Here is a 144,179-nt window from a genome sequence, read left to right as displayed (position 1 = left end):
AGGGTGCTGGCAGATTACGGGCCTCCCATTGCTGCTGCCAGGCCCGTAATCTGCCATGGTCCCCCGTACCGACTCCTCATGCTGCAGCCAGGCCCGTAATCTGTCATGGGCCCCTGTACCGCCTCCTCATGCTGCTGCCAGGTCCAGAGTGTCTCATGGGTCCCTGTACGGCCTCCCATTGCTGCTGTCTCCATCGCCACACTCTGCCATGTGCCACTTTCAGGTCTCCTCACACTGCTGGTGGGTTCCATTTTGTCATAGGGTGCTGGCAGATTACGGGCCTCCCATTGCTGCTGCCAGGCCCGTAATCTGCCATGGGCCCCCGTACCGACTCCTCATGCTGCTGCCAGGCCCATAATCTGTCATGGGCCCCTGTACCGCCTCCTCATGCTGCTGCCAGGTCCAGAGTGTCTCATGGGTCCCTGTACGGCCTCCAATTGCTGCTGTCTCCATCGCCACACTCTGCCATGTGCCACTTTCAGGTCTCCTCACACTGCTGGTGGGTTCCATTTTGTCATAGGGTGCTGGCAGATTACGGGCCTCCCATTGCTGCTGCCAGGCCCGTAATCTGCCATGGGCCCCCCTACCGACTCCTCATGCTGTTGCCAGGTCCAGAGTGTGTCATGGGTCCCTGTACGGCCTCCCATTGCTGCTGTCTCCATCGCCACACTCTGCCATGTGCCACTTTCAGGTCTCCTCACACTGCTGGTGGGTTCCATTTTGTCATAGGGTGCTGGCAGATTATGGGCCTCCCATTGCTGCTGCCAGGCCCGTAATCTGCCATGGGCCCCCGTACCGCCTCCTCATGCTGCTGCCAGGTCCAGAGTGTCTCATGGGTCCCTATACGGCCTCCCATTGCTGCTGTCTCCATCGCCACACTCTGCCATGTGCCACTTTCAGGTCTCCTCACACTGCTGGTGGGTTCCATTTTGTCATAGGGTGCTGGCAGATTACGGGCCTCCCATTGCTGCTGCCAGGCCCGTAATCTGCCATGGGCCCCCGTACCGCCTCCTCATGCTGCTGCCAGGTCCAGAGTGTCTCATGGGTCCCTGTACGGCCTCCCATTGCTGCTGTCTCCATCGCCACACTCTGCCATGTGCCACTTTCAGGTCTCCTCACACTGCTGGTGGGTTCCATTTTGTCATAGGGTGCTGGCAGATTACGGGCCTCCCATTGCTGCTGCCAGGCCCGTAATTGCCATTGGCCCCCGTACCGACTCCTCATGCTGCTGCCAGGCCCGTAATCTGTCATGGGCCCCTGTACCGCATCCTCATGCTGCTGCCAGGTCCAGAGTGTCTCATGGGTCCCTGTACGGCCTCCCATTGCTGCTGTCTCCATCGCCACACTCTGCCATGTGCCACTTTCAGGTCTCCTCACACTGCTGGTGGGTTCCATTTTGTCATAGGGTGCTGGCAGATTACAGGCCTCCCATTGCTGCTGCCCGGCCCGTAATCTGCCATGGGCCCCCGTACCGCCTCCTCATGCTGCTGCCAGGTCCAGAGTGTCTCATGGGTCCCTGTACAGCCTCCCATTGCTGCTGTCTCCATCGCCACACTCTGCCATGTGCCACTTTCAGGTCTCCTCACACTGCTGGTGGGTTCCATTTTGTCATAGGGTGCTGGCAGATTACGGGCCTCCCATTGCTGCTGCCAGGCCCGTAATCTGCCATGGGCCCCCGTACCGACTCCTCATGCTGCTGCCAGGCCCGTAATCTGTCATGGGCCCCTGTACCGCCTCCTCATGCTGCTGCCAGGTCCAGAGTGTCTCATGGGTCCCTGTACGGCCTCCCATTGCTGCTGTCTCCATCGCCACACTCTGCCATGTGCCACTTTCAGGTCTCCTCACACTGCTGGTGGGTTCCATTTTGTCATAGGGTGCTGGCAGATTACGGGCCTCCCATTGCTGCTGCCAGGCCCGTAATCTGCCATGGGCCCCCGTACCGACTCCTCATGCTGCTGCCAGGCCCGTAATCTGTCATGGGCCCCTGTACCGCCTCCTCATGCTGCTGCCAGGTCCAGAGTGTCTCATGGGTCCCTTTACGGCCTCCCATTGCTGCTGTCTCCATTGCCACACTGTGCCATGTGCCACTTTCAGGTCTCCTCACACTGCTGGTGGGTTCCATTTTGTCATAGGGTGCTGTATGGCCTCCCATTGCTGCTGCCTCCACCGCCACACTGTGGCTCCACACTCTGGTTTTGGCCCCGCGACTGCCCAAATGAGTGAAGTGTGCGGTGATTCTAAGATCGACGGCACTCATCTGCATGTCATACTGTCTGACAGTATTATTTCTCTTCCCCAGCAGACTCCAAGGGCATTTAAATTAAAGGTACAGTGTTCTGCACTAATATAAAGGCTCTCTGAAGCCTAGAAACACCCTTTTTCATAAGTTAAATTCACAGCGAATATATTCGCCTCGAATCGAATTTATTCCTCGAATTCGCCGAATCAGCCGAATCGAATTTTTGAATACTTCGCTCATCTCTAGCCAGAACCATTAATAAACAATAATTGGCCGGAACTATTAATAAACAACAATTGTCCAGAACCATTAATGAACAACAATTGTTCAGAACTATTAATAAACAAAAATTGGCCGGAACTATTAATAAACAACAATTGTCCAGAACCATTAATAAACAACATTTGTCCAGAACCATTAATAAACAGTAGTTGGGCGGAACCATTAATTAACAACAATTGGCCAAAGTAAAAAATAATAAATGACCACAAAAATTTGGGGGAAGCATTAATAAACAACAATTGGACAAAGTAAAAAATAATAAATAGAAACAGCAATTGGCCGGAACCATTAATAAAGAAAAATTGTCCGGAACCATTAATAAACAACAATCGGCCAAAGTAAAAAATAATAAATGGCCAGAGAAATTGGCCAGAACCATTAATAAACAACATTTGGCAAAAGTAAAAAATAATAAATGGAAGCAACAATTGGCCGGAACCATTAATAAACAACAATTGGCAGGAACCATTAATAAACAACAATTGGCCGGAACTATTAATAAACAACAATTGTCCAGAACCATTAATAAACAGCAATTAGCCGGAACCATTAATAAACAACAATTGTTCAGAACCAATAATAAACAACAGTTGGGCGGAACCATTAATAAACTACAATTGGCCAGAGTAAAAAATAATAAATGGGCAAAAAACTTGGGCGGAACCATTAATAAACAACAATTGGCCAAAGTAAAAAATAATAAATAGAAACAGCAATTTGCCGGAACCATTAATAAAGAACATTTGGCCGGAACCATTAATAAACAACCATCGGCCAAAGTAAAAAATAATAAATGGCCAGTGAAATTGGCCAGAACAATTAATAAACAACAATTGACCAAAGTAAAAAATAATAAATGGAATCAACAATTGGCCGAAACCATTAATAAACAACAATTGGCTGGAACCATTAATAAACAAGAATTTGCCGGAACTATTAATAAACAACAGTAAATCTCAAAATAAGTGAGCGCTTAAAACAGCTAATATAAAATCAATTAATAAATAAAATGAGATAAGAAAATAGCAGCTGAACACCAAAAAGGTACCATATGAACCTTCTCAATAATCAAAAATGCATACAAGGGAGAGGTGCAGCGCTAGCTGAATAAATATACACTTATATACTTGATAAATATACACTAATATAAATCAATAAAAGTGCTAATAGAGTGCAAAACGGTGACTAAATGATGAGTATAGTCCATAGCGTGCTCAAGATCCAAGAGAGTCCTTAAAGAGCTCCAATCCCTGGATTCGTGGATGAGGTGATAAAGGTATAGAAGAAAAGGCCGCTCTGCAGATGTAAAGGACTCCCACCAGAGCCCAAAGAACAAAGGAGGCCAGATAGTGTGATACCTTATAGGCAAGGGGTATTTATTCCCAAAAACACACAATATACAGGCAGAGGCAGGAAAGATACTGACCATACAATGGATAGGTAAAGGGAGCGGCTACAAGCGGTGTGACGTCACGCCGACCGGCGCCACGAGGGCCCCGGCGGCCATTTATTACCTATCCATTGTATGGATTTTTTATTGATTTATATTAGTGTATATTTATCAAGTATATAAGTGTATATTTATTCAGCTAGCGCTGCACCTCTCCCTTGTATGCATTTTTTTTATTATTAATAAACAACAATTGTCCAGAACCATTAATAAACAACAATTGTCAGGAACCATTAACCACTTGCCGCCCAGCCACCGCATATAAACGGCGGCAGGGTGGCGTTCGTAGGCAAAAGCACGTTTTAAAACGACTGCCTTCAAAACAGGCGCCCGCCCTACCTGTCCCGCGGGTGTCAGCAGCAGTTCTCCGCCGCTGGGTCACGGCCGGTTTTTACCGGCCGTTTTCCCGCGATGAGCGGTGATCACTGACAGAGCAGGGCTGCATTGTTTACACAAAGCCCTGCTCTGTGACAGTTCGCCGACAAGCTGCAGAGGGAGAGAAGAGTTTCTCTCCCTCGATCAGCTCCCCCCTCCCTCCCCCCATCCAGTACACACCCCCGCCCCCTAGTAAAACACTCCCCTTACACAGCAAATTCTAAAAATGTTAACCCCTTCCTCCCCAGTGACATTAGTACAGTTTCAGTGTTTTTTTTTTCACTGATCACTGTATTGGTGTCACTGAGGATGTCAGTGACCCCATGTCAGTTCCCCCCCAGTGTCAAAATGTCCGCAGTCCCGCCATAAGTCGTTGGTCGCTGTCATATGTCGCTGATTGCCGCCATATGTCGCTGATCAGCGCCATTATTAGTATAAATAAAAATTAAAAATCCCAGTATCTTTCCCGCCATTTGTAAACGCTATAACTTTCACGTAAACCAATTAATTTACACGTATTGGGATTTTTTTTAGCAAAGACATGTCGCAGAATGCATTTTGGCAGAAATTTATGACTAAATTTGATTTTTGCATTTTTTTTTACTGGACATGTTTTATAGCAAAAAGTCCAAAATATTGTTTTTTTTTCCTCAAAATCGTCAGCCTTTTTTTTATAGCGCAAAAAATAAAAACCGCACAGGCGATCAAATACCACCGAAAGAAAGCTCAATTTGTGGGGAAAAAGGATGTAAATGTCATTTATGTACTGCATTGCATGACCGCGAAATTGTTCGTTAAACTAGCGCAGCGCTGTATAGCAGAAAAATGGCGTAAATTGCAGTATTTATACCATAGATTGTAGACGCTATAACTTCCACACAAAGCAATCAATATACACTTATTGGGTTTTTTTTTTCCAACAACATGTAGCAGAATACATTTTGCCCTAAATTTATAACCAACTTTGAGTTTACTATATATTTTTATAGCTGAAAGTAAAAAATATTGTTTTTCTTCAAAATTTTTGGCCTTTTTTTGTTTATAGCGTTAAAAATAAGCGCACAGGTGATCAAATTACACAGAAAGAAAGCTCTATTTGTGTGAAAAAAAGGACGTAAATTTCATTTGGGTGCAGCATTGCATGACCGCGCAATTATCAGTTGAATTAGTGCAGCGCCGAGTAGCAAAAAGAGGCCTGGTCATTAAGGGGGGTAAATCCTCAGGAGCTCAAGTGGTTAATAAACAACAATTGTTCAGAACCATTGATAAACAACAATTGTCCAGAACCATTAATAAACAACAATTGTCCAGAGTAAAAAATAATAAATAGGGAAAAAAAATTGGTCGGAACCATTAATAAACAACAATTGGCCAAAGTAAAAAATAATAAATAGAAACAGCAATTGGCCGGAACTATTAATAAACAACAATTGGCCAGAACCATTAATAAACAACAATTGGCCGGAACTATTAATAAACAACAATTGTCCAGAACCAATATTAAACAACAATTGGCCGGAACCATTAATAAACAACAATTGGGCAGAACTATTAATAAACAACAATTGGCCAAAGTAAAAATAATAAATGGCCACTAAAATTGGCCAGAACCATTAATAAACAACAACTGGTAAAAGTAAAAATCAACAATTGGCCACAGCAACAGTCCTATGGACCCCATACCACAAAAAAAGTGTGGGATCCCCTTCAAAACATGGAGACATTTCGCTCTAAAAACATCAACACCAGGATCCTGCTGGATCTCCAAATACTCTCCCCCTCAATTGTCCCCAATGTCGTCCGCAGAGTTAAGAATAGAAGAAAGAGACTCTCATGGAGTAATAAAACCAATTTCCAATTTAATAGAAAAAAAAAGTAAAAAAAACACTTGAACTCTCACAATTTAACATGTCTAAATAGCAGATCAGGAGATATTTGGAATGCTTCTTGGGTGCTGATGTTTGTCCCACCTGGAGGCTACGAGGTAAATATTTTCAGAAATTCATGTGTTATCAGTTATGCTTTCCTGAGAACGATGTGACTTCTAAATTAATTTTTAATTAAACCTTCTGTGTACTCAACTTGTTTCTTCTATTATATAAGCCAACCCTGTTCTTCGTAGAGTAGACCTTCCACTGAAGTCTTCCATCTGTCTACATTCTCAGCACCAGCTGACCTCCCTGGTAAGTATACGCTGGAATATCTTTATTATATTATTAATTGTATTATATTTTATTTTAAGAAAATAATCCTCGGTCTTCAGCTTTCCGGTAAAGTATAAATTACTCCTCTAATTTATTTTTATTACAAATGCTGGAAAAGTTCCTCCTATCATCTTTCTCATAACCTAGAATTAAACCATATATTATGAGACATTGTGATGAGGATCACGTAACGTTTTAGTTTTTGTATTCTGTATGGGAATCTTTTTTACAATTTTGATGGAAATTCTCACATGGAAGAAAAATATATTTTAAATATATTTTAAAAACTACATTCTTAATATATTCTTCCCAAACATATTGACATATATTTCAAGTACTACAATTTTGGCCATATTTCCAATATATTTGTGAATATATTATTAAAAATATATTTCATAGTGAAATTTGGAATGCATTTACAAATATATTTAAAAATCTATGTTTAAATGCATTTTTTTAGATGTTCAATATTCACAAATATATTGAAATATATTGAATATGGCCAAAATTGTAGTATCTGAAATATATGTCAATATGTTTGGGAAGAATATATTAAGAATGTATTTTTAAAATATATTTAAAATATATTTTTCTTCCATGTGGGTGGTTATAATGGGAAGAAGAAGGCCTCATTGTTGGCATCAATGGAAATAATAGAACCATCACTGTTGTCAATTGATGTAATAGCGCCCCAAGGGCCAGGCAAAGGCAAGCAAAGGGCCACATCTGGCCCCCAGGCCACAGTTTGGAGACCACTGGTTTAGAGCTCGGACCTTTTATTGTGTTGGAACAACCATTTTATGTATGGCTAACATTACGGGATCTCGTATTATTTTTGAGTCATATTTTCCATTTTGTCTTCTTTTTCTTTCCATGGATCCAAATGGACCACAGAGCCCAAAGATGTTCACCTTGAAGAAATCCCTGTTGCTCTTTTTCTTTCTTGGGACCATCACCTTATCTCTCTGTGAGGAAGAGTAAGTATGTAGAAGACTTTTTTAAATACAAGTATAGACTTAATTCTGGTAAACCAGCTAAACATATCGGTGAAATGCATATTCCCATATGGAAGAGAAATATATTTTCAATAGATTTAGAAAAAAAGTATACATGCAACATATATTTACAATATATTAGCCTACATGAATATATTTTAACATGTATTCCAAAAATGTCAATTAAAATATATTTTCCAAAGGCATATATTTAAAAATATATTTTTCAAAATATATTTTCCAGATATTTTTGAACATCTAAAAAAATGCATTTAAAATAGATTTTTAAATATACTTTTAAATGCATTCCAAATTACACTTTGATATATATTGTAGCATGTGTTCTGAAAATATTTTTAATAATATATTCACAAATATATTGAAATATATTTTTTAACTATATTAACTATATTGACTATGGCCAAAATTGTAGTATTTGAAACGTCAATATATTTGGGAAGAATATAGTAAGAATTGTATTTTTAAAAATATATTTAAAATATATTTTTCTTCCATGTGGGAAGTATAGACTTAATTCTGGTCAAACAGCTAAACATATCGGTGAACTGCATATACCCACATGGAAAAAAAATATATTTTAAGTATATTTAAAAATCTATGTTTAAATGCATTTTATGTAGATGTTCAAAAATATCTAGAAAATATATTTTTAAATATATGCCTTTGGAAAATATATTTTAATTTACATTTTTGGAATACTTGTTAAAATATATTCGTGTAGGACAATATATTGTAAATATATGTCGTTTGTATAATTTTTTGTTTCTGAATATATTGAAGATATATTTTTCATGTGGGTATGAGCGTTGTTTTAGCTACCAAATAATTTTACGTCTGTTTATTGAGTCCTGGAATTTGCACAGCTCTGTCACACAGTACAGGGGAACAGTGTTGGATAAAAAATGACCCGTGACACCTTCCCAGCATGTGGTTGGACTACTGACCTGCCGGTCTTGGCTTAGCCAGCTCAGTACCTGTCTTTGTGCTGGGATCGCGCCACACGCACAAAGACCGCGGTGTCACTGAGAGCCCCGGGTCCCGTTCTAACAATCGGGACCCGGAACTCCCGATTCCGGGTCACATGATCGCTGTGATAGCCTCTGATTGGCTATCACAGCAATCAGTCACTGTGAAACCCACCCATTGTTTTTTTTTTATTTTTTTTTTTCTCTCTGAATGGAGAAGAGAGATACATTATATCTCTCTCTCTCCTTGCAGAGAGAAAAAAAACAAAAAACAAAAAGCTGTGTGTAAATAAATAAATAAAAATATAAAAAAAAGAACGAAAAATACCTAGATTGAGGTTTGATCTACTTCAGTGCCAGGGTTAGTGTTTGGGTCAGGGTCCGGGTCAAAGATTTATTTTTTTTTAAATTGGTATCAGTGTCAGTTGGTGCCAGTTTCTGTGTATTTTAGGTAGGACAAAAAAAAAAAAGAAGCACAATGCGCCCTATTGTTTCTGGGCTCTATTACAGGTACAAACAACAAGTAACATACACATATATAGTATCGCTGCGATTGTCAGGAGATGGAGAATTTATTTTGGTTTGTGCTTTGGTGGTAAGTTATGGTAGTAACAAAAAACATGCAGCTAAATTAAAAAAAAAAACTTTTTTTTTTTTTTACTATTTTGGGCCGGTTTTCCTTTGATAATAAGAAAAAAATCAGGAGATATCCATTACCATTTACCATTAAACGAAAGCCCAATTTGTCCTGAAAACAAATGCGGTAGAATCCACCTGGATGTACAAAGTAGTTGTGATGGGATGTACGGTTTAACTAACGCATGTCAAAGTTGTCAGATTTTCCTTGGGCATTAAGATTTATTTTACCCTTAGGAGTAAGGGGGCTAATTGAACAAGCTGAAGTTAGCAGCTGATTGGCTTCACCAGAGTTTTCACTCTCCGGTTTTAGTAAATCTCCTCCACTGTGTCCAAAAAATACACTTTTTTTTCCCCAGTGAAATACAGTTTTTTTTAAATATAATCAATGTTGTTTTATGTTATTATTATTATAATGTAAAAAAAATCAACATTTTTGTTCCCAATGAAATACAATGTTTTTATATTATAATCAATGTTGTTTTATGTTATTATTATTATTATAATAATACAGGATTTATATAGCGCCAACAGTTCACTCAGCGCTTTACGACATAAAGGAAGACAATGCAGCAATGATACAGTTCAATGCAAAGAGGTTAAGAGGGCCCTGGCCCTGGGAGCTTACAATCTAAGATTTTGCACTCCCCAGTTTTAGTAAATCTCCTCCACTGTGTCCAAAAAAATTCAAAATTTTTGTTCCCAGTGAAATACAGTTTTATATGTTGTAATCAATGTATTTTTATGTTATTATTATTATTATTATCATTATTATTATTATTTTTATAATGTCCAAAAAAATACTCATGTTTGTTCCCAGTGAAATAAGTTTTTTTATGTTGTAATCAATGTTGTTTTATATTATTATTATTTTTTAAAAAATACACATTTTTGTTTCCAGTGAAATAGTTTTTTTTATGTTATAATCAATGTAGTTTTATGTTGTTATTGTTATTATTATTATTTTTATAATGTCCAAAAAAAATACGCATTTTTGTTCCCAGTGAAATACAGTTTTTTTATGTCATAATCAATGTTGTTTTATGGTATTATTATTTCCAAAAAAATACACATTTTTGTTCCCAGTGAAATATGTTTTTGATGTTATAATCCACGTTGTTTTATGTTATTATTATTATTATTATTTTTATAATGTCCAAAAAAAAAACCATTTTTGTTCCCAGGGAAATACAGTTTTTTTATGTTGTAATCAATGTTGTTTTATGTAACGATAACTGTGTCTTCTTCCAGGAGAGGTGCCGATGAAGAGGAAGAGGACGTTGTAGATGAAGAAGTAAAAAGAGGTGTTTTGGACGCAATCAAGAAATTCGGCATAAGTGCTCTCAAGGGTGCGGCCACGGGCTTGCTGAGTTCAGTGTCTTGCAAAGTTTCTGGAACCTGTTAAGCCATGAACTGGAAGCCATTTGATGTGAAATATCATTTAGCTAAATGCTAAATGTCTGATTAAAAAATAATAAAATATTGCATGCACTGTGTTTTCTTCTTTATTACTTTTTTTTATGATTAGCCTATTTTATTTGGGGGGAAATAATGGTCCTTGCTGCACTTTCTAGGGCTGTGTTTCTCAATCTTTTTTCAGTCAAGCCACCCTCTAAAATTACCAACAGTCCCAAGGCACTCTTTAAAATTATGGACAGTCCCCAGGCACCCTTTAAAATGATGGACAGTCCCGAGTCACCCTCTAAAATTATGGGTGGTCCTGAGACACCCTTTAAAATGATGGACTGTCCCGAGGCGCCCTTTAAAATTCTGGACAGTCCCAAGTCACCCTCTAAAATTATGGACGGTCCCGAGTCACCCTTTAAAATGATGGACTGTCCTGAGGCACCCTTTAAAATGATGGACGGTCCCGAGAAACCCTTTAAAATGATGGACAGTCCCGAGACACCCTTTAAAATGATGGACAGTTCCGAGCAGCCTCTAAAATTATGGACTGTCGCAAGGCACCCGTTAAAATTATGGACAGTCCCGAGGCACCCTTTAAAATGATGGACAGTCCCGAGGCACCCTTTAAAATGATGGGCGGTCCCGAGGCACCCTTTAAAATGATGGACAGTTCCGAGCAGACTCTAAAATTATGGACTGTCGCAAGGCACCCGTTAAAATTATGGACAGTCCTGAGGCACCCTTTAAAATGATGGACAGTCCCGAGGCACCCTTTAAAATGATGGGCGGTCCCGAGGCACCCTTTAAAATGATGGGTGGTCCCGAGGCACGCTTTAAAATGATGGACGGTCCAGAGACACCTTTTAAAATGATGGACAGTCCCAAGGCAACCTTTTAAAATTATGGACAGTCCGAAGGCACCCTTTAAAATGATGGACGGTCCCGAAACACCCTTTAAAATGATGGACTGTCCCGAGGCACCCTTTAAAATTATGGACAGTCCCAAGGCACCCTTTAAAATTATGGACGGTCCAGAGACACCTTTTAAAATGATGGACAATCCCAAGGCACCCTTTCAAAATTATGGAGTCCCAAGGCACCCTTTAAAATGATGGACAGTCCCGAGAAACCCTTTAAAATGATGGACAGTTCAAAACCACCCTTTAAAATGATGGATGGCCCTGAGACACCCTTTAAAATGATGGACAGTTCCGAGCACCCTCTAAAATTATGGACAGTCGCAAGGCACCATTTAAAATTATGGACAGTCCCAAGGCACCCTTTAAAAATTATGGACAGTCCCAAGGCACCCTTTAAAATGATGGACGGTCCAGAGACACCTTTTAAAATGATGGACAGTCCGAAGGCACCCTTTAAAATGATGGACGGTCCCGAAACACCCTTTAAAACGAAGGACTGTCCCGAGGCACCCTTTAAAATTATGGACAGTCCCAAGGCACCCTTTAAAATTATGGACAGTCCCGAATCACCCTCTAAAATTATGGACGGTTCTGAGGCATCCTTTAAAATGATGAACAGTCCCGAGAAACCCTTTAAAATGATGGATAGTCCATAGCCACCCTTTAAAATGATGGACAGTCCATAGCCACCCTTTAAAATGATGGACGGTCCAGAGACAACTTTTAAAATGATGGACAATCCCAAGGCACCCTTTCAAAATTATGGAGTCCCAAGGCACCCTTTAAAATGATGGACTGTTCTGAGACACCCTTTAAAATGATGAACGGTCCCAAGACACCCTTTAAAATGATGGACAGTCCCGAGAAACCCTTTAAAATGATGGACAGTCCAAAGCCACCCTTTAAAATGATGGATGGCCCTGAGACACCCTTTAAAATGATGGACAGTTCCGAGCACCCTCTAAAATTATGGACAGTCGCAAGGCACCATTTAAAATTATGGACAGTCCCGAGGCACCCTTTAAAATTATGGACAGTCCCGAGGCACCCTTTAAAATGATGGGCGGTCCCGAGGCACCCTTTAAAATGATGGACGGTCCAGAGACACCTTTTAAAATGATGGACAGTCCCAAGGCACCCTTTAAAAATTATGGACAGTCCCAAGGCACCCTTTAAAATGATGGACGGTCCAGAGACACCTTTTAAAATGATGGACAGTCCCAAGGCACCCTTTAAAAATTATGGACAGTCCCGGGGGCGTGTCCAAGATGGCGTCGGGAGCGGACGTCTTTCCCGGAGCTCCGGCATCCTGAACCCCTATCCGCCGCCATCCTGAGTATAGTGGCCATAAGCTCAGGATCCCCTGCTGCCTAGACCTTTGGTAAAGCTCGAGGAGGGGTGCCGGGCTACTCTGCTCTTCCCCGAGCACGCGGGGCGCGGGGTGATTTGCGGCCTACCGCGGCGTCTTAAGCCGCGGTGTTTCCTGAATCCGCGGCTGGGGAGGATCGCCGCCGCCGCTGAATCACCGCGCTTCCGCTCTGCCTACCTGACACAAGAGACAGCTCAGCTGCTGGGACGGGCTGAAGGGGTCCCCCTGAGTCTCTTGGCTGCCCCAGCGGGAATCCTATATCCCCACAGCAACCTGATGAATCTCTGGGGGTTAGCATGGTGGCAGGAGTAATGCCTGATGGGGGAAGATGCTCCTTATGTTGACCCCCTCCTTGTGCTGAGCAATCAGTGGTGACAGGGGTATTGGGCAGCCAATACATAATCTGCATTTCCAGCCTTGCTACTAAAATTATATACGTTCCACTGGCTACAGCACTATGAAAGATCTTCTGTGAACACCCCCCCCCGGTGGGGGACACGTACACGTGCCAGGAGGAAAATATCAATGTGACCTCTCTGAGCCGTGCCACCGAAATATTTCTCTCGGCCAATGATCTTCTACACCTGAGCGTATCACTTTAACAGTCTGGTGGTATTTTGGAATCCTGCGGACCACTTTTAACAATGCACTGTACCCCCCGCACTAAGCCTAAACATCGGGCCCAGCAGCACTCCCCTCCGCTGGGACAGGCCGCTAAGTTGATACCTAGCCCGCCCGAGCCTGATGATAATACCCAGCTTCCAGGTGACCATGAGTCTGATGGCGATAGTCAGCGGCAATTTCCATCGGGGATGGCTGATTCCCTCGAGCACAATCCTGAAGCCTTGCTACACAAATTTCGTGCTATAGTGCGGGAAGAGATTACGACTGCCTCACGTAAACTATCTTCTGATCTGGCGAGAGGCCTAAAGGAGTTAGGCCTTCGCGCCCACCAATTGGAGCAACGTATGGATCTGGCGACTACGGTCTTGGAGGGTCATGAACAGGAAGTGGAGGATCTGCATGCCGAGTTGGATACTTTAAAAGATAAGCTAGAGGATGCTGAGAATAGAGCACGCAGGGATAATCTCCGCATTCGCGGAATCCCCGAGGCGATCACCGATCTACTAGGTACTGCTACTGCTCTCTTTCAGGAGTTGGCCCCTGGGATTCCCATGGAGCGTCTGGAGTTTGACCGTATACATAGAGCTCTAGCACCCAAGCCTACAGAGGGTCCTCCCAGAGACATTATTATTAAATTCCACTTTTACCGCACCAAAGAACGTTTATTACAGGCAGCTCGGAATCGTTCGGCTCTGGAATTTCAGGGTCACTCTGTGCATCTGTTTGCGGACTTGTCCCCAGTTACGATTGTTAAACGTCGCACTCTGAGACCCTATCTTCAAATTCTTCAATCTGCAGACATCAAATACAGATGGGGCTTTCCTTTCAAGCTCACTTTCTCCTACCAAGGCCAGCAACGCCAGGCCTCTTTGCCAGCGGATCTTCGACGACACTTTCGGGAGCTTAACCTGGAACTGCCACAATCTCAGAGTGAGGAGTCTTCGATTCCTACGCGTCTTCGAGGTTCCCAGTCTTCACGTAAATCGCCTCCTAGTCAAAGTGGTCCCCAGGCTCTTCGAACCCTACAAGCCCAGCGTTTCCAGGAAGTATCTGCGACTTGAAGTTTAGTGGCAGGCCGCCAGTTTATAGCTTTGTCATATGTAGATTTTTGCTGCCACTTTCTAGATTTGAATCTAGATTTGCACAGAGATTTCCTACCTTTGGGCGTTGTGTCTCCTCCAATCCAGTGTGGATGTTAGTTTTTTTTTGTCTTTTTCTGCACTGAGTGGTTGAGATACCCTTAACCCAGTGAATTTCGTATTGCTTATTCATAGGTGTATTAGCCTAAGTTGATTGTATAATGTTTTTTATATCATATATTATTGCCGAGTTGTTTCGGTGGACGATCGTGTCCCCCTCCGAGCTGGCTAGCGGTCTGGTTTTTCTTTTGTCCCGCCCGCTACCTAGCCTCTGTGTGGGTAGTTTACCCACAGTTGACTATTATAATGTTTAATCTGATCTCAATGCTTCAAACTTATCTTGCCTGTATATCAGATGTCTTTTGGTCTTCTTTCTTTTTCGTTTCTTTCTTTTTGTCTTTTGTTATGTGTGCTTTGTATTTTTGTAATTTTATTTTCAGGGATTCCGGGGCTCACGGTGAATTTGATCTTCCTTTCTTTAGATTACCATGTCGCTGAACTGGTTATGCAGAATGAAATGAAAACGAGAAGCGCACCAACCTTGCGCATTACCTCAGTAACCAAAATTTATTAATTGTAAAAAATATACTCACAAACAGCGAATAAAATCAGGCATGTAAGTCCTCACAGGGACTTGAAGATAACATGAGTCCCATCAGGGGAGTGGGTGTTCAGTACAGCTGACGCGTAGACTTAAATTGTTAGTCAATGGATGTCCTAATGGATAGGTGTCCATAGTGACACAAACACATGTATATATATATGTAGACATATAAACCCACACACAAACCTTCAACCAGAAGCTGTGTGATGTGTGCTACCAGGCAGCTGCATGTGCTTCATGATCGGATGATGGAGAATCCATGTCTCTGATGGATAGGATTGGATCAGTAATCTTGGATCCGTAATATTGTATAGTCAGCAGCATACTAAGTGGTGTATGCAAAATGTGGTTTTATATATTTTATATTTTACGTTTGTCTATATCATTTCTCTCTGATGGCATTACAAATAGTGATTGTCTGTTGACGATATCTTGGCCCCTCCTACTAACCTGAGACTGCCCAACCCAGTGGGGAGGGCCTAGGTTCAGTCCAGGAGTATATATAGGAGAGAGCACTCACAGTTCAGACAGCTCTGAGGAAGAAGGGACCCCCTTCGAAACGCGTCAGCTGTACTGAACACCCACTCCCCTGATGGGACTCATGTTATCTTCAAGTCCCTGTGAGGACTTACATGCCTGATTTTATTCGCTGTTTGTGAGTATATTTTTTACAATTAATAAATTTTGGTTACTGAGGTAATGCGCAAGGTTGGTGCGCTTCTCGTTTTCATTTCATTCTGCAGTGTTGATTGGGCTTCCCCAGCCTTGTTTTGGAGCCGCACAGCCCTTTATGCATTGGTGGACGATCCCTCCAGGCCTGGTTCCATCTGTTCGCCACCTGTCTGAGCCCTAGAGCGCAGGAGAATTCGTCTTTGATTTGCTGAACTGGTTATCATTGAATGTTCAGGGGATGAACTCTCCGCAGAAACGGGTAAAGATATTTAAGTTTCTTCGGGCTCGTCAAGTTGACATTGCATGTTTACAAGAAACCCACTTCTCCACCACTTCTGCCCCAAAATACTTTGATGCACGGTACCCTCAGATATTTCAGGCTAATGGCCCCACTAAACAGAGAGGCGTTTTGGTCGCCTTTCATAGTAAAACTCTGTTTGTCTGTGTGAGGCGTATTGCTGATCCCAATGGCAGATACCTTCTGCTTCAGGGCACGATTCATGGCATAGATGTTACCATTCTGTCATACTATGCTCCTAACGTTAACCCTGGACCTTTCCTGTCACACTTATGTTCACTCTTGGCTACACACCAGCGGGGTACGCTCTTGATGGCAGGGGATTCAAATTTAGTACTAAACCCTTCGTTGGATAAATATCCAGTAGAGCATTCTGACCCTTCCGCGTCTGCGAAATCCTTTGCACGTGCGTTAGATACCCATGATTTGGTGGATTTATGGCGTGAATTCCATCCACGGGGGAAAGACTACACTTTCTATTCACACCCTCACCATTCTCATTCCAGAATCGATCATGCCTTTGTTTCACGTAAACACCTCCCATTAGTTCGCTCTATTTCTATATTAACGGTCCCATGGTCGGATCATGATCCAATCTTGGTGGTTTGTCGATCTCTCCTATGTAGGCCGGCCTTTTCCTCATGGATAATAAATGATTCCTTGCTTTCGCTGAAGGAGATTCAGGCGGACCTTCAACGTAAGTCTCAGGAATATTTTCACTTAAACGCGGGTTCTGTTTCTTCTTCGGTAACAGTTTGGGAAGCGTACAAGGCAGTCCTTAGGGGACATATTATCCAAATAGCTTCAAGGCGAAAGAAGGAAAGACAGTTTAAACAGCGCCAGTTGGAATCGAAGTTAGCCTCCGCGTCGACCCAATTTAAACAGTCACCTTCCCCGTCGAATCGTAGACAGCTGGATCAGGCTCGTTTGGAACTGGATCTTTGTTTAACGGATCAGGCTGAGCGCTCCTTACGTTGGACCCGCCAGAAGTGGTATAGTAAGGGAAACAAACCAGATTCTATGTTGGCTCATAGATTGCGTTCTTTTGCGCAGCATCCCAAAGCGATATCTTTACGTACTCGCCACAATATCCTTACGAGCAATCCTGTAGCGGTTTTGGAGGAGTTCAGGTATCGGCTAGCTAAACTCTATTCTGATCCTACCCGGGCTGATCCTCAGTCTATTTCTGATTTTTTTATCTCGTTTGTCCCTGCCAACCTTAACGTCGGCTCATAGGGACTTGAGGGACCGTGATATCAAAGTATCTGAGGTTCTACAATGCATAGCAGACCTGAAAACGGGTAAGCGCCCAGCTCCTGATGGATACACGGCACTATACTATAAGAAGTTGGCTGATGTTATCGCTCCTCACCTCGCCGCTATGTTTAATGCGGTGAAGGGAGGTTCAAATTTTTCCCCGGATGCTTTAACTGCTAATGTGGTTATGATCCCTAAACTGGACCGAGATCACTCTTCCTGGGCAATTATAGGCCTATCTCTCTCATCAATATTGACATGAAGATATTTACTAAGATCTTGGCTACCCGATTGAACTCCTTCCTTTCTCGCCTGATTAAAAAAGATCAGGTGGGATTTGTTCCCCACAGGCAGGCCGGTGATGCTATTAGACGTATTTTACAACTGCAACATTTGGCCCATACCCGTAAACTTGATTTGATGCTCCTATCTTTGGACATCAACAAGGCCTTCGACACTCTATCTTGGCCATACCTCCTATCGGTCCTCCATCGATTTGGCTTTGGCCCTTCGTTCCTACAATGGATCTCTTCGCTATACACATCCCCTCGAGCGAAGCTCAGATACTATGGATTTGAGTCCTCCACGTTTTCGATCGCCAGAGGTACTAGACAAGGCTGCCCGCTTTCCCCCTTACTTTTTATTTTAGCTTTGGAACCGTTGGCTGAGGCCATTCGTATGCATCTTGATGTTAAGGGGATTGACGTGGCGGGTTCCCATCATAAATTGTCTTTGTTTGCTGACGACATATTGTTGTCAATTTCGCACCCGGGGGTTACTTTGCCAAATTTGTTCGCGGTCCTTGACTCTTTTGCGATCCTCTCGGGTCTGCGTGTTAACCCTGCTAAGTCTAGAGCTATGTCAGTTATCATTCCACCACCACTTTTGACTACTTTGAAACAAGCATTCCCTTTTCAATGGCTTTCGGCCTTGCCATATTTAGGAATTAAGCTTACCCCGACGTATGACGGACTGTATCAGGCTAATTTTCCCATTAATTTTCAGGAGTTGACTATGTTATTGTCCTCCTGGTCTCATTTCCCACTTTCCTGGTTTGGCAGAATTAATGCGATCCGTATGACCTATCTTCCAAAACTATTGTACTTATTTCGTGTTTTGCCGGTTCCAGTACCTTCGCATATATTACGTATCCATCAGCGAAAACTTTTATCCTTTATTTGGGGTTCTTCTCGACCCAGAATCAGCAAACATATCTTATTTGCACGACGGAGTATGGGAGGACTGTCGGTCCCAAATCTCCAGTCTTACTACTTGGCGGCCAACATCGCCCCCCTAGCTCATGTTCATGCTTCCCACCACTTCCCCCTGTGGGCTGTGGTGGATATGATGGACTCCCACCCGATTCCACTCTCCTCTTTGCCATGGCTTCCCATCTCTCAACGCCCATCTACCCTTAGCCCGACATTGACATTCTCGCTACGGCTTTGGGATTCTATTAAATATTCCGCTGGCCTCATTTCTCCTCGCCTGCCGTTGTTACGTCTATTACATAACCCACTGTTTCCTCCGGGTAAGGACAATCCCAAACAATTTGCTTGGTGGCAGACACATGGTTTTTATGATATTCATTCGCTCCTATCTCCCACCGGAATAATTGCCTTTGAAACTTTGCGATCTTCCTATAACATTCCTCTGCGGGAACACTTTGGCTATCTCCAACTTCGCCACTTTATTAATACATTAATACGAACGCATACGGGACCTTATCGTCTGTCTCCCTTTGAAAGTCAGTGCAGACATAGACCTCGTGCCCCGGGTTTGATTTCCTTGATTTATTCTTCTATTATATCTTATAGAACCCCTCCGGTTAGTTCCTACCACCAACGTTGGCAGTCTGAATTAGGGGGGACTTTGGATCAACAGGATTGGCAGACCATGACCCAAGCGCTAACTAGGTGTTCCAGGAATGTCATTATCCTTGAGAATGCCTACAAAATTCTGTACCGATGGTACTATACGCCTGCCCGTCTAGCTAGTTTTATACCTACATATTCCCCGGTTTGTTTTCGGGGATGCCAACAATTGGGTACCATGGCCCATATCTGGTGGACTTGCCCTAAAGTGATCAGACTTTGGATTAGGGTGTATGCCCTCCTTCGCACTATGATCCACACAGACATTAAGCGTAATCCATATGAAGCGCTCTTATTTAAACCATTGGAGGGTCTCCTCCGTTCTGAACGGCAGCTGGCATCACACTTATTTGTGGCAACGAAGTTGACAATTGCGAGAGCTTGGAAAACTCCTCTCCTAAGCTTTGAAGCTGTCAAAAATCGGATGAACTTCATAATGGTTAATGAAAAACTGACGGCCATATTGTCGGATACCCATACAAAATTTCTGCAGGTATGGCGTCCCTGGCTGGATGTAGCTCAGCCCTCAAGATTTGACCAGTCTCTGCTTTCAATATGAGGATGGATATTGCCGTGATTACCCCGGAGCCCTTCTTGGGTATGTGGTTTTTTTGTTTTTGTTTTTTTTTTTTTTTTTTCTCTCTCTTTCTTTCTTCCTCTTCTCGTACGTGTCTCTCTACTGTTTGTCTCTTTCTAATCCATTGTCCAAACTATCCTTAATCACACTTTACAGATTGAATTTACTGTTTCATGTGCTACATATGCGTCACTATTTAGAAATACGAAACATTTATGTAAATCTTTTGATCTATGCCGCTACCAATACATGACTTAAATTGATTTTCATTCATTTAGTACAATTTATATTTGATGGTCATTATATCTGTGATCCATATGTTTGTTTATGTTTTGCTTCATCTATAATAAAACCCTTTGTAAAAGAAAAATTATGGACAGTCCCAAGGCACCCTTTAAAATGATGGACTGTTCCGAGACACCCTTTAAAATGATGGACGGGCCCAAGACACCCTTTAAAATGATGGACAGTTCCAAGCATCCTCTAAAACGATGGACTGTCCCGAGACACCCTTTAAAATTATGGACGGTTCTGAGGCACCTTTTAAAATGATGGACAGTCCCGAGAAACCCTTTAAAATGACGGACAGTCCCGAGGCACCCTTTAAAATGATGGACAGTCCCAAGGCACCCTTTAAAATGATGGACGGTCCTGAGACACCCTTTAACCATTTGCCGCTTGCCCTATGGCCGAATGGCGTCCTCCCGCACATGCGCAGATTGCGCTCCAGCAGAGCCGCGCAGCGGCGCGATCTGTCACCGGCCGTGTACCTCGGACACGGCCGATGACAGATCTGAGTATCGGCCCCCGTTGCCGGTACCATGTGACCTGCTATGACCAATCACAGCAGGTCACATGACAGTTGTATACAATGGATGGCTTCATTCATGCTATCCATTGTATACTAGTGTATAGCTGTGAATGGTCACAGCTAATCACATGCACATGTCATGTGATTAGCTGTGGCCAAATCACAGCTAAGCACAAAAAAAAAAACCCCCTGAATGAATCGATGTCATTCAGGTAAATGCTTGCTTATAGCAAAGTAATTCTTTGCTGTAAGCAAATTGTGTAAAAAAAAAATACTGATCACTTCCTAAAAGTAGTACAATGTTACTATGGTAATATTGTACTACTTTGGTCATAGTGAAATATGAAAAAAAAATCTTAAAAAAAAGAAAAAAAATTAATATAAAATAAAAAATATATAAAAAAAAATATATATATATTTTTTTCATACTGTCACCAGTCAGTGTCCCTGATCACCGCCATGCCAGTTATATGATGATGCTGTACTGCACTGGTGAAACTATGTAAAAAAAAAAGAGTGAAACTAATTTTTTTTATTTTTTCATTTTCCAAAAAATTATGACAAAAAAAATACAACTTCAAAAAACTCGCCATGCCTCTTATGAAGTACCTTGGACTGTCTACTTTGCAAAAAGGGGTCATTTGGGGGATATCTGTACTGTTCTGACATTCTTGGACCTCAAGAAATTAGATTGGCTGTCAGTACTTCAGGATTGATCAATATTCAGATCTATACCATAGTTTGTGAACTCTATAACTTTCCTACAAACTAAAAAATGCATCCTAATTTGGGTTATTTTCACCAAAGACATGTAGCAGAATACATCTTGGCCTAAATTTATGAAGAACAATTATTTATTTGCAACTTTTATAACAGAAACAAAGAAAAATGTGTGTTTTTTCAGAATTTTTGGTCATTTTTGGTTAATTTAGCAAAAAATAAAAACCCCAGAGGTGATTAAATGCTACCAAAAGAAAGCTCTAGTTTTGTGAAGAAAATGATAAAATTTTAGTTTGGGTACAATGTTGTATGACCGTGCAATTGTCATTCAAAGTGTGAGAGAACTGAGACCTGAAAAATGACATGGGCAGGAAGATGTAAAATTGCCGGGTATTCAAATGGTTAACAAAACAACAATAAAAAAGGCACCACAGAACAGATCACCGCGGATCAGTATGCAAGCAGTGGCCACAATTGGCCAAAGTAAAAAATAATAAATGGAAACAACAATTGGCCGGAACCATTAATAAGCAACAATTGGCCAGAACCATTAATAAACAACAATTGGCCAGAACCATTAATAAACAATAATTGGCCAGAACTATTAATAAACAACAATTGTCCAGAACCATTAATGAACAACAATTGTTCAGAACTATTAATAAACAATAAGTGGCCGGAACTATTAATAAACAACAATTGTCCAGAACCATTAATAAACAACATTTGCCCAGAACCATTAATAAACAATAGTTGGGCGGAACCATTAATTAACAACAATTGGCCAAAGTAAAAAATAATAAATGGCCACAAAAATTTGGCGGAAGCATTAATAAACAACAATTGGACAAAGTAAAAAATAATAAACACAAACAGCAATTGGCCGGAACCATTAATAAAGAAAAATTGGCCGGAACCATTAATAAACAACAATCGGCCAAAGTAAAAAATAATAAATAGGCCAGAGAAATTGGCCAGAACCATTAATAAACAACAATTGGCAAAAGTAAAAAATAATAAATGGAAGCAACAATTGGCAGGAACCATTAATAAACAACAATTGGCCAGAACCATTAATAAACAAGAATAAAAGAAATGCAGCGCTCATAAAACGTGAGTAAATAATATTAAAACACAGTCTGGTGAAAACAGTGCTCCTTGATTCCCAGTGCAAATGGTAGAATTTCACACTAACCAGAACGCGCATAGGTAATGCGCATGTGTATATATATATCCTGATGATCCCCTCTCCACTCAGGTCTGGTCAAGTGTGTAGCTGGGAAAGATGGAGATCCTACGCCCTCATGTGGTGAGAAAATGATCCGGCAGGTCAGAGCAGTATCAATCTGGAAAAAGCCTCCAAAGGAACTGGCACAGGAATCCCCAGGGCTGCAAGGATGGAAGAAGCTCCTCACAGGAGACATAGGGAAGCACTCATAGTGTAGTAGGTAAAGCTTTTATTCAAAACAACACAGGTGTCTGAAAGGGTCAGTGTGTTTGCTCATACTTGGCTATTCAACTCTCAACTATGCACCTGTGTTGTTTTGAATAAAAGCTTTACCTACTACACTATGAGTGCTTCCCTATGTCTCCTGTGAGGAGCTTCTTCCATCCTTGCAGCCCTGGGGATTCCTGTGCCAGTTCCTTTGGAGGCTTTTTCCAGATTGATACTGCTCTGACCTGCCGGATCATTTTCTCACCACATGAGGGCGTAGGATCTCCATCTTTCCCAGCTACACACTTGACCAGACCTGAGTGGAGAGGGGATCATCAGGATATATATATACACATGCGCATTACCTATGCGCGTTCTGGTTAGTGTGAAATTCTACCATTTGCACTGGGAATCAAGGAGCACTGTTTTCACCGGACTGTGTTTTAATATTATTTACTCACGTTTTTTTATGAGCGCTGCATTTCTTTTATTTATGTATTTTGGGACTTTTATGTGTTTTCCTATGATGTTCAGCTGCTCTGCATTGTAGACGAGCGCTTACTATACATTATTATTCTCTCATTAATAAACAAGAATTGGCCGGAACTATTAATAAACAACAATTGTCCAGAACCATTAATAAACAACAATTGGCCGGAACCATTAATAAACAACAGTTGGGCGGAACCATTAATAAACTACAATTGGCCAGAGTAAAAAATAATAAATGGGCAAAAAAATTGGGCAGAACCATTAATAAACAACAATTGGCCAAAGTAAAAAATAATAAATAGAAACAGCAATTGGCCGAAACCATTAATAAAGAACAATTGGCCGGAACCATTAATAAACAACAATCGGCCAAAGTAAAAAATATTAAATGGCCAGGGAAATTGGCCAGAACAATTAATAAACAACAATTGGCCAAAGTAAAAAATAATAAATGGAAACAACAATTGGCCGGAACCATTAATAAACAACAATTGGCCGGAACCATTAATAAACAAGAATTTGCCGGAACTATTAATAAACAGCAATTGTCCAGAACCATTAATAAACAACAATTGGCTGGAACCATTAACCACTTGCCGCCCAGCCACCGCATATAAACGGCGGCAGGGTGGCGCTCGTAGGCAAAAGCACGTTTTAAAACGGCTGCCTTCAAAACAGGTAGGTGGCGCGCGCAAGGCGCGCGCCCGCCCTACCTGTCCCGCGGGTTTCAGCAGCAGGTCTCCGCCGCCGCGTCATGGCCGGTTTATCCCCGGCCGTTTTCCCGCGATGAGCGGTGATCACTGACAGAGCAGGGCTGCATTGTTTACACACAGCCCTGCTCTGTGACAGTTCGCCAACAAGCTGCAGAGGGAGAGAAGAGTTTCTCTCCCTCGATCAGCTCCCCCCTCCCTCCCCCCATCCAGTACACACCCCCGCCCCCTAGTAAAACACTCCCCTTACACAGCAAATTCTAAAAATGTTAACCCCTTCCTCCCCAGTGACATTAGTACAGTTTCAGTGGTTTTTTTTTTCACTGATCACTGTATTGGTGTCACTGAGGATGTCAGTGACCCCAAGTCAGTTCCCCCCCAGTGTCAAAATGTCCGCAGTCCCACCATAAGTCGCTGGTCGCTGTCATATGTCGCTGATTGTCGCCATATGTCGCTGATCGGCGCCATTATTAGTATAAATAAAAATTAAAAATCCCAGTATCTTTCCTGCCATTTGTAAACGCTATAACTTTCACATAAACCAATTAATTTACACGTATTGGGATTTTTTTTAGCAAAGACATGTCGCAGAATGCATTTTGGCAGAAATTTATGACTAAATTTGATTTTTGCATTTTTTTTTACTGGACATGTTTTATAGCAAAAAGTCCAAAATATTGTTTTTTTTCCCTCAAAATCGTCAGCCTTTTTTTTTTATAGCGCAAAAAATAAAAACCGCACAGGCGATCAAATACCACCGAAAGAAAGCTCAATTTGTGGGGAAAAAAAGGATGTAAATGTCATTTATGTACTGCATTGCATGACCGCGCAATTGTCCGTTAAACTAGCGCAGCGCTGTATAGCAGAAAAATGGCGTAAATTGCAGTATTTATACCATAGATTGTAGACGCTATAACTTCCACACAAAGCAATCAATATACACTTATTGGGATTTTTTTTGCCAACAACATGTAGCAGAATACATTTTGGCCTAAATTTATAACCAACTTTGAGTTTACTATATATTTTTTATAGCTGAAAGTAAAAAATATTGTTTTTCTTTAAAATGTTTGGCCTTTTTTTGTTTATAGCGTGAAAAATAAGCGCACAGATAATCAAATTACACAAAAAGAAAGCTCTATTTGTGTGAAAAAAAGGACGTAAATTTCGTTTGGGTGCAGCATTGCATGACCGCGCAATTATCAGTTGAATTAGTGCAGCGCCGAGTAGCAAAAAGAGGCCTGGTCATTAAGGGGGGTAAATCCTCAGGAGCTCAAGTGGTTAATAAACAACAATTGTTCAGAACTAGAGATGAGCGAATCGAACTCGGCGAAGTGGAATTTGTTTCGAATATTAGGAAAATTTCGATTCGCGCCGAATCCGAAAATTAGCAGACTTCGGATGCGCGAATCAAAATTTTTCCAAAAATGGCGGCGACATGTGCGGCAACGGAGCAGGGATCTCTGGGAAGGCGCGCAGACAAGGCGCGCTGACCCATAATGCATTCATTCATGACATGTGATCGCATTAGCCAATCAGCAGCCAGCCAGCCAGCACTGTGTAATGGTGGAGCTATAAATTGCGGCCATCTTACAATTCTCCATTTGCCTCTGGTCATTCAAGAGAGACAGATCTCTCTGTATTAGGGACACAGAATCGTTACTTAGGGACACAGAACCGTTACTTAGGGACACAGAACCGTTACTTAGGGACACAGAACCGTTAGTTAGGGACACACAATCGTTACTTAAGGACACAGAACCGTTACTTAGGGACACACAATCGTTACTTAGGGACACAGAACCGTTACTTAGGGAAAAAGAACCGTTACTTAGGGACACAGAATTGTTACTCAGGGACAGACACAGAATTGTTACTCAGGGACAGACACAGAATTGTTACTGAGGGACAGACACAGAATTGTTACTGAGGGACACAGAATTGTTACTCAGGGACACAGAATTGTTACTCAGGGACAGACACAGAATTGTTACTCAGGGACAGACAGAATTGTTACTCAGGGACAGACACAGAATTGTTACTGAGGGACAGACACAGAATTGTTACTGAGGGACACAGAATTGTTACTGAGGGACACAGAATTGTTACTGAGGGACACAGAATTGTTACTCAGGGACAGACACAGAATTGTTACTGAGGGACACAGAATTGTTACTGAGGGACACAGAATCGTTACTCAGGGACACAGAATTGTTACTGAGGGACACAGAATTGTTACTGAGGGACACAGAATTGTTACTGAGGGACACAGAATTGTTACTCGGGACAGACACAGAATTGTTACTCAGGGACAGACACAGAATTGTTACTCAGGGACAGACACAGAATTGTTACTGAGGGAAAGACACAGAATTGTTACTGAGGGACACAGAATTGTTACTCAGGGACACAGAATTGTTACTGAGGGACACAGAATTGTTACTCAGGGACAGACACAGAATTGTTACTCAGGGACAGACACAGAATTGTTACTCAGGGACAGACACAGAATTGTTACTGAGGGACACAGAATTGTTACTGAGGGACACAGAATTGTTACTCAGGGACACAGAATTGTTACTCAGGGACACAGAATTGTTACTCAGGGACACAGAACTGTTACTCAGGGACACAGAATTGTTACTCAGGGACAGACACAGAATTGTTACTGAGGGACACAGAATTGTTACTGAGGGACACAGAATTGTTACTCAGGGACACAGAATTGTTACTCAGGGACAGACACAGAATTGTTACTGAGGGACACAGAATTGTTACTGAGGGACACAGAATCGTTACTCAGGGACACAGAATTGTTACTCAGGGACACAGAATTGTTACTCAGGGACACAGAATTGTTACTGAGGGACACAGAATTGTTACTCAGGGACACAGAATTGTTACTCAGGGACACAGAATTGTGCCAGTAGTGGTGCCGGTGTGCACGGAGGAAGTAGCAGTCAGCCAGTGAGGAGTAGCGGGGGCAAAGTTTCCTACTCGGCGGTGTGGCAATTTTTCGTCAAGCCGCCCGAGGAAGTAAACGTAGCCGTATGTCGACTATGTGGCCAGAAAGTGAAGCGTGGCCAGGGGGCCCATGTTGGGACTACAGCGTTGCGGCAGCATATGCAGCGTCGCCATTTGGTGGCCTGGGAAAACCGTGATAAAGATACGGCGGTTCTGCCTGCCCCAGCCCCCGCTCCATCACCCGCTCCGTTACTTGCTCCGTCACCCGACGTCAATCGCCCTCTATCAGCCAGTCAAGGCTCCAACACCTCTGCTGAGGGGAGTTGTCGCTCGTTGGCATCTTCCGCTCGTTCAGATGCTCCTTCTCCTGCTACTCCTCTTCACGGATTCCATCAGCAGTCTTTCTTGGAATCCGTTTCCAAGAGACAACAGTTTGCGAGCACGCACCCGACGGTGCAGAAGCTGAACGTCCTCCTGTCCAAGTTGCTGGTGCTGCAGTCCCTCCCTTTCCAAGTGGTGGACTCAGCACCTTTCCGAGAAATGATGGCTTGTGCCGCGCCGCGGTGGAGAGTGCCAAGCCGGCATTTCTTCGCCAAAAAGGCAGTGCCAGCCCTGCATTCACATGTAGAAGAGATGGTGAGCCAGTCTTTGAGCATGTCGGTCTCTGCCAAAGTGCACGGCAGCGCCGACGTGTGGAGCTGTAACTACGGTCAGGGACAGTACATGTCATTTACGGCCCACTGGGTGAACGTGGTGCCGGCACAGCCGCACCAGCAACTTGGACAGGTCACGCCGCTTTTGCCTCCACGTTTGCACGTCCTTGGTCCACAAAAGATGTCCGCCTCTACCACCTCTTCTTCCGCCGTGTCCTCAGCCGCCACCCCCGTGCCAAGTCCCATTACCCGACCGGCATATCACATGTGCAGGGCGCAACGGTGTCACGCTGTGCTGCACCTGATATGCCTTGGCGAACGTAGTCACACAGGGGAGGAACTTCTGAGTGTAATGAACAGAGAAATCGACAGATGGCTGTCTCCGCGCAAACTGAAAATCGGAACCATGTTGACCGACAACAGAAAGAACATGGTGTCTGCTCTGCGTCAAGGAAGGTTGTGCCATGCGCCATGCATGGCTCACGTGTTCAATCTGGTTGTCAAGCGGTTCCTAAAATCCACCATCCCACTGCAAGACATCCTTAAAATGTCACGTAAACTTTACATGCATTTCAGCCATTCCTACACCGCAAAGCACACCCTCCTTGAGCTGCAGCGGCAGAACGGAATTCCACAGCATCGCCTGATCTGCGACGTTGCAACAAGGTGGAATTCAACCCTACACATGTTAGACCGCCTTTACGAACAGCGAAAGGCCATCACCGATTTGCTGATGTTACAAGCGGATAAAGGTACTCCCCTGTGTAACTTCGATGTCAGCCATTGGCAGCTCATGCGTGACACCTGCCGCTTGCTCAGGCCCTTTGAGGAGGCCACGCTATTCGTGAGTCGGCAGGACTATGGGATGAACGACGTCATTCCTCTGTTGCACGTCCTGGAACAAATGCTGTTAACAATGGCTGGTCAGGGTGCGGTAGACGTGGCGCACAGATCTCAACGCCACATGACCCCTGTGGGGGCAGGACAGGAAGAAGAGGAGGAGGTAGAGGAGGACATTGGTGTTCAGGAATTATTGAGTGAAATGGGTGGTTTTTCCACTCAGCGGACAGGAGTGGAGGAGCAGGAGCATCTGGTAGAGGAGGAGGAGGAGACAGAGGACCCAGACGCACCGTGGCAGTATGCTGTGGAGATGGAGGCAGGGAGTCCCTCGCATTCCTTGGCACAAATGGCCCATAGCATGCTCGGTTGCTTGCGTAGCGACAGTCGAATAATAACCATCAGATAGAGGGATGACTTTTGGCTGTCCACCTTGTTGGACCCTCGCTACCGTTCAAAAATGGTGGCCTTTTTCACACCTGCTGAGAGGGAGGCCAAAATAACGTACTATAAAAACCACCTATGTAGTCAGTTGGTCTCTGCCTTTCTGCGCCAACGTCCATCCTCAGACACTGTGGGCCCTGTGCGCTCGCGTTCCGCTGCCATGGCAGCAGGGGAGGGGTGGGGTGGTAGGAGCAGTGGCAGCTCCACCAGCAGCGGCTGCCTCAGTCTGCAGTCGATGATGAGTAGCTTTCTTCACCAGCGCAGTGAGGAAACTACTAACCAGCCGCAGCAGCAGCAGCATCAGGTGGACCTGGAGCAGGACCTCAAACAACAGGCTTGGGCCTACTTGGACAGCACCCTGCCAACCGAGGTAGACAATCCCCTTGACTACTGGGCAACGAAACTTGACCTTTGACCCCAACTAGCTGAATTTGCCCTTGAAAGGCTGTCATGCCCGGCCAGTAGCGTGGCATCGGAGCGCGTGTTTAGTGCGGCAGGAGGTATTGTAACTCCGCGGAGGACACGACTGTCCACCCAAAGTGTGGAGAGACTCACGTTTGTGAAAATGAATCAGGCATGGATTAGTCTGGATTTCAAACCACCAGTTCCTGACACAACTGACTAAATCCGCCATGAATCATGCCCCAAACATGTGCCACTTTCAGGTCTCCTCACACTGCTGGTGTGTTCCATTTTGTCATAGGGTGCTGGCAGATTACGGGCCTCCCATTGCTGCTGCCAGGCCTGTAATCTGCCATGGGCCCCTGTACCGCCTCCTCATGCTGCTGCCAGGTCCACAGTGTCTCATGGGTCCCTGTACGGCCTCCCATTGCTGCTGTCTCCATCGCCACACTCTGCCATGTGCCACTTTCAGGTCTCCTCACACTGCTGGTGTGTTCCATTTTGTCATAGGGTGCTGGCAGATTACGGGCCTCCCATTGCTGCTGCCAGGCCTGTAATCTGCCATGGGCCCCTGTACCGCCTCCTCATGCTGCTGCCAGGTCCACAGTGTCTCATGGGTCCCTGTACGGCCTCCCATTGCTGCTGTCTCCATCGCCACACTCTGCCATGTGCCACTTTCAGGTCTCCTCACACTGCTGGTGTGTTCCATTTTGTCATAGGGTGCTGGCAGATTATGGGCCTCCCATTGCTGCTGCCAGGCCTGTAATCTGCCATGGGCCCCCGTACCGCCTCCTCATGCTGCTGCCAGGTCCAGAGTCTCTCATGGGTCCCTGTACGGCCTCCCATTGCTGCTGTCTCCATCGCCACACTCTGCCATGTGCCACTTTCAGGTCTCCTCACACTGCTGGTGTGTTCCATTTTGTCATAGGGTGCTGGCAGATTACGGGCCTCCCATTGCTGCTGCCAGGCCCGTAATCTGCCATGGGCCCCCGTACCGCCTCCTCATGCTGCTGCCAGGTCCAGAGTGTCTCATGGGTCCCTGTACGGCCTCCCATTGCTGCTGTCTCCATCGCCACACTCTGCCATGTGCCACTTTCAGGTCTCCTCACACTGCTGGTGTGTTCCATTTTGTCATAGGGTGCTGGCAGATTACGGGCCTCCCATTGCTGCTGCCAGGCCTGTAATCTGCCATGGGCCCCTGTACCGCCTCCTCATGCTGCTGCCAGGTCCACAGTGTCTCATGGGTCCCTGTACGGCCTCCCATTGCTGCTGTCTTCATCGCCACACTCTGCCATGTGCCACTTTCAGGTCTCCTCACACTGCTGGTGTGTTCCATTTTGTCATAGGGTGCTGGCAGATTATGGGCCTCCCATTGCTGCTGCCAGGCCCGTAATCTGCCATGGGCCCCCGTACCGCCTCCTCATGCTGCTGCCAGGTCCACAGTGTCTCATGGGTCCCTGTACGGCCTCCCATTGCTGCTGTCTCCATCGCCACACTCTGCCATGTGCCACTTTCAGGTCTCCTCACACTGCTGGTGTGTTCCATTTTGTCATAGGGTGCTGGCAGATTACGGGCCTCCCATTGCTGCTGCCAGGCCCGTAATCTGCCATGGGCCCCCGTACCGCCTCCTCATGCTGCTGCCAGGTCCACAGTGTCTCATGGGTCCCTGTACGGCCTCCCATTGCTGCTGTCTCCATCGCCACACTCTGCCATGTGCCACTTTCAGGTCTCCTCACACTGCTGGTGTGTTCCATTTTGTCATAGGGTGCTGGCAGATTACGGGCCTCTCATTGCTGCTGCCAGGCCCGTAATCTGCCATGGGCCCCCGTACCGCCTCCTCATGCTGCTGCCAGGTCCACAGTGTCTCATGGGTCCCTGTACGGCCTCCCATTGCTGCTGTCTCCATCGCCACACTCTGCCATGTGCCACTTTCAGGTCTCCTCACACTGCTGGTGTGTTCCATTTTGTCATAGGGTGCTGGCAGATTACGGGCCTCCCATTGCTGCTGCCAGGCCCGTAATCTGCCATGGGCCCCCGTACCGCCTCCTCATGCTGCTGCCAGGTCCAGAGTGTCTCATGGGTCCCTGTACGGCCTCCCATTGCTGCTGTCTCCATCGCCACACTCTGCCATGTGCCACTTTCAGGTCTCCTCACACTGCTGGTGTGTTCCATTTTGTCATAGGGTGCTGGCAGATTACGGGCCTCCCATTGCTGCTGCCAGGCCTGTAATCTGCCATGGCCCCCGTACCGCCTCCTCATGCTGCTGCCAGGTCCACAGTGTCTCATGGGTCCCTGTACGGCCTCCCATTGCTGCTGTCTCCATCGCCACACTCTGCCATGTGCCACTTTCAGGTCTCCTCACACTGCTGGTGTGTTCCATTTTGTCATAGGGTGCTGGCAGATTACGGGCCTCCCATTGCTGCTGCCAGGCCCGTAATCTGCCATGGGCCCCCGTACCGCCTCCTCATGCTGCTGCCAGGTCCAGAGTCTCTCATGGGTCCCTGTACGGCCTCCCATTGCTGCTGTCTCCATCGCCACACTCTGCCATGTGCCACTTTCAGGTCTCCTCACACTGCTGGTGTGTTCCATTTTGTCATAGGGTGCTGGCAAATTACGGGCCTCCCATTGCTGCTGCCAGGCCTGTAATCTGCCATGGGCCCCTGTACCGCCTCCTCATGCTGCTGCCAGGTCCACAGTGTCTCATGGGTCCCTGTACGGCCTCCCATTGCTGCTGTCTCCATCGCCACACTCTGCCATGTGCCACTTTCAGGTCTCCTCACACTGCTGGTGTGTTCCATTTTGTCATAGGGTGCTGGCAGATTACGGGCCTCCCATTGCTGCTGCCAGGCCCGTAATCTGCCATGGGCCCCCGTACCGCCTCCTCATGCTGCTGCCAGGTCAAGAGTCTCTCATGGGTCCCTGTACGGCCTCCCATTTCTGCTGTCTCCATCGCCACACTCTGCCATGTGCCACTTTCAGGTCTCCTCACACTGCTGGTGTGTTCCATTTTTTCATAGGGTGCTGGCAGATTACGGGCCTCCCATTGCTGCTGCCAGGCCCGTAATCTGCCATGGGCCCCCGTACCGACTCCTCATGCTGTGACGTTGCAACAAGGTGGAATTCAACCCTACATATGTTAGACCACCTTTACGAACAGCGAAAGGCCATCACCGATTTCCTGATGTTACAAGCGGATAAAGGTACTCCCCTGTGTAACTTAGATGTCAGCCATTGGCAGCTGATGCGTGACACCTGCCGCTTGCTCAGGCCCTTTGAGGAGGCCACGCTATTCGTGAGTCGGCAGGACTATGGGATGAACGACGTCATTCCTCTGTTGCACGTCCTGGAATAAATGCTGTTAACAATGGCTGGTCAGGGTGCGGTAGACGTGGCGCACAGATCTCAGTGCCACATGACCCTTGTGGAGGTAGGACAGGAAGAAGAGGAGGAGGTAGAGGAGGACATTGGTGCTCAGGAATTATTGAGTGAAATGGGTGGTTTTTCCACTCAGCGGACAGGAGTGGAGGAGCAGGAGCATCTGGTAGAGGAGGAGGAGACAGAGGACCCAGATGCACCGTGGCAGTATGCTGTGGAGATGGAGGCAGGGAGTTCCTCTCATTCCTTGGCACAAATGGCCCATAGCATGATCGGTTGCTTGCGTAGCGACAGCCGAATAATAACCATAAGACAGAGGGATGACTTTTGGCTGTCCACCTTGTTGGACCCTCGCTACCGTTCAAAAATGGTGGCCTTTTTCACACCTGCCAAGAGGGAGGCCAAAATAAAGTACTATAAAAACCACCTATGTAGTCAGTTGGTCTCTGCCTTTCTGTGCCAACGTCCATCCTCAGACACTGTGGGCCCTGTGCGCTCGCGTTCCGCTGCCATGGCAGCAGGGGAGGGGTGGGGTGGTAGGAGCAGTGGCAGCTCCACCAGCAGCGGCTGCCTCAGTCTGCAGTCGATGATGAGTAGCTTTCTTCACCAGCGCAGTGAGGAAACTACTAACCAGCCGCAGCAGCAGCAGCATCAGGTGGACCTGGAGCAGGACCTCAAACAACAGGCTTGGGCCTACTTGGACAGCACCCTGCCAACCGAGGTAGACAATCCCCTTGACTACTGGGCAACGAAACTTGACCTTTGGCCCCAACTAGCTGAATTTGCCCTTGAAAGGCTGTCATGCCCGGCCAGTAACGTGGCATCGGAGCGCGTGTTTAGTGCGGCAGGAGGTATTGTAACTCCGCGGAGGACACGACTGTCCACCCAAAGTGTGGAGAGACTCACGTTTGTGAAAATGAATCAGGCGTGGATTAGTCTGGATTTCAAACCACCAGTTCCTGATACAACTGACTAAATCCGCCATGAATCATGCCCCAAACATGTGCCACTTTCAGGTCTCCTCACACTGCTGGTGGGTCCACAGTGTCTCATGGGTCCCTGTACGGCCTCCCATTGCTGCTGTCTCCATCGCCACACTCTGCCATGTGCCACTTTCAGGTCTCCTCACACTGCTGGTGGGTTCCATTTTTTCATAGGGTGCTGGCAGATTACGGGCCTCCCATTGCTGCTGCCAGGCCCGTAATCTGCCATGGGCCCCTGTACCGCCTCCTCATGCTGCTGCCAGGCCCGTAATCTGTCATGGGTCCCTGTACGGCCTCCCATTGCTGCTGTCTCCATCGCCACACTCTGCCATGTGCCACTTTCAGGTCTCCTCACACTGCTGGTGTGTTCCATTTTGTCATAGGGTGCTGGCAGATTACGGGCCTCCCATTGCTGCTGCCAGGCCTGTAATCTGCCATGGGCCCCTGTACCGCCTCCTCATGCTGCTGCCAGGTCCAGAGTGTGTCATGGGTCCCTGTACGGCTTCCCATTGCTTCTGTCTCCATCGCCACACTCTGCCATGTGCCACTTTCAGGTCTCCTCACACTGCTGGTGGGTTCCATTTTTGTCATAGGGTGCTGTATGGCCTCCCATTGCTGCTGCCTCCACCGCCACACTGTGGCTCCACACTCTGGTTTTGGCCCCGTGACTGCCCAAATGAGTGAAGTGTGCGGTGATTCTAAGATCGACGGCACTCATCTGCATGTCATACTGACTGACAGTATTATTTCTCTTCCCCAGCAGACTCCAAGGGCATTTAAATTAAAGGTACAGTGTTCTGCACTAATATAAAGGCTCTCTGAAGCCTAGAAACACCCTTTTATAAGTTAAATTCGCAGCGAATATATTCGCCTCGAATCGAATTTATTCCTCGAATTCGCCGAATCAGCCGAATCGAATTTTTGAATACTTCGCTCATCTCTATTCAGAACCATTGATAAACAACAATTGTCCAGAACCATTAATTAACAACAGTTGGGCGGAACCATTAATAAACTACAATTGGCCAGAGTAAAAAATAATAAATAGGGAAAAAAAATTGGGCGGAACCATTAATAAACAACAATTGGCCAAAGTAAAAAATAATAAATACAAACAGCAATTGGCCGGAACTATTAATAAACAACAATTGGCCAGAACCATTAATAAACAACAATTGGCCGGAACTATTAATAAACAACAATTGTCCAGAACCATTAATAAACAACAATTGGCCGGAACCATTAATAAACAACAATTGGGCAGAACTATTAATAAACAACAATTGGCCAAAGTAAAAATAATAAATGGCCACAAAAATTGGCCAGAACCATTAATAAACAACAACTGGTAAAAGTAAAAATCAACAATTGGCCACAGCAACAGTCCTATGGACCCCATACCACAAAAAAAGTGTGGGATCCCCTTCAAAACATGGAGACATTTCGCTCTAAAAACATCAACACCAGGATCCTGCTGGATCTCCAAATACTCTCCCCCTCAATTGTCCCCAATGTCGTCCGCAGAGTTAAGAATAGAAGAAAGAGACTCTCATGGAGTAATAAAACCAATTTCCAATTTAATAGAAAAAAAAAGTAAAAAAACACTTGAACTCTCACAATTAAACATGTCTAAATAGCAGATCAGGAGATATTTGGAATGCTTCTTGGGTGCTGATGTTTGTCCCACCTGGAGGCTACGAGGTAAATATTTTCAGAAATTCATGTGTTATCAGTTATGCTTTCCTGAGAACGATGTGACTTCTAAATTAATTTTTAATTAAACCTTCTGTGTACTCAACTTGTTTCTTCTATTATATAAGCCAACCCTGTTCTTCGTAGAGTAGACCTTCCACTGAAGTCTTCCATCTGTCTACATTCTCAGCACCAGCTGACCTCCCTGGTAAGTATACGCTGGAATATCTTTATTATATTATTAATTCTATTATATTTTATTTTTAGGAAATTAATCCGCGGTCTTCAGCTTTCCTGTAAAGTATAAATTACTCCTCTAATTTATTTTTATTACAAATGCTGGCAAAGTTCCTCCTATCATCTTTCTCATAACCTAGAATTAAACCATATATTATGAGACATTATGATGAGGATCACGTAACGTTTTAGTTTTTGTATTCTGTATGGGAATCTTTTTTACAATTTTGATGGAAATTCTCACATGGAAGAAAAATATATTTTAAATATATTTTAAAAACTACATTCTTAATATATTCTTCCCAAACATATTGACATATATTTCAAATACTACAATTTTGGCCATATTTCCAATATATTTGTGAATATATTATTAAAAATATATTTCATAGTGAAATTTGGAATGCATTTACAAATATATTTAAAAATCTATGTTTAAATGCATTTTTTTAGATGTTCAATATTCACAAATATATTGAATATGGCCAAAATTGTAGTATCTGAAATATATGTCAATATATTTGGGAAGAATATATTAAGAATGTATTTTTAAAATATATTTAAAATATATTTTTCTTCCATGTGGGTGATTATAATGGGAAGAAGAAGGCCTCATTGTTGGCATCAATGGGAATAATAGAACCATCACTGTTGTCAATTGATGGAATAGCGCCCCAAGGGCCAGGCAAAGGCAAGCAAAGGGCCACATCTGGCCCCCAGGCCACAGTTTGGAGACCACTGGTTTAGAGCTCGGACCTTTTATTGTGTTGGAACAACCATTTTATGTATGGCTAACATTAGGGGATCTCGTATTATTTTTGAGTTATATTTTCCATTTTGTCTTCTTTTTCTTTCCATGGATCCAAATGGACCACAGAGCCCAAAGATGTTCACCTTGAAAAAATCCCTGTTGCTCTTTTTCTTTCTTGGGACCATCACCTTATCTCTCTGTGAGGAAGAGTAAGTATGTAGAAGACTTTTTTAAATACAAGTATAGACTTAATTCTGGTAAACCAGCTAAACATATCGGTGAAATGCATATTCCCATATGGAAGAGAAATATATTTTCAATAGATTTAGAAAAAAAAAGTATACATGCGACATATATTTACAATATATTAGCCTACATGAATATATTTTAACATGTATTCCAAAAATGTAAATTAAAATATATTTTCCAAAGGCATATATTTAAAAATATATTTTTCAAAATATATTTTCCAGATATTTTTGAACATCTAAAAAAATGCATTTAAAACAGATTTTTAAATATACTTTTAAATGCATTCCAAATTACACTTTGATATATATTGTAGCATGTGTTCTGAAAATATTTTTAATAATATATTCACAAATATATTGAAATACATTTTTTTAAATATATTGACTATGGCCAAAATTGTAGTATTTGAAACGTCAATATATTTGGGAAGAATATAGTAAGAATTGTATTTTTAAAAATATATTTAAAATATATTTTTCTTCCATGTGGGAAGTATAGACTTAATTCTGGTCAAACAGCTAAACATATCGGTGAACTGCATATACCCACATGGAAAAAAAATATATTTTAAGTATATTTAAAAATCTATGTTTAAATGCATTTTATGTAGATGTTCAAAAATATCTAGAAAATATATTTTTAAATATATGCCTTTGGAAAATATATTTTAATTTACATTTTTGGAATACTTGTTAAAATATATTTGTGTAGGACAATATATTATAAATATATGTCGTTTGTATAATTTTTTGTTTCTAAATATATTGAAGATATATTTTTCATGTGGGTATGAGCGTTGTTTTAGCTACCAAATAATTTTACATCTGTTTATTGAGTCCTGGAATTTGCACAGCTCTGTCACACAGTACAGGGGAACAGTGTTGGATAAAAAATGACCCGTGACACCTTCCCAGCATGTGGTTGGACTACTGACCTGCCGGTCTTGGCTTAGCCAGCTCAGTACCTGTCTTTGTGCTGGGATCGCGTCACACGCACAAAGACCGCGGTGTCACTGAGAGCCCCGGGTCCCGTTCTAACAATCAGGACCCGGAACTCCTGATTCCGGGTCACATGATCGCTGTGATAGCCTCTGATTGGCTATTACAGCGATCAGTCACTGTGAAACCCACCCCTTGTTTTTTTTTTTTTTTTTTTTCTCTCTGAATGGAGAAGAGAGATACATTATATGTCTCTCTCTCTCTCCTTGCAGAGAGAAAAAAAACAAAAAACAAAAAGCTGTGTGTAAATAAATAAGCAAAAATATAAAAAAAAGAAAGAAAAATACCTAGATTGAGGTTTGATCTACTTCAGTGCCAGGGTTAGTGTTTGGGTCAGGGTCCGGGTCAAAGATTTATTTTTTTTTAAATTGGTATCAGTGTCAGTTGGTGTCAATTTCAGTGTATTTTAGGTAGGACAAAAGGAAAAAAAAAAAAGCCCAATGCGCCCTATTGTTTTTGGGCTGTACTATGGGTACAAGCAACAAATAACATACACACATATATATATATATATATATATATATATATATATATATTTATTTTTTTACATTGGTATCAGTGTCAGTTGGTGCCAGTTTCAGTGTATTTTAGGTAGGACAAAAAAAAAAAAAGAAGCACAATGCGCCCTATTGTTTCTGGGCTCTATTACAGGTACAAACAACAAGTAACATACACATATATAGTATCGCTGCGATTGTCAGGAGATGGAGAATTTATTTTGGTTTGTGCTTTGGTGGTAAGTTATGGTAGTAACAAAAAACATGCAGCTAAATTAAAAAAAAAAAAACTTTTTTTTTTTTTACTATTTTGGGCCGGTTTTCCTTTGATAATAAGAAAAAAATCAGGAGATATCCATTACCATTTACCATTAAACGAAAGCCCAATTTGTCCTGAAAACAAATGCGGTAGAATCCACCTGGATGTACAAAGTAGTTGTGATGGGATGTACGGTTTAACTAACGCATGTCAAAGTTGTCAAATTTTCCTTGGGCATTAAGATTTATTTTACCCTTAGGAGTAAGGGGGCTAATTGAACAAGCTGAAGTTAGCAGCTGATTGGCTTCACCAGAGTTTTCACTCTCCGGTTTTAGTAAATCTCCTCCACTGTGTCCAAAAAATACACATTTCTTTTCCCCAGTGAAATACAGTTTTTTTTAAATATAATCAATGTTGTTTTATGTTAATATTATTATAATGTAAAAAAAAATCAACATTTTTGTTCCCAATGAAATACAATGTTTTTATGTTATTATTATTATTATAATAATACAGGATTTATATAGCGCCAACAGTTTACTCACCGCTTTACGACATAAAGGAAGACAATGCAGCAATGATACAGTTCAATGCAAAGGGGTTAAGAGAGCCCTGGCCCTGGGAGCTTACAATCTAAGATTTTGCACTCCCCAGTTTTAGTAAATCTCCTCCACTGTGTCCAAAAAATTTAAAATTTTTGTTCCCAGTGAAATACAGTTTTATATGTTGTAAACAATGTATTTTTATGTTATTATCATTATTATTATTATTATTTTTATAATGTCCAAAAAAATACTCATGTTTGTTCCCAGTGAAATAAGTTTTTTTATGTTGTAATCAATGTTGTTTTATATTATTATTATTTTTTAAAAAATACACATTTTTGTTTCCAGAGAAATAGTTTTTTTTATGTTATAATCAATGTAGTTTTATGTTGTTATTGTTATTATTATTATTTTTATAATGTCCAAAAAAAATACGCATTTTTGTTCCCAGTGAAATACAGTTTTTTTATGTCATAATCAATGTTGTTTTATGGTATTATTATTTCCAAAAAAATACACATTTTTGTTCCCAGTGAAATATGTTTTTGATGTTATAATCCACGTTGTTTTATGTTATTATTATTATTATTATTATCATTATTATTATTATTTTTATAATGTCCAAAAAAATAACCATTTTTGTTCCCAGGGAAATACAGTTTTTTTATGTTGTAATCAATGTTGTTTTATGTAACGATAACTGTGTCTTCTTCCAGGAGAGGTGCCGATGAAGAGGAAGAGGACGTTGTAGATGAAGAAGTAAAAAGAGGTGTTTTGGACGCAATCAAGAAATTCGGCATAAGTGCTCTCAAGGGTGCGGCCACGGGCTTGCTGAGTTCAGTGTCTTGCAAAGTTTCTGGAACCTGTTAAGCCATGAACTGGAAGCCATTTGATGTGAAATATCATTTAGCTAAATGCTAAATGTCTGATTAAAAAATAATAAAATATTGCATGCACTGTGTTTCCTTCTTTATTACTTTTTTTTATGATTAGCCTATTTTATTTGGGGGAAAATAATGGTCCTTGCTGCACTTTCTAGGGCTGTGTTTCTCAATCTTTTTTCAGTCAAGCCACCCTCTAAAATTACCAACAGTCCCAAGGCACTCTTTAAAATTATGGACAGTCCCCAGGCACCCTTTAAAATGATGGACAGTCCCGAGTCACCCTCTAAAATTATGGGTGGTCCTGAGACACCCTTTAAAATGATGGACTGTCCCGAGGCGCCCTTTAAAATTCTAGACAGTCCCGAGTCACCCTCTAAAATTATGGACGGTCCCGAGTCACCCTTTAAAATGATGGACTGTCCTGAGGCACCCTTTAAAATGATGGACAGTTCCGAGTAGCCTCTAAAATTATGGACTGTCGCAAGGCACCCGTTAAAATTATGGACAGTCCCGAGGCACCCTTTAAAATGATGGGCGGTCCCGAGGCACCCTTTAAAATGATGGGCGGTCCCGAGGCACCCTTTAAAATGATGGGCGGTCCCGAGGCACCCTTTAAAATGATGGGCGGTCCCGAGGCACCCTTTAAAATGATGGACGGTCCAGAGACACCTTTTAAAATGATGGACAGTCCCAAGGCGACCTTTTAAAATTATGGACAGTCCCAAGGCACCCTTTAAAATGATGGACTGTTCCGAGACACCCTTTAAAATGGACGGTCCCAAGACACCCTGTAAAGTGATGGACAATTCCGAGCACCCTCTAAAATGATGGACTGTCCCGAGGCACCCTTCAAAATTATGGACGGTTCTGAGGAACCCTTTAAAATGATGGACAGTCCCGAGGCACCCTTTAAAATACGGACAGTCCGAAGGCACCCTTTACAATGATGGACGGTCCCGAAACACCCTTTAAAATGATGGACTGTCCCGAGGCACCCTTTAAAATTATGGACAGTCCCAAGGCACCCTTTAAAATTATGGACAGTCCCGAATCACCCTCTAAAATTATGGACGGTTCTGAGGCATCCTTTAAAATGATGGATAGTCCCGAGAAACCCTTTAAAATGATGGACAGTCCATAGCCACCCTTTAAAATGATGGACAGTCCATAGCCACCCTTTAAAATGATGGACGGTCCAGAGACACCTTTTAAAATGATGGACAATCCCAAGGCACCCTTTCAAAATTATGGAGTCCCAAGGCACCCTTTAAAATGATGGACTGTTCCGAGACACCCTTTAAAATGATGGACGGTCCCAAGACACCCTTTAAAATGATGGACAATTCCGAGCACCCTTTAAAATGATGGACAGTCCTGAGAAACCCTTTAAAATGATGGACAGTTCAAAGCCACCCTTTAAAATGATGGATGGCCCCGAGACACCCTTTAAAATGATGGACAGTTCCGAGCACCCTCTAAAATTATGGACAGTCGCAAGGCACCATTTAAAATTATGGACAGTCCCGAGGCACCCTTTAAAATTATGGACAGTCCCGAGGCACCCTTTAAAATGATGGGCGGTCCCGAGGCACCCTTTAAAATGATGGGCGGTCCCGAGGCACCCTTTAAAATGATGGACGGTCCAGAGACACCCTTTAAAATGATGGAAAGTTCCAAGCATCCTCTAAAATGATGGGCTGTCCCGAGGCACCCTCTGAAACGACGGACAGTCCCGAGGCACCCTTTAAAATTATGGACAGTCCCGAGGCACCCTTTGAAACGATGGGCGGTCCCGAGGCACCCTTTAAAATGATGGACGGTCCAGAGACACCTTTTAAAATGATGGACAGTCCCAAGGCACCCTTTAAAAATTATGGACAGTCCCAAGGCACCCTTTAAAATGATGGACTGTTCCGAGACACCCTTTAAAATGATGGACTGTCCCAAGACACCCTTTAAAATTATGGACGGTTCTGAGGCACCCTTTAAAATGATGGACAGTCCCGAGAAACCCTTTAAAATGATGGACAGTCCCAAGGCACCCTTTAAAATGATGGACAGTCCCAAGGCACCCTTTAAAATGATGGACGGTCCTGAGACACCCTTTAACCATTTGCCGCTTGCCCTATGGCCGAATGGCGGCCGGCAAATGTCATCAGCGTTCCGGGTGGACGCCATATGGCGTCCTCCCGCACATGCACAGATTGCGCTCCAGCAGAGCCGCGCAGCGGCGCGATCTGTCACCGGCCGTGTACCTCGGACACGGCCGATGACAGATCTGAGTATCGGCCCCCGTTGCCGGTACCATGTGACCTGCTATGACCAATCACAGCAGGTCACATGACAGTTGTATACAATGGATGGCTTCATTCATGCTATCCATTGTATACTAGTGTATAGCTGTGAATGGTCACAGCTAATCACATGCACATGTCATGTGATTAGCTGTGGCCAAATCACAGCTAAGCACAAAAAAAAACCCCCCTGAATGAATCGATGTCATTCAGGTAAATGCTTGCTTATAGCAAAGTAATTCTTTGCTGTAAACAAATTGTGTAAAAAAAAAAATACTGATCACTTCCTAAAAGTAGTACAATGTTACTATGGTAATATTGTACTACTTTGGTCATAGTGAAATATGAAAAAAAAATCTTAAAAAAAAGAAAAAAAATTAATATAAAATAAAAAATATATAAAAAAAAAAAATATATATATTTTTTTCATACTGTCACCAGTCAGTGTCCCTGATCACCGCCATGCCAGTTATATGATGATGCTGTACTGCACTGGTGAAACTATGTAAAAAAAAAAGAGTGAAACTAATTTTTTTTATTTTTTCATTTTCCAAAAAATTAATAAACAACAATTGGCCGGACCTATTAATAAACAAAAATTGTCCAGAACCATTAATAAAGAACAATTGGCTGGAACCATTAATAAACAACAATTGTTCAGAACCATTAATTAACAACAATTGGCCAAAGTAAAAATAATAAATGGCCACAAAACTTGTCCAGAACCATTAATAAAAAACAATTCGCCAAAGTAAAAAATAATAAATGGCCACAAAAATTGGGCAGAACCATTAATAAAACACAATTGGCCAGAACCATTAATAAACAACAATTAGCCGGAACCATTAATAAACAACAGTTGGGCGGAACTATTAATAAACAACAATTGGCTAAATTAAAAATAATAAATGGCCACAAAAATTGGCTAGAACCATTAATAAACAATAATTGTCCGGAACCAGTAATAAACAACAATTGGCCAAAGTAAAAAATAATAATTGGAAACAACAATTGGCCAGAACCATTAATAAACAACAATTGGCCGGAACCGTTAATAAACAACAATTGCCCAGAACCATTAATAAACAACAATTTGCCGGAACCATTAATAAACAACAGATGGGCGGAACCATTAGTTAACAACAATTGGCAAAAGTAAAAAATAATAAATGGCCACAAAAATTGGCCAGAACCATTAATAAACAACAATCAGTCATAGTAAAAAATAATAAATGGCCACAAAAATTGGCCAGAACCATTAATAAACAACAATTGGCCAAAGTAAAAAATAATAAATGGAAACAACAATTGGCCGGAACCATTAATAAAAAACAATTGACCGGAACTATTAATAAACAACAATTGGTCGGAACTATTAATAAACAACAATTGTCCAGAACCATTAATAAACAACAATTGGCCAGAACCATTAATAAACAACAATTGGCCAAATAAAAAAATAATAAATGGAAACAACAATTGGCCGGAACCATTAATAAACAACAATTGGCCGGAAACAATAATAAACAACAATTGGCTGGAACCATTAATAAACAACAATTGGCCAAAACCATTAATAAACAACAATTGGCCAAAACCATTAATAAAGAACAATTGGCCGGATCCATTAATAAACAACAATAGGCCAAAGTAAAAAATTATAAATGGCCATAAAAATTGGCCAGAACCATTAATAAACAAAAATCGGCCAAAGTAAAAAATAATAAATGGAAACAACAATTGGCCGGAACCATTAATAAACAACAATTGGCCGGAACTACTAATAAACAACAATTGTCCAGAACCATTAATAAACAACAATTGGCCAGAACCATTAATAAACAACAATTGTGCATAACCATTAATAAACAACAATTGTCCAGAGCCATTAATAAACAACAGTTGGGCGTAGCCATTAATTAACAACAATTGGCCAAAGTAAAAAATAATAAATGGCCATAAAAATTGGCCAGAACCATTAATAAACAACAATTGGTCAAAGTAAAAAATAATAAATGGAAAAAACAATTGGCCGGAACCATTAATAAACAACAATTGGCGGGAACGATTAATAAACAACAATTGTCCAGAACCATTAATAAACAACAATTGGCCGGAACGATTAATAAACAACAATTGTCCAGAACCATTAATAAACAACAATTGGCCAGAACCATTAATAAACAACAATTGTCCAGAACCATTAATAAACAACAGTTGGGCGGAACCATTAATAAACAACAATCGGCCAAAGTAAAAAATAATAAATGGAAACAACAATTGGCCGGAACCATTAATAAACAACAATTGGCCGGATCCATAAATAAACAACAATTGGCCAAAACCATTAATAAACTACAATTGTCCAGAACCATTAATAAACAACACTTGTCCAGAACCATTAATAAACAACAGTTGGGCGGGACCATTAATTAACAACAATTGGCCAAAGTAAAAAATAATAAATGGCCACAAAAATTGGTCGGAACCATTAATAAACAACAATTGACCAAAGTAAAAAGTAATAAATTGAAACAACAATTGGCCGTAACCATTAATAAACAACAATTGGCCGGAACCATTAATAAACAACAATTGGCCGAAACCATTAATAAACAACAATTGGCCAGAACCATTAATAAAGAACAATTGGCCGTAACCATTAATAAAGAACAATTGGCCGGAACAATTTATAAACAACCATTGGCCAGAACCATTAATAAACAACAATTGGCCGGAACTATTAATAAACAACAATTGTCCAGAACTATTAATAAACAACAGTTGGCTGGAACCATTAATAAACTACAATTGTTCAGAACCATTAATAAACAACAATTGTCCAGAACCATTAATAAACAACAGTTGGGCGGAACCATTAATTAACAACAATTGGCCAAAGTAAAAAATAATAAATGGCCACAAAAATTGACCAGAACCATTAATAAACAACAATTGGCCAAAGTAAAAAATAATAAATGGCCACAAAAATGGGCGGAACCATTAATAAACAACAATTTGCCAAAGTAAAAAATAATAAATAGAAACAACAATTGGCCGGAACCATTAATAAACAACATTTGCCCAGAACCATTAATAAACAACAATTAGCCTGAAACATTAATAAACAACAATTGGCCAGAACCATTAATAAAGAACAATTGGCCAGAACTATTAATAAACAATTGTCCAGATCCATTAATAAACAACAATTGGCCGGAACCATTAATAAGCAACAATTGGGCAGAACTATTAATAAACAACAATTGGCCAAATTAAAAATAATAAATGGCCACAAAAATTGGCCAGAACCATTAATAAACAACAACTGGCAAAAGTAAAAATCAACAATTGGCCACAGCAACAGTCCTATGGACCCCATACCTCAAAAAAAAGTGTGGGGTCCCCTTCAAAACATGGAGACATTTCGCTCTAAAAACATCAACCCCGGGATCCTGCTGGATCTCCAAATACTCTCCCCCTCAATTGTCCCCAATGGCGTCCGCAGATTTAAGAATAGAAGAAAGAGACTCTCATGGAGTAATAAAACCAATTTCCAATTTAATAAAAAAAAAAGTAAAAAAAACACTTGAACTCTCACAATTAAACATGTCTAAATAGCAGATCAGGAGATATTTGGAATGCTTCTTGGGTGCTGATGTTTGTCCCACCTGGAGGCTACGAGGTAAATATTTTCAGAAATTCATGTGTTATCAGTTATGCTTTTCTGAGATTGATGTGACTTCTAAATTAATTTTTAATTAAACCTTCTGTGTACTCAACTTGTTTCTTCTATTATATAAGCCAACCCTGTTCTTCGTAGAGTAGACCTTCCACTGAAGTCTTCCATCTGTCTACATTCTCAGCACCAGCTGACCTCCCTGGTAAGTATACGCTGGAATATCTTTATTATATTATTAATTCTATTATATTTTATTTTTAAGAAAATAATCCTCGGTCTTCATATTTCCGATAAAGTATAAATTACTCCTCTAATTTATTTTTATTCCAAATGCTGGCAAAGTTCCTCCTATCATCTTTCTCATAACGGTTTGTTTTTCACGATGAATGTGAAAATTGAAACTGATTCACAAAATTGAAATCAGAAAATACCAAACTTGGCCTACCTAGAATTAAACCATATATTATGAGACATTATGATGAGGATCACGTAACATTTTAGTTTTTGTATTCTGTATGGGAATCTTTTTTACAATTTTGATGGATATTCCCACATGGAAGAAAAATATATTTTAAATATATTTTAAAAACTACATTCTTAATATATTCTTCCCAAACATATTGACATATATTTCAAATACTACAATTTTGGACATATTTCCAATATATTTGTGAATATATTATTACAAATATATTTCAAAGTGAAATTTGGAATGCATTTACAAATATATTTAAAAATCTATATCCAACAACCATGCAGCGCTAATACGTACAATGATGCATGCAAATAATCATTTGGTGCAGGTAATAACTAGTGAAGTGAACACCACTTGATATTAGAAAGGATCTTAAGAGTTATCTAAAAAGTCCAGGAATACTAATGATGATGAATATAAATCATTTAACAAGAGTGTTCTTGCGGTGCATAATACATAAAAAAATTGACACAATATGTGACTTTTGTGACCATATTCCTCCCGCAGAAATGAGTGTAGATTGCACTAACCAGAGAGCGCAATCTTAATGCGCATTTGAGTATTAATCAACTCCTGGTCATCCGGCTACTGCAAACTGGAACTGGATCACAGAGTGGTCATCTGGCCTGCATCAGCTGGGCAAACATCACAACCTCAGGGACACCAGATATTAGAAGGCGTGTAGTCGTCTCACCACCGGGGGGAGTCTAACCAGTCCTGATGTGGCCACCAGATCATCCCAATAAGCCTTGAAGGAGGGGGGGGGCTCGGAAGTAACGAGCCAAGACAATAGAAGATTCTGATAGTGTAGTACTTTATTATCCACATTAGAACAGTAAACAAATAGCTGAAAATCTTACTCACATGTGTAGTGAGCAGCTGGTAGCAGAGAATTCCAAAATGGCCGCCGGCCGTCCACAGGGGCCAAGCAGAGTGACGTCACAGGGTATACAGGCACCTCCCTAACGCGTTTCGTGCGATGGCACGTTATCAAAGGGAGTGTGCCTCCTGTAATAACTTTCCTTAAATAGCGTATGCCGTGCATGCGCAGTCCCGCCCTGTCACGTCATCGCGGACGGTCCCTGCATGCGCGATGCGTGCGGACGGCGGCCATTTTACTGGAGCACATTGCAAGTAATAGACGAACAAGCAGTATGTGAACAGGAAAATAACAAGACATGTAAGCTGGCTACTGGGCAGAATCAATCACCCAGGGGATGAAGTGATAATACTTTAAAAGATAACTTTACTAGGTTAAAAGGGCTCACGATGAATATATCATCCCCCAGGGAATATAAGGGAAGGGGAAGATATAATGTTACGCTCATTACAAGCGGTTCGCGCATGCGCAGTAAGCGCCGATACCGGCCATTAACCTGGAGCCTGATATAGCTTACAATGGGATGATTGATACATTGCATGCCCGGGATCTTGAGCCATCTAATCCACCCAAAAAGGGGGGGTATAGGCTACATAAACTCAGTTTCACTGGTGGATTACCAAATCATTAAAAATAAGATAAATTAAAATAAAAAAAACACAGCTTACATGTATTAATAAAATTGGTTGTCGCAAAAATCATAGTACAACCTCAATACTATTACAACCTCACCTCTTGATTGGTGAGGAGGTACATAGTACATAAATTATTGCTAAAAGATCAGTCCACAAAACTCAAGATATATATATATTATAGACATTGAATTAAAAGATTAAAATAAGCAAAAACAATCCATTACAAAACGCACCGACTTCTATTAACCAAGTGCGATATATGTGTCTATGTACTCAGTAAAGGGGGTGGTGCGTGAACTTATTGCATCCCAGTAATTGGGGTGGAATACCATAGACAAGATCTGAGATGAATATAACATATATTAAGAACCTACCCTCAAACTGAGTAGACATATATTCCATCATAATAAAAACCCGATATGGTTTAATATCACAATTGCAAACCATTTAAAATCAGTATATAAGCCCGAATCCAACAATTCTAGACAGGTTCTAAGTGTCCTCCTGATAAGGTCAGGTGGGAAAAAGGCTGGAAAAGATGGCTCAGGCCCACTTGGTAATTAAATTCCAAGCCGGCAAAAAGTGTATCTGCAGAGCTCCTCTATTTCTGACAGATACACTTTTTCCCGGCTTGGAATTCTTCTTATTTTCATCCTACTTCTACTTCTTCTTCTTCTTCATCCTCATCCTCATCCTCTTCTTCTTCTTCTGAGGATGAGGATGAGGATGAAGAAGAAGAAGAAGAAGAAGAAGTAGGATGAAAATAAGAAGAATTCCAAGCCGGCAAAAAGTGTATCTGTAGAGCTCCGCTAAGTGTATCTGCAGAGCTCCGCTATTTCTGACAGTTCTCTGACATTCACATTTACAGCGGTTGAAACATTGTATCTATTTGTTTCCATTTATGGAAACAAATAGATACAATGTTTCAACCGCTGTAAATGTGAATGTCAGAGAACTGTCAGAAATAGAGGAGCTCTGCAGATACACTTTTTGCCGGCTTGGAATTCTTCTTATTTTCATCCTACTTCTTCTTCTTCTTCTTCATCCTCATCCTCATCCTCGGAAGAAGAAGAAGAATGAAAAGAAGAAGAAGAAGAATGAAAAGAAGAATGAAAAGAAGAAGAAGAAGAATGAAAAGAAGAATGAGAAGAATGAAAAGATTCTTCTTCTTCTTTTCATTCTTCTTTTCATTCCTCTTCTTCTTTTCATTCTTCTTCTTCTTCTTCTTTTCATTCTTCTTTTCATTCTTCTCATTCTTCTTTTCATTCTTCTCATTCTTCTTCTCATTCTTCTTTTCATTCTTCTTCTCATTCTTCTTTTCATTCTTCTTCTTCTTTTCATTCTTCTCATTCTTCTTTTCATTCTTCTTCTCATTCTTCTTTTCATTCTTCTTCTTCTTTTCATTCTTCTTTTCATTCTTCTTCTTCTTCTTTTCATTCTTCTTCTTCTTCTTTTCATTCTTCTTTTCATTCTTCTTCTTCTTCTTTTCATTCTTCTTCTTCTTCTTTTCATTCTTCTTTTCATTCTTCTCATTCTTCTTTTCATTCTTCTCATTCTTCTTCTCATTCTTCTTTTCATTCTTCTTCTCATTCTTCTTTTCATTCTTCTTCTTCTTTTCATTCTTCTTTTCATTCTTCTCATTTTTCTTTTCATTCTTCTTTTCATTCTTCTTCTCATTCTTCTTTTCATGAAGAAGAAAAGAAGAATGAGAAGAATGAAAAGAAGAATGAAAAGAAGAAGAAGAAGAAGAATGAAAAGAAGAATGAGAAGAAGAATGAAAAGAAGAATGAAAAGAAGAATGAGAAGAATGAAAAGAAGAAGGAAAAGAAGAATGAAAAGAAGAAGAATGAAAAGAAGAAGAAGAATGAAAAGAAGAATGAAAAGAAGAAGAAGAATGAAAAGAAGAAGAAGAAGAATGAAAAGAGGAATGAAAAGAAGAAGAAGAATGAAAAGAAGAAGAAGAATGAAAAGAAAAAGAAGAAGAATTAAAAGAAGAAGAAGAATGAAAAGAAGAAGAAGAAGAATGAAAAGAAGAAGAATGAAAAGAAGAATGAGAAGAATGAAAAGAAGCAGAAGAAGAATGAAAAGAAGAATGAAAAGAAGAAGAAGAATGAAAAGAAGAAGAAGAAGAATGAAAAGAAGAATGAAAAGAAGAAGAAGAATGAAAAGAAGAAGAAGAATGAAAAGAAGAATGAAAAGAAGAATGAGAAGAATGAAAAGATTCTTCTTCTTTTCATTCTTCTTCTTCTTTTCATTCTTCTTCTTCTTCTTTTCATTCTTCTTTTCATTCTTCTCATTCTTCTTTTCATTCTTCTCATTCTTCTTTTCATTCTTCTTCTCATTCTTCTTTTCATTCTTCTTCTTCTTTTCATTCTTCTTTTCATTCTTCTCATTCTTCTTTTCATTCTTCTTTTCATTCTTCTTCTCATTCTTCTTTTCATTCTTCTTCTTCTTTTCATTCTTCTTTTCATTCTTCTTCTCATTCTTCTTTTCATGAAGAAGAAAAGAAGAATGAGAAGAATGAAAAGAAGAATGAAAAGAAGAAGAAGAAGAATGAAAAGAAGAATGAGAAGAGGAATGAAAAGAAGAATGAAAAGAAGAAGAATGAAAAGAAGAAGAAGAATGAAAAGAAGAATGAAAAGAAGAAGAAGAAGAATGAAAAGAAGAAGAAGAAGAATGAAAAGAAGAATGAAAAGAAGAAGAAGAAGAATGAAAAGAAGAATGAGAAGAATGAAAAGATTCTTCTTCTTCTTCTTTTCATTCTTCTTCTTCTTTTCATTCTTCTTCTTCTTCTTTTCATTCTTCTTTTCATTCTTCTCATTCTTTTTTTCATTCTTCTCATTCTTCTTCTCATTCTTCTTTTCATTCTTCTTCTCATTCTTCTTTTCATTCTTCTTTTCATTCTTCTCATTCTTCTTTTCATTCTTCTCATTCTTCTTTTCATTCTTCTTTTCATTCTTCTTCTCATTCTTCTTTTCATTCTTCTTCTTCTTTTCATTCTTCTTTTCATTCTTCCTCTCATTCTTCTTTTCATGAAGAAGAAAAGAAGAATGAAAAGAAGAAGAATGAAAAGAAGAATGAGAAGTAGAATGAAAAGAAGAATGAAAAGAAGAATGAGAAGAATGAAAAGAAGAAGAAGAATGAAAAGAAGAAGAAGAATGAAAAGAAGAATGAAAAGAAGAAGAAGAAGAAGAATGAAAAGAAGAAGTAGAAGAATGAAAAGAAGAATGAAAAGAGGAAGAAGAATGAAAAGAAGAAGAAGAAGAATGAAAAGAAGAATGAGAAGAATGAAAAGAAGAAGAAGAAGAATGAAAAGAAGAACGAAAAGAAGAAGAAGAATGAAAAGAAGAAGAAGAAGAATGAAAAGAAGAATGAAAAGAAGAAGAAGAATGAAAAGGAGAAGAAGAAGAATGAAAAGAAGAATGAAAAGAAGAATGAGAAGAATGAAAAGATTCTTCTTCTTCTTTTCATTCTTCTTTTCATTCTTCTTCTTCTTTTCATTCTTCTTCTTCTTCTTTTCATTCTTCTTTTCATTCTTCTCATTCTTCTTTTCATTCTTCTCATTCTTCTTCTCATTCTTCTTTTCATTCTTCTTCTCATTCTTCTTTTCATTCTTCTTCTTCTTTTCATTCTTCTTTTCATTCTTCTCATTCTTCTTTTCATTCTTCTTCTTATTCTTCTTTTCATTCTTCTTCTTCTTTTCATTCTTCTTTTCATTCTTCTCATTCTTCTTTTCATTCTTCTCATTCTTCTTTTCATTCTTCTTCTCATTCTTCTTTTCATTCTTCTTCTTCTTTTCATTCTTCTTTTCATTCTTCTCATTCTTCTTTTCATTCTTCTTTTCATTCTTCTTCTCATTCTTCTTTTCATGAAGAAAAATGAAAAGAAGAATGAAAAGAAGAAGAAGAATGAAAAAAAGAATGAGAAGAAGAATGAAAAGAAGAATGAAAAGAAGAATGAGAAGAATGAAAAGAAGAATGAAAAGAAGAAGTATTCCAGTACAGCAAAAAGTGTATCTGCAGAGAGCTCCGCTATTTCTGACAGTTCTCTGACAGTTCCTTCACATTTACAGCGGTTGAAACATTGTATCTGTTTCCGAATAAAAACATCTGTATCCTAAATGGAAACAAATAGATACAATGTTTCAACCGCTGTACATGTGAAGGAACTGTCAGAGAACTGTCAGAAATAGCGGAGCTCTCTGCAGGGACACTTTTGCCGGCTGATCGGGAAAAATCCGATTCGCGCACCCGAAGTATGCTAATATTCGGATTCGCCGAGAATCAAATTTTTCCTGAAATTCGAAACGAATTCCACTTCGCCTGGTTCGATTCGCTCATCTCTAGATGGGATCCATAATTGGTGAAGAACGGAGATTGTTGGGTAGCAGAGTGATTCGCATTGTTGTATGCGAATTCGGCCAGTGGCAGGAGATTCAGCCAATCTTTCTGAAGGAAAGAGGTGTAGCACCTGAGATACTGCTCCAGAGTCTGGTTTGTGCGTTCCGTCTGCCCGTTGGTCTGTGAATGATATGCCGATGATAACAACAGCTTGATTCCCAGGGTCTTGCACAGTGCTCTCCAGAATTTAGAAGTGAACTGGACCCCTCTATCTGAGACAATGTCCTTTGGGACCCCATGAAGTCTCACCACTTCCCTCACGAAGACTTGTGCTGTCTCCGCAGCTGATGGCGTGTTTCTCAGAGGCAGGAAGTGGGCCATCTTGGACAGGCGGTCCAAAATCACGAAAATGGCAGTGTGATCTTGGGATGGTGGAAGTTCCACGATGAAGTCGATGGAAATCATCTCCCATGGCCTGTTAGGTATTGGCAAGGGTCGTAGCAGACCCCAGGCCTTGCTCCTGGTGGGCTTGTTCCTCTGGCAGTTCGCACAGGTCTTCACGTACACTTCACAATCTTTCGTCATGCTTGGCCACCAGAACACACATTGCAGCAGTTGCAAGGTCTTCCATACCCCGAAGTGGCCAGCCAGAGGGTGATCATGGCAGTGGCCCAAGACTGCAGTACGGGTTTCTTCGGGCACCATGATCCGTCCCTCCTTCCACAAAAGTCCTTTCTTACTTTGTAAAGAAACCCCGGGTGGACTTGGCATCCCTATGGACGCAGCCTGTAGCTGGGACCATAGCTCAGTCTGTAGAGCAAGGAAATTCCCTGTAGACAGGCTGGTGTCCGGTTTGTGGGTTTATTCAGGGTCTTCAAACATACGCGAGAGTGTGTCGGGTTTTGTGTTCTTTGATCCTGGCCTGTATGTGATATGGAACACAAACCTTGAGAAAAAGAGTGCCCATCTAGCCTGACATGGCCTCAAGGGCTTCGCCGTCCTCAGATATTACAGATTCTTGTGGTCAGTGAAGATCAGGATTGGGTGTGTGGCTTCTTCCAGTAGGTACCTCCACTCTTCTAATGCTGCCTTGATGGCCCGAAGTTCCCGGTCCCCAATATCATAATTCCTCTCCGCAGATGAGAGTTTTCTGGAGAAGAAGGCCACAGGGTGCATCAGTTCCTTGACACCCTTCCTTTGGGAAAGCACAGCCCCTACCGCGTTCTCAGACGCGTCAACTTCCAGAATGTAGGGTAATGAGGAATCCGGGTGGCTCAGTATGGGGGCCTCGGTGAACAGCCTCTTCAAGTACTCGAAGGCCATCTGTGCCTCAGGTGTCCACCTAAAACGCACCCCTTGTCTGGTGAGTTGGGTGATGGGGGACACGAGGCCTGAAAAGTTCTTGATAAATTTTCTATAAAAATTGGCGAAGCCAATGAATCGCTGCACACCCTCCTTGTCAGCTGGCACCAGCCATTCCAAAATAGCAGAGATCTTTTGGGCGTCCATGGCTACTCCCGTAGTAGAGATGATTAGTTCCAAAAAGGAAATGCTGCATTGTTCAAAGCTGCATTTCTCTGCCTTTGCGTACAGCCCATGCTGACGGAGCCGCCCCAACACGCTTCTAACATGATCTCTATGCTCCTCCAGGGACGCAGAGAAAATCAGGATGTCATCTAAATAGATGACCACAAAAACGTCCAAAAAAATCTCTGAACACATCATTGATGAAGTGTTGAAAGGTGGCTGGGGCATTGCACAGACCAAAGGGCATGACCAAATACTCAAAATGCCCAAACCTGGTACGGAAGGCTGTCTTCCACTCATCTCCCTCCCGAATTCGGACCAAATTGTAAGCCCCTCTTAGATCTAATTTTGTAAAAAATGGATGCTGTTCTGAGCCTCTGAAATAATTCTGGTACCAAGGGAAGCGGGTAACGTTTTTTTACCGTGATCTTATTTAGTTACCTGTAGTCCACACAGGGCCTTAGGGATTTATCCTTCTTCTCAACGAAGAAAATTCCTGCCCCGGCCGGAGATGTAGAAGGGCGGATGAACCCCTTGTGGAGATTCTGATCTATATACTCCTTAAGTACCCCTAACTCTCTTTCTGATAGGGGAAAAATTCGCCCGAAGGGCACCTCGGATCCTACACCATATAGGTCCTATGTGGGGGGAGGTTGTCTGCTCCTCGTTTGCTGAACACGTCGAGGTAGCTGTGGTAGGCCGGCGGAATGATTTGTGTCAGTTCTGCGTCAGTGTCCAAGCATAACAGAAAGCATGGAGCTAAAGGAGCCTGAGGACAGCAATGCTCCTGACCGTATGGGGAGCTGAACTGAAGGGTACCGGTTCTCCAATAATCTGGGGGTCGTGTGCCCATAGCCGAAGAAGCCCCAGAATAATTGGAAACAGAGGGGATGCGATGGCATCCAAACGAAGGAACTCTTGATGGTGACCAGCCACCGTAGCACAGAGAGGTGGGGTCTCCCGGTCTACCACCCCTGACTTGATTCGGGACCCATCGGCCAAAAAAATGTTCAATTCGCATTCTTTGGTTTGTAGGGGGATCTGATGCTGTGCTGCAAAACCTAGATCTACAAAGCAGCTACAGGCTCCGGAATCAATGATTGCCATCGCTGATACGGTCCCTGCGGGAAGCTGGAAAGAGATAGGCACTGCTAAGTAGTTAGAACAATAAACGTAAGTGGAAGATGCGGCAGAAAACACAGATGCACACTTACCCAGTTTCGCTGGGCAGGAACGTACCATATGGCCCACTTCCCACAGTACAGGCAAAGATTGTTGAGTCGGCATCTCTGGCGTTCCTCGAATGTCAATGAGGGACGAGTTAACCCCACTTGCATGGGTTCAGGCGCGTCTGCTATCTTCTGGTATCGATTCCCAGTCGGCAGAGCGGCCTGCACTGGGATGCGGGGTAACACCCACGTAGGTCTCTGACCCTGGCCGGACTTTTCCATCCTGCGTTCCTGCAACCGTCGGTCAATCTGGATAGCCAGAGTGATGAGGTCCTCCAATGTGGCTGGTATGCCCACTCTGGCTAATTCATCCTTCAATGGCTCGGACAAACCTATGCGGAACTGGTGGCGCAGGGCCGCATCGTTCCACTGCATATCCCCCATCCAGCGTCTGAATTCCGCAGCATATTCTTCAGCTGCCCTGCGACCCTGCCGGAGTGTTTGTAGGGCCGATTCGGCTGATGCTGTCCGTTGTGGGTCGTCATAGAGAAGCGCCATATCTTCAAAGAAGGTCAATACCGACTCCAACTGTGGCTGACGGGTCTCCGGTAAACGGTGGGCCCAGGCCTGGGGTTCATCCTGCAGCAGCAAAATAACGTATCCCACATTCACGGATTCCGTGGAAAATGTCCGTGGCTGCAAACTGAAATAAAGCTGGCAGGCATTGCGGAAGGCCCTAAATTTAAAGCAGTCCCCATTGAACCATTCCGGTATCGGCACACGAGGTTCCGGTAAAGGCATAGAGGCCGCTGCTCCGGCAGGCCCTTCCGGGGGACTTCTGGCCTACGATGAGGGACCCAAGTCCAGGGATGCAGGGAGGGATGTAGTTAGCGTCTGGATCTGTCCTTCCAAATGGGTATATCCCTCCTGCAGCGTCTTTACTGCCTGGGTCAGTGCCACCAAGTGCTGGCATATGTCCTCCAACGGGGATGGTCCTCTTCCAGGCTCCGACATTTGGCCATTTGGTACTGTCATGTACCGCCTGGCGGAGTCTCTAGCGACCCACAGCGCGGGGTTCCTCAGGGCGCGGGGTCTAAGTCCCAATCTGCTTATTCACCAGGGCCCCTGATGGTGGGGATGGACTTGGAGCAGACTGAGACCAGGTCGCGACCCCTGAGTACATCTGGCAGTGGTAGAGAGCACCGTCAGGGGTGTGTGGCAAATAGAGCCTGACATGAAGAGGCTGGCAGGCCTGGTAACAGGGACAGATCCGTGTGGGATGGATGGATGGATCGTCAGGGTAACGTAAGGAGTAGTCAGGCAGGCCAGGTCAGCAACGTGCGGGCAACGAGGTACCAGAGGAGCAGGCAGAGATTGGTCAGGGTCATGAGCCGGGTTCAGCAACTAACGGGCAGCGTGGTACAGAGGATCAGGCAGGAGAACGGTTGGGTCAAGCCAGGGGTCAAGCAGGAGACAATCAGCAGGGTCAGGATCAAATGCAGAGGTCGGCAACAGGAAGCTTCACAGGATCAGAATACAGGAACAGGACAAAAAGACCAAACGGCAACTTGTGTCTGTGCAGGGCTGGTTTAAATAGCCCGCCCGGCACTGACAGGTACGCCTGGGTCCTAGTGCCTGCCAGCGCCGTCATAGGTGACAGGCGCGCCTGGGTCCTAGTGCCCGCCTGCCTGCATGTCTTGTCGGACACCTACGCATGTGCAGACTTGTGCGTTGCGGTGATCCCTGACAGTTTTTCTTCAAAATATTTGGTCTTTTTTTGTTTATAGCATGAAAAATAAAAAGCGCACAGGTGATCAAATACCACCGAAAGAAAGCTCTATTTGTGTGAAAAAAAGGACGTAAATTTCGTTTAGGTGCAGCATTGCATGATCGCACAATTATCAGTTGAATTAGTGCAGCGCCGAGTAGCAAAAAGAGGCCTGGTCATTAAGGGGGGTAAATCCTCAGGAGCTCAAGTGGTTAAAATATATTTTTATTCCATGTGGGTTACCCACCCCCTACCCACATTCTTTGCTGGGAAGAGATGGGGGAGGGTAAACAAACGCTACACAGTGGTGATCCGGTATTCCTGATCCTGGAGAGCTGCAGTTGGAGGAGGAGGAGCTGGAGGGGAGAGAGAGCACAACCCGTCCCTCCTCCCAGCTCTTTCCTCTGGCTTGCCTCCTCCAGAGCTACCCACATGGAAGAAAAATATATTTTAAATATATTTCAAAAATATTCTCCCCAAATACATTGACATATGTTTGAAATACTACAATTTTGGCCATACTCAATATATTTAAAAAAAAAAAAAAAAAATATATATATATATATATATAGTGACAGTGTGGCGATCTGTCACCCTGGATTCTCAACAAGGCAGGTTGAGGGGCTCCAGGATAAAGGTTTGATATGGAGGAAAGTGGCTTTTCACTTTCCTCCTTTGTTTGTAAGGTCCATTTTGGGAGCTGGAGCCTGGAGATTTCAAAGCGATTTGGGAGGGATGAAATCTCCAATCCTGGGTCCAGGTGTTGGAATAGGCCAGAAGATTGATTGCACAGGTGTGTGCAGGCCTTTAGATAGAGTCAGGACCAGAGTTCTGGGCTCCACCCCAGCAGACGGAGTCAGGAGGGCTCCACCCCGGCAGACAGGAGTCAGGAGGGCTCCGCCTAGGAGAGGTGGAAGCCAAAAGCAGCAAGGGGCTGCTAGAGACTAGCTGTGTGCTAGTGGCCATAATTCTTAAAGAAGTCTGCAGGAGACAGACATGAAGCTGAGTATAAGCCAGGAGGCTGAACCATTGTTTTGTGGATGATCGATACCCCTGTGTGGGAAACTTCTGTTTGAACTTTCATTTAAATAAAAGTGGGCTAAAAAGGCCCTGAAAAAGAAAGTGAGTAGCTGTTTGTGTTTAGAAGCTCTACCACGTTGAAGCGAGTTCCCACAATATATATAGTATGTTGAACTGCATTTTTATTACAAAAAATATGAAAAATATTTTTAAAAATACATTTTCAAATATACTGTATGTCTTTAAAAATAAATTTAATCTACATTTTTGTATTTCAATAGTTTTTATTAGTTTTAAGCAGTATAAAACAGAGGCGACAAAACATGCCCCCACAGGGGCTATCAATTGCACCGATAACATAAAAAACATAATAATAAAAGAAAAACAGTGCTCTAACTTCAACAAGGCAGAAGGTACGCCCACGCAGGGGCTATCAATGGCACATAGGTTACAATGACGGTAATGAAATTCTAACTGCAATTAAAGGCAACTGTCAACTATCACCCAAAAAAAACTAACAGAAATGGAAAGAAAGAAAGAGAAGAGAAATAAGAGGAGAGAAAAAGAAAAAAAAGAGAAGAGGGGGCAGAGATCCAGGAGCGCCACCATCAAACGCCAGTGCCTAACGCCAGTACATCCCCATACTAGCCAAAGGAAGCGTGGGAAAGGCATATTGCAACCATGGTTCCCATATTTTCGAGAATTTACATTGGGAGTCGTTGCATATGCTCGACATCTGCTCATTAAGCATCATATTGGTCATACGATCCCGCACCCCCTGAAAAGGGACAAACGGACTCTTCCAGGCCTGAGCAATTGTTCTGGTGGCCGACAGAAACAAATAGGACGCCAGCTTCTGCTGATGAGCAAAGAGACCCGGTATGGGGCAATGAAGCAAGGCATACCGAGCATCCCGGCGTATGGATAGATGAAACAACGTGAAAAGGAGGCCAAATACACGAGACCAAAAACGGACCAGTCTCGGGCATGACCACCAGATATGCAAGACATTGCCACGATGGCCACAACCCCGGAAACATCGATCACTACAAGCGGGATTAGCCTGGGCCAAACGAGCCGGAACCCAATAATCTACATTTTTGGAATGCATTTACAAATATATGTAAAAATATATGTTTAAATTACTTTTTTATATATTAAAAAAAATCTGAAGAATATATTTAAAAAATATATTAAAAAAAATATTTTGTAATGATATATATACAGTATATATATATATATATATATATAAAATTAGATATATATTGAATACGGCCAACATTTTAGTATTTCAAATATATGTCAATATATTTGGGAAGAATATTTTTAAAATATATTTCAAATTTTTCTTCCATGTGGGTAAGCTGACAGGAGTAGTGAAGTTGCCATCACTACTCCTGTCAGCTTGTAAGTAGAAACTTTCCATGCGGTGCCCCCCAACTTCACATGATACCACTGTGCCCAGGGCAGCTGCCCCTCCTGTCCACCTCTTGTCCTGGCCATGCCCCCTTGCATGTGCTAAAGAGCAATACATTTCTGTGTTTGAGAAACATTGTAGCAAGGGCATGGGGATTAGTCAAAATGTCAAAAATTTCAAAAAGTCTATTTACAAATCTAATGCCTGTCACGTGATAAAACACTGTTTTCCCTCTCCCTGTGCAGAAGGATCATAGCCCGGGCCCAGATTCATCAAGGCCACAAAGCCAGAAAGTAGACCTGCCAGAAGAGTAGGGAAGCCGGTGGTTTCCACCGCTGGTCTCCCCACACAATAGCAAAGCTGAAGGGAAAGAAAATCAAATCTGACATGTTTTTGGAGTTTCTCCTCTTTTTTAATTGTCTATCTAGACATTCTCCATATACTATTCCTGTATAAGAGTAACTGCATAGGAGTAAAGTCCTCTATTTTTCTAGTGGTATCATCTGCTCTGCATTAGACACTCCAAGGTATTTGCAAAGAGGCATGTCAACTATTTAGAAGATCTAATTTGTTGCCACAAGTTTTTGGAAAATGAAGGAAGAAAATGAAAAAAACATTTTTTTTTCATTTTTTTTTTCATTTTTCAAAACCTTGTGACCAAAAAAATGAGATCTGTAAAATACTCACCATGCCTCTTTTCCTTGGGGTGTCTACATTCCAAAAAAGGTGATTTTTGATAGGGTTTTTGTACTATCCTGGCATTTCAGGGCCTCTGACATGAGGAACTACGCCCTTTGAAACGCTGAAGATGGTCATTGGATTTTGGGCCCCTGTGCACGGCTAGGCTGCCACGGCTAGGCTGAATTCCTAGACTCAGGAGAAGAAGCAGGATGTGTTCTTCTATTCCTTAGGGTGTCTACATTCCAAAAAAGTGATTTTTGATGGCGTGTTTGTACTATTCTGGCATTTCAGGGCCTCTGGCATGAGGAAATATACCCTTTGAAAGCCTGAAGGTGGTCTTTGGATTTTGGACCCCTGTACATGGCTAGGCTGCCACGGCTAGGCTGAATTCCCATATTAAGGAGAAGAAGCAGAATGTGTTCTTTTTTTCCTTGGGGTGTCTACATTCCAAAAAAGTGATTTTTGGATGGGTGTTTATACTATCCTGGCATTTCAGGGCCTCTGACATAAGGAAATACATCCTTTGAAAGCCTGAAGGTGGTCATTGGATTTTGGGCCCCTGTACACGGCTAGGCTGAATTCCCATACTCAGGAGAAGAAGCAGAATGTGTTTTGGGGTGTAATTCCACATATACCCATGGAATGTGTGAGAAGTATCTCACTAAACTGAAAACTGTGTGTAAAATTAAGAATTTATTTTGTAATTTTCCAAAAAATTGTGGCAAAAAATAAAATCTTCTGTGGACTTAACATGCCTCTCAGCAAATAACTTGGTGTGTCTACTTTCCAAAAGAGGGGTAATTTGACCCTAGTGTTGGGCATAAATATAATGTTATTTTTTAGTGCAGCCTGTGGTCTGAACGATAAAAAGAAACTAATAGATTCCTCCATTCACATCGATTGAAAAAAAGTGAAAAAAGAAGAAAAAAGAAGAAAACATGAACAAAAAAAAAACCTTAAAGATTCCTCCATTCACAATCAATGTGGATAAAGAAATATCTCTGCCAGAAAAAAGTGAAAAACATTTGATCGATTGAAAAAAGTATATGCCGAAGCATAGGAGCTACCACCCACTGACACTGTATGCTTTGGCGTACAAAAAAAAGAAGCTAACAAATTCACATCAATCAATGTGGATGAAGAAATCTCTGTCAGAAGAAAAGTGAAAAAACTATACACTGAAGCACAAGGGCGATCTGCCCATTGACCACACAGGTCAATACACAATTTTTTAAACCTGCGGATAAGAAATCTCCTCCTGCAGAGTTGCAGTTTGCTGGCCAATCAAGCATAGTATTCCCATTGAACCAGGTTTTGGTTATTTTGGCAGTGTGGGCAGGTGCCAAGTCCTGATGGAAAATGAAATCAGCATCCCCATAAAGCTCGTCTGCGTAAGGAAGCATGAAGTGCTCCAAAATCTCCTGTTAGATGGCTGCGTTGACCCTGGACTTAATGATGCACAGTGGACTAACACCAGCAGATGACATGGCTCCCCAAATCAACACAGACTGTGGAAACTTCACACTGGACTTCAAGCATCTTGCAGTGTGTGCCTCTCCATTCTTCCTCCATACTCTGGGTCCTTGGTTTCCAAATGAGATGCAAAAGTTGCTCTCATCAGAAAAGAGGACCACTGAGCAAAAGACCAGGTCTGTTTTTCTTTAGCCCAGGTAAGCCGCTTCTGATGTTGTTTGTTGTTCAGGAGTGGCTTGACAAGAGGAATACGACATTTGAAGCTCATGCCCAGGATCAGTCTGTGTGTGGTGTCTCTTGATGCACTGACTCCAGCCTCAGTCCACTCCTTGTGAAAGTCCCCAACACTTTTGAATGGCCTTTTCCTGACAATCCTCTCCAGGCTGCGGTCATCCCTGCTGCTTGTGCACCTTTTTCTTCCACACTTTTCCCTTCCACATAACTTTCTATTAATGTGCTTTGATACAGCACTTTGGGAACATCCAACTTTTTTTGCATTACCTTTTGAGGCTTTCCCTCCTTATGGAGGGTGTCAATGATGGTTTTCTGCACAACTGTCAGGTCAGCAGTCTTTCCCATGATTCTGATTCCTACTGAACCAGACTGAGAGACCATTTAAACGCTCACGAACCCTTTGCAGGTGTAATGGCTTCATTAGCTGATTAGAGTGGGACAATTTGAGCCGAGAATATTGCACCTTTTCACAATATTCTAATTTTCTGAGATTGTAAATTTGGGGTTTTCATGAGCTGTAAGCCATAATCATCACAATTATGACAAATCACGGCTTGAACTATCTTGCTTTGCATGTAATGAGTCTATCTCATATATTAGTTTCACCTTTTAAGTTGCATTACTGAAATAAATGAACTTTTGCACAATATTCTAATTTTTCGAGTTTCACCTGTATGTATTCTCTGAGCAGCACCTTGCTGTTGTCAGAATAAACAGATCAGCTGATTGGCATTCCTTCAAAGCAAACAATGGTTATTGATAAAACACAGTAACAACACAACTCAATAAAACAACTTTTTTTTAACTTTTTTTTAACATTTTTTATTTCTTTTAAACTTTTTTTGTAACTTATCAGAACCGTAACCGTAAACTTTCCAGGGTCTCTCAAACTGCGATAGACCATTTCCTGGCTAACATCTTTTGAGACCCTTGTGCGTGAATTGTGTGCCCTAGACTGTGCCGTGCCGTACCCTATACTAATACTGCACAATTATGTGGTAGCGATGGAAGCAGTCCTTGAAACAGACACCAGATTGGCCAGGACAGGTAGGACAGAAAAAATGGGTCACTTCTTATTTCGTGTCGTGTCTACAGACATGACATTTCCTTTTGGCTGATCTTTTTGTTAGGGTACCAGAGAGGAAATCCAGAAAATGCCCCCCTGCAGCTGACTCGTTGCATTTGGATTTGAGGTTTGGGCCACAGCACCTTCTGGATACAAAAGGAGCCATGATGATCGCTTCCAGAAATTTTAGGAAGGATCCACTTCTTCCAGTTGCTTTATAAAGTGCAAAAGTGCATTATATATAGTGAGTTGAAATAAATAAATATATAAATAAACACCTTTTTGTACCAGTGCCCTACTTTGCAGGAAGCTAAATGTGGCTTCATCATTTGGTCATTGAAGTCCACCATTCCCATACTAAGATTATAATCATGGACACAGAGAAACTTTTCAGTGACACCAGATGCCATGCTAATTTGGGCTGTCATGTCTGCAGGAATTGAAGACAGGATGAAAACTTCCATTTTGTCCTTTCACTTCACTGTGAGCAATTCATCATTCTTCAAGCAGGCTTTCTCTCCCTTTCTAAGTCAGGTGGTAATGAGCCATTGGGAAAAGACCCAGCAATTAGGTCACACGGTGCCCCAGCAGCAAATTCCAAGATTGAATAAGTGCCTGACAAGTGGTATGCTTCTATAGAAGTTGTCCACATACGAATGGTACCCCTTCCAGAACAAGGGTGATACCAAGTGGGAAGCACAGTGGCTAAATGGTTAGCACTTCTGCCTGGCAGTACTAGGGGTCGTTGGTTCAAATCGCAACCACGGCACTACCTGCCTGGAGTTTGCATGTTCTACCTGTGCCTGCATGGGTTTCCTCTGGGTACTCCAGTTTCCTCCCACACGCCAAAGACATGCTGGGAGGTTAATTGGATCCTGTCTAAATTGGCCCTAGTATGTGTATGGATATGAGTTAGGGAACCTTAGATTGTACACCCCTTGAGGGTTAGGGACTGATGTGAATGTACAATATGTATGTAAAGTGCTGCATACATTGACAGCGCTATGTAAGTACCTGTAATAAATAAGTCCCATACTATCCTGCCACTGCTCCCCATGTAGTCTGGGCAGCCGGAGATCTCTACTTCACTTTCCTTTACCTCATAAACTCTAAAATTATATGTATAGCCCGTTGCCCTCTCACAGAGCTTATACATTTTGACCCCATATCTGGCACAGTTGCTGGGGTGATGCTGCTTGATTGCAAGATGGCCAGTGAAATCTTTGAGGGACTTGTCTACGCAGATGTTTTGTTCAGGCGTATACATATCTGCTAATTTCTCTGTAAAGTAATTAATGAGGGACAAACTTTGTAGACCCAATCGTATTCAGGATTCCCCCCCGGACGAGGACAGACTGCATTATCACTAAAATGTATTAAACGCATTATTGTCTCATATCTATGCCTGGCCATTGCAACAGACAACATGGGCATATGATGACTCGGGTCTGTAGATCACTGTTTCTCAACCTTTTTTCGGGCAACTCATCCTCTAAAATTATGGACAACCATAAGGCTCCCTTTAACATTATGGATAGCTTTAAGGCACCCCATTCTAAAATGTAAAAAACTAGTCTAATAGTTTTACATAATGCATCCACATATGTAGGACACACAATATTTAAGGTGATTTATTCTTCCAAATCAAATACACTTTTGCACACTGATACTGACTAGTATTCCAGTGTTTCTCTTCTTCTTAAGTTTTTCTCTATCACTGAGTTAATGTGACCCCAGCACTGATGGAGAGAGGCAGGGGAGGGGCAAACAAGGGTGCTCTGCAGGCGCCCACTGCCCCCCTTATCAACTGATGATATCAGTGGTTTTTGAGATGCAGGCAGTTAGAAGGTCGTAATGGTGCACATTGAAAACTTGGCTTTGTGTAATTAAAAAGGCAGGTTTGATCCACCTTTGGCTTGTATACAATTTTTGGGTAATTTTTAGGCATTTTGCCAAGGCGCCCCTGAAGAAACCTCAAACCAGCCCAAGGTGCCTGGGCACCCTGGTTGAAAAAAGGCTGCTGTAGACTAATAAGACTTCTTTTTTTGTAATGTCCATGTTAAGGGGTAAGCCCACAAAAGTTTACTTTCGGAAACAGTGATAGGTTTCCACACAAATTGTCTGTCAACAGTTGAATTTGGGTTGGCCGCAATGTATTGTTGTGCGTATAGATTGCTTTGGTCCACAATCCATTGATACAGTTCTTCTGTTAAAAACAGCTAAAAAAAAATCAAGATGAGTTGTTAAATTTGCTGTTTCCACCTGAATTCTGAGTTAGGAAATGAATGGGGGAATAACGGGTGCTGCTGAGTCTGTGGGCTGCCAATCAGGATTTGCAAGCACCTCTGGTAGAACACTACGGCTCTACGGACCTGTGAGTGATTTCTTGGTGGCACTTGGGGACACTACAAGTGCTAGCCACCTCACCAGCTTCAACTGCACTTCCGAGACTTGCCAAATTATTATAAGATACTGCAGTGCTGGTGTATAAAATGCCAGGATGTACTAGGCCCCTGGTGCTTGCCAGATCACCAAAAGGTAGTGGGGCACTACAACTTGGACCCTGCTACATTTGAGACAAGTGATGCATTCCTAGCATTTCAGCTACCTGAAGATGGGTATGCCTGATCTTAGCAGGGACCTCTTCTCCACCGTCTGAGATACCTGTTGTGGTGCCGCTGCTTTCAACAGGTTTGTATTCTGAGGCAAACTCCTATTCACTCTCATCTGACATGCTCAGAATCCTGTTGCCTTTTCACTAGAGTACATTTTGTGGGACATCTGGGGCACTAAAATATTTTTAATAATTCTGCAGACCTTTTTCCAGAAGTGATTCAGTTTAGAGGAGGACCAAAATATTTGTCCTCCAGCCCTGCAAGCATCCCCAGCAGTGATTGGTAGTAGTCGGGTAAATAATTATGGGTACCACCTGGTTATGATTTATAAATTATTTTCCTGTATTCAGAAACAGATGGATGATATCATGGACAATCAAATAATCTTCTTCTTTTGGTCTGCTATAAAAGTTTACCTTCCCATTTGTGAAGATAGGGCAGAGGAAGACCAAAAAGTTTATACAGAGTGGGAGATAGAGTACACTGGTCTGTACAAAATTCCTCAAAGGTGGTCAAAGAATGACGATATCTGTCCAAGGAAGTGAGGGAGCTGAAAAAATGTTGACGTTGTAATGTCCTCAAGAAGCTCAAGCCAAAGGGCCCAGTTGGATCCAACAACGTCTGGATGGTGGGTCAATTGGGTGCAAGAAGGACATTAGAAGCCTGAAAACACTGTGAGTCAAGTAAGAAATGATAAGAGCCATCCTGGAGCCCTGGAGGGAGCTGCGAGTTACCCAGGATCTGATACAGGGGGAGTGATTGGAAGATAATGAAGGCACAGAGTAGAACGAGGAACACACACATAAAGAGGGACCGATGAGCTGGTGCAATTTGAGTGTCGATGGAAGATCCGTGTAACACCATGAGGCTTGTTGGAGGAGAATCTCATATTGAGCCTGTTCAGATCTAGACCAGAGTTTAATATCCGTGTGGTGACATCAATCAATCAATCAATCAATCAGTCAATTTACCCATGTGTGCAGCTTGGCAGTATTTTTGAACATCTGGAACAGCGATGCCACCCAAATGTTTAGGTAGAAAGAGCAGCTGGCGTCGAATCCTGGGTTGTTTATGTGCCCAGTGTGACAGGATGAGGCTCTGTCACTGTGACAATATAGGAAAATGTGACACAGGATTTGCATTTAGGGTAAATGCGACAATCCTGGCTATTGTTTCTGGGTGGAGAAAGCTGTGTATTTGGCTTTCTCTGGATTCTGTGGTTCTGGATTGGAACATTCAATCCTGTGTCTGGGTTTTGCTAGACACCTGCAACCTGGCTGAGTACACAGGTGTGCAATGTCATTATATACTCAGGTCTGAGGATAGCTCTAGGCTCCCAGTTTGGAGAATGCTCCCAGTGAGGGAGATGGAAGGTCTCATTGAGGGGTCAAAGGGCCCAAGCCAGAACCCAAGAGACAGAGGGTCTCAGTTTCAGGGGTCAAGCCACTTCTTATTGTGGTGTCAGAAGAACCCCCAATCCATAGGCCAGAGGAGGGCTGTGCAGCAGGGAGCTGTGACTGAAGGCTAGAGAGTCAAGTATCTACTGTATAAACGTATCTGCCACAAGAGCTAACTACCCCATGTCACACCAGGTAAAGTCCATAAATATAGTATGAATCTGCTTGGAGTATGTTGGAGGTATGGCTATAGGTAAGGCTTGAAGAAGATATGAGCATTTTGGCAATGTGGTCCTCTTGAGAATGTTGCAGTGCCCAAACCACGAATGGAGGTCACAATGCCACTTCTCCAGTAAGACCCAAGTTCTACTAAGGAAAGGTGGGAAAATTCAAAGCAAAATTTTGAGCTAAGAGTAGAGGGACATATGTATTTATAATTAAGTTGCAATGATTGAATCAGGGGTTGAGAAATAGCAACACCCACTCCCTCCGTCTTTGCAAAGTTTATTTTTGGGTTCAATAAGGCCCCATAGTGGTCAAATTCATGGAGCAGGTTAAGGAGGAGAATGGTAGGATTTGTCAAGGAGATCAGCATATTGTCAGCATATGCAGATATTTTGTACTGGAAGTCATCTACTAATAGGCCGGAAATATCGAGGTTCAAGCTCATTCTCCAAAGAAATGGTTCCAATGTGCGAGAAAAGAGTAAAGGGGATAGAGGACACCCCTTTCTGGTTCCATTGGTAATGGAGAACAGTTCTGAGAGGACACCCTTGGCTTTCACCATTGCCGTTGGGTTGGAGTACACATTAGAAATGCACTGAATCATCTAATCTCCCAACCCAGCAGAGCATAAAACAGTGAAGGTAAACTGCTAATTGCCTCGTCAAAAGTCTTCTCTGTCCCCAGAAACAGACATGGCATTTTAGTATGGTTGGCACCATGGACCTGGTTCAAGACTTTGATGGTATTGTCATGGGCGTCATGAGATGTAATAAATAAGTCAAGATGAACTACTGTTGGTAGATGCCTATGAAGGAAGGAGGCCAGAATGTTTTAATTTAAAGTGGAATTCCAACCAAAAGTTTGGTTATCTGTCTCCTCCCCTCAGCTGCCACATTTGGCACCTTTTGGGGGGGAGTCGGTACCTGGATTTGACAGGTACCTGCTCCCACTTCAGGGTAAGTTCACCTCAGCAAACTGAGCCAGAAGGTTGGCCCCCCACTTACCTTCGCAGCCCTCTGGGACACTCAGAGGTACCCGCTCCCACTTCCGGGTCAGTTTGCCATGGCAAACTGAGCCGGAAGTTTGGCCCTCTCCTTCCTCCGCAGCCTTCTGGGACACTTTACAGGTCCCAGAAGACTATGGCCCATTCACAAAGTGCAGCGTATTTCACACATACGCAGTAGGAATCTGGCTGTGAAGCTGCAATGCTTTACTGCTGGTTTCCCTCAGTCAAGATGGCTGTACCAGCACCCAATTTTTTTGTGAGGGCCGGAACTCCGCTTTAAGATCAAAATTGAGTAGCGTTATTGGCCTGTAGCTACCCCAACAAGAAGGGTCTTTGCCTTCTTTAGGAAGAACAATAATGTTAGCTTTTTACGCGTCAGGAGGCTGTACGTCATAGAACATTGAGCAGTTTAACTATAAATAGGCTCAAAGATGGTCAAAAAAGTTTGTAATATTGTAGGGTAAAACCTTTGGACCCAGGAGATTTGCCCTATTTTGCTGAACTCACAGCAGTCTGGAGCTCCTATACAGTAATAGCACTGTCCAACTCCCAGCGCAAAGGGGAGGGGAGGTGGGAGAGATAAGGGGAAGTCAAGTAGTCATCCAACTGGGATTGCGATGGTGCCACAGAAGGTAAACTATAGAGCGAAAAAAAAAACTTCCTGAAAGCTTGAGAAATCTGCGCAGTGAGGGAGAATTTCTTACCAACAGAATGAATAATGTATGGGATGTATGCAGCCAAGCGTCAGTCTTGTAAAGACTTGGCTAAAAGGTGGTCACATTTATCACTGGATCCATAAGAGAAACTCCAACACATTTGCAATGCTGACTTGGCCTTAAAGAAGATCTGCCATCTGCATCCAAAGGTTCAGGAGGTTTTTCTCAACTCACAGGGATGACACATGTTTGTGTGGCAAGTCCAATTTTCATATGTCTGCAAGTAATGTTGGATGTTTGGCGCCATTTCCTTTTTGATTCGGGTACCATGTTTGATCAGAGTTCCCTATCATTTTATGAGCCTCCCAGATCACACCCGGGTTACAGCCTGGGGTATCATTTGTTTGAAAATAGTGGATCAGTTCCTTAGTCTACCAGTACCTTCCAATCCCAAAGAAAACTTTTGTTCAATCTCCAAGACCATGTTCTGGCTAGAAGGGGCTTTCTGCTCCCTGTGTTCTGCTCCCTGGTCTGCTCCCTGGCTGGCCGTACATAGGGGTGATGACGTGGACACAGGCTCTCTGTGGAAGACCCCTATGGAAACAGGAGAAGAAGGAGAAGCAGCCCTGTGGAATCCCCCCCAAGGAAAAAACTGTGCAGAGGAGCTGGATACCTGAAGCCCCTAACTGAATCGCAGCAAGGGACGAGAGGCATGGGTGAGTGAGAGAGACTGGAACTGTTATATCTTAAATGTCCCATTGTGCTGCTAAGGAGAATAAGGGGTGAGGGGGAGAGAAGGGGGATTCCCAGGGGCTTTTGAAATAGAAGAAGAGGAGGAAAAAAAGGAAGAAAAGAAGATTAAGCAACTTAAAAGAGGAGGAAAATTGGTCACTAATTGGGCTAAGTTGGGACCTTTAAATCTATGTGAATCATCTATTTATAAAAGAGAGTAAGGCCCATAAAAGAAATGAAGAACAAAAGTAGTAAAGGAAGCGGGCCAAAAGGGTCCCAAACGGGAACGATTAAACAGTATACATCCCAGGGAAAAGTGACCTCAGAAAGATCTCAAGGTAAAAACGGAAAAGGTGAAGGGGATATCAGTCTGGAAAGCAGCCCTAGACTATCGTTGGGTCTAAATGTTAGTAGTCAACAAACAATAGGAGCCATGGAGATGAGAGAGAGTGAAAATGAACTACAAGTACCAAATAAAAAAGAAATGGCAGAGATGTTTAAAGATTTAGAGAAGACAATAAAGCTATAAATGGCAACTATTCGAAATGATCTGGGGCAGGTGTTGATGAGAGTGGAAGAAACGGAGGAGAAAATTAAAAATCAGGCCCAAAACATCGCGGAATTAGAAAAGAAAATAAAGAATATGGGGAAAACTTGGAAGATATTGTGAGAATAGGAAAGCGCCAACAAGGCACTGGGAAGGAAAAACCAAGGGATATAATTGTTAAATTTAACAAATATGGAGATAAAGAAGCAATCTGGAGAAAGATCAAAGGAAAAGCATCAATTAGATATGGAGAAATGGATATCCAGATATATGCAGATCTTACACCGGAGACTTTGTGGAGGAGGAGATCCCTCAAACCCCTTTTAGAGCAGATGAGGAAAAAGAATGTGTTTTATAGATGGGGGACCCCAGCGTGCCTAATTGGATGGAAAGATGGAGTTACAGCTTATTTGAGATTTCCGGAAGACCTGAGCGATTTCTGTGAAAAACTTGAGTTGCAAAGAATGGAGATTGCTGGATGGGAGGAAGAGGAGAGAGAGATAGGAATAATGAGACAAGAGGACTGGCAGTCTGTCAGAGGGAGGAATTAGGGTGGGGAGGGAGGGGGGGAGAGAGGGCTGTGTTTCTTCTTTTTTTTTCTTCTCTCATGCCTCTCTCTCTTTCTTCTTCTTTGCCCTTTAGTCTTTCTTATAGTACGATATCTAGTTCTGTTTCAAGGGGCACCTGGAATTTTAGGGAGTTAATAAAAAGATGGAGGGTACTGGGGAGGAGGGAGGGAGGAGGAGCCATCCATGGGTGGAGTTTGACCCCTAGTATTAACTCAAAGGTGGGGAGTTTGACCCACAAATGATTAATAGGTATAATAGTTGCCTAAAAATGGGAAGGGGGGAGGGGGGGCTGGGGGGAGGGGAGGGGTATTAATATTAGGGTTAACACTCTGCAGGATTGAGGGGGGTACTAAAGCAAGGGAAAAAGAGGAGGAGGGTTGGAAGGGAAAAGGAGGGAAATAAGAAAGATGGAAGAACTACAAGTTATCACTTATAATATAAAGGGGTTGAATTGTCCTGGGAAGAGATTTAGGTTATTTAAAGTACTTCATCATAGAGTAGCTTCAGTGTTTTTTTTGCAAGAGACACATCTTGAGATAGAATCCAAGGTTAAGTTAAAATCTAGAGATTATCCAACATGGTATTATGCAGATTCCCCGATTAGGAGAGCAAAAGGGGTGGCAATAGGGTTAAAAAAAACAAAAGATTTGAGCTGGAGGATAGAAAAGTGGACCCAGAGGGGAGATATTTGTTTTTGAAGGGTAAAATGCAGGAGGTGGAGTGTACAGTAGCTAATATATATTGTCCAAATAAGAAGCCGGAGATGTATTTGAAAGGTGTGCTAAAAAACTGATGGATTTTAAAAAGGGTCGTTTGATATTGGCTGGGGATTTTAATTTCTGTATGGACCCACAAAAAGATACAACCTCTTCTGTGCAGCGTGAGGGGAGTAGATCGCTGAGATTATTAAAGAAGGTGATTAGAGATGAGCGAATCGAAGTATCCGAAGTGGAATTCGAGTCGAATATTGGAAAAATTTCGATTCGTGCCGAATCCGAAAAACAGCCTAATTCGGACGCGCGAATCGAAATTTTTCCGAAAATGGCGGCTGACATGTGCGGCGACGGAGCGGGGATGTCGGGGAAGGCGCGCAGACAAGGCGCGCTGCCCCATAATGCATTCCTCAACGACATGTGATCGCATCAGCCAATCAGCAGCCAGCCAGCCAGCACTGTGTAATGGTCGAGGTATATATAGCGGCCATTTTGGAAATCTTCATTTGCCTGCAGTCATTGAACAGAGGCAGACCGCTCTGTACTAGGGACAGGGACAGAGTTAGGGCCACAGAAACGAGAATTGGGGACAGAGAGAAGTTACTTAGGGACAGAGAACCATTACTCAGGGACACAGACTTGTTAATGAGGGCCACAGAATCGTTATTTAGGGACAAAGAAACGCTAGTTAGGGCCACAGAATTCATACTCAGGGACAGACAGAATTTTCACTCAGTGCCAGAGAATTGTTACTTAGGGCCACAGAAACGTTATTAGGGCCACAGAATTTTTACTCAGGGACAGACAGAATTGTTACTGAGTGCCAGAGAATTGTTACTCAGGGACAGACAGAATTGTTACTGAGTGCCAGAGAATTCTTACTCAGGGCCACAGAATTCATACTCAGGGACAGACAGAATTGTTACTCAGGGACAGACAGAATTGTTACTGAGTGCCAGAGAATTGTTACTCAGGGACAGACAGAATTGTTACTGAGTGCCAGAGAATTGTTACTCAGGGACAGACAGAATTGTTACTGAGTGCCAGAGAATTGTTACTCAGGGACAGACAGAATTGTTACTGAGTGCCAGAGAATTGTTACTCGCACAGACACAAAATTGTTACTTGCACAGACACAGAATTGTTACTCGCACAGACAGAATTGTTACTCAGGGCCACAGAATTCATACTCAGGGACAGACAGAATTGTTACTGAGTGCCAGAGAATTGTTACTCAGGGACAGACAGAATTGTTACTGAGTGCCAGAGAATTGTTACTCAGGGACAGACAGAATTGTTACTGAGTGCCAGAGAATTGTTACTCAGGGACAGACAGAATTGTTACTGAGTGCCAGAGAATTGTTACTCGCACAGACACAAAATTGTTACTTGCACAGACACAGAATTGTTACTCGCACAGACACAGAATTGTTACTCAGGGCCACAGAATTCATACTCAGGGACAGACAGAATTGTTACTGAGTGCCAGAGAATTGTTACTCAGGGACAGACAGAATTGTTACTGAGTGCCAGAGAATTGTTACTCAGGGACAGACAGAATTGTTACTGAGTGCCAGAGAATTGTTACTCGCACAGACACAAAATTGTTACTTGCACAGACACAGAATTGTTACTCGCACAGACACAGAATTGTTACTCAGGGCCACAGAATTCATACTCAGGGACAGACAGAATTGTTACTGAGTGCCAGAGAATTGTTACTCAGGGACAGACAGAATTGTTACTGAGTGCCAGAGAATTGTTACTCAGGGACAGACAGAATTGTTACTGAGTGCCAGAGAATTGTTACTCGCACAGACACAAAATTGTTACTTGCACAGACACAGAATTGTTACTCGCACAGACACAGAATTGTTACTGAGTGCCAGAGAATTGTTACTCAGGGACAGACAGAATTGTTACTGAGTGCCAGAGAATTGTTACTCAGGGACAGACAGAATTGTTACTGAGTGCCAGAGAATTGTTACTCAGGGACAGACAGAATTGTTACTGAGTGCCAGAGAATTGTTACTCGCACAGACACAAAATTGTTACTTGCACAGACACAGAATTGTTACTCGCACAGACACAGAATTGTTACTCAGGGCCACAGAATTCATACTCAGGGACAGACAGAATTGTTACTGAGTGCCAGAGAATTGTTACTCAGGGACAGACAGAATTGTTACTGAGTGCCAGAGAATTGTTACTCAGGGACAGACAGAATTGTTACTGAGTGCCAGAGAATTGTTACTCGCACAGACACAAAATTGTTACTTGCACAGACACAGAATTGTTACTCGCACAGACACAGAATTGTTACTCAGGGCCACAGAATTCATACTCAGGGACAGACAGAATTGTTACTGAGTGCCAGAGAATTGTTACTTAGGGACAGACAGAATTGTTACTGAGTGCCAGAGAATTGTTACTCAGGGACAGACAGAATTGTTACTGAGTGCCAGAGAATTGTTACTCGCACAGACACAAAATTGTTACTTGCACAGACACAGAATTGTTACTCGCACAGACACAGAATTGTTACTCAGGGCCACAGAATTCATACTCAGGGACAGACAGAATTGTTACTGAGTGCCAGAGAATTGTTACTCAGGGACAGACAGAATTGTTACTGAGTGCCAGAGAATTGTTACTCAGGGACAGACAGAATTGTTACTGAGTGCCAGAGAATTGTTACTCGCACAGACACAAAATTGTTACTTGCACAGACACAGAATTGTTACTCGCACAGACACAGAATTGTTACTCAGGGCCACAGAATTCATACTCAGGGACAGACAGAATTGTTACTGAGTGCCAGAGAATTGTTACTCAGGGACAGACAGAATTGTTACTGAGTGCCAGAGAATTGTTACTCAGGGACAGACAGAATTGTTACTGAGTGCCAGAGAATTGTTACTCAGGGACAGACAGAATTGTTACTGAGTGCCAGAGAATTGTTACTCGCACAGACACAAAATTGTTACTTGCACAGACACAGAATTGTTACTCGCACAGACACAGAATTGTTACTCAGGGCCACAGAATTCATACTCAGGGACAGACAGAATTGTTACTGAGTGCCAGAGAATTGTTACTCAGGGACAGACAGAATTGTTACTGAGTGCCAGAGAATTGTTACTCGCACAGACACAAAATTGTTACTTGCACAGACACAGAATTGTTACTCGCACAGACACAGAATTGTTACTCAGGGCCACAGAATTCATACTCAGGGACAGACAGAATTGTTACTGAGTGCCAGAGAATTGTTACTCAGGGACAGACAGAATTGTTACTGAGTGCCAGAGAATTGTTACTCAGGGACAGACAGAATTGTTACTGAGTGCCAGAGAATTGTTACTCGCACAGACACAAAATTGTTACTTGCACAGACACAGAATTGTTACTCGCACAGACACAGAATTGTTACTCGCACAGACACAGAATTGTTACTCAGGGCCACAGAATTCATACTCAGGGACAGACAGAATTGTTACTGAGTGCCAGAGAATTGTTACTCAGGGACACCTAATCGTTGAATTAAATAGTATGTCAGACAACATGCAGAGGAGTGGCAGAGGAGGCAATGTTTTAGGAGCGAGCAGACGTGGCAGCAGAGGAAGGGGTCGAGGCAGCAGTATTCGCAGCCAGAGGCCAGTGCTCCCGGTGTCATCCAGCGGTCGTGTCTCCACCGACAACCCTGCCGTCATTGATTGGTTGGCTCGGTCGTCTTCCTCTTCCCAGGTCACCTCTGACACCTACAGCCAACGGTCGGTGGGTACGTCAGACACAACCGTTAGTTGGCATGGCCCGGGAGCAAGCCCACTGAAATCACGTGTCCTCTACCTGCCCCTGTCCTTTGCTGTTCCCTCACCAAGCGAAGTATCGCATGCTGTGGGCTCAGCCCCACTGTACAGTGAGGAAGAGCTAACAGAGGGCGGTCAGGAACGGGGGGAGACATCGGCCTTTTCAGCAGCCAAGCGAACAAGTACTGGCGAGGAGAGTGGCTCGGTAGCCGGTCTAGAGACAGGTCTGTCTCCTGACCCAGACGCAGCCGAGGGGGCTAGTAGTGAGGCGGAGACCCTACTTGATGATGAGGAGGTTGATCGCACTTGGCAGCCTCGTCGTCATCAGGCAATTTCTTCCGCATCATCAGGAGAAGAGGGTGGCAGCTTGGCAGCGAGCAAAACAGTCGGTGGGTTGCCCAGGAGACAGCAGCAGGGTCGCATCAGTGTCAGTGGAGCCAAACGTCCACGGAGTAGAGCACCAGCTCCACTGCAGCCTACCACCACGGCCAGTAGTGGTGCCGGTGCGCACGGAGGAAGTAGCAGTCAGCCAGTGAAGAGTAGCGGGGGCAAAGTTTCCTACTCGGTGGTGTGGCAATTTTTCCTCAAGCCGCCCGAGGAAGTAAACGTAGCCGTATGTCGACTATGTGGCCAGAAATGCAAGCGTGGCCAGGGGGCCCATGTTGGGACTACAGCGTTGCGTCAGCATATGCAGCGTCACCATTCGGTGGCCTGGGAAAACCGTGATAAACATACGGCGGTTCTGCCTGCCCCAGCCCCCGCTCCATCACCCGCTCCGTTACTTGCTCCGTCACCCGACGTCGTCAATCGCCCTCTATCAGCCAGTCAAGGCTCCAACACCTCTGCTGAGGGGAGTTGTCGCTCGTTGGCATCTTCCGCTCGTTCAGATGCTCCTTCTCCTGCTACTCCTCTTCTCGGATTCCGTCAACAGTCTTTCTTGGAATCCGTATCCAAGAGACAACAGTTTGCGAGCACGCACCCGACGGTGCAAAAGCTGAACGTCCTCCTGTCCAAGTTGCTGGTGCTGCAGTCCCTCCCTTTCCAACTGGTGGACTCAGCACCTTTCCGAGAAATGATGGCTTGTGCCGCGCCGCGGTGCAGAGTGCCAAGCCGTCATTTCTTTGCCCAAAAGGCAGTGCCAGCCCTGCATTCACATGTAGAAGAGATGGTGGGCCAGTCTTTGAGCATGTCGGTCTCTGCCAAAGTGCACGGCAGCGCCGACGTGTGGAGCTGTAACTACGGTCAGGGACAGTACATGTCATTTACGGCCCACTGGGTGAACGTGGTGCCGGCACAGCCGCACCAGCAACTTGGACAGGTCACGACGCTTTTGCCTCCACGTTTGCACGTCCTTGGTCCAGCAAGCATGTCCGCCTCTACCACCTCTTTTTCCGCCGTGTCCTCAGCCGCCACCCCCGTGCCAAGTCCCATTACCCGACCGGCATATCACATGTGCAGGGCGCAACGGTGTCACGCTGTGCTGCACCTGGTATGCCTTGGCGAACATAGTCACACAGGGGAGGAACTGCTGAGTGTAATGAACAGAGAAATCGACAGATGGCTGTCTCCGCGCAAACTAAAATTCGGAACCATGTTGACTGACAACGGAAAGAACATGGTGTCTGCTCTGCGTCAAGGAAGGTTGTGCCATGCGCCATGCATGGCTCACGTGTTCAATCTGGTTGTCAAGCGGTTCCTAAAATCCACCATCCCACTGCAAGACATCCTTAAAATGTCACGTAAACTGTGCATGCATTTCAGCCATTCCTACACCGCAAAGAACACCCTCATTGAGCTGCAGCGGCAGAACGGAATTCCACAGCATCGCCTGATCTGCGACGTTGCAACAAGGTGGAATTCAACCCTACACATGTTAGACCGCCTTTACGAGCAGCGAAAGGCCATCACCGATTTCCTGATGTTACAAGCGGATAAAGGTACTCCCCTGTGTAACTTAGATGTCAGCCATTGGCAGCTCATGCGTGACACCTGCCGCTTGCTCAGGCCCTTTGAGGAGGCCACGCTATTCGTGAGTCGGCAGGACTATGGGATGAACGACGTCATTCCTCTGTTGCACGTCCTGGAACAAATGCTGTTAACAATGGCTGGTCAGGGTGCGGTAGACGTGGCGCACAGATCTCAACGCCACATGACCCCTGTGGGGGCAGGACAGGAAGAAGAGGAGGAGGTAGAGGAGGACATTTGTGCTCAGGAATTATTGAGTGAAATGGGTGGTTTTTCCACTCAGCGGACAGGAGTGGAGGAGCAGGAGCATCTGGTAGAGGAGGAGGAGGAGGAGACAGAGGACCCAGACGCACCGTGGCAGTATGCTGTGGAGATGGAGGCAGGGAGTCCCTCGCATTCCTTGGCACAAATGGCCCATAGCATGCTCGGTTGCTTGCGTAGCGACAGCCGAATAATAACCATCAGACAGAGGGATGACTTTTGGCTGTCCACCTTGTTGGACCCTCGCTACCGGTCCAAAATGGTGGCCTTTTTCACACCTGCTGAGAGGGAGGCCAAAATTACGTACTATAAAAACCACCTATGTAGTCAGTTGGTCTCTGCCTTTGTGCGCCAACGTCCATCCTCAGACACTGTGGGCCCTGTGCGCTCGCGTTCCGCTGGCATGGCAGCAGGGGAGGGGTGGGGTGGTAGGAGCAGTGGCAGCTCCACCAGCAGCGGCTGCCTCAGTCTGCAGTCGATGATGAGTAGCTTTCTTCACCAGCGCAGTGAGGAAACTACTAACCAGCCGCAGCAGCAGCAGCAGCATCAGGTGGACCTGGAGCAGGAGCTCAAACAACAGGCTTGGGCCTACTTGGACAGCACCCTGCCAACCGAGGTAGACAATCCCCTTGACTACTGGGCAACGAAACTTGACCTTTGGCCCCAACTAGCTGAATTTGCCCTTGAAAGGCTGTCATGCCCGGCCAGTAGCGTGGCATCGGAGCGCGTGTTTAGTGCGGCAGGAGGTATTGTAACTCCGCGGAGGACACGACTGTCCACCCAAAGTGTGGAGAGACTCACGTTTGTGAAAATGAATCAGGCGTGGATTAGTCTGGATTTCAAACCACCAGTTCCTGACACAACTGACTAAATCCGCCATGAATCATGCCTCAAACATGTGCCACTTTCAGGTCTCCTCACACTGCTGGTGTGTTTAATTTTTTGACATAGGGTGCTGGCAGATTACGGGCCTCCTATAGCTGCTGCCAGGCCCCTAATCTGCCATAGGCCCCTATATACCGCCTCCTCATGCTGCTGCTAGGTCCAGAGTCTCTCATGGGTCCCTGTACGGCCTCCCATTGCTGCTGTCTCCATCGCCACACTCTGCTGCCATGTGCCACTTTCAGGTCTCTTCACACTGCTGGTGTGTTTAATTTTTTGACATAGGGTGCAGGCAGATTACGGGCCTCACATAGCTGCTGCCAGGCCCCTAATCTGCCATGGGCCCCTATATACCGCCTCCTCATGCTGCTGCCAAGTCCAGAGTCTCTCATGGGTCCCTGTACGGCCTCCCATTGCTGCTGTCTCCATCGCCACACTCTGCTGCCATGTGCCACTTTCAGGTCTCTTCACACTGCTGGTGTGTTTAATTTTTTGACATAGGGTGCAGGCAGATTACGGGCCTCACATAGCTGCTGCCAGGCCCCTAATCTGCCATGGGCCCCTATATACCGCCTCCTCATGCTGCTGCCAAGTCTAGAGTCTCTCATGGGTCCCTGTACGGCCTCCCATTGCTGCTGACTCCATCGCCACACTCTGCTGCCATGTGCCACTTTCAGGTCTCTTCACACTGCTGGTGTGTTTAATTTTTTGACATAGGGTGCAGGCAGATTACGGGCCTCACATAGCTGCTGCCAGGCCCCTAATCTGCCATGGGCCCCTATATACCGCCTCCTCATGCTGCTGCCAAGTCCAGAGTCTCTCATGGGTCCCTGTACGGCCTCCCATTGCTGCTGTCTCCATCGCCACACTCTGCTGCCATGTGCCACTTTCAGGTCTCTTCACACTGCTGGTGTGTTTAATTTTTTGACATAGGGTGCAGGCAGATTACGGGCCTCACATAGCTGCTGCCAGGCCCCTAATCTGCCATGGGCCCCTATATACCGCCTCCTCATGCTGCTGCCAAGTCCAGAGTCTCTCATGGGTCCCTGTACGGCCTCCCATTGCTGCTGTCTCCATCGCCACACTCTGCTGCCATGTGCCACTTTCAGGTCTCTTCACACTGCTGGTGTGTTTAATTTTTTGACATAGGGTGCAGGCAGATTACGGGCCTCACATAGCTGCTGCCAGGCCCCTAATCTGCCATGGGCCCCTATATACCGCCTCCTCATGCTGCTGCCAAGTCTAGAGTCTCTCATGGGTCCCTGTACGGCCTCCCATTGCTGCTGTCTCCATCGCCACACTCTGCTGCCATGTGCCACTTTCAGGTCTCTTCACACTGCTGGTGTGTTTAATTTTTTGACATAGGGTGCAGGCAGATTACGGGCCTCACATAGCTGCTGCCAGGCCCCTAATCTGCCATGGGCCCCTATATACCGCCTCCTCATGCTGCTGCCAAGTCCAGAGTCTCTCATGGGTCCCTGTACGGCCTCCCATTGCTGCTGTCTCCATCGCCACACTCTGCTGCCATGTGCCACTTTCAGGTCTCTTCACACTGCTGGTGTGTTTAATTTTTTGACATAGGGTGCAGGCAGATTACGGGCCTCACATAGCTGCTGCCAGGCCCCTAATCTGCCATGGGCCCCTATATACCGCCTCCTCATGCTGCTGCCAAGTCCAGAGTCTCTCATGGGTCCCTGTACGGCCTCCCATTGCTGCTGTCTCCATCGCCACACTCTGCTGCCATGTGCCACTTTCAGGTCTCTTCACACTGCTGGTGTGTTTAATTTTTTGACATAGGGTGCAGGCAGATTACGGGCCTCACATAGCTGCTGCCAGGCCCCTAATCTGCCATGGGCCCCTATATACCGCCTCCTCATGCTGCTGCCAAGTCTAGAGTCTCTCATGGGTCCCTGTACGGCCTCCCATTGCTGCTGTCTCCATCGCCACACTCTGCTGCCATGTGCCACTTTCAGGTCTCTTCACACTGCTGGTGTGTTTAATTTTTTGACATAGGGTGCAGGCAGATTACGGGCCTCACATAGCTGCTGCCAGGCCCCTAATCTGCCATGGGCCCCTATATACCGCCTCCTCATGCTGCTGCCAAGTTCAGAGTCTCTCATGGGTCCCTGTACGGCCTCCCATTGCTGCTGTCTCCATCGCCACACTCTGCTGCCATGTGCCACTTTCAGGTCTCTTCACACTGCTGGTGTGTTTAATTTTTTGACATAGGGTGCAGGCAGATTACGGGCCTCACATAGCTGCTGCCAGGCCCCTAATCTGCCATGGGCCCCTATATACCGCCTCCTCATGCTGCTGCCAAGTCTAGAGTCTCTCATGGGTCCCTGTACGGCCTCCCATTGCTGCTGTCTCCATCGCCACACTCTGCTGCCATGTGCCACTTTCAGGTCTCTTCACACTGCTGGTGTGTTTAATTTTTTGACATAGGGTGCAGGCAGATTACGGGCCTCACATAGCTGCTGCCAGGCCCCTAATCTGCCATGGGCCCCTATATACCGCCTCCTCATGCTGCTGCCAAGTCCAGAGTCTCTCATGGGTCCCTGTACGGCCTCCCATTGCTGCTGTCTCCATCGCCACACTCTGCTGCCATGTGCCACTTTCAGGTCTCTTCACACTGCTGGTGTGTTTAATTTTTTGACATAGGGTGCAGGCAGATTACGGGCCTCACATAGCTGCTGCCAGGCCCCTAATCTGCCATGGGCCCCTATATACCGCCTCCTCATGCTGCTGCCAAGTCTAGAGTCTCTCATGGGTCCCTGTACGGCCTCCCATTGCTGCTGTCTCCATCGCCACACTCTGCTGCCATGTGCCACTTTCAGGTCTCTTCACACTGCTGGTGTGTTTAATTTTTTGACATAGGGTGCAGGCAGATTACGGGCCTCACATAGCTGCTGCCAGGCCCCTAATCTGCCATGGGCCCCTATATACCGCCTCCTCATGCTGCTGCCAAGTCTAGAGTCTCTCATGGGTCCCTGTACGGCCTCCCATTGCTGCTGTCTCCATCGCCACACTCTGCTGCCATGTGCCACTTTCAGGTCTCTTCACACTGCTGGTGTGTTTAATTTTTTGACATAGGGTGCAGGCAGATTACGGGCCTCACATAGCTGCTGCCAGGCCCCTAATCTGCCATGGGCCCCTATATACCGCCTCCTCATGCTGCTGCCAAGTCCAGAGTCTCTCATGGGTCCCTGTACGGCCTCCCATTGCTGCTGTCTCCATCGCCACACTCTGCTGCCATGTGCCACTTTCAGGTCTCTTCACACTGCTGGTGTGTTTAATTTTTTGACATAGGGTGCAGGCAGATTACGGGCCTCACATAGCTGCTGCCAGGCCCCTAATCTGCCATGGGCCCCTATATACCGCCTCCTCATGCTGCTGCCAAGTCCAGAGTCTCTCATGGGTCCCTGTACGGCCTCCCATTGCTGCTGTCTCCATCGCCACACTCTGCTGCCATGTGCCACTTTCAGGTCTCTTCACACTGCTGGTGTGTTTAATTTTTTGACATAGGGTGCAGGCAGATTACGGGCCTCACATAGCTGCTGCCAGGCCCCTAATCTGCCATGGGCCCCTATATACCGCCTCCTCATGTTGCTGCCAAGTCCAGAGTCTCTCATGGGTCCCTGTACGGCCTCCCATTGCTGCTGTCTCCATCGCCACACTCTGCTGCCATGTGCCACTTTCAGGTCTCTTCACACTGCTGGTGTGTTTAATTTTTTGACATAGGGTGCAGGCAGATTACGGGCCTCACATAGCTGCTGCCAGGCCCCTAATCTGCCATGGGCCCCTATATACCGCCTCCTCATGCTGCTGCCAAGTCCAGAGTCTCTCATGGGTCCCTGTACGGCCTCCCATTGCTGCTGTCTCCATCGCCACACTCTGCTGCCATGTGCCACTTTCAGGTCTCTTCACACTGCTGGTGTGTTTAATTTTTTGACATAGGGTGCAGGCAGATTACGGGCCTCACATAGCTGCTGCCAGGCCCCTAATCTGCCATGGGCCCCTATATACCGCCTCCTCATGCTGCTGCCAAGTCCAGAGTCTCTCATGGGTCCCTGTACGGCCTCCCATTGCTGCTGTCTCCATCGCCACACTCTGCTGCCATGTGCCACTTTCAGGTCTCTTCACACTGCTGGTGTGTTTAATTTTTTGACATAGGGTGCAGGCAGATTACGGGCCTCACATAGCTGCTGCCAGGCCCCTAATCTGCCATGGGCCCCTATATACCGCCTCCTCATGCTGCTGCCAAGTCTAGAGTCTCTCATGGGTCCCTGTACGGCCTCCCATTGCTGCTGTCTCCATCGCCACACTCTGCTGCCATGTGCCACTTTCAGGTCTCTTCACACTGCTGGTGTGTTTAATTTTTTGACATAGGGTGCAGGCAGATTACGGGCCTCACATAGCTGCTGCCAGGCCCCTAATCTGCCATGGGCCCCTATATACCGCCTCCTCATGCTGCTGCCAAGTCCAGAGTCTCTCATGGGTCCCTGTACGGCCTCCCATTGCTGCTGTCTCCATCGCCACACTCTGCTGCCATGTGCCACTTTCAGGTCTCTTCACACTGCTGGTGTGTTTAATTTTTTGACATAGGGTGCAGGCAGATTACGGGCCTCACATAGCTGCTGCCAGGCCCCTAATCTGCCATGGGCCCCTATATACCGCCTCCTCATGCTGCTGCCAAGTCTAGAGTCTCTCATGGGTCCCTGTACGGCCTCCCATTGCTGCTGTCTCCATCGCCACACTCTGCTGCCATGTGCCACTTTCAGGTCTCTTCACACTGCTGGTGTGTTTAATTTTTTGACATAGGGTGCAGGCAGATTACGGGCCTCACATAGCTGCTGCCAGGCCCCTAATCTGCCATGGGCCCCTATATACCGCCTCCTCATGCTGCTGCCAAGTCCAGAGTCTCTCATGGGTCCCTGTACGGCCTCCCATTGCTGCTGTCTCCATCGCCACACTCTGCTGCCATGTGCCACTTTCAGGTCTCTTCACACTGCTGGTGTGTTTAATTTTTTGACATAGGGTGCAGGCAGATTACGGGCCTCACATAGCTGCTGCCAGGCCCCTAATCTGCCATGGGCCCCTATATACCGCCTCCTCATGCTGCTGCCAAGTCTAGAGTCTCTCATGGGTCCCTGTACGGCCTCCCATTGCTGCTGTCTCCATCGCCACACTCTGCTGCCATGTGCCACTTTCAGGTCTCTTCACACTGCTGGTGTGTTTAATTTTTTGACATAGGGTGCAGGCAGATTACGGGCCTCACATAGCTGCTGCCAGGCCCCTAATCTGCCATGGGCCCCTATATACCGCCTCCTCATGCTGCTGCCAAGTCTAGAGTCTCTCGTGGGTCCCTGTACGGCCTCCCATTGCTGCTGTCTCCATCGCCACACTCTGCTGCCATGTGTCACTTTCAGGTCTCTTCACACTGCTGGTGTGTTTAATTTTTTGACATAGGGTGCAGGCAGATTACGGGCCTCACATAGCTGCTGCCAGGCCCCTAATCTGCCATGGGCCCCTATATACCGCCTCCTCATGCTGCTGCCAAGTCCAGAGTCTCTCATGGGTCCCTGTACGGCCTCCCATTGCTGCTGTCTCCATCGCCACACTCTGCTGCCATGTGCCACTTTCAGGTCTCTTCACACTGCTGGTGTGTTTAATTTTTTGACATAGGGTGCAGGCAGATTACGGGCCTCACATAGCTGCTGCCAGGCCCCTAATCTGCCATGGGCCCCTATATACCGCCTCCTCATGCTGCTGCCAAGTCCAGAGTCTCTCATGGGTCCCTGTACGGCCTCCCATTGCTGCTGTCTCCATCGCCACACTCTGCTGCCATGTGCCACTTTCAGGTCTCTTCACACTGCTGGTGTGTTTAATTTTTTGACATAGGGTGCAGGCAGATTACGGGCCTCACATAGCTGCTGCCAGGCCCCTAATCTGCCATGGGCCCCTATATACCGCCTCCTCATGCTGCTGCCAAGTCCAGAGTCTCTCATGGGTCCCTGTACGGCCTCCCATTGCTGCTGTCTCCATCGCCACACTCTGCTGCCATGTGCCACTTTCAGGTCTCTTCACACTGCTGGTGTGTTTAATTTTTTGACATAGGGTGCAGGCAGATTACGGGCCTCACATAGCTGCTGCCAGGCCCCTAATCTGCCATGGGCCCCTATATACCGCCTCCTCATGCTGCTGCCAAGTCTAGAGTCTCTCATGGGTCCCTGTACGGCCTCCCATTGCTGCTGTCTCCATCGCCACACTCTGCTGCCATGTGCCACTTTCAGGTCTCTTCACACTGCTGGTGTGTTTAATTTTTTGACATAGGGTGCAGGCAGATTACGGGCCTCACATAGCTGCTGCCAGGCCCCTAATCTGCCATGGGCCCCTATATACCGCCTCCTCATGCTGCTGCCAAGTCCAGAGTCTCTCATGGGTCCCTGTACGGCCTCCCATTGCTGCTGTCTCCATCGCCACACTCTGCTGCCATGTGCCACTTTCAGGTCTCTTCACACTGCTGGTGTGTTTAATTTTTTGACATAGGGTGCAGGCAGATTACGGGCCTCACATAGCTGCTGCCAGGCCCCTAATCTGCCATGGGCCCCTATATACCGCCTCCTCATGCTGCTGCCAAGTCCAGAGTCTCTCATGGGTCCCTGTACGGCCTCCCATTGCTGCTGTCTCCATCGCCACACTCTGCTGCCATGTGCCACTTTCAGGTCTCTTCACACTGCTGGTGTGTTTAATTTTTTGACATAGGGTGCTGGCAGATTACGGGCCTCCCATTGCTGCTGCCAGACATGTAATCTGCCATGGGCCCCCGTACCGACTCCTCATGCTGTGACGTTGCAACAAGGTGTAATTCAACTCTACATATGTTAGACCGCCTTTACGAACAGCTAAAGGCCATCACAGATTTCCTGATGTTAAAAGCGGATAAAGGTACTCCCTGTGTAACTTAGATGTCAGCCATTGTCAGCTCATGTGTGACACCTGCGCTTGCTCAGGCCCTTTGAGGAGGCCACGCTATTCGTGAGTCGGCAGGACTATGGGATGAATGAGGTCAAATCGGCCATGGGCCCCCGTACCGCCTGTTCACGCTGATGCTGGTCCCACAGTGTGACCTGGGTCCCTGTACGGCCTCCCATTGCTTCCACTCTGCCATGTACCTCTTTGAAATCTCCTCACACTCCTGCGGTTGTCCATTTTGTCATAGGTTGCTGGCAGATTAGCGGCCTTCCATAGGTGCCGCCAGGCCCCATATCGACCATGGGCCCCCGTACCTCCTGGTCACGCTGCTGCTGAGCCCACAGTGTGACCTGGGTCCCTGTACGGCCTCCCATTGCTTCCACTCTGCCATGTGCCACTTTGAAATCTCCTCACACTCCTGCGGTTGTCCATTTTGTCATAGGTTGCTGGCAGATTACAGGCCTTCCATAGGTGCCACCAAGCCCCATATCGGCCATGGGCCCCCGTACCGCCTGGTCACGCTGCTGCTGGGCCCACAGTGTGACCTGGGTCCCTGTACCGCCTCCCATTGCTCCCACTCTGCCATGTGCCACTTTCAGGTCTCCTCACGCTCCTGCTGGTTTCCATTTTGTCTTAGGTTGCTGTATGGCCTCCCATTGCTGCTGCCTCCACCGCCACACTGTGGCTCCAAACACTGGTTTTGGCCCCGTGACTGGCCAAAGGAGTGAAGTGTGCAGTGATTCTAAGATCGACGGCACTCATCTGCATGTCATACTGACAGACAGTATTATTTCTCTTCCCCAGCAGACTCCAAGGGCATTTAAATTAAAGGTACAGTGTTCTGCACTAATATTAAGTCTCTCTGAAGCCTAGAAACACCCTTTTTTAAGTTAAATTCACAGCGAATTTATTCGACTCGAATCGAATATTGTCCACGAATTCGCCGAATCAGTCGAATCGAATTTTTCATTTCTTCGCTCATCTCTAAAGGTGATCCATGAGTCTCAATTGGTAGACACATGGAGAATTATGCATACAGTATGAAGGATAGAGATTATACATTCTTCTCAAATGCACATGAGACATATTCAAGGTTGTATTACATACTGATAGAACATCGATTTATTGAGTCAATGGTTAAAGTAGACATAGGAGCAATGACTCTTTCAGATCATGCCCCTGTTGTATTGAGGATGGGATGGGGAAGGGGGAAAACAGATGGGGTAGGATGGAGGTTGAATGAAGCACTTCTCCTGGATAAGGATACTGCCCAGAAGATTGGGAAAGAAATTGAGAGATTATTTAGAGAGAATGAGAGAGAGGATGTGTGTCGATAGCTACAGTGTGGGAGCCTCATAAGGCATATATAAGAGGTATCCTGATTGCTATTGGGGCAAAAAAGAAAAGAGAAAGGAGAGAGAAAATTAGTGGGCTCTTAAAAGATATATCTGACCTGGAACAGACACATAAAAATAGTATAGCAAAAGAAATCAAGCAGAAGATAATAAAAAAGAAAGAGGAGCTAGAGACTTTGATGGAGGAGGAGAGAAGGAGAGTCTATAATAAAGTGCTAAGTGAGAAGTATAAATGGGGAGATAGGCCAGGAAAATACCTAATGAGAGCCTTAAGGAAAAAGAAAAATAGGAATTTTATTGATAAAATAAAAAGCTCTAAGGGACAACTGGTTCATTCAAATAAGGAGATTGCAAAGGTGTTTATGGATTATTACAGAAAGTTGTATAACATCAACCCCTATGACGCAGTAAATAATAAGGAAACTGAAAATAGGAAAAAAAGAAAGATATATTTAAAAAATGCGGGTCTACCAAAACTAAAAGAAGCTCAGTTAAACTCCCTAGAAGCAGAAATTACACAAGAAGAAATAAAAGTAGCACTAAAAAACACGGAGACAGGGAAAAGCTGTTATGATCCGCCAGGTGGTGCCTCTGGCAGCCCACTGGACAGACCTACCCAAAGCATGGAATCTAAGTCCCGGTCTGTGCTTTCACCAGGGCCCCTGATGGTGGGGATGGACTTGTAACAGACCAGGGCCAGGTCACGACCTCCGAGCAGGACTACCAGTGGCAGAGGCAACCTCCGGGGATGTAAAGGTACCGGGAGAGCCAGATGTGAGGAGGACGGCGGGATCTAGCAGCATGGGTCACGAGCAGCGGTCCCGTGGGGTAAGCGAGTTACAGAATCGGCAAACAAAGAGTAGTCAGGTCACACGCAGGGTCAGCAGGATAAGTCAGTCCGCAGATAGGTCAAACAAGCCGAGGATCAGGAGAGGAGAAGGCAGAGTAGTCAGGGCAATCCGAGTCAAATACAGGAGAAGGCAGCGTAGTCAGGACAATCCGGGTCAAAGCACAGGAGAAGGCAGCGTAGTCAGGGTCAATCAGGGTCACAATGCAGGTACAGGAACTCAGGATCACAGATAGACCTTGCGGCAATTAGTGACAGTGCAGGGCATCTTTAAATATTGCGCCCTGCACTGTCATTGGCCGTCCAGGACGCGCCCCGGGCTGTCATTGGCCGCCTGAGGCGCGCCCGCGCCGGGACCTGGTGCTTGTGTCCCGGTGTGAGCCGTCGCCAGTGCGCGTGTGCCGGGAGAGGAGCCGCCGCGATCCCTGACATTGCCCCCCCCATGGGCACCCTTCGGGAGCCCCACCGATCTCTCCACCGCGGGTGGCCATGAAAGAATTCCTGGATAAGCCTGGGGGCGTGAACATTCTGGATGGGCTCCCATGAGTTCTCCTCAGGGCCATAACCCTTCCATTTTATCAGGAACCGCGTCTGGCCCCCCCTCTTTCGGCAACTGAGAATAGTTTCTACTTCATATTTTTCTTGTTCACCTATGGTGACTGCCTCGGGAGGTCTGGATTCACGATCCGGGAAGGAATCCGGTCTGGATGGTTTCAGGAGAGACACATGGAACACAGGGTGTATTTTGAAGGTTTCCGGGAGCTCGAGCCCGTAGGCCACTTCGTTGATTACCCGTTTAATTGGGAACGGGCCAATGTACTTCGGTCCTAGCTTCCTCGAAGGACACAGCATCTTCAAGTTGGTCGTAGCCAGCTAAACCTGATCCCCCGGTTGGAGCAACAACTCTCCTCTTCTTTTCCTGTCGAACGCCTTTTTACTGTCTTCTTGGGCTTTAGCGATGGCCTCCTGAATCGTCTTGTTATTGACAGAAAAGAAATGCAAGACATCTTGAGATGCTGGTACCGGATTTTCAGGCATCAGGTCAGGGAGAAATGTAGGATGATATCCAAAATTGGTAAAGAACGGGGATTGTCCCGTACCTGAGTGGTTCGAGCTATTGTAGGCAAATTCTGCAGAAGGCAACAGTGTTAGCCAGTCGTCCTGAAGGTAGGATGTGTAGCATCTTAGGTACTGTTCCAACGTTTGATTGGTCCTTTCTATTTGCCCGTTGGTCTGAGGATGGTAAGCGGATGACAGTGACAGCTTGATTCCCAACGCTTCACATAAGGCTTTCCAGAACCTTGATGTGAACTGGACCCCCCGATCCGACACTATATCTTCGGGAGCCCCATGTAGCCTCTCTACTTCCCTAATGAAAATCCGTGCAGTCTCCGGCGCCGATGGTGTCCTTTCCAGGGGCACGAAATGAGCCATCTTCGAAAAGCGATCTACGATCACCATTATTGCAGTGTAGCCTTGAGATGGTGGGAGTTCAACTACAAAATCCATGGCTATCATTTGCCAGGCCCGTTTGGGTATCGGCAACGGACGCAACAATCCCCAGGCCCTGCTTCTGGAGGGCTTGTTCCTTTGGCAGGTGGGACAGGTCTGGACGTAGCGCTCGCAGTCCTTGACCATGTTTGGCCACCAGAACGAGCGCTGCAGTAGTTCCCGAGTTTTCATCACCCCAAAGTGCCCCGCCATCGGATGGTCGTGGCAGTGCCCCAGGACCAAAGTTTGAACTTCTTCTGGTACCACGATCCAATCTTCCTTCCAAAGCAGACCCTCATGGTTCTGGAGGGGCGACCCAGGCGGGACTGGCAGTCCTACGGAAGCGTCAATCAGTCTGGAGCGAAGTTCCGTTTGAAGGGTGAGGAAGCTCCCGGACGGTAAGATTATGTCAGGTAACACTGTATCGTCAGGGTCCTCAAACATGCGGGACAGAGCGTCTGGTTTCGTATTCTTAGACCCAGGTCGGTACGTTATATGAAAGACAAACCGAGAAAAGAAAAGAGCCCATCTCGCCTGGCGTGGTCTCAGTCGTTTTGCCGTTCTTAAATATTCAAGGTTTTTATGATCCGTGAATATTAGGATTGGGTGTGTGGCTCCTTCCAGGAGATACCTCCATTCTTCTAGAGCGGACTTAATGGCCAGGAGTTCCCGATCTCCAATATCATAATTTCGCTCCGCCGGTGTCAACTTCCTGGAGAAGAACGGCACAGGATGCAGTAGCTCCTTGGTACCATTCCTTTAGGAAAGAACCGCTCCCACCGCGTTTTTGGAGGCGTCCACTTCCAAAATGTATGGGAGAGAAGAATCCGGATGGCAGAGAATGGGAGCAGAGGTCAACAATTTCTTGAGCGTGTCAAACGCAGTCTGAGCTTCGGGAGTCCATTTAAAGCGGATACCTTGTTTAGTCAGTTGCGTGATTGGGGAGACCAGACCAGAGAAGTTCCTGACAAACTTTCTATAAAAGTTCGAGAACCCGATGAAACGCTGTACCCCCCTCTTATCGGCGGGTGTTGGCCAATCTAAGATCGCCGTGACTTTCTGGGGATCCATCGCGACCCCCGCGGGAGAGAGGACCAGTCCCAAGAACGTGATTTTACGCTGTTCGAAACAGCATTTTTCTGCCTTGGCGTATAGCCCGTGTTGGCGTAAACGGTCCAACACCCATAATACGTGACTTCGATGAACCTCCAGTGAGGGAGAGAAAATTAAGATGTTATCCAAGTAGACAACCACGAAGACATTGAGGAAATCACGAAAAACGTCATTGATAAAGTGTTGGAAGGTGGCCGGTGCGTTACAGAGCCCGGACGGCATCACCAAATATTCGAAATGACCGAATCTCGTACGAAAAGCCGTCTTCCATTCATCCCCCTCCCTGATACGAACAAGGTTATATGCCCCCCGCAGGTCTAACTTAGTAAAAATCATCGCTGACCTTAATCTCTGGAGGAGCTCGGGAACCAGAGGTAACGGATAGCGATTTTTTACCGTGATCTTATTCAGATTACGGTAGTTTATACAGGGCCATAACGATTTGTCTTTTTTTTCTACAAAGAACAACCCGGCCCCGGCTGGGGACGTGGACGGGCGAATAAATCCCTTCCGAAGATTTTCATCAATATACTCCCTCAAAACTCCTGACTCTAGTTCAGATAAAGGAAAAATGCGACCAAACGAGATCTCAGACCCGGGTAGGAGGTCTATGGGGCAATCGTATGAATGGTGCGGGGGAAGAATGTCTGCTCCTCGCTTACTGAACACGTCTAGGAAGTCGTGGTAGGCCGGAGGAATAACCTGAGAAAGATCTGTATCACCATCCATGCACAGAAGAAACCGGGGAGCCACGGACCCTGGGACGTGGCAGTGACTCAGGCAGTATGGTGACTGAAATTGAACCATTCCCTTCTCCCAATCAATCTGGGGGTTATGGGCCAAGGAAGCCCCAGAATGATTGGAAAAAGGGGGGATGCGATGGCATCCAGACGGAGGAACTCTTGGTGATGGTCTGCCATCGTGGTAAAAATAGGAGGAGTCTCCTGATCCACCACCCCTGATTTTATGCTAGACCCGTCTGCCAAGAAGATGTTAAACCCCCTTTCTTTGGTCTGGAGAGGGATTTTTTGCCGGTGAACAAAAGTAAGATAGATGAAACAACTACATGCTCCCGAATCAATGATTGCGGTCACCGACAAGGTTCCTCCGAGGAGCTGTAAAGACACAGGTATTGCCACGTAACTAGATTGATCACCCCTTTCTGTAGGTAAAGGAAAAAAACAGGAAGCGGACTTACTCATTTTTGCAGGACAGGAGCGCACCTGGTGACCAGCTTCCTCACAGTACAGACATAGGTTCTGCGATCGTCTCCTCTGACGTTCCTCGGCCGATAAAGTGGAACGGGCCAGTCCCAGTTGCATGGGTTCCGAGGTGTCTCCTGCTTCCTGGCTTCGGGTATGGTTCCCTGGGGCTGGAGCTGCTTCTCTTGGTGGAATCCATGCCACCCTTTGACCCTGGCTGCTCCTTTCCAGGCGACGCTCTCTCAGTCTGCGGTCAATTTGGATGGCCAACTCGATCAGTTTCTCAAGAGAGTCAGGTAGGCCTACTCGTGCTAACTCATCTTTTACGGACTCAGACAGCCCGATGCGGAACTGGTGACATAATGCCGCATCGTTCCATCTGGTATCTCCCATCCAATGCCTAAAATCGGACGCATATTCTTCGGCTGCCCAGTGGCCTTGCCGCAGAGAGTATAAGGTAGTCTCTGCGGAAGCAGCCCGCTGGGGGTCATCATATAAGACAGCCATGGCCTGAAAAAACTCGGTCACGGAATCAAGATGGGGGTCGTGCTTCTCCATCAGATGGTGAGCCCAATCCTGGGGCTCATCCTGAAGGAGAGAGATTATAAACCCCACCTTGACGGTCTCGGTGGTGAACATGCGGGGCTGTAAATCAAAAAATAAAGTGCATGCATTCCGGAAGGCCCGGAAGCGGCTTCGGTCTCCACGGAATCGTTCCGGCAGGGGAACGCGGGATTCGGGAGCTAGGGGTGCGGCAACTGCTCCGGGTGCTGGGGAAGCGGGTGATTCTGCAGTTGAGGGACCCGGAGCAGGAGGAGTCAGGGTGGCTAACGTCTCCATGTGGTCCTCAAGACGGGTGCAGCGGCTGTGAAAATTCTGGACGGCCTGGGTCAGAGCCAGGAAGGGACGCGGGTCCTCTTCCTGGCTCTGTCATGGCCGCAAGGTACTGTTATGATTCGCCAGGTGGTGCCTCTGGCAGCCCACTGGACAGACCTACCCAAAGCGTGGAATCTAAGTCCCGGTCTGTGCTTTCACCAGGGCCCCTGATGGTGGGGATGGACTTGTAACAGACCAGGGCCAGGTCACGACCTCCGAGCAGGCTTACCAGTGGCAGAGGCAACCTCCGGGGATGTAAAGGTACCGGGAGAGCCAGATGTGAGGAGGACAGCGGGACCTAGCAGGATGGGTCACGAACAGCGGTCCTGTGGGGTAAGCGAGGTACAGAATCGGCAAGCAAAGAGTAGTCAGGTCACACGCAGGGTCAGCAGGATAAGTTAGTCCGCAGATAGGTCAAACAAGCCGAAGATCAGGAGAGGAGAAGGCAGAGTAGTCAGGGCAATCCAAGTCAAATACAGGAGAAGGCAGCATAGTCAGGACAATCCGGGTCAAAGCACAGGAGAAGGCAGCGTAGTCAGGGTCAATCAGGGTCACAATGCAGGTACAGGAATTCAGGATCACAGATAGATCTTGCGGCAATTAGTGACAGTGCAGGGCATCTTTAAATATTGCGCCCTGCACTGTCATTGGCCACCCAGGACGCGCCCCGGGCTGTCATTGGCCGCCCGAGGCACGCCCGCGGCTCCTACTGCGCATGCACGGCGCCCTGTCAGCTCCGGCCCGCCGGGACCTGGTGCTTGTGTCCCAGCATGAGCCGTCGCCAGTGCGCGTATGCCGGGAGAGGAGCCGCCGCGATCCCTGACAAAAGCCCAGGACCGGATGGCTACACGGTGAGGTATTATAAAAAAATTTAGTGAATTATTACTTCCCAAACTGGAGAAATATATGAATGCTCTGGGAGGAGAGATGGACATGAGGAGAGAATCTATTCAGGCTCATGTGGTATTGTTATATAAGGAAGGAAAAGACACTTCACAGTGTTCTAGCTATAGGCCAATTTCATTGTTAAACTCAGACACCAAGCTATATGCAAAGGTCTTAGCGAATAGGTTGAAAGAGCTTATGCCTGAATGGATACATGGGGACCAGGTGGGCTTTGTCCCAGGAAGGGAGGGCAGGGACAATGGGTTGAGATCCCTGATGCTTATTCAGAAAAGTAGAAAAGGGGAGGTACCGGCAGTGGTTCTTTCGATCGACGCTGAAAAGGCCTTTGATAGAGTAGACTGGGGCTTCATGATGGATACCTTAGAAGCCCTGGGAATTAGAGCTAGAATGAGGGAATGGATTAGAAAGTTGTACAGGGAGCCCTCCGCAGTTGTTATAGTAAATGGGGAAAAAACAGAGCCCATTGGGATGTCAAATGGAACAAGACAAGGCTGCCCTTTGTCTTGTTGTATGTTATGTCATTGGAGCCCTTGTTGTCCACAATAAGAAAGAATAGAGATATAAAGGGAATTCAGATAGGAGACATAGAGCATAAAGTGGCAGCCTTTGCAGATGATCTGCTATTCTATGTGGGGAATCCCAGGATAACACTCCCAAACTTAATGAAGTCGCTGAAGGACTATGGGGAATTATTAAACTTAAAAATTAATCCAACAAAAACTGAGATCCTAAATATAAATATCCCAAAAAGTGAAAAAGAGAAAATACAAAAGGAATTCCCCTTCTTCTGGAAAGAAAGAGATATAAAATATTTAGGAGTAAGTCTCACTACGGCGTATAAGAATCTGTATAAACTAAGCTATATTTCATTATTAAATGAAGTGAAGGAGGAATTAAAAACTTTAGAAAGAGGAATCCCATCATGGTTAGGACATATAAACCTGGTAAAAATGATAATTGTACCGAAAATCTTATATAGATTTCAAATGATCCCAATTAAACTCCCAGAAGCTTTTTTCAAGGTAATAAAAAGAATGATAACAAGATACATCTGGAGGAATAAAAATCCGAGGGTGTCCTATGAAATATTAAGTAGAGACAAAGGGAAGGGTGGTCTGGGAGTTCCAGATATTAAGAGATATTACAAAGCAGTAATATTAGGGAAAACTTTTGATTGGACGTTTAATATAGAGGGGAAAAGTTGGGTAAAAATTGAAAATACACTTTGTGGAACTAATTTGAATAGAATTATATGGTTACCGGCACAATATAGAGGATTGAAGGAGGATTTAAGTTTATACACTGTAAATGTATTAAGGGAATGGGATAAAGTACACAAATATATGAAGTGGGAATTTAATTCTATATTAATGCCACTAAGAAATACAGATTTTTTTCCCCCAGGTAGAGAGGAGATAACAGGTAGATGGTTTAAAAAGGAAGATGTCCAACTGAGAGATATAATGGGGGAGGCGAAGATTTGGTAAAGGCAAAGGGAAAATTTTTTACTAGGTTAGATGAGTGGCGTTATCACCAATTAAAATGCTTTTGGGGAAATCTCACAAAACCTCTGAGAATGAAAAAGGACTGGAATTTGTTTGAAAGGTTGTTGGATACACGGGGGGATGGGAAACACGGAACAGCTAAAATATATAGAATTCTCACAGAATTAGACACAAACACCAAACCAATGCACATAATGAAATGGGAAAGAGATATGGGGGTGGTATTAGATGAGGAAAAACAAAAAAATAAATAAATAGATTAGTCCACCAAAATGTAAGTTTGAGGGATGTGGAAATAAATTATAAATGTTTGATAAGATGGCACATTACACCAAGCATAGAATATAAGATAAGTGGGGAGAAATCACCGTGGTGTTGGCGAGGGTGGCGAGGGTGTGGAGAAGTGGGGACAGTGTATCACATTTGGTGGGAATGTCCAAAATTTCAAGTATTCTGGAAAACAATAGTACATTTAATTGAGATCATAACTGAGATAAATATTGGGTTAGACCCAGAGGTGTGTTTGCTGCATAGTTCAGAGCTATCAGTTAGCAAATATAAGAAATTAGGTTTAGGGTATTATATGAATGCTGCAAAAAGTCTGATCCCTAAGTATTGGAGGAAAACAGAAGTACCGAAAGAGGAGGATTGGATAGAAAGAGTGAACTGGATTTGTAGGATGGAGAAGCTCTACTATATGCATGAAGATAAGATGGAGGTATACTATGCGAAATGGGAAAAATGGGAAAACTCTGGAGTAAACGTGAAAAAGTGAAATGTAGGATGATAAAGAGTGGGTGGATGGGTAGGATATTCTTGCTTTAGAAAAGAGGTAGTGAAAGAATGCAGAGTGGAGGGCTCGGGGGGGGGGGGGGGGGTAATGATTTAAGAGACAAAAAGAAAAGTAATAAGAAATAGTCATGTATATTTATTATGAATGTGATGAAAGTGTTTTGTTATTGCTATGAAAAATGTATAAATATTTAAATAAAAAAAAAAGAAGGCTAGAATAGCAACCTGGGTGATAGTCAGAGGGTCAGGTTTGGGTCAGGGCTGAGAGGCTCTGCAGATTAGCTCACTGATACCTCCCCCTGATCTAGAGACTTAGAGAGGAGAAGCTGGTCTGCACTCTTGAGGGATCCTGGACAATCCTGGACAATCCCCAGGCAGGAAGCTTGGTATGGGGTCAGGATAGCCCTTAAGAGTAACTGAGCCTGCTCAGAGGCAGGGAGATTTTGGGTGGAAGATGGAGTGAGGAGGATAGAATGTGGGGCCTGGGAGGGGGCCCAGGAGTGGGGCCTTCCTGCCGGCAGGAGCTGGAACAGAGGACCTCTCAGCCTCAACTGTTCCCTGAGAGGACAGCCTGGGAAGCAGGGAAGGAGCCAGCCTGCAGGCAAGCTTTAGACCTTTTTACACTGTCTTTTATTGCTGTCACAAGAAATATAAACATCCCTTGTGACAGCAATAAAGCATGACAGCTTCTCTTTATGGAGACATCTGAGGTCTATAAGACCCCAGATCTCTCCTCTACCCTTGAAAGCATAGAATAAAAAAAAAACATTGTTCTCATGCTTTAAAAAAAAAAAAAAGGCCCTGTTTGCATCTGCCATAACCAGAAGTGACAAGCAGTTCTGATCTCTCATCAGGTCTATGATCAACCAGGAGAAGTACCAGATCAGATGTCGGGCTTTCTGATCACACAAGAGAACAACAGGAGGAAGGGGTAACCCCTCCCGCTGCCTGTAAAAGGGATCCAGCAGCTAATCAGCCATTCAGGTCACTTTTAAAGATGTAGGAAAGGCTGAGAAGATTCATACTGGGGTTATGGCTGACAGCTGCAGCCATTGTCCGGGTATAACCACCTTAACACAATGACATGTACAGTATATGTCCTTGCGCAGGGACTTGGGTAGCAGTGGGAGACATAGGCTACTGCTGAAGTCAGTCAAATCCTATGAGAGCGGGGGGGGGTAAGGGGCAGGCCTGAGAAATCACAAAGCGCTCTAGGAGGCATGCGTGAGGGGCCCATGTAGGAGGGTATACGGTAAATATATGCCCTCCAGCATGGATGCTTGTCCTGTCCAGCGGTGTGAATGCAGTGGCTGGAAAGAAAGTGGTTAATAATGGTGTATTGGTGGGAATTCAATTCCATCAGAATGTTTTTAGACTTTGATTACCTGTCAACACGCACTGCTTTAGGAAAATATTCTGTGCAAATAAAATCAGCTTACTTTGTGTCAGACTGAAATCACACACGTTCCTGAGAAAGGAATTACTTCAAATAGAAATAATAGGTGAGAATAATAAACATCATCAGCGTTAATTTACGGTCCTTTGGTTGAGTGGCTGCCTCTGATTTAGGTCCTTTGGCGGACTGGCTGCCTCTGATTTAGGTCCTTTGGTGGACTGGCTACCTCTTATTCAGGTCCTTTGGTGGACTGGCTGCCTCTGATTTCGGCCTTTTGGTGGACTGGCTGCCTCTGATTTCGGCCTTTTGGTGGACTGGCTGCCTCTGATTACGATCCTTTAAGTTGAGGCTGCCTCTGATTTTGGTCCTTTCAGTTGAGAACCTAAAACAAGCCAAAGTAGTATTTTCTTTTGGAAAGTTCAGCTTACACCATCATCTCATTACACATGACTAGGGTAAAGCGGATACCACCAACCTCTCACCAACAATACCCATACGCAAGTAATACCCCTTGTGATGGAACCCCTGTCACCCCAATTGGGTGACTCCATCAGAGAACTATTTCCTTGCCACTGGGACACAGGCCAAAGGTATTATACCCGGGCATTGCACACAAGAATAGACAAGACCATCTTATATGCCAAACTGGAACTACTTTATTGCACAGAAATCACAGGTTTTTATAAACTTCACAAATAGGGCAATCCCCACATGAACAATACCCACAAATATTGTACATTAGGATACACATCCCTCACTGATTAGATAACGGGGGAAGCTGACATCATGCATCTCATCATGCAGAAGCCTCCAAGAGGACTTTCCAACAGACAATTAACTTAATTAACAATGGAATGCACACCTAGGAGGCACACAATGGGAGAAAGACAGTAAATACATAGCACCTTAATAAACAGACTACATCAAGAGTCGTCAGCATCAGGTTCGTTTTGAGCTGATTATATTAACATCTTCTTGGAGTCTCTGAGTCTAGGAGGGGGGTTGAAGCAGTCAATGCTGGTTTGCACACGGAGACCCCAAATCTTTATCCTGGTCCTCCAGTTCCCAGAGTGTGTGTTTTGGGGAGACATGGACTTGAATCCAAAGTAAACTGCTCCAAAGGTCCCCCCAGGCACACTAAAAAAAATAGAGCCCCTTCAGATGCCAGGGCCATGGTCAGTTGGCAAGAGGCTATCCTGCTGTCCCCTCCAAAAGACCCTGTCCTGTTTGGGTCTGTCATACCCCTCTTATCTAATATACCTAAAGTACATCAGCCCAACACCAGATTGTGGTCAAAATTGTCTTTAGTGGCCAACTATTAACAAATAACAAATGTAACATTCCTTTAAACAGTAACGTTGAGTGCCAGCCAGGAATCGCTGGCCGGGACCCGGTGATTGGCATCTCTAGCCGCCAATAGCAGTGCAGACAATGTGGTGCATGTGTACTCCCTACCTGGAAATGCAAACCAAATGTATAAATGTGATTTTGCACAGCCCTGCTGCCCTGTAGCAGTACTTTTGCTATAGGGCGGAGGGCAAGTGGTATGGACAGCCCCACATTGTACAGCAGAGCACTGCTGAAACCCAGCGCAGCCACTTGCCGACCACCTAACTGCAAAAATACATCATTACTTTAAAGTTTACTACCGAGGTTGTGGCTGCAGCTAGATGTCCTAACACCTGTATTAATATTTCTCTCAGGTACATGACTTTCTGTTAAAAGTGATCTGAGCGGCGGATTCGCTACTGGATCACTTTTAGAAGTTGTACCGCCTCCCGCCGCTTTCCTGTGGTTCCTGGGCTTACCTGGATAATCAATAGCTCCGGGGAACCGATCCAGCACTGGCGGCAGCGGGGCATAGATATGAGTGAAGGAAAGATGGCCTCCACCTTTCTTTATGGCCTCGGAGAACCGGAGCGACGTCATGACGTCACTTCCGGTTTCCAGCACCATGTCAACAATGCCTTTTTTTAAATCAAGGGATCAAAAAAAATTTTTTTTTTCTAACTTTTGCTTTTAAGGGTAGAGGAGAGATTTTGGGTCTTATAGTCCCCAGATTGCTCCATAAAGAAGACTTGCTACGATGTGTTGTTATCACAAGGTACGTTTACATTTCTTGCAATAGCAATAAAACTGGTAAAAAAAATTTAAAATGACAGTGTAAAAATAAAAAAAATAAATCATGTTAATAAAATTTTTTTTAAAGTGCCCCGTCCCCTCCGTGAACACATACATAGGTCACACCCACATGTGAGGTATCGCTGTGAACGTTAGAGTGAAAACCTTAATTTTATCACTAGACCTCCTCTGTAACTCTGAACTGGTAACCTTTAAAAATGTTTAAAGTGTCGCCTATGGAAATTTTTAAGAACCGTAGTTTAATGCCATTCCACGAGTGTCTGTGCAATTTTAAAGCATGACATGTTTGGTATCTATTTACTCAGCGTAACATCATATTTCATGTTTACAAAAAAAATGGGGTATATATTGTGTTTTATTTTTAGTTCATTAACCACATGCCGCCCAGCCACTGTAGAAATACGGCGGCAGGGCGGCACGGCTGGGCAAAACCACGTTTTAAAACATGTGTTTTTAAAACAGGTAGAGGGTGCGCACGAGGCGTGCCGCCGCACTACCTGTCCCGCCGATCACGGCCACGGATGTCAGTCCCCGGGTCACAGCCGGTCGTTACCGGCTATGTCCCGGCGATTAGCGGCAATCAGTGACAGAGAGCACAGCTGCAGTAGCTGTGCTTTCTGTCAGTTCCCTGACAGCTCCTGACAAGCTGATCAGGACAGAAGAGTTTATCTGTCCCGATCAGCGGTGTTCCCTGCAGTACACACCCCGTCCCCTAGTAAAACACTCCCCTCACACAGTTAACCCTTTCACTGAATAATAAAGTTAACCCCTTCTTCCCCAGTGCCATTAGTACAGTGTCAGTGTTTTTTTTTGCACTGATCACTGTATTGGTGACACTGGGGATGTCAGTGACCCCAAGTCAGTTCCCCCCCAGTGTCAGAATGTCCGCTGCAGTTCCGCAGTCCCGCCATAAGTCGCTGATCACCGCCATAAGTCACTGATCGCCGCCATAAGTCGCCGCTCGCCGCCATTATTAGTATAAAAAAAAATTTAAAATCCCAGTATCTTTCCCGCCATTTGTAAACGCTATAACTTTCACGTAAACCAATTAATTTAAACGTATTGGAGTTTTTTGTAGCAAAGACATGTCACAGAATGCATTTTTGCAGAAATTTATGACTAAATTTGATTTTTAATTTTTTTTTACTGGACATGTTTTATACCAAAAAGTCCAAACTATTGTTTTTTTTCCTCAAAATTGTCAGCCTTTTTTTTTATAGCGCAAAAAATAAAAAACGCACAGGCGATCAAATACCACCAAAAGAAAGCTCAATTTGTGGGAAAAAAAGTATGTAAATTTAATTTATGTACCGTATTGCATGACCACGCAATTGTCCGTTAAACTAGCGCAGCGCTGTATAGCAAAAAAATGGCGTAAATTGCAGTATCTTTTACACAAAGCAATCAATATACACTTATTGGAATTTTTTTTACAAAAAACATGTAGCAGAATACATTTTGGCCTAAATTTATAACTAACTTTGAGTTTACTATATATTTTTTATAGCTGAAAGTAAAAAATATTGTTTTTCTTCAAAATTTTTGGTCTTTTTTTGTTTATAGCGTGAAAAATAAAAAGTGCACAGGTGATCAAATACCACCGAAAGAAAGCTCTATTTGTGTGAAAAAAAGGTCGTAAATTTAGTTTGGAAGCAGCATTGCATGACCGCGCAATTATCAGTTGAATTAGTGCAGCGTCGAGTAGCAAAAAGAGGCCTGGTCATTAAGGGGGTAAATCCTCAGGAGCTCAAGTGGTTAAAGTGTATTTTTTTCAAAAACACTGCATTTGAAAACCTGCTGCGCAAAAATGGCGTGATATTCAAAAATTGCAATGACTGCCATTTTATTCTCCAGGGCCTCTGCTAAAAAATATATAATGTTTGGGGGTTCTAAGTAATTTTGTAGCAAATATGACTGTTTTTTACTAGTAATTGGCTGAAGACTCCCCTGTTCGGTTAACGGTCGAACATTCCAACCTACAGAATGTTCAACAGTGAAATTCGAACACAAACAATTTACTGAGTGGTATCTTACCGCATCTGAGTATGTGGTAAGATCCTGCTCAGCTACTAAAATACTGCATGAGTTATATTAATAAGTAATGCGGTATTATAGTAGTGAATCATTCATTTATGTTTCAGCTGTCAGTGGGGTTCCCTGTTGACAGCTGAATGTAAAAATAATTGTCGGCATTGCCCGACAATAATTATTATTTTTTTTTTAAATGGCATTGAGACCCCCCCCCAATCCATACCAAGCCCTTCGGGTCTGGTATGGATTTTAAGGGGAACCCTCACGCCAAAAATTTTAAAAATGGTGTGGGGGTCCCCCCAAAATCTATTCCAGACCCTTGCCAGAGCATGCAGCCTGTCAGGTCAGGAAAGGGGGGCGAGCTATCCTCCTTAACCATACCAGGCTACAAGCCCTCAACATGGGGGGGTGCTTTGGGGCAGGAGGGCTTCCCCACCAAAGCACCTTGTCCCCATGTTGATGGGGATAAGGGCCTCTTCCCCACAACCATGGCCAATGGTTGTGGGGGTCTGCAGGCTGGGGGCTTATAGGAATCTGGAAGCCCCCTTTAACAAGGTGGCCTCCAGATCCCGGATCCCCCCTATGTGAATGAGTATGGGGTACATGGAACTACCCATTCACAAAAAAAAGTGTAGTGTAAAAAATGACAGGGGACAGTGTTTGACAAGACCTTTATTAAAAAATAAAAGTAAAGAAAATGTCCCCCTAAGTAGATCCAATGTCAATCACGATGCCCGCCGCCACCACCGACCTGAAAAAAGAAAAAAAACCCCTGCGATGCTGGCTCCCGGCTGTCTGACAGCTGCGCACCAATGACAGTTCTTAAATACTGTCATGATGTCACAAGGGGACGGGGTTTACTCCGTCCCCTAGTGACGTCATTCTGTGCTGTGATTGGCCAAAGCATTGTACCTGACCTGTTATCAGGTGCATTGCTTTGACTAATCACAATGCACTGTCAGGATGCAGTGCATTGTGGGGCGCTGCAGCGCCCATATCATTCGTGTGTTCAACTCAAACGTAGAGCCCAACACTAATTTTTACACACATACTGTATATATATATATTATATATATATATATTATATATAAAATAAGTTTTAGCAGTAAAAGAACTAGTCTGATTTACTTGGGTTAGAAGAACCAAGTGACACTATAAATACACAACATTAATAGTGTATTCATAGTGTATTTTGAAAGAACTGAGGAATGAAGAGTAACCTCTGAAAGGTAACCCTTGCGGGGTGATCAGGGATTTTTTTTTTGTTACACTTTACTTTGCAGGAGCAATAAAGATTATTGTTCCTGCAATGCAATGCTTGCTTTGAACTGTCATGAACGATTTAAGGCCATGAGAGTTCAAAATACTAGTGATCTGTGAATGGCTACAGCTGATCACATGGTACAGGATGCTGTGATTGGCCCATGTACCATGTGAGAGCTGTGGGCCAATCATAGCTCACTAGAAGATTCATAACATCTTTGGTAGCATTGTGATCATGTGGACACATAGTGAACACATGAACACCAGGACCCATTTACCGGGATCTGCATTCTGCTGTGCCACCAGTGTTAGTACAGCCAGAGCGATGTGCCAGTATGTTGCTCTGCCTGTATATACTGCCCTTCCACAGTAAAAGTACTGTGGGCAGTTAGTAAGTGGTTAAAATGTACTGTATGTGAAGATCAGTGACTGTGTCACTGGCAGAAGCTACTAAATTTTTATGGGGAGGTTCCATTAAAATTTTGTTGTAGGGCCTTTTGATCTGGTGGCCTACCTCAAAAACTGGCTCAAACTGCATCCCATCAGGCAGTCCCTCTACCTACATAGTTTGTAGATCTAAGGACACTGCATAATCAAATTGTAATGGGTATGGTCAGCCATAGAGACATGGTGGCCTCACATGCAGTGTTGGGTTTTTGTTCAAAGGTCAAGGCTGAGATGTAAAGACCATCTACAGTATGGTAGTTTTGTACCTCTGGTTAATCCCTTATATTTGCATAATTAACTCTTAGCTCTGGTTCTACAATCCAGCACCCCCACCCTCCTTACAAAAAACAACTAGTGAAAACAAACCAACAACTTGGTAAAACTAACAACTTGGCTTTTCCCATCAGTATTGTCATCTGGACCCACATCTTCATGTGAATTCAGGTTTATTGGTAGAAATTCAATTTTGATTCCCTGTCAACATGCACAAGCTGCAACCAAATATTTGGACAAATAATTATGCATCAAGCTGAATACACATGCAATCTTGAGAAAGGAATAATAAGTGAGAAAAATAAACATCACCGGTGTAACTTTGAAGAAGACCCGTGCTAAGAAATATGGGGGCCATTGTTGCTGAACAACTTCTAAAAAAATTACTGGTGGGCTGGCTGCCTCTGATTTCAGTGCTTTGAGATGAGAACATGAAACAAGCCGAGCAACTGATGTTTTCTTTAGGAAAGTTCAGCCTACACAATTATCTTAATCCACATTTTATATTATCAACGCTACTAATCACAATGCCTGCATGACCTTCCATTTCAATCATTTAGATTGGCCCACATTGATCTTTTTGATCTTATCCTTGCTACTTTTTAGGATTTCTTAATCCCAAGGTCATCTGGCATTCCAATAAGAACCTCAACTTCTATGGCTCTGGGCTACTTCTTCTGGATTTCTGAACCATTATATTTGGCACAAAGTGTAATGGCTTTGCTGGCCAAGAGAAGACAAACCAGAGCCTAGCCATATATATTGTAGTTGTTAAATGTTAATAATATAGAATCTAGCTCCTAAAGGAAAAGTCTTTCTTTAACTGCTATTCCCACTCATCACCCTGGAGGGACCTACACACCCAGACACCCCAAAAACTTGAGTATTCACAAGGATTTGTGGTGCTTTCCTTTTTTGATGGAAAAATGGCTAAGGAGGTTACACAAAGCTAGCTTATCACCGACATGCAGCAATATCCACATCTGTGGGACATTGAACTTAAACTGCATACAGACAGGATCCAATCAAAGCTGTCATGAGATCAAGTGGCAGCAAAGTTAATGCCACTATGGGCTGAGATGGGCAAAAAGATGAGAGATGATAGAAGTGCACTCTTTTTATGTTAATTTGGCATTGCCTTCTTATATTTAAAATTAAATTTAACAAATGATAAATTGTTGTAATGATTTTTAATTAACTTTTGTTGTATATACATATACTGTAAATATACACTACATTGCCAAACGTATTGGGCCAGCCCTCCAAATCATGTGATTCAGGTGTTACAATCTCCTCCATAGCCACAGGTGTATACAATCAAGCACCTAGGCATGCAGACTGCTTCTACAAACATTGGTGAAATATTGGGTCGCTGTCAGGAGCTCAGTGACTCCAAGCCTGGTCCCGTGGTAGGTTGTCACCTGTCCATCCGTGACATTTCCTGGCTACTAAATAGTCCATGCTCAACTGTTAGTGGGATTATAACAAAGTGGAAGCAACTGGGAACAACAGCAACTCAGCCACTAAGTGGTAGGCCACGTAACATGACACAGTGGGGTCAGCGCATGCTGAAGCGCACAGTGCGCAGAAGTCGCCAACTGTCTGCAGAGTCAATAGCTAAAGACCTCCAAACTTTGTGTGGCCTTCAGATTAGCACAACGACAGTGTGTAGAGAGCTTCATCACTAAGTGCAATGCAAAACGTCGGATGCCATGGTGTAAAGCACGCCGTCACTGGACTCTAGAGCATTGAAGACATGTCCTCTGGAGTAACCAATAAGGCTTCTCTGTCTGGCAATCTGATGGACATGTCTGGGTTTGGTGGTTGACAGGAGAACAGTACTTGCCTGACTGCATTGTGCTAAGTGTAAAGTTTGGTGGAGGGGGGATTGTGGTGTGGAGTTGTGTTGCAGGAGTTGGGCTTGGCCCCCTAGTTCCAGTGAAGTGAGCTCTTAAGTTGTCAGCATACCAAGACATTTTGGGCACATTCATGCTCCCAACTTTGTGGGAAGAGTTTGGTTATAGCAGTGTTTCTCAACTCCAGTCCTCATGGACCCCCAACAGGTCATGTTTTCAGGATTTCCCTCAGATGAAACAGCTGTGGTAATTACTAAGGCAGTGAAACTGATCAAATCACCTGTGCAAAATAATGGAAATCCTGAAAACATGACCTGTTGGGGGTCCATGAGGACTGGAATTGAGAAACACTGGGTTATAGGAACTTCCTGTTCCAACATGACTGCGCACCAGTGCACAAAGCAAGGTCCATAAAGACATGGAGGAGCCAGTTTGGGGTAGAGGAACTTGACTGGCCTGCACAGAGTCCTGACCTCAACCCCATTCATGTGTGTGCAAAGGCAGGCATCCCAATACTTTTGGCAATATAGTATATATACTGTATATATATATATATATATATATATATATATATAGTGACAGTAGGGCGATCTGTCACCCAGGATTCTCAACGAGGCAGGTTGAGGGGCTCCAGGGTAAGTGTTGGATGCAGAGGAAAGTGGCTTTTCACTTTCCTCCTTTGTTTGTAAGGTCCATTTTGGGATCTGGAGCCTGGAGATTTCAAAGGGATCTGGAGCCTGGAGATTTCAAAGAGATCTGGGAGGGATGAAATCTCCAATCCTGGGACCAGGTGTTGGAATAGGCCAGGAGACTGATTGCACAGGTGTGTGCAGGCCTTTAGATAGAGTCAGGAGGGCTCCACCCTGGCAGATAGGAGTCAGGAGGGCTCCACTTGGAAGACAGGAGGTCACTGCCTGGAAGTCAGGTGGGCTTCACCTAGGAGAGGTGGAAGCCAAGAGCAGCAAGGGGCTGCTAGAGACTAGCTGTGTGCAAGAGCCATAATTCTGGAAGAAGTCTGCAGGAGACAGACATCAAGCTGAGTATAAGCCAGGAGGCTGAATTGTTGTTTTGTTTGATGGTGGATACCCCTGCGTGGGAAGCTTTATGTTATGGGACATTTGTTTAAATAAAATTGGGCAAAAAGGCCCATAAAGAAGCGAGTTGCTGTGTGCTTTAAATGAAAAGCTCTACCACTTTGAAGCGAGTTCCCACATATGGTGGAGAATGCGAGCAGAATTGGAGATCCCAGCAATTGAAGTAAGTTCATCAGTTATATGAACTGTTTGGTGCATATGTCTGCACTATCTGTGTGTGCAGGTGAGGAGAACCTGCTAGAGAAAAGGACTTTGCCTTAAAGAGACAGTGTTCCATGGTGTTGCTGAACTATGTAACACACGGCTGTGTGCATGACTGCAAAGATGGGGCGGTCAAAACAGAAAAAGGAAGCAATGTTTGCTGAAGCGAGAGAGCCCTGTGGCTAGGGGGTTATATACCGCATGCCCCAGCCAAGCCAGGAAATTTAGATGTGGGTGAGTCTGCTGTGGACTGGTGCAAGCGGCACCTGGCAGCATTGAACCAACCTAAAGCGGAAAGCAAGCCAACCTTCAGTGCAAGGAGAGCGCTTCAGGATGTCCGTACCTGGGACAGGGGTGTTGTTGCCCCTGGCAACGCTGCTGCAGTTAAACCAGTAGCTGTTGTGAAAAATGTGAATGTGTCACGGCTTGAGAGTTGGTCCAGCAGAGAGAAGCCTATGCTATGTGCAAGCAGAGGGGCTGACCAGAGGCCAGGACCAAGACTGAAGGCCCAAAGCAACACAGAGGAGGCCAGTCGGGCTGTCTGTGTACGGGGGGCTATGTCGTACAAGGATCATGGCAAGTGGTATCAAGTGGAGCCAATACAGCGTGTTGGAAAGAGCCAGCAAAGTTCTGCTTGGAGAGTGCACTCTCCCATGGCGACCGGAGAAAAAATATTGCCTGGAAGGAGGAGCTGCATTGGAGATGTGGCTCAGTATCCCAATAAAGAGAAGTGTAGAAATATACCATGCGTGGAATGTGGTCAGTGGGGGCATGGGATCTTTTACTGTCCCAGACTCTGGAATACCGCTGATATTGGGCAAATATCTACAACTGCAAGCTCAGATTTTTTTTTTTTTAAAATGTCAGCAGCGACCTCTGGCAACAGCGAGGAAGTTCCTGTTGGGCCTGCAGGGGATGCCAGAGAGTCCATGGAGCCTATGAGGGCGTCTGTTACTTCACCTTGGGGCAAGGGAAAAGTTGCCAAGGAAAGTACAGTTGAGGATGCGTTTATGAGACAACTCACTCAAATGAAGATGGTGACACCTACTACTGTGGTGGGTAAGACTGTGTGTGATAAAACCATGGCTGGGACTGTCATGTTGAGAAGGACTGGTTATGAGACTGTCCATTCTGATGTAGGAGTGACCCCAGTTAGTTGGGCCACTGAATGTGCTTTTGAGAGTGACTTTTCCCTGTGCAGTGCCTTGTACAGTGGGGAGTTAGGGGTTGAAGTAAAACCTGTGCATGGTTCTCAAAAAGAAAGCGATGTAACTAATGTGTGCCAGTTACAGGTTGGTAGTGGGCTAGTACAGCCCACAAGAGCTACAAATGCTGATGATATTGTTGATGATGTGAAATGTACTGCTGTTGGGAAAACCCTGAGCTCTTGCAGTGCAAAAGCTGTAATTAAAGATGGGTCATTTCCCATAGCAACTGGTGGTAAGACAGCACAGGTGTCCTTAGACATCTCCAGGGGTCTCCGTGTATTGGAGCCAGAGGTTGCCCGGGACAACTGCGATGTCACTCTGGTGGAGCAGAGTGGAACTGCCCCTTGTCATAGGAGTGTGTTGGTGCAGTCTAACAATACGGAAAGTGTTCAGGTGAACAGCGGGTTAATGCAGCCTGGCAAAAATGCAAATGTGTGTCTAATTCAGGAAGCACCACTAGAGCAAAGTGGTGGATGTGAGGTATTGCAACCTGCAGTTGGAAAACAGGTTTTACCTAAGTCTGACATGATCCAGAGTGATTTGTGCAAGGGATCTACAACTAAGCCCGTCTATTCTTATGTGTCTCCTTGGGCGGATGGTTCAGTGCTGAGGAGCACTGACGAACTGAGCACATACAGTTGTGACCAAAATTATTCAACCCCCACTGAAATTGAGTGTTTTGGCCAGTTTGACATTGCTTTTGATCATTCAGTCATCTTGCTTACATTTACATTAAAGAGGCACTTGTAGGTCAGACAAATATAACATAACAGTTATAATGAAATAACCACAAATGTCTTTTCTGTGCTCACAGCATTATCAGTTTTATTCAACCCCCAAGTGACATTCAATCTTAGTACTTAGTACAGCATCCTTTTACAGTTATAACAGCTTTTAAACGTGAAGCATAGCTTGACACAAGTGTCTTGCAGCGATCTACGGGTATCTTCGCCCATTCTTCATGGGCAAAGGCCTCCAGTTCAGTCACATTCTTAGGCTTGCGCACTGCAACTGCTTTCTTTAAGTCCCACCAGAGGTTCTCAATCGGATTTAAGTCTGGTGACTGCGATGGCCACTCCAAAATGTTCCAGCCTTTCCTCTGCAACCATGCTCTAGTGGACTTGGAGGTATGCTTGGGATCATTGTCCTGTTGAAAGGTCCAACGTCTCCCAAGCCTCAGGTGTGTGACGGACTGCATCACGTTTCCATCCAATATCTCCTGGTACTGAAGAGAATTCATGGTACCTTGCACACGCTGAAGCTTCCCTGTACCTGCAGAAGCAAAACAGCCCCAAAGCATGATTGACCCTCCACCATGCTTCACAGTAGGCAAGGTGTTCTTTTCATCATAGGCCTTGTTCTTCCTCCTCCAAACATAGCGTTGATCCATGGGCCCAAACAGTTCTAATTTTGTTTCATCAGTCCACAGAACACTATCCCACAACTTTTGTGGTTTGTCCACATGGCTTTTGGCATACTGCAGTCGACTCTTCTTATTCTTTGGAGACAGCAAGGGGGTACGCCTGGGAGTTCTGGCACGGAGGCCTTCATTACGCAGTGTGCGTCTTATTGTCTGGGCTGAAACTTCTGTACCCACATCTGACAAATCTTTTCTCAGTTCCTCAGCAGTCACACGGGGACTTCTCTCCACTCTACGCTTCAGGTAGCGCACAGCAGTCGAAGTCAGCATCTTCTTTCTGCCACGACCAGGTAGCGTTTCAACAGTGCCCTTTGCCTTGAATTTGCGAATGATGCTTCCTAAGGTGTCTCTTGGTATGTTTAACATCTTTGCAATCTTCTTATAGCCATTGCCCTTCCTGTGAAGAGAAATCACCTCTTCTCTTGTCTTCCTGGACCATTCTCTTGCCTTCACCATGTTTGTAACCACACCAGTAAATGTCTAGAAGGAGCTGAGTATCACAGTCATTTTAAAGCTGCCTAATTGGTGCTTATTATGCTTGATTGCTGCTCGGTGACATCCACAGGTGTTTTCAATACCTGATGGAAAGCACCTGTATGAACCTCTGTTCTTCAGAGTGGTAGTCTTTAAGGGGTTGAATAATTGTGGCAATGAAGAAACCACATAAGAACCATTTACTACTGTATTACATAAACAATTGATGTCATTTTAGTTGCATTTGGGTAGTTACAACGTCCTTGTAGGATTTGATTCTGAATACAATTCCAAATGTACACTATAGTCCCTAAACCCCTTTACAGCATTGGGGGTTGAATAATTTTGGTCACAACTGTATACAATGGATTGGGATAGTTGGGGTAAAAGGCTAATCTCGTTGATAGATGAGGTTTTTATGCAAAAAAATAAGGTGGACACTGTTTCTGCTGTGCCAGCAGGAGGATCTATAGAACAACCTATAGATAAGGGCGTGTATACAGCAGAGACTTTGTCTGTGACCCACAAAAGTGATGTTGGCATGCAGTGTCAAAATGATATTGTCACTGGGAATGATCAGGGGCAGCTTGTGGATGCTGAGTCTGAGATGTTGGGAGTGAGTCCAGCACATGGCAGCGCTCCGGTGGAGCACCAGGCTGTGGTTATCTCCAGCTCGGAGGAGGTCCCTTTAAAAATTTCAACTTCTCAAGTCTCAGCAGGTGAGTCTCTGAGTTCCCAGTGCCCTAAATATGGTCAGGAAGGTCTTAGGTTTAGAGTCAAGTGGTTGGGTTGTAACCAAAGTATTAAAGGAGATGCTTGAACTTTGGAATGTACAACCAATGTATATTGAGATGTCTCCTCCACAGTCGGATGGTCTGGTACTGCGGAGTACCACTAGGTGGAGCACCGAATGGCTGGCTGTACAGATCAAAGGGAAACAAGAAAGTTGTTTCGGAATTTTGTTGATGGTGTTAAAAGTTGTATCAGGGTATGCTGCTGGACTACCTGTCAATGTATTTGAGAGAAGTTTTGGAGAAATGAAAAATGAGTCAAAGGTTTCACCTCCTAACAGCCAGGTGGGAAGCATTTCTGCTGCTATGGTCCAGGATGGTGCTGGTCAGTTGTCAGTGAAGGGCGTGTTGACTGCACCAGTGGACAAACCACATGAGATGGAAGGGCCGAGCATGGACCAGAGAACAGCAGAGATCCTGACCAGGGCTCAAACAGATGTGCATCAAGAAATCAGGGTCATTGGGCCAAAAAGAGGTTTATGTAGCAGGTCTGATAAGACACCTGAAATACAGGGATAAATTGTATGTGAAAACTGGCAAAATGGATCAGAAGAGACCTCATCTGTACAGGATTTGGATACAGATCCAAGTGGTGTAGCAAAAGTTAAAATGGTGAGGCAGAGTACATGACACCAGGTGAAGTGGCATTTTGTGAGGTTCACGTGGGTGATGGCTGCCCTATGGTGTGTGTGCCCTCTGCAGATACCGTCCTAACAAATGCTGGAAAAGATATTGAAAGGTGTAATATTGACTGGAATATAACTGTTCATGGTAAACTGAATGCTGTGGTAATGAATCATGCAGGTTTGATAGCTAAAGGTACAAGAAATCAGGGGGGTGGTCCTGGTTGTGGTGGTTTATGTAAGGATATATCCTACTTATAAAGGGCGTGTCCCTTTCCCTTGGATGAAATATTACAGTGCCTCCAGCCGTTAAAATACGGCAAATATTTAGTAAACCAATAATTTGGACACCTTAATAATTTGATCACCACTTATTATTATACCTTGAATTCTTTTAGCCAATATGATTTCGTACCATACACACAAAATTTGCCTTATAATAGATAAATATAAAAATTTATTTATGTACAAAAATTATATATATATTAACACAAAACGCAAAAGACTGGTGATAAATGAATATTGATACACACAATCAAAGATATATCCTACCAATGTAAGACACAATAATAGGGTTTCTAACTAATTACATCGATATCACAATTTTTAAATGATCTGATCATTAATTAAATTTATTAATAATTAATAATTTCGAGTGTCTCAAAGGTTATATTCTCACAAGCCGTGGCCATAGGATTGCAAGAAGCTAGCCCTTGATATATTATACTCTGATTATTAATATTCAATAAATTATGAAATATGAAAAAAAAAATTATAATATGGCACCAAACAATTTTTAACAGTAAAAACAGGATCTCTCTACATATATCTCGAACTACCCAATATTGTTGTGATACACTAAGGTAATTCTATGATTCCACACAACAGAGAAAATAGGTAATGCAAAATCAAATAAACAATCTCACCGCACCCGGCATTCAGACTAGGCAACTCTCCCGTGGATTTAGCTGGCAGTGGAACGCCTTTAGACTGATGACCACAGGGGAAATTGAGATAGAGTTCAATAGTGTGGGAGAATGTAGGAAGTTATAAGGATAGAGGTTTAGAAATTTAGTAAAGTTTTAGGAAGTTTGAAAGTATGGAAGAGTAGTTATTCAGCAGAGATCTCTTCAGATGTCAGGGTCTTCTTTTGATGAGGTCTTTTCTTTTGATGAGTTTTTCTTTTGATGAGTTTTTTCTTTTGATGAGTTTTTTTTTCTTAAAGGTACAAGGGCTTTTATACCAACTAATCCATTGTTCTAAGATACCTTCCCACCAGGCTTCTTGATTGGCTAGTTGAGAAATGTGTGTACATAAGCTATTTCTCACCTGCCCGCCAGGTGGCGGTCATGTATCATAGAACAATTTGAGTATTTGAGATGACTCATACCTCATGAATCTTAAGGTAATTTCAGGGATCAAATATACGTCTTTTTCCAGATATAAGTTATCATACCTTTAATATTCTAAATAGGGACCATGGAATATAGGTGTATATTCTTTTATTCCTTCTTGAAATACCATCCTGTTTGTTTCCTGATAAGACATGTAACTAATACTAGTTTATAATACATCTTACTTTCCATCATCTCAGTACTAAAGTTAGTGATATATAGTTCCCATTGCTGAATATTTGGTGGTGTGTAAAACCTATCCTTTATAACATCTCATTTATAATATGTTTTTGTAGTATATCTTTGTAGTTATATACAGTCAATTTTAAGACTTAAATGTCCTGAATTTAACTTCTTTGTTTTAGAACCACATTTTCTATGTGTAGGGAAAAACTCTCTGTTTGCCTGGCTCTTGTATTGGAGTCACGGTAAACAACTCTTAATACTTTCACCCTTGGTGGACAATAGTATATTGTGATAGTTTCAGAGGTCTGTTGGTTTATCACACTCTGCAAGGTTTGGTTAAGCTCTCAGACAATCAGTTTGGTTCCTCTATTGTCATGTCCAGACCTTGTATATGTTTACCTGCTATTGAAGTCTGAATAATGGTGTTTGACCACCTGTAGAACTTCAAAATAGTATATTGTCTCTGGGAGGAAAAAAAAAAAATCCCTTCACCCACCGTCTACACCTCTCCAGCCAGATGGTCATTCGACTTTCCAACCAAGACAAATTAACCCCTTAACATCCGGCTATATTGAGCTGCTTGTCATATAATATTATGTCTTGATAAAGTCATATTTTTGAGACATAATTCAAAAGGTCCACAACAAATCCCCCTTTGTTTGGGGTACAGGCACGTGTATAGGGGTGTCTGTATCGCAAAACATGAGTGGGACCTTTGGCTAGAGTGATCGTTCGTCTTCTCCGGTGAAGTGAATGAAATACAAAAAAAAAATTTTTTTAATAATAAAATGGCAGCGGTGATGCTGGTTGGTCCTCAACTTGACTCGGCGTCTTTAGATGGACACTTCTGATGACGATCCTGGTCTTGTGATGAGGCCGGCCTGGCCTGGCACATCCACCTTGGGGTCCATGGGTCCTCCGCACGACAGGTCTCTTAGACGGTCTCCTAGGCGGGTCTTTTCCTCTGGACTGGCCCTTGGTGGCCTGGGACATCAGGTTATCGTCTCCAGATCGATCTCTGGCATCTGGTCTTTCCCACAGGACATTATAGCTTCCTTCTAGGGTCTGGTCATTGACACCTCCGATCGCCGGTCTAGTCATCGTCTGGGCCTTCCTTTCTAAATTATTAAAAATTAACAGTTTAAGTATTGGATATGTACAAACTTATATTACTGGATCCTGTAAGGGAAAAGATGAATTATATATGTTCAAAGGAAATTTAATAATGATCTCAATATCTCCAGATAGGAACTGGTGGGTTAGTCTTCCAACAACTGCAATTGAGACTTTGGATGGCAAGCACGTAATTGGTTGATGTGCACCCATCTATCACTGATTTCACCATACCGGGTAACCTGCAATTTATATGCGACCGGAGAGATTTTATCAATGATAGAGAACGGACCTTTCCAAGACGGAAGGAATTTCCGTTCCTTGATCTGGTCTCTTGCAAAGTTGTATAGGTAGACTTTGTCACCAATCTCATATTCCTTCTTGGAGGTTTTGAGATCATAGTATGTCTTCGCACTAGTTGCAGCTCTTTCCAAATTTCGCTGGGCAAAGGCAAAAGCATATTGCAGGTGTTTACGTAAATCCTCTATGTACTGGTGTGTGGTGGTAGCATTGATCAAATTCTGATCTGTAGTGCGATACAATAAGTGCTGGGGCAGTACCATCCGTCTACCTGTCATCAGTTCAAAAGATGACATTTTTGTAACTGTATTCGGAGTAGCCCTCAACGCCATCAGGACCAGCGGGAGTTTGACATCCCAATCTTTGTCTGTTTCCTTAACAAATTTCTTAAGGACGTTAACGATGGTCTGATTGTATCGTTCTACACCACCACTAGAGGCTGGCCGATAGGCGATATGCAATTTCCTTTTAACCCCCAAAATTTTCCACAATTTGGCCATCACTTCGCTAGTGAAGTGCGATCCTCTATCAGACTCTATCCTCTGTGGTAGACCAAAACGTGAAAATACATGATTTATTAGCAATGCAGCACGTCTCGGAGCTATTATTTGGTGCTGGTATACATTCGACATACTTGGTGAATAAACATGTAACTGTTAACATATACCGATTTCCTCGTGAAGATTTTGTTACGGGCCCAATAAAATCCATTTGAAGGTCTGACCAAGGCATACATATCCCCCTTTTCTGGAGAGGTGCTCTGTGAGTTGGCTTGGTAGGTTGAAATTGGGGACATATTAGGCAACCTTGGCAGTACTCCTTCACATCACGTAACATATGAGGCCAGTAGGCATAATCCCGCAGGATCTCATACGTGATCTTCTCTCCACGATGACCGGAAGTGGGAGCATCATGGGCATGCTGTAGCATTAAACCTCTAAATTTAAGTGGGACGACCCATTGTTGTACGCCACCCTTTGAGGTTCGTATCAACAATCCCTGGTATAAAGAGAATTGGGATTTGGATTTCATTAAGATACGTAAATCCTCCTTCCCACTACATACTTCCTTATTTATGGGATTTTGGTTGGGATCTTCTATATGACTATAAAACAAGCCAATTATTGGGTCTTCTTTTTGGGCAGTAATTAAATCCTCACTAGGAGAATCGTGACTCCACTGTATTGCATTTGGATCACCAGCTGTTCAAGCCTGTTGCCTGGTGACAGCTTCAACCTGTACGGTACCTAAAAATTGATCAATGTCTAACAGTTCACCGGTGATTGCCCCTTCCTTGGCTAGAGAATCGGCCAGATCGTTCCCTTCTTTCTCGGCACCTAGAACCTTGGAGTGGCCTTTGGTCTTCTTGAAGTGCAGGGTGATATCATTGGACCTTACCAGTTCATCGATGTGACAAAAGAGCTTACCATGTTTCACGGGTTTGTGATTACTCTTGTTCATGTTGTTTCGCTTCCACCTAGGGAAATACTCCACAAAACTATTCCTGACATAATTGGAATCGGTTATGATGGCACACTCTTTAATGTTGAACTCTATAGCCATCTCAACTGCTCTAAGAATTGCAGTAAGTTCAGCAACCTGACTGCTTTTTGGTCCAAGTTTGTATCCCACAGAAATTGGGGTGACACCTTGGGTCCAAACGATTCCAATACCTGCCACTAGTTGGAGCTGTTCCCCATCCTTGTGATGAAAAGCACAACCATCCACATATACACACGGCAGCTGTTTACAGTATTCTTCATCGTAAACCTTGTAGGGAGAGAACAGTTGTTCTTCCAGAAAGTCAGTGTCCGGGGCCTCCATAGCAGGCGTAGTTGCGGAACAATCATGGAGCTCGGCTAGGCCCTGGGCTACTGGACTTTCCTTGTTCTGTTTGTACCGAATTTCAAGAGGCCACCCTTGCAAAGACAAAGTCCAAGCAGTGATGCGGCTATTAGACACATTTCCTCCCTTGATACGTTCACTCTTTAAATACTGTAAAGGCTGGTGTGCCGTTTCAACAATGATTCTCTCTCCCTGAATGTAACTGCGGAAATTCTGTAATGCCCACACGGTGGACAATAGAGCTTTTTCACAGTCACTGAACTTTACTTCAACCGGGGACAAAGTTTTACTGGCGTAGGCAATCACCTTACTGACATCATCACGTTTTCTGGTAAAGAACGGAACTCATACTTACCTGCGTAAACCCTGTCTCTAGATAGAAATTTTTACCCCCTTCGGGATATCCTAGACACGGCGCTTGTGTGAGACGTTCCTTTAATTCCTTCATGGCGTCTTCCTGTTTCTTACCCCACGACCATTCGACATCCTTCTTCAGTAGGTGAAGCAACGGCTTGCTTATCTCGGCGTAGTTATCAATAAACTTGCGCGAGTAGTTTACCATACCTAGGAATGATCTCAATTCTTTAAGGTTAGTAGGGACTTTACAGTTCAGAACCGCCTCAACTTTCTTCTTTTGTGGGTTCAAACCTTCAGCAGTAACTTCATGGCCTAGGAAGTTTACCTTCGTGCGACACCACTGGGCTTTTTGTAAGGACAGTTTAACTCCTGCTGCTTTCAATTGGCCCAGGACATGCCGAAGTTCTGTAATGTGTTTGGCCATATCAGTACTTTTGATCAGGATATCGTCCACATATGCCAACGTCCCCCTTTCGAAGGCGTCTAGCATGGCCTTGTGCATGAACACAGCAAATTCATGTCCGGAATTTATGAATCCGAAAGGCATTCTCACCCAACAATATTGTCGATTCCCAAAACTGAAAGCCAGTTTGTATTGGTCTTCCTCACTCACCTTTATGGTCCAATACCCCTGTGCACAATCCAAGGCTGTGAAAACCTGGGATCCTTGGAGCTGGGCTAGACACTGGTCTATGTATGGGACAGGCCATCCTGACATGTACACACGTTTGTTCAGCTGACGGAGGTCAGCGCACAAACGCCATTGTCCATTGGGTTTTAAAATACCCAGGATCGGGTGGTTGTAGGAGCTGTGGATGGGCCTAATTATACCCCTTTCATGTAACTTCCTGATAATCTCAGCTAGAGATTCATAGGAAGCTAATGGTAACCTATACTGTCTTACGAATACTGGTGGGGCATCTGGATCGGTTTGGATCCTAGCGATGTGTAGGTCAGTAGTCCCACAATCGTAAGAATCCTTGGCAAAGATCTCTTGGAATTCAAGGAGAAGCTCTCGGAGCAATTGTCGGTCAAGATCACTGGCACACGAGTCGGCGAGGGCCACCATCTCTTCCACTAACTCCTTGAATCCAGGAAAGCTTTCCGGCTGACCTATCTCATATGCCTCTTCAAGTTTTGTGGTGAGGTCATTGGGTATGTGATGTGTGTGTGTGTTCTCCTGCCATCCAGGTTCTTTGGGGTACTCTTGTTCTTTGATTGGGTGATCAAAGACAATTGATGTCTCTTCGATTCGACAGGTGCCATCTTTAGAATCGAATGGATAAATGGACTCTATGGTGAAAATACCCTCTGGTAATGAATGGAATGTTTGTTCAATTAATTGTTCCTCCGACAAATATTCATCGGGGATGAGTCCAATCACCTGGTTAGTGACCCCAAAGGTGTAATATTCAGTCTCTACCGCTAGACCAATAAGGGTCTCTTTGGGTAAGACGATGTCCTGATTAGACAGATTATGTATGTAAATGTACATCGGGGATTGATGTGTGTTGACTAGGGGCGTGTGTGTAATGTTCAGTCCCTCCCCCTGCATTCTATGGGAGAGGCATACTAATGCATCTGACCCCTTCAGTCTATGTCCCTTTTTAACTTGGATGGGGAGTATGAAATTATTTATGCCCTTAGGGATTGTAATCTTCTGGGCTACCTGGACTTCAACAGCATAAGGCATCTGTTGCTGGGATTTTAAAGCTAAGTCCAGATTTTGGTATTTTTCGGGGTCCCCCTTTAGTCGACTCCATAAACAGTCATTAATTAGGTCGACTTGCATTGCAAATCGATGTAACACATCGTTGCCAAAATAAATTTTAGTTTGGGGATTATCCAAGACTAGGAACACATGGGTGGCTGTTTTGTTTCCTACAGTGACGTTTAAGAGACACCTAGCCATTGAATTGTGATCATCAGAGTCATCAAGGGAGTCTGAAATCCAATGACGCTGAGGTGTGGAGAAACGGATCATTTCCATTTCGGTCAGGTGTTTTATCAGCCCATGGCTTACAAAGCTGTGTTCCTGTCTCAAATCTAGTTTGGCATATTTTGACCTATTAAGACCATTTATCCGGATGGGGATAAACAAGTCGCTGTTAACCCTTTCAATACCTGTCAAGAATTGGGTGTGATCTCCCCCTTTTCTTGGTTTATCCTCCTGATGAAAAGATATCGTAAGGATGTCATCTTGGAGGGAAATATCTTTTATTTTATCTTGGGGAATTCTAAAAATGTGTTCCTCATCTCTTCTGATATGGTTATAGTCATCAGGTTTGATAACCGTTACATCAGGAAGTTGGCTGTTCCTGAAATGGATTTCTAATGATCCAGGCCTTTCTTCCACCAGGTGGCAGTGTTGTCGGGAATGGGGAGTTTTAAGTTTCCCATATTTAATCGGGGTATTTACCTGTGACCACAGTACTTGGTTCACACAGTCAACTATTGTGTTCAGCCTTTTTAGGAAGTCCATCCCAATTATCATGTGGTGCTGGGAGATGCTAGCAATGATGATGGGGTGTCTCAGTTCCTTATTACCCAGTTTCAGTTTAAGCCAGGCGGTACCCATGACTTGTAAAGGGTCTCCACCTACACCAATTAATGAGCTGCCAAAGCTTTTAAGTCTCGGCTTGGTGGGCATGACATTCGCCACTTTATCAAAATGTTCCTGTGACATGATGGTTGCTTGGGATCCAGTGTCTATTAGGCCGACAATAGAAAGATCACTGGCATCCTGCACCTGCACCGTGGCATAATATCTCCCATCAGATTCAGTCAGCTCACACATGAAATTGGTGTGGTTGAAGATCTGTGGGCCCTTCAATGACATATGACTGGCTCTTATCTCACCGCAAGTGGTGGACACATCACCCTTATCCTCCCTGGTGGGATTCTTGGACTGTCTCAAGACAGAAGCACAACTAGAAGTTGATGCTCCGTCTGGCTTGTCAATCCCGACGACTTCCGATGCCGCGACTATATTAGGGGCAATAGATGGACACTGAAAAACAGGAGAATCGTTAATACCCAACAACTGGTCCCCCTTTGCCTGAGAACTAGCTTCTCCATTAGTAGGCGTGTCAGGGACGGGGCACACATCTCCTGTCATTTGACTCAGTGTCCTCCCCTGTTGGTTTAAGGCTTGGTTGCCTGTTAATTCTGTGACCCTTGGTTGGTCACAGGGGCTGCTCCTAAAAAAGGATTGGATGAAAATTGAGTGACAAGCCTGTCCATTTGTTCAGCCATTTTGCTGACCTGTGCTTCTATTTGTCCAATACGCTCAGAGGAGTCATTCTGTTGATTCTCCCTTTTCCTATACTTGCGCTTGTATTTTGGACGAGACTGGTAATGAGACTCAGAGTCAGAACTACTGCTCTGGTCCCGACGCCATTGTTCTCTCTGAGGCTTTGGGGTCTCCCTGTCATTAAGGGGAGCCTGGGGTACCGTATCCCCCCTTTGAGCTTGAGGGTGTTCTTGGCGTGGAGGAAATCTTTGGAAGTCAGAGTTCTTATTAAAATTGGGATTCTTATTGTAATTATGGTTCCTGTTGAAATTGGGGTTCCCATAAAAATTCCCATGTTGGTTTTGGCGAGGATAATAGAACCTCCGAGGATACCATTGACTCCTTTGATTCTCATCACTGTACTGACCCTTACCATACTTTTTATTCTTCTCACTTCCACTACCGTAGTTTCCTAGCTTTTGTCTATCCTTTCTCACCCACTGGTTTTGGGGTGCAAAGTTATGGACCTCCTTCACTTGCTGGGTTTGAGGTACAAATCTAAGGGAACCATTGGTTTTACCCCCACGGACTACTTCCGCATATGATTTCTTCTCTGCCTGCAAATTTGGATTTGGAGGGGAAACGGTAGTGGTTGCTATTATCTTGGGGCTATTTTTGGGTTCTCTTTTTATCCCGCCCTCACTGGACTGTTGGATCGAGAATAAATAGTCACTCTCTCTCACCAACCAATCAAGAGAGCATCCCTTTCTGTAATCCTTTGCAAGTCCCAATTTTATGTAAGCAGGTAATGCTTCATAGAATAGGGTCTTGAATTCTGGCTGGTTAGGATTGGGATCCTTTTCAGCCAGGAAATAGGCATTTCTGAGGACAGCCAGAAATTCTGCAGGGCTTTGGTGAGGACCACACTTTAAATTGTAGGCCGCAGCCTTGGCAGAGGTTACAGTTTTATAAGGCCCAAATTCCATGTGGCACTTATGTTTAACCTCTCTCCAGGACTGATTGGAATAGGCCCTCAAGGTCTCAAAGAATTGCCGGTATTTCTCTTCAAACACCCATGGCAGCAATTCTATTTTGGTGTGGTCATCTCTAATGCCCAGAATCTCTAACGTCTGTTCATATGTTTTCATGTGTTCGGTGATCTCAAGGGACCCTTTCTTAGAAAACATAGGAACAGTGTCCTTCAGGAACTTAATGACCTTTGGGGTGTCATATCTCCTGAATGACCCCTGGGATTTCCCTTCCTGCCTATATGAAACCTCATACTTTTCTTCTGAGCGCTCTGGAGTGTATCTTAAAAGCTTAGGAGGTGACCTATATTCTGACCCTGCCTCACTATCAGATACTTCGCTGTGATGCGGGTATCTCCGCTCATCAGCCTCCGGCTTGACTGGGTTGGTCCGGTTTTGGATCCCAGAATTTATTTGGGCCGTCAACCTCATAATCCTCCAGAGTTTTCTGCTCAGATTTTATCAATGTAAGTTCTGACTGGTCATGCTTATCCCCTGGGTGAACTTTAATTTTGACAGGAGATAACCTCTCTGATCTGAAGTACTCCACCTCATCTTTTAAGTCCTGATACTTCTCTTGAAGTTGTTTTAATTCCTGAAAGTTTCTTTCATACAGGTCCTGAGCACTTCGAAAGTCTCTGACCAATCTATCATAACATTTCTGGGATTCGTCTAAATGAATACCGGCATGACCAAGCTTCCCTTTCAAAGATTCAATGTCCTGATTTCTGCTTTCTAACAAGAAACTCTTCCCTTAAAGTCATGGTTCGCTGGGCAGCTCCAGCGGTCATGAACCATAACATGGGCCAAGCTTCTAGGAGAAGTCTGTCATGGCTTCTATCACTTTCTACTTTAGCAAATGCCATTAAAAACTCAACAACCTGGCCCTTTTGGTTGAACAGGTCCTCAAAGGTGCTCATAGCCTGCCTTTTCTCTTCATCCACGAATTCATTATTGCTATCCCCCAAACTTAATCTCTTGCGGAGGTAATCTATTACTTCACATTCAACATACTTCTGCCAAGCACCGACAGCTTTCCGGGCTGGCCTCGGAGTTTCCTGCTCAATGCCTTGAGCCGCCATATTTTCCTCGTTATGCTTGGAAGAGGTGGATCCGTGATTACTGGATGCCATTTTGATACAAAATATATGTTTGTCAAAGTGTACAAATATACAATCACCAGTGCGTTTTGTGTTATGGTACGATTTCTATGTCTCTCAGCAGCGCCTCCAAATTTATCCTGTGGTGGTTTATGTAAGGATATATCCTACTTATAAAGGGCGTGTCCCTTTCCCTTGGATGAAATATTACAGTGCCTCCAGCCGTTAAAATACGGCAAATATTTAGTAAACCAATAATTTGGACACCTTAATAATTTGATCACCACTTATTATTATACCTTGAATTCTTTTAGCCAATATGATTTCGTACCATACACACAAAATTTGCCTTATAATAGATAAATATAAAAATTTATTTATGTACAAAAATTATATATATATTAACACAAAACGCAAAAGACTGGTGATAAATGAATATTGATACACACAATCAAAGATATATCCTACCAATGTAAGACACAATAATAGGGTTTCTAACTAATTACATCGATATCACAATTTTTAAATGATCTGATCATTAATTAAATTTATTAACAATTAATAATTTCAAGTGTCTCAAAGGTTATATTCTCACAAGCTGTGGCCATAGGATTGCAAGAAGCTAGCCCTTGATATATTATACTCTGATTATTAATATTCAATAAATTATGAAATATGAAAAAAAAAATTATAATATGGCACCAAACAATTTTTAACAGTAAAAACAGGATCTCTCTACATATATCTCGAACTACCCAATATTGTTGTGATACACTAAGGTAATTCTATGATTCCACACAACAGAGAAAATAGGTAATGCAAAATCAAATAAACAATCTCACCGCACCCGGCATTCAGACTAGGCAACTCTCCCGTGGATTTAGCTGGCAGTGGAACGCCTTTAGACTGATGACCACAGGGGAAATTGAGATAGAGTTCAATAGTGTGGGAGAATGTAGGAAGTTATAAGGATAGAGGTTTAGAAATTTAGTAAAGTTTTAGGAAGTTTGAAAGTATGGAAGAGTAGTTATTCAGCAGAGATCTCTTCAGATGTCAGGGTCTTCTTTTGATGAGGTCTTTTCTTTTGATGAGTTTTTCTTTTGATGAGTTTTTTCTTTTGATGAGTTTTTTTTTCTTAAAGGTACAAGGGCTTTTATACCAACTAATTCATTGTTCTAAGATACCTTCCCACCAGGCTTCTTGATTGGCTAGTTGAGAAATGTGTGTACATAAGCTATTTCTCACCTGCCCGCCAGGTGGCGGTCATGTATCATAGAACAATTTGAGTATTTGAGATGACTCATACCTCGGGTGGAATCTTAAGGTAATTTCAGGGATCAAATATACGTCTTTTTCCAGATATAAGTGATCATACCTTTAATATTCTAAATAGGGACCATGGAATATAGGTGTATATTCAGTTATTCCTTCTTGAAATACCATCCTGTTTGTTTCCTGATAAGACATGTAACTAATACTAGTTTATAATACATCTTACTTTCCATCATCTCAATACTCAAGTTAGTGATATATAGTTCCCATTGCTGAATATTTGGTGGTGTGTAAAACCTATCCTTTATAACATCTCATTTATAATATGTTTTTGTAGTATATCTTTGTAGTTATATACAGTCAATTTTTAGACTTAAATGTCCTGAATTTAACTTCTTTGTTTTAGAACCACATTTTCTATGTGTAGGGAAAAACTCTCTGTTTGCCTGGCTCTTGTATTGGAGTCACGGTAAACAACTCTTAATACTTTCACCCTTGGTGGACAATAGTATATTGTGATAGTTTCAGAGGTCTGTTGGTTTATCACACTCTGCAAGGTTTGGTTAAGCTCTCAGACAATCAGTTTGGTTCCTCTATTGTCATGTCCAGACCTTGTATATGTTTACCTGCTATTGAAGTCTGAATAATGGTGTTTGACCACCTGTAGAACTTCAAAATAGTATATTGTCTCTGGGAGGAAAAAAAAAAATCCCTTCACCCACCGTCTACACCTCTCCAGCCAGATGGTCATTCGACTTTCCAACCAAGACAAATTAACCCCTTAACATCCGGCTATATTGAGCTGCTTGTCATATAATATTATGTCTTGATAAAGTCATATTTTTGAGACATAATTCAAAAGGTCCACAACATGGTACAAATACAGTAGAAATAATTCCCCTACAGCCTTAGGACAGGAATACTGAGAGGGGTATTAGGAAACCTGAGCACCTGAAGCAAAGGGGCAGAAAGGTAGATAGGCCAGGGAGACCCCATTAGGATTTCAAGAGAGAAAGTGTTTATGGAAGTGCACCCGGAAAAAGAGTAGGGAAGGTCTGATTAGAGCCCATAGCAGTGACAGTGGGGCTTGGGGAGAGACACCAAAGGAGTCATTGGGTAGAGTTCCCCTTTAGGAAAGGTATGGTCGGACCAGATTGGACCCCTGTAAATGAGAGCTGGCACAGAGGTGCCAGAAGATATAAGTTTTGTGTTCTGCCCCCTACGGGGTCAAAACAAAGGGGGGGATATGTGACAGTAGGGCGATCTGTCACCCAGGATTCTCAACGAGGCAGGTTGAGGGGCTCCAGGGTTAGTGTTGGATGCAGAGGAAAGTGGCTTTTCACTTTCCTCCTTTGTTTGTAAGGTCCATTTTGGGATCTGGAGCCTGGAGATTTTAAAGAGATCTGGGAGGGATGAAATCTCCAATCCTGGGACCAGGTGTTGGAATAGGCCAGGAGACTGATTGCACAGGTGTGTGCAGGCCTTTAGATAGAGTCAGGAGGGCTCCACCCCGGCAGATAGGAGTCAGGAGGGCTCCACTTGGAAGACAGGAGGTCACTGCCTGGAAGTCAGGTGGGCTTCACCTAGGAGAGGTGGAAGCCAAGAGCAGCAAGGGGCTGCTAGAGACTAGCTGTGTACTAGTGGCCAGCTGTGTGCAAGAGCCATAATTCTGGAAGAAGTCTGCAGGAGACAGACATCAAGCTGAGTATAAGCCAGGAGGCTGAATCGTTGTTTTGTTTGGTGGATACCCCTGCGTGGGAAGCTTTATGTTATGGGACATTTGTTTAAATAAAATTGGGCAAAAAGGCCCTTAAAGAAGCAAGTCGCTGTGTGCTTTAAATGAAAAGCTCTACCACTTTGAAGCGAGTTCCCACAATATATATATATATATATATATACACACACAGTGGAATGCCTGCTTTGGTCTCTGGAATGCCCGCTTTGTCTGTAATAAGCTCACCTCTGTCATGACCTTTTTGTCTCCTGCTCCCTTAACCTACTAGCAATTACAGAAACCTGGCTTCAAGCAGCAGATTCTGCTTCTCACACAGCACTTTCCTATGGAGGCCTCCTCTGGACCCACTCACCCAGACCCAGTGGTCGGAAGGGAGGTGGGGTTGCTTTGCTTCTATCCCCACTGAGCAACTTTAAAATCCTCCCTAACCCTCCCTCTCTATCCTTCTCTTCTTTTGAGACTCACTGCATTCGGCTCTTTTCTCCCATTTCTCTGAGGATTGCAGTGATCTATCGGCCTCCTGGACCGGTTTCTTGCTTTCTTGATGATTTCTCCACCTGGCTACCCTACTTTCTCTCCTCTAAACTACCCACTATCATTCTTGGAGATTTTAACATCCTCATTAATGTGAACAACCCGGATACATCCCAACTCTTCAACCTAACCATCTTTTTGCCTTAACGCAATGGACACAGTCCTCCACTCACTCTGATGGGAATACATTAGACCTTGTTTTTGCCCATCTTTGCACTCCCTACAACCTCAAAAACACCCCCTTTCCTCTGATCACAATCTCATCACCTTCACAGTGTCCTCATCTTCAAACACTTATCCCTCCAAGCAGCAAACAATTACCTGCAGAAACCTTCACAACTTGAACCCTGCTCCTTTCCATTCTGCAACTGACCGCCTCTATGACAGAATCTCTCCCCTGTCCTGCTCTGACCTGGCCACTGCTGTCTACAACGGTTCGCTTTCATCCACATTAGACTCACTTGCTCCTCAAACACGAAGCATCAGGCCCCGACCGTTACAACCTTGGCAGACTGATGACACCAGAAATCTAAAATGACATAGTCGTGCGCTGGAGCGATTGTGGCGTATAACCAAATCTCACCAAGCATTCACCCGATATAAATCTGCTTTCTTAACATACAATTCCTCCCTCCATGCTGCCAAACAAGCCTACTTTGTCACTCTCATCAATAGCTTGTCATCCAGTCCTCGTCGTCTCTTCTCCACTTTTAACTCTCTACTTTCTCCACCTCCACCCAGTACCTCACTGTAAGGGACCACCTGACAGCACCTCTAGCAACCCACTGGTCGGGCTTCCCCAGAGCGCGGAGTCTAAGTTCCGGAGCACTTGTTCACCAGAGCCCCTGATGGTGGGGATGGACTTGGAGCGCTCCGAGACGAGGTCGCGACTACTGGATATACCCACCAGTGATAGAGGAGTCTGCCAGGGGCTCCCGCAGGGTGAGAGTCTGATGTGAGGGGACCAGGGGGTCCTAGAGGGATGGATGAGCGAAAGCTAAGTCAAACAAGCCGAGTCGGTAGCTGGGGGGTCGGTGCGGTACAAAACAGTAGGCAAAGAATGGTCGGGTCACACGCCAAGTCAATAACAGGTGATCAGATCTAAAGGGGAACATCAAGGAGCGAAGTCAGGCAAGCCAGGGGGTCAGGATAGGAGAAGGCAGCAAGGTCAGACAATCCGGATCAATAGTACTCACAACACAGGTATCAGATAACAGGAATTGCAGAAAGACCATTCGGCAACAAGTGTCTGTGCAGGGCTGGTTAAAGTAGCCCGCCCTGCACCTGACAGGCGCAGCCTAGGTCCTAGTGCCTGCCCAGCACTGTCATAAATGACGGGTGCGCCTGGGTCCTAGTGCCCTGCTGCCTGCATGTCTTGACAGACACCTATGCATGTGCAGACCCATGCGTCGCGATGGTCCCTGACACTCACTCACTGCTTACGAGATTGCAAATCATTTAAAATATAAGATTGATGCAACTCTCCGCTACACAGACATCCATCCCACTTAGCATACCTTTTATACTAAACCTCTGTCAACACTTTCCTCTTTTGACCTTGCTACTACTGAACTAAGGTTTTCTCAGAAGCCCGTCTCACTACCTGCCCCCCGGATCTTGTCCCTTCACAACTACTACGGTCACCCTTCTTCTATCCTATGCTTCCTCACTCGCATCCTCAATCTCTCCCTCTCTAACGGTGCCTTCCCTCCCCTCTAAAGCATGCACACATCACTCCCATCTTTAAAAAGCCCTCCCTGGACCCCACCAACCTGAACAACTTAAGACCCATCTCTCTGCTCCCGTTTTACCTCGAAACTCTTAGAACGCTTAGTCTACAACCGCCTGAGCTCCCACCTCAACGACAACAACCTTCTTGACCCTTTACAGTCTGGCTTTCGCTCACTACACTCAACTGAAACTGCCCTACGAAAACTCATTAATGATCTACTGACTGCTAAAACCAATGGTCACTACTCCGTACTTTTACTACTTGACCTCTGCGGCTTTTTATACTGTTGACCATCCCCTCCTCCTCAAATAACTCCACACTCTTGGCCTGCGAGACTCTACTCTCTCCTGGTTCTCCTCCTACCTATCGCAGCACTCCTTCAGCAGTACCTATAACTCTGGCTCCTTCTCTCCACTCCTTCTTTCTGTAGGGGTCCCTCAAGGTTCTGTCCTTGGACCCCTACTCTTCTCCATCTACACCTCCTCCCTTGGTCACTTGATAAACTCCCACGGCTTTAAGTACCATCACTATGCTCATGACACGCAAATCTATCTTTCTACTCCTCACCTCACCCCTTCAGTCTCCTCTCACATTACTAACCTACTAAGCGACATATCGGCATGGATGTCACTCCACTTCCTCAAACTCAGTCTTTGAAAAACTGAGTTCCTAGTATTCCCTCCAGCCCATGCCCCCTCCCCCGACTTTTCCATTAAGATCAATAACATAACCATCAGTCCCTCCCCTCATGCCAAGGTACTAGGTGTAATCCTAGACTCCCATCTGTCCTTTCAGCCTCAAATCCAATCGCTGTCCAAATCTTGTAGACTTCACCTCTGCAACATCTCCAAGATACACCCGTTCTTAACCTCGGACACCACTAAGCAACTTATTCACTCCCTTGTTATATCTTGCGTTGGCTATTGTAACTCCCTCCTCATTGGCCTACCTCGTTGCAGGCTATCCCCTCTTCATTCTATCATGAATGCTGCTGCCAGACTCATCCACCTTACTAACTGTTCCATATCTGCCATCCCTCTCTGCCAATCCCTCCACTGGCCTCCACTCAGTGTTCTCCACCCCTCTCTGCCGATCCCTCCACTGGCCTCCACTCAGTGTCCTCCATCCCTCTCTGCCAATCCCTCCACTGGCTTTCCATTGCCCAATGGATAAAATTCAAAACATTAACAATAACATATAAAGCCATTTATAACTCTATCCCAAATTACATCACCAATCTTGTTTCCAAATATCACCCAAACTGTATGTCACAGCTGCCCCCCCTCTCAGCCCCTTGCTCTGTCCCTGCTCTCTCTGCCATCTCTCATCCGTGCCCCTCCCCCCTCCTGCAAAGATGAAAGGCATTCCTAAGGCAAGGGAGCCCCCCCGGTTGCCTAGGTGACTAGGGGGGTCCGACCAGTTTTAAGAAGCTGAGGCCATGCTCCCGAGGTATTCACCACTGTGTAGCTGATGGAAGGGGCCTGGGCTATGGCTGGGACCGTTTCCTGCCCAGGCTCAGCAGAGACCCAAGGCTGCCTAGGACTCCCCTTCTCCCAGAGCTAGGGAAGACTGTCTGCTAGACTCCAGGGATCCGTGAGTACATGCTCTCTGCCTGCTTCACTTGAACTGTTCTTGTGCTGACCTCACACCAGCCCCCCCTGTTGGATTACTTATTACAGAGACTCACACCAAACTCCCTGTTGGATTACTTGCTACAAAGACTCTCCCTTGGCTCTCGGTGTTGGACTTTAAGTGTGTTGGTCCTTCCGTGTCGCCCTGTATTGGCGTATTCACCCTCCCTGCGAACTCCCCTATTTGGTGACTGTCATCTGTTTGCCTCAATAAAGCTTTGTGTGTTTGCCATCTACTCTGTGTGTTCTGTCCTGCCTACACTCCGTCACACTGTACTCTCCGCTCCTCGTATGACCTCCTGCTCTCTAGCTCCCTTGTCTCCTCTTCCCATGCTCGTCTCCAGAGCATCCCCCATCCTCTGGAACTCTCTACCCCAATCTATCAGACTATCACCTACTCTGCTCATCTCTTCAAGGAAGCCTATCCTGCCCTCAGCTAATAATGGAATCTTCTACTCCTCCTACCAATCTATCCCCCACAGTTACTACCTTTTGTACCACTAGCTCCTCCCTCCTAGATTGTAAGGGCCCTCCTATCCCTCTTGCATTGAACTGTATCGTTGCTGTATTGTCTTCCTTTATACTGTAAAGCACTGGGCAAACTATTGGCGCTATATAAATCCTGTATAATATATATATATATATATATATATATCTATAGTGGGGATCGAAAGTTTGGGCACCCCAGCTAAAAATTTGTATTAATGTGCATAAAGAAGCCAAGGAAAGATGGAAAAATCTCCAAAAGGCATCAAATTACAGATTAGACATTCTTATAATATGTCAACAAAAGTTAGATTTTATTTCCATCATTTACACTTTCAAAATAACAAAACAAAAAAATGGCGTCTGCAAAAGTTTGGGCACCCTACAGAGTTAATATCTTGTACTGCCCCCTTTGGCAAGTATCACAGCTTGTAAACGCTTTTTGTAGCCAGCCAAGAGTCTTTCAATTCTTGTTTGAGGTATCTTTGCCCATTCTTCCTTACAAAAGTCTTCCAATTCTTTGAGATTTCTGGGCTGTCTGTCACGCCAGTTTAGGTCTCTTTTAAGGTCTATCCATAGATTTTCAATTATGTTGAGGTCAGGAGATTGTGAAGGCCATGGCAAACCGTTCAGTTTACGCCTCTTGATGTAATCCCCTGTGGATTTCGAGGTGTGTTTAGGATCATTATCCATTTGTAGAAGCCATCCTCTCTTTAACTTCAGCTTTTTCACAGATGGCATCAAGTTACCATCCAAAATTTGCAGAAATTTTATTGAATCCATTTTTCCTTCTACTCGTGAGATGTTCCCTGTGCCACTGGCTGCAACACAACCCCAAAGCATGATTGATCCAACCCCATGCTTAACAGTTGGACAGAGGTTCTTTTCATTAAATTCTGTGCCCCTTCTTCTCCAAACGTACCTTTGCTCATTCCGGCCAAAAAGTTCAATTTTAACCTCATCGGTCCACAGAACTTATTTCCAAAATGCATCAGGCTTGTCTATATGTTCATTTGCAAAGTTAAAACGATGATTTTTGTGGTGAGGACGTAGAAGAGGTTTTCTTCTGATGACTCTTCCATGAAGACCATATTTGTACAAGTATCTCTTTATAGTGGAATCGTGTACCACAACTCCAGTGTCTGCCAGATCTTTCTGGAGGGATCGTGCAGTCAAACGCGGGTTTTGAATTGTTTTTCTCACAATCCTGCGAGCTGTTCTGTCTGACATTTTTCTTGGTCTTCCAGATCTTGCTTTAACTTCCACTGTTCCTGATGACTGCCATTTCTTAATTACATTCCGAACAGAGGATATTGACATCTGAAAACGCTTTGCTATCTTCTTATAGCCTTCTCCAGCTTTGTGAGCGTCAACTATTTTCAGTTTCAGTTTTCTAGACAACTGCTTAGAAGAACCCATGGTGCTGATTGTTGGGGCAAGATCAGATGAGTCTGGGCATTTAAAACCTTTGAGATTGACATCACCTGGTCTTCCCAGACGATGATTGAGAACAATCCATGACACTGGCATGTCTCAGCTTTGCAAAGGGGGCAGTGCATGCTATAAATTGTGCAGGGTGCCCAAACTTTTGCAGACGCCATTTTTTGGTTTTCTGTTATTTTGAAAGTGTAAATGATGGAAAAAAAATCTAACTTTTGTTGACATATTATAAGAATGTCTAATCTGTAATTTGATGCCTTTTGGAGATTTTTCCATCTTTCCTTGGCTTCTTTACGCAAATTAATACAAATTTTTAGCTGGGGTGCCCAAACTTTCGATCCCCACTGTGTGTGTATATGTATATGTATGTGTGTGTGTGTGTGTGTATATATATATATATATATATATATATTTTTTTTTTTTTTTTTTGGCCATTTGTTGTGGCCAATGGTGGTTTATTACTTTGAGCAATTTTTCTGGCCAATTGTTGCTTATTACTTTGGCCACAACAACTGGCCAACGCAAAAAGCAACAATTCTCCACAACAATTGGTGAAAAAAAAAAGTGAAAAACAATTGGCCACAGCAATTAAAAACAACTGGCCACAATAGGCAAAATAATATTTTTTTAAAAAGGCATCAAAGAGCAGTATACAAGACATGGCCACAAAAACTGGCCAAAGTAGAAAACAATAATTGACCAGAACAGAACAACATAGTATCTCTACTCATTCACGAAAAATGTCAAAAGTAAATAAAAACACACCCCTGAGCTAAATACATCATCAATCACGGTAAACGTTGACCACTGATCCACACAAAAAACCTCCGTCCACTGCTTACCACAACTACTCCTTTTGCTTGATACTCATCAAACGACAGTGCAGCTTTTTATGCTGCTAAGTAAAATAAGGGGTGGGGTCAGCCAATGACATCACTGCCACATCAAATTGGCTATGGTAGATGTATGTGTATAGTGGCAGCATGGTATTAAAGCTCACTATCATTCTACCACATATATGTGTACAGTTAGCATAAAATGGTTAAACTTCTGAAAGCTGGGCAAAATATAAATTAACATGGAAAACAAAAATAGCTTGGCACTGGGTCCCATCCTGTCTTTTTTTTTTTTTTTCTCTCCCAACTCCCTGGCTGGATTCTAGAGTGGATTCAAATGTGCTGGGCTAATGGTAGGAGAATAGATGGGGTACTGGGGGGGGGGGTTAGACATGGCATTCCCCATTGGAGCAAGCTGTAGGGTGGCCTGAAAGTGGTGTGAGATTCAGCAGCAGATATCAATGGACTCTTGTTTCTTCTTACCTGACTTTTTAGTTTCCTCCATCTTCTGTGGGTGCTAGCTCTTCTTCTTTCTCTTCTTTCCTTGGCTGGACTCTGGAGTAGATTCAAATATGGTGGGCTAATGGTAGGAGAATAGATGGGGTACTTGGGGGGTTAGTCATGTCAGTCCCCATTGGAGAAAGCTGTAGGGTGGTCTGAAAGAGGTGTGAGATACAGCAGCAAATATCACTGGACTCTTGTTTCTTCTTACCTATTTAGTTTCCTCCATCTCATGTCCATCTTCTGTGGGTGCTAGCTCATCTTTCTCTTCTCTCCTTGGCTGGACTCTAGAGTAGATTCAAATATGGTAGGTGAATAGATGGGGTACTGGGGGGATTCAGTCAAACCAGTCCCCATTGGCTGAAGCAGCGGAGCGGGACGCAGTTCAGCTGTAATCCTATGTCACTCCTAATACTAGGCAGGCCTGGGGATGGGCTGCTGGGATATTTGTTTTGAGTGATGTCACTTGAGGCTAATAGACTTCTAATTGGTGTCCTGAGCACCGCCACTGCTGGTAACAGAACTTGGGAAATTTTTTATCCAAAGACAACGTCCAGAAAGTGGGTTCTATCCCTGGTGGGTTCTATGTTTGGTCACTCAATTTTAAGTGAAACTTACTGGACATTTAGGTAGAGTAAAAAATTACCAAAAAATGCTATATAAGTAAAATAAAAAACATTTGGGCTAGAACTCCACTTAAAGCAATTTCATATTAAAACTGTCTAAATAGAAAATCAGGCGATACAGTATATGGAATGCCTATTGGATTCTGATATGTGTCCCACCTGGAGGCTAGGAGGTAAATATTTTAATAAATACATGTGATATCAGATATGTGTTCCTGAGAAAGATTTTAAGCTTTAATAAAAAATTCTGTGTGCTCAACTTGTTTGTCTCCTATTATATAAGCCAACCCCGTTCTCCATAGAGTAGACCTTTCACTGAAGACTTCCAGCTGTCTACATTCTCAGCATCAACTGAACCACCAGGTAAGTATATGCTGGAATATCTTTCTTATATCACTAAATCTATTATAATTGTTAAGGAAAGAATCCTCGGTATTCAGCTTTCAGGTCAATTTTAGATGTCTCCAGTTTTATTTTGATTCTAAATGATGGACTGGTTCCTTATATCATTTTTCTCATACTGGTTTATTTCGAATGTGAAAATTCAAATTGATTCACAAAATTCAAAACAGAAAATACTAAAATTGGCCCACCTAGAATTACACCGGCTATCGTACGTATTTCACAATCTCAATTGTCAGCTTATTTAAAACATTATGATGCGGATCAGACTAAGTTTTTTTGTGTTCTGAAATACAGAAGTGGTGGCAGACCAAAACCGGATAAAAAAAAGTCCAACACAATTTTAATTGTTGGTAAATAGGTTGCATAAAAACAGATAACATGTTTCGGGGCAACAACACTCCGCCTTCATCAGGGTTCAACAAAGGATAAACCTTGGATGGACACCAATATTGGATGGACTGTTGCTGAGAACATTGTTACTCCAAAAGGAGAGTCTAATACAGGTTCCAATATAAATCTCTGAGGTCACTGTATTCTTTGAGTCCATCGAAGGTTTACTATGTCTAGAGCCCGGATGAATGGGGAGGTGGTGTTCTCCCCAACACATGTTAGATATTTTTACATGACTTATTCACTAACAATTAAATTTTTCCTTAGACTTATTCATCTGTTGTTGGCCTAATGCTTCTTTCTGTATTTCTATGCTTTGAGCTACTGTTGGGTCTCTTTGGAAGCTGCCTTACCAGAGATATGCTGGAATATCTTTATTATATTATTAATCCAAATATAATTTATAAGGAAAGAATTCTTGGTATTCAGCCTTCAGGTCAATTTTAGATGACTCCTCTGTTTTATTTTTATTCTAAATGATGGACCGGTTCCTTATATAATTTTTCTCATAATGCTTTATTTTGAATGTGAAAATTCAAATTGATTCAAAACAGAAAATTCTAAAATTGGCACACCTAGAATTATTTAAAAAAAACATATTTTTAAAAGTATATTTTTTAAATATACTCTTCAGATTTTCTTTAATATATAAAAAAGTAATTTTAACATTTTTCTATGCATTTTAAAAATGTAGATTTGTATTTTTAAAGACATTACAGTATATTTGAAATGTATTTTTAAAAATAATTTTCATATATTTTGTAATAAAAATGCATTTCTATCTCTATATATATATATATATATATATATATATATATATATATATTTATTGAATATGGCCAAATTTGTAGCATATAAAATATATGTCAATATATTTGGGAAGGATATTTTTTAAAATATATTTCAAATATATTTTTCTTCCATGTAGGATAGTACAGTATAAAGCCAGCATTCAAGCTATATTACGCGTAATAATCCATTTTCACGTAATCTCAATAGTCTCATTGTCCTTCTCTCCATACCTGGAACAAATTACAGATTCAGAATACTTTATTAATTCCAAAGGGAAATTATTTAATCTCACAGACCATTGTCTGGGGGTTCTTCTCATTCATACAGTACAAGAAAAACCCTCTAAAAACCATTAGTTCCAACAGTAAAGCCGATAACTGTAAATGTATTTTCAATCTAACATCCTTTAGTTCTGAGTGAGGAGTAGAGTGGTTAGCCAAGGTGAGGCAAAAGACACCCCCTTTTAAAAGTCCTTGAAACCATAGACAATGGAGATTGGAACTTCAGTTCTTGTGAACCAACTCCAATGGAATCTAAGGACCTGCTGTGCTCTTCCTCTTGTGGGATTGAGGAACAAGATAGATCAGGAATCAGCTGAGTTTCAATCCATGCATGGGCAGGCTGGTACCACTGAAGTAGATCTATCCATCAACTTCCGAACAATCAGCCTGTCGGGTTTTTTCGTTTGATCACTCTGTGGGAAGGATTCCCCCATCAACACTGAATGTGTTGATGGAGCAAGCAAGTAATTTTCTTTCCTTCAACCTGTGGTTGAAGGAAAGAAAATGGGTTAATGTATGACCTGCCTTAGACTCTTGCTTTGTTCATTTTGTGGGATGGAGGAACAAGATAGATGAAGACCCCTTAATCATTGTTTTATCCATGCGGAACCAGATCCACTAGGGTGTGGAAAATGTCAAACAAATTCATGTCATTAAAAAACATTCAACCTGCCCGTAATAGGCGCCAAGTGTACAGGATCTTTTGTGATGGTTTAGAGCCAACAAACTTTGGACCTTTTATGGTATTCGAACAACCATTTTATGTGTGCTTAACATTAGGGGGCCTCGTGTTATTTTTGAGTCATATATACCATTTTGTCTTCTTTTTTCTTTCCATGAATCCAAATGATCCATAGAGCCCAAAGATGTTCACCTTGAAGAAATCCCTGTTACTCTTTTTCTTTCTTGGAACCATCACCTTATCTCTGCGAGGAAGAGTAAGTATGTAAAACTTTTTTTTAAATAAAAGTATTGACTTTTGAAGCTTAAATCTTGGCAAACAGCTAAACATATTGGTAAAATACATACTCTATATAAGTAATTTTTATGTCTGTTTATTCAGTCCTGGTATTTGCACAGCTCTGCCGAACAGCACAGGTCTCATCAATTGTCAATGATGTTGATAGTAATTGAGGGGATATCCCTTTTGGCTGGGACAGCAACAAAAAACCTAACAGAGTTTATAATCCTAGAAATACAGAAGGGTTGACAGACCAAAACCAGATAAAGTCCATCACAATTTTAATTGTTGGTAACTAGGTCGTATAAAAACAGACAACATGTTTCAGGGCAACACCACTCCCCCTTCATCAGGGATCAACAAAAGATAAACCTTGGATGGACACCAGTATTGGATGGATGAGAACATTGTTGCTCCATGATGCGCTTGCCAGAAGTGCATAGATTATACGCATTGATGAATCAGAGAGTAGTAAGGTATGCGTCTGGGACATCCGTCTCCAATTGGGCAGCTCCGCAGTAAGTGGGTGATGTCTTCTCCAGAGGTCTCCTTAGGGATCAGCGGGGTCAGCCACCTGATTACAGGAATTCCCCCTCTCTGGATATTGAAGAACTTCCCAGGTTCTGCATACTTAAAGACTCCGTATAGGAGTCATAAAAAAATTTCTCATAGCGTAATATTGCCAGGAAATTTAATTTATTAATATAGCAAGTTTCACAATAAAAGGTAATAAAAAGGTACACTGACCAGTAATATGAATGGCCGCTGGACCAGTATGTAGCTCTGGTGGTTAAAAGTCACAGCGTGTTGACTCCTTAGGCCTTTTGTGCGACTGCATGTCTTCAGAGGAATGTATACGGAGCCTTTAAGTATGCAGAACCTGGGCAGTTCTTCAATATCCAGAGAGGGAGAATTCCTGTAATCAGGTGGCTGACCCTGCTGATCCCTAAGGAAACTTCTGGAGCAGACACCACCCACTTAATACGGAGCTGCCCAATTGGAGACGGATGTCCCAGACGCATACCTTACTACTCTAATTTATCAATGCGTATAATCTAGGCACTTCTGCCAAGCGCATCATTTTATCATTTGCATGGAGCACCACTTAATAAGGATACGCTTACTGGCACGAGTCACAATACCGATTGTATATTGAATTATATTGGGACTTTATTTTTCACTGATTTATTTAGTGCTGAACTTTATTATTATTTATTTTATACTGAAGGTTTTATGTGGTTACCTGAGTGTATCAGCTGCTATCGGAGAGCGTTCACTATTGCTACTTTTTACTCTGTTACTATTTGCTGTTATCGCAATTTTATAGGGTCTCATTCCATCCCTTTTGTACTCCGCTGCTCTCCAGGTCAATATTTCAGTGCATTTGTTATGTCCTTTACTAACAGAATTGTACACCTTACTTTTTTGTATCAAGGAGCTTGTCTCTGACTCTGTCTTTGTTGTTGTGTTGCCTATAATAAAGTTCATTGTAAAAGAATAAGCTGAAGTTAGTAGCTGATTGGCTACCATGCACAACTTCACCAGATTCTGAGTGCTCCAGTTTTAGTAAATCTCCTCCACTGTGTCCACAAAATGCACATTTTTACTACCAGTGCAATACAGTTTTTTTTATATTATAATCAATGTTGTTTTATGTTATTATTATTATTACGTCCAAAAAAATACACATTTTTACTACCAGTGCAATACATTTTTTTTTACATTATAATCAATGTTGTTTTATGTAACTATAACTGTGTCTTCTTCCAGGAGAGGTGCCGATGAAGAGGAAGGGGACGTTGTAGATGAAGAAGTAAAAAGAGGTGTCTTGGACACACTCAAGAATTTTGGCATAAGTGCTCTCAAGGGTGCGGCCACGGGCTTGCTGAATTCAGTGTCTTGTAAAGTTTCTGGAACCTGTTAAGCCATGAAGTGGAAGCCATTTGATGTGGAATATCATTTAGCTAAATGCTAAATGTCTAATAAAAAAAACTAGCAATGCCATATATGCTGTGTCATGCTGTGTTTCCTTCTTCTTTGTCGCTCTTTTTACATAGTTAGTCTGGCTGAAAAAAGACAAAGGTCCATCCAGTTCAACCATAAGCTTTTATCTTCTATGATGAACCTTTTTTTTTTTTAGTTGGGGGTAAAATATTGTCCTTAGCCCACTTTCCAGGGAATGCAGGGGCGGACTGACCATTCTGGAACTCGGGCACTGCCTGAGGGCCTGAGGTCAGTAGGGGGCCCCATGAGATTCCCCTGGTACCTTCCATAGGCTTTTTTGGGTGTGGTTTGAGTGTAGGCGAGGACACAGGGGCCCCATGATCCCCTAGCGCCCGGGGGCCCCATGAGTTGTCAGTGCGCCCCTGAGGGAATGTAATCGCTTAGCAGCCCCACTGATCTGATTGATCTTCCACTTTATCCAATTAAGATGGAAGCATACAGAGTATATCAGCCAACGCTTACTCCCGGGCCAGGCTTGCAACAGTGCAGTTCAGCCTAAAAATGTATTTTGTTGTATATTTGTTAATTACACAGGCAGGGGCGGACTGACCATTTGGAAACTCGGGCACTTCCCAAGGGCCCGGGGTCAGTAGGGGGCCCCATGAAATGCCCCTGGTACCTTTTTCATAGGCTTTTTTGAGTTTGGGCAAGGACACAGGGGCCCCATGATCCCCTATTGCCCGGGGGCCCCATGAGTTGTCAGTCCACCCACCGGTCTGAACTTTGGCTGTTTAGGGTTTGGACTTTGCCCCCCCGCCCCACCCCCATTTGATGGTATTCCTACCATGGTATTTCAGCCTACCATGAACCATCAACAAAATAGAAAACCCCCAAATTCTCCTAATGTTGACATGGTTGAGGACACCATGCAGGTGTTTGTTATTTGCTGCTTGTACCTGTAGTAGGGCCCAGAAACAATAGAGCACATTTTGCTTTTCATATCCTACATAAACACATTGACGCTAAATACAAAACCTTTCTTTCCACCCAATACACACTGATAGTAATAGTCCACTGCTCTGACTGTAAAGAACCCCCTATGCAATTTAGGATGAAATATGTTTTTGGCCATGTGTCTTCTTCAGAGACCTTAACCACTTCCCGTCCGGCCCATGTATATAAATGGCTGGATGGTAGCAGTGCAGGGGAGGGCTGCTGTTCATAAATGGTCCCCTCCATTTTGGCCTGTGTACGCTCCCTGGGAGCGCTTGGCACCGCGATCCAGTGCCTGCTGTGTCCGGAGGAACAATGATCGCTGTACGAGACCTCTGTGTGAGGTCCTGATTCATGTGATCACTGATTGGCCAATCAATGATCACATGAATAGTAGTAAGCAAGATGTCACTTCTGACATCATTGCTTACTACTTGAAAAATCTGTGAATGATCACAGAGGTCACATGTGTAGCAGGAGAGATTAATCCTGTCTCATGGCTGTGATCTGCTGACTGGCCTCTTCTGTGTAACCTGACACTTGCCCTGAAACAGACAAAGCAGTGAGGGATTTCAGCCCCCCCCCCCCTTCTCCTCTCAGACTGTAAGAGAGTGAGAGAGCCAATTATAAAAGCCATTAAAGGAGCCAATGACAAGGACTCTGTCAAACAGGAAGTGCAGGTGCAAAGCATTGTGGACGATGGAGTCTTGAACAGAAACGGCCTTATAGGCTAATATGGAGATAGAATTAAAAAAGAACTACGAAAGCCATCATGCTTAGGGAGAGCAGAGGAAGGGATCCATCTGGGGGTTTCTCCTGAGGAGGGGGAGATTGCATGTGGCAGGAGAGAGATTGGACCTGGCAAAGAAGTGCTGATGGGCAGTGCACTGCATGCTTGGTGATCTGGATCAGACAAAGGAACATCCAAACTGAGAGAAGTGGTCTACAGTGCAGTCCCTACACTGACAGTGTGAAGTGCTCATGGTGAGGTGACCAGAGGAGCCTGTCATTTCCAGGACGATCGTTTGGGCCTTAGTCACAGGATCTGGTGAGAGGGATTTCTCCCACTGTCAGATGACAGGAACATTGCACACATACTGCCACAGGATTACAATTATACTTTAAGTGTTTAAGGAGTTTAAGTGCACCAACGAAAGTGGCTAGCTGAAGATCCCAAGATTCATCCTGTTACAAAGAGACTGAAGTCACTGGTGCCATACGTGTACGTGCACGCGCATGCGTAGTCAGGCCTCTATATTGCATGGTGTGTGAGGGAATAGCTTTACCTTGGAAAGTAGCTATTAAGCATCATTTGGGTACAGTGTTTTCCTATTGGGCTTGTGGTGTCGGGGGTTAGAAGGGAGAAGTCTGACACAACAGAGAGTCATTCTTCTACTCTCCTCCTGCTTGGACATCATAGAGCCAAATTTATGTAAAGGTGTTTAGACCCACTTTGAGGTTGCCATTTAAGTGTTTGCCTCTGCTCTTGGGGTTATTCATGGTTGGAATCCCCTGAAAGCAGCCTGAGTGTAAAAGTGAGTTATATTGCTTTCGGTCACAGTATTTGCTGTTCTCTTGATTCTCCCAACATATACCTGTTGTTAATGTTTATTACTTCCCATAGAGGTCTACAGTAAAGCTGATCTCTGCGTTTTATTATAACATGTGTGCTTTTCATTAATCCTTGCACTTACACTATTGCCAGGTGTGCCAGTTGGGGCTGAGACAGTTCTTGGGGTTGAGAGGCAGAGTGGCGGAGTGAACAAACTTAAGCAGCCCCTACGGGGGTATCGCTACATGTGGGGGCTCGTCCGGGATCATTTCCAATACTCTGCAATCAACTCTTAAAGATAGCGCCATGCTGGACCCAGAAGTCAGAACCTCAAAGCCAGGGACATCCTCAGAAGAATCCCCTTCTCTGCTAGTGGCTGAGTTTGGCAAACTAGTTACAGGGCTTCTCAAAAACTCAGTAGGGTCCACCAATTATGAGTATCGCAAACTACAGTTCTTCTCGGGGAAAGTTCCCACACCTTCAGGAGAAGATGACTTTTATACTTGGATGGATCAAGCCTTCCAAGTGGTGGAAGAGTGGGATGTGATTGACACAGTAAAGAGACAGAGGGTGGTAGAGAGCCTGCGGGCACCAGCTTCTGATGTAGTTCGAAACCTGAAACGGGATAAACCCACCTGCTCATTTTCTGAGTGTCTAGAAGCACTCTGTGAAGTTTATGGGAGAGTTGAAGATTGCACAGAATTAATCTATCTCTTTCATCACACTTATCAAATGGAGGGTGAGAAATTAATAAACTATGTCACACGGCTGGATAAAACCCTTCAACAAGTTTTAATGAAAGGTGGGATGAAAGCTGAAGAGGCCAATAAATCCTTAATGCTACAGGTGCAAAGGGGAGCCCAGCCACTGGATCCCATCGTGCTACAACTTCGATCCAGGAGTCCAACTGACCTCCTCACTTACTCCAAATTTATAAAGGCTATTAGAGAGGAAGAAGCTCTCGTTGCAGCCAAGGCACAGATACCTGAGTCTGCCAAGGGTCTTAAACATGGCGCTACGGCTTACATCATACAGTCTGGGTCTGCATCGGAGACCAGCTCAGATGAAGGGCCCGTCAGCTCTATTGACACTTTGACACAAGCTATAGTTCAGTTGGCACAGGCGCAAACTACTCTACAGCAAACATTCTGTGGAATTCAGAAAACAGTAGGACAAGTGATGGAAGCCCATGCCGATATGCAACAATCACTTGAGGAAGTGAAGCAGACGGTGTCCACTCTGATCAAGGGAGGAAGGGGTGTTGTCTCCTCTAACGATAAGAAGTGTTATCGCTGTGGAGAGGTAGGCCATTTAATCGCTAATTGCTCAAATGAAGAGAATCTGACAGACCTTACAGCAGAGTTGGTGAGAGAATTAAAGAAGCTGTCTCTTGGAAAGTCTCAGAAAAACCTTCAGAAGGCCCCGGTGAAGGAGCAAACTGGGTGCCCATCTGAAGTAGAGAGCTTCATAAAAAAAGACAAGAGGAGACAGCAGCGGAAGTCCAAACCTTTCCAGAAGGCTCCTGTTGTTGCTTCTGAGCGACCCAGTGCCCCATTTACTTTGGCACATACGGCCCAGCAGCGGAGGATCAATGCACACCAGATGCCCAGCACTCAAAGGAGACTCAAACCAGATCAGAATTTTCACAAGAAAGTAGTGCGGATTCAGGCCACCAAACAGACTCAGATCCCAACCACCCCCAAGCTTCCAGACAGGCTGGTGGGACCTGCTCCTGTCGTTTCCATCCAAGTAGAGGGAATCTACACTAAGGCCCTTTTGGATACTGGAGCTCAAGTGACCCTTCTCTACCGAGACTTCTATGACAAGCACCTCAAGCACCTGCCCTTGCAGAAGTTAAAAGAGCTGGAGATATGGGGCATTGGCACTCAAAACTTCCCCTATGATGGTTATTTACCAGTCAGGCTGGCTTTTGATCCCTCAGTGGCTGGGAAAACTGAGACTTTTGACACGTTAGCAGTGGTCTGTCCTCGCCCAGTAGGGGTCAGTACGGGTTCCCTTATTATAGGAACCAATACTGATCTGGTCAGAAGACTGTTGACGCCTGTTGTTCTGGAGTCAGACACTTCAACTACAAGTGTGCACCCCTTGTTGAGACAGGCCTATCAGCGCCTGGTGCAAGAACAGAAAGCTCCAGCTGAAGGAGTGGGGAAGATCTGGCGTTTGGACCGAAGGGAGAAGGTGTTACAGCCTGGTGAAGTGGCCTGTTTACAAACGTCCGTCAAGTTGAACTGGAAGCAACCAGGCCCTTTCATTGTCGTCGAGGCAGATGGCCAGAGGAAAGGTTCGGGAGTAGAGATAATTCCTGAAGTTGTTTCAACTAAAGCGTTACAAAGAAGTCATGGAAAAATCTCAGTTAGTGTCTGCAACATAACGGCCTTACCTGTGAAGATGCCAGCACGGATGTTGTTGGGACAAGTTAACCCAGCCACCCCAGTCTCACTATCTGATTTGGTGGGGGAAGAGAAAGATGGGATCCCTGCCAAGGAATTTTATCTGGAAAATACTCCTCTTCCACCTGAATGGAAGGAAAGGGCCAAGGCTCAGCTTCAGGGATGGAAGGTTGCATTCTCCAAGAGTGAATTCGATGTGGGATGTGCAAAAAGTGCCAAACACCGAATCCGTCTTAAAGAGGATAAGCCATTCAGGGAGAGAGTTCGACGGATTCCTTTAGGGGACTTGGAAGACCTGCGTGAGCAACTGGCAGAGTTGAAAGGGGCAGGTATCATCCGAGAGTCCCGGAGTCCATATGCTTCTCCAATAGTGGTGGTACGGAAGAAGAATGGTGCATTGAGGCTGTGTATTGATTATCGGACGCTGAACAGGAGGACCATTCCTGACCAATACACCACCCCAAGAATAGAAGACGCTTTGCAGAGTCTATCAGGGGCCAAGTGGTTTAGCGTGTTGGATTTGAAGAGCGGATACTATCAAATTCTCATGCACCCTGAAGACCGAGAGAAGACCGCTTTCATTACCCCGGTGGGGTTCTTTGAATTCAACCGCATGCCACAAGGCCTGTCCGGTGCCCCAGCCACTTTCCAGAGGTTAATGGAGAAGACGGTGGGAGACATGAACCTGATAGAGGTATTGGTGTACCTAGATGATATCATTGTGTTTGACAAGACTCTGGAGGAGCACGAAGAGCGTCTAGAGAAGGTACTGAAGAGACTCCATGATGAGGGGTTGAAGTTATCCCTGGAGAAGTGCCAGTTCTATCAACCCTCGGTTAACTACCTTGGCCACATTGTGTCTGCTGATGGAGTGGCCACCGACCCCCAGAAGCTAGAGGCCGTCACTTCCTGGCCAAGGCCTACTAATGTGACCGAACTTAGGTCATTTCTGGGATTCTGTTCCTACTACAGAAGATTTGTTGAGGGATTCGCTAAAACAGCTCGCCCACTCAACGAACTACTGAAGAGTGGAGAGGAAGATGATGACCCAGATCTGCCAAAACCTGTTCGATCAGCTGGAGGTCCTAGGAAACCCAGAGAGTCCATTCAAAAACAGTGGACTGCTCAGTGTGAAGAGGCTTTCAGACAGCTGAAGTGGAGTCTAACCACTGCTCCAGTTCTAGCCTATGCAGACCCAACCAAGCCATACGAGCTGCATGTTGATGCTAGCAGAGATGGGTTGGGCGGGGTGCTGTATCAAGAGCATGACGGGCACCCTCGGCCTGTTGCCTATGTGAGTCGGAGCTTGGCACCCACTGAGAAGAACTATCCCACACACAAGCTCGAATTTCTGGCTCTAAAGTGGGCAGTAGTGGATAAGCTGAGAGATTACTTGTACGGGGCTGAATTTGTGATCAAGACCGACAATAACCCTCTTACCTATATCCTCACTACGGCGAAGTTAGATGCCACAGGTCACAGATGGCTGGCTGCCTTATCTGAATTCACTTTCAGTCTGAAATATCGACCAGGAGTTGGAAACAAAGATGCGGATGCATTGTCAAGAAGGCCTCATTGTTCCAGGGACTATACTGAAGAATGGACTCAGCTGACTCCCGAAGGGGTACAAGCCTTATGTCAAGGAGCAGAACACCAAGCTGGAGGAGGATCCAGGGCCAAAGACCTTGGAGTGTCAGCCGCTGGTGTTCCCAGATGTTACTGCAACGTCACCCAAGTCGGGGATGAAGGCCTGCCAAAACTCTCCAAGAAAGACTTGCGAAGGGATCAGTTGGAAGACCCTCTCTGTAGCTTGGCATTGAAAGCCTTGGAGAGCCAATGCCCTGCCTTGCTCCTCACTGACTCTCTTAAGGAAGCCCGTCTACTACACCGAGAGTGGGATCGGTTGCAGTTGCACCAAGGGGTGGTCTATCGAAGGGGCCCCTCTGGAGATCCTGGAGAAAGATGGCAGTTGTTCCTGCCATAAAAACACAGAGAGACAGTATTAACTGCTTTGCATGATAGTCATGGTCACTTAGGACCCGACAGGACCTTCCACCTGGTGAGGGACAGATTCTACTGGCCCTGCATGCGAGCTGAAGTTGAGGGTTACTGTCACTCCTGCATTAGGTGCATCCAAAGGAAGACTTTGCCTCACCGAGCTGCCCCAATGGGCCACCTTCAGAGTCAGGGACCCATGGAGCTGGTGTGCATTGATTTTCTAAGCTTGGAGCCTGATTTGAGTGGACAGGGAAATATCCTAGTAGTAACTGATCACTTCACTAGGTATGCTCAGGCTTTTCCCACAAGAGACCAACAAGCACCCACGGTGGCCAAGATCTTGGTGGAAAAATTCTTTGTGCACTATGGTCTACCTCAACGCATCCATTCTGATCAAGGGAGAGACTTTGAAAGCAGTCTCATCAAGAAACTGTTAGATCTTTTGGGCATCAGGAAGTCTAGAACCACCCCATACCATCCTCAGGGAGATCCCCAACCAGAGAGATTCAACAGAACCCTCTTGGATATGCTTGGGACTCTGACTTCTGAGAAAAAGCAGCACTGGAGCAAGCACATAGCAGCTATCGTGCATGCTTATAACAGCACCACAAACGATGCCACAGGATACTCTCCCTATCGTCTAATGTTCGGGCGGGAGGCCCGGCTGCCAGTAGATTTGGCTTTTGGCACGTCCATAGACCGTACCTCTGCAACCTCACAAAGAGGATATGTGGACCGCCTGCGGAAAAGTCTGAAGGCTGCCTATGACAAGGCCCAAGCTGCCTCAGATGCCCGAGGACAGAGAAATAAGAGAAACTTTGACCTCCGGGTGCGAGTGCAGGACTTACAGCCGGGTGACAAGGTGCTGCTGAGAAACCTAGGTGTCCCTGGAAAACACAAATTGGCTGACCGTTGGAAATCGCAGCCCTATGTCAT

The 144,179-nt window shown here is 44.2% G+C and overlaps 2 protein-coding genes and 1 long non-coding RNA gene across 3 annotated transcripts; all 3 read left to right on the top strand.

The window, feature by feature from the left end:
* Positions 1-6,443: 6,443 nt before the first annotated feature.
* LOC149439258 (brevinin-2MT1-like) lies at positions 6,444-10,663 on the top strand. Its single transcript, XM_089659243.1, has 3 exons — positions 6,444-6,529; positions 7,445-7,527; positions 10,419-10,663. Exons 2-3 carry the CDS (start codon positions 7,454-7,456, stop codon positions 10,570-10,572), a joined length of 228 nt encoding a protein of 75 aa, XP_089515369.1. The 5' UTR covers positions 6,444-6,529; positions 7,445-7,453; the 3' UTR covers positions 10,573-10,663.
* A 24,895-nt stretch (positions 10,664-35,558) lies between these two features.
* LOC149439257 (brevinin-2MT1-like) lies at positions 35,559-39,926 on the top strand. The gene is made up of 3 exons (XM_089659242.1): positions 35,559-35,634; positions 36,541-36,623; positions 39,682-39,926. The coding sequence occupies exons 2-3, from the start codon at positions 36,550-36,552 to the stop codon at positions 39,833-39,835; spliced, it is 228 nt and encodes a 75-aa protein (XP_089515368.1). The 5' UTR covers positions 35,559-35,634; positions 36,541-36,549; the 3' UTR covers positions 39,836-39,926.
* Positions 39,927-45,887: 5,961 nt separating this feature from the next.
* LOC149439256 (uncharacterized) lies at positions 45,888-136,351 on the top strand. The gene is made up of 4 exons (XR_016307844.1): positions 45,888-46,027; positions 131,800-131,879; positions 134,242-134,322; positions 136,116-136,351. It is a non-coding gene; the product is annotated as an uncharacterized LOC149439256 (long non-coding RNA).
* Positions 136,352-144,179: the final 7,828 nt, after the last annotated feature.

Source organism: Staurois parvus, unplaced genomic scaffold (genome assembly GCF_062004578.1).
Source record: "Staurois parvus isolate SC_StPar_1 unplaced genomic scaffold, SC_StPar_1.0 ptg001140l, whole genome shotgun sequence".
Lineage (NCBI taxonomy): Eukaryota > Metazoa > Chordata > Amphibia > Anura > Ranidae > Staurois > Staurois parvus.
The sequence above is the reverse complement of the archived record's forward strand: the minus strand, read 5'-3'. Positions and strand labels throughout refer to the sequence as shown.

What these genes read in the sequence shown, in the direction of transcription:
- LOC149439257 (XM_089659242.1), top strand. Translation starts at nt 36,550, where the DNA reads ATGTTCACCTTGAAAAAATCCCTGTTGCTCTTTTTCTTTCTTGGGACC. An exon ending in TTATCTCTCTGTGAGGAAGA is followed by an intron (nt 36,624 to 39,681) that starts GTAAGTATGTAG and finishes GTCTTCTTCCAG; the next exon opens with GAGAGGTGCCGATGAAGAGG.
- LOC149439258 (XM_089659243.1), top strand. Translation starts at nt 7,454, where the DNA reads ATGTTCACCTTGAAGAAATCCCTGTTGCTCTTTTTCTTTCTTGGGACC. An exon ending in TTATCTCTCTGTGAGGAAGA is followed by an intron (nt 7,528 to 10,418) that starts GTAAGTATGTAG and finishes GTCTTCTTCCAG; the next exon opens with GAGAGGTGCCGATGAAGAGG.